The 119,692-nt window shown below is 38.7% G+C and overlaps 12 protein-coding genes across 29 annotated transcripts; 5 read left to right on the top strand and 7 right to left on the bottom strand.

The window, feature by feature from the left end:
* Positions 1–21,856: 21,856 nt before the first annotated feature.
* Positions 21,857–27,057, bottom strand: LOC101738254 (mitotic checkpoint protein BUB3). Its single transcript, XM_004927339.5, has 4 exons — positions 26,162–27,057; positions 25,614–25,838; positions 24,172–24,442; positions 21,857–22,748 (listed from the first exon to the last, which is right to left on the bottom strand). The coding sequence occupies exons 1-4, from the start codon at positions 26,372–26,374 to the stop codon at positions 22,459–22,461; spliced, it is 999 nt and encodes a 332-aa protein (XP_004927396.1). The 5' UTR covers positions 26,375–27,057; the 3' UTR covers positions 21,857–22,458.
* A 4-nt stretch (positions 27,058–27,061) lies between these two features.
* LOC101739687 (brefeldin A-inhibited guanine nucleotide-exchange protein 1) lies at positions 27,062–34,939 on the top strand. The gene is made up of 3 exons (XM_038014200.2): positions 27,062–27,471; positions 28,247–33,120; positions 34,310–34,939. Exons 1-3 carry the CDS (start codon positions 27,348–27,350, stop codon positions 34,445–34,447), a joined length of 5,136 nt encoding a protein of 1,711 aa, XP_037870128.2. The 5' UTR covers positions 27,062–27,347; the 3' UTR covers positions 34,448–34,939.
* Sop2 (suppressor of profilin 2) lies at positions 34,547–39,365 on the bottom strand. Of its 2 annotated transcripts, none has more exons than XM_062670829.1 (3): positions 39,150–39,365; positions 38,936–39,058; positions 34,547–36,007 (listed from the first exon to the last, which is right to left on the bottom strand). In XM_062670829.1, exons 2-3 carry the CDS (start codon positions 39,006–39,008, stop codon positions 34,956–34,958), a joined length of 1,125 nt encoding a protein of 374 aa, XP_062526813.1. In that variant the 5' UTR covers positions 39,009–39,058; positions 39,150–39,365; the 3' UTR covers positions 34,547–34,955.
* A 3,963-nt stretch (positions 39,366–43,328) lies between these two features.
* Positions 43,329–52,292, top strand: LOC101738395 (aprataxin and PNK-like factor). 9 transcript variants are annotated; one of them, XM_062671289.1, is made up of 7 exons: positions 43,329–43,739; positions 44,419–44,496; positions 44,663–44,960; positions 45,219–45,358; positions 50,195–50,319; positions 50,693–50,853; positions 52,037–52,292. In XM_062671289.1, the coding sequence occupies exons 1-7, from the start codon at positions 43,644–43,646 to the stop codon at positions 52,237–52,239; spliced, it is 1,101 nt and encodes a 366-aa protein (XP_062527273.1). In that variant the 5' UTR covers positions 43,329–43,643; the 3' UTR covers positions 52,240–52,292. The 9 variants fall into 9 exon arrangements, with proteins under 9 accessions (XP_062527273.1, XP_062527274.1, XP_012546872.1 ...); XM_062671290.1 differs by having other exon boundaries at positions 51,780–52,292; XM_012691418.4 differs by having other exon boundaries at positions 45,219–45,385.
* Positions 52,293–53,362: 1,070 nt separating this feature from the next.
* LOC101738980 (translin-associated protein X) lies at positions 53,363–54,902 on the bottom strand. The gene is made up of 4 exons (XM_004927345.5): positions 54,682–54,902; positions 54,319–54,541; positions 53,719–54,140; positions 53,363–53,566 (listed from the first exon to the last, which is right to left on the bottom strand). The coding sequence occupies exons 1-4, from the start codon at positions 54,692–54,694 to the stop codon at positions 53,382–53,384; spliced, it is 843 nt and encodes a 280-aa protein (XP_004927402.1). The 5' UTR covers positions 54,695–54,902; the 3' UTR covers positions 53,363–53,381.
* A 390-nt stretch (positions 54,903–55,292) lies between these two features.
* LOC101738742 (oxysterol-binding protein-related protein 11) lies at positions 55,293–62,688 on the top strand. Of its 2 annotated transcripts, none has more exons than XM_004927344.5 (7): positions 55,293–55,433; positions 55,663–55,873; positions 57,283–57,444; positions 57,768–57,865; positions 59,349–59,427; positions 60,291–61,575; positions 62,492–62,688. In XM_004927344.5, exons 2-6 carry the CDS (start codon positions 55,685–55,687, stop codon positions 60,402–60,404), a joined length of 642 nt encoding a protein of 213 aa, XP_004927401.1. In that variant the 5' UTR covers positions 55,293–55,433; positions 55,663–55,684; the 3' UTR covers positions 60,405–61,575; positions 62,492–62,688. The 2 variants fall into 2 exon arrangements, with proteins under 2 accessions (XP_004927401.1, XP_004927400.1); XM_004927343.5 differs by having other exon boundaries at positions 55,331–55,569.
* Positions 62,689–63,384: 696 nt separating this feature from the next.
* Positions 63,385–69,570, bottom strand: LOC101739128 (cytochrome c oxidase subunit 6B1). Of its 5 annotated transcripts, none has more exons than XM_004927348.5 (3): positions 69,090–69,246; positions 66,663–66,746; positions 63,385–63,647 (listed from the first exon to the last, which is right to left on the bottom strand). In XM_004927348.5, exons 2-3 carry the CDS (start codon positions 66,740–66,742, stop codon positions 63,479–63,481), a joined length of 249 nt encoding a protein of 82 aa, XP_004927405.1. In that variant the 5' UTR covers positions 66,743–66,746; positions 69,090–69,246; the 3' UTR covers positions 63,385–63,478. The 5 variants fall into 5 exon arrangements, with proteins under 5 accessions (XP_004927405.1, XP_004927406.1, XP_062527272.1 ...); XM_004927349.5 differs by having other exon boundaries at positions 69,081–69,202; XM_062671288.1 differs by having other exon boundaries at positions 66,663–68,859; positions 69,090–69,162.
* A 1,155-nt stretch (positions 69,571–70,725) lies between these two features.
* On the top strand, positions 70,726–86,901 carry LOC101745450 (histone-lysine N-methyltransferase E(z)). 2 transcript variants are annotated; one of them, XM_038013720.2, is made up of 15 exons: positions 70,726–71,597; positions 71,670–71,853; positions 73,179–73,394; positions 74,284–74,420; positions 74,607–74,761; positions 79,280–79,443; positions 81,061–81,152; positions 81,605–81,710; positions 81,996–82,088; positions 82,178–82,451; positions 82,957–83,063; positions 83,311–83,479; positions 83,553–83,743; positions 85,814–85,979; positions 86,418–86,901. In XM_038013720.2, exons 1-15 carry the CDS (start codon positions 71,523–71,525, stop codon positions 86,476–86,478), a joined length of 2,190 nt encoding a protein of 729 aa, XP_037869648.1. In that variant the 5' UTR covers positions 70,726–71,522; the 3' UTR covers positions 86,479–86,901. The 2 variants fall into 2 exon arrangements, with proteins under 2 accessions (XP_037869648.1, XP_037869647.1); XM_038013719.2 differs by having other exon boundaries at positions 81,052–81,152.
* Positions 86,902–87,703: 802 nt separating this feature from the next.
* LOC134199750 (FAD-linked sulfhydryl oxidase ALR) lies at positions 87,704–89,850 on the bottom strand. Its single transcript, XM_062671287.1, has 3 exons — positions 89,484–89,850; positions 89,132–89,325; positions 87,704–88,440 (listed from the first exon to the last, which is right to left on the bottom strand). The coding sequence occupies exons 1-3, from the start codon at positions 89,592–89,594 to the stop codon at positions 88,278–88,280; spliced, it is 468 nt and encodes a 155-aa protein (XP_062527271.1). The 5' UTR covers positions 89,595–89,850; the 3' UTR covers positions 87,704–88,277.
* Positions 89,851–90,996: 1,146 nt separating this feature from the next.
* Positions 90,997–102,701, bottom strand: LOC101745014 (cytosolic Fe-S cluster assembly factor nubp1). Its single transcript, XM_004933614.5, has 9 exons — positions 102,511–102,701; positions 102,338–102,418; positions 101,301–101,461; positions 98,262–98,363; positions 97,778–97,868; positions 94,257–94,328; positions 93,541–93,734; positions 93,266–93,464; positions 90,997–91,130 (listed from the first exon to the last, which is right to left on the bottom strand). Exons 1-9 carry the CDS (start codon positions 102,539–102,541, stop codon positions 91,099–91,101), a joined length of 963 nt encoding a protein of 320 aa, XP_004933671.1. The 5' UTR covers positions 102,542–102,701; the 3' UTR covers positions 90,997–91,098.
* A 5,330-nt stretch (positions 102,702–108,031) lies between these two features.
* On the top strand, positions 108,032–115,314 carry LOC101745163 (tektin-3). Of its 2 annotated transcripts, none has more exons than XM_038013916.2 (11): positions 108,032–108,191; positions 109,028–109,167; positions 109,715–109,966; positions 110,601–110,691; positions 110,902–111,043; positions 111,562–111,659; positions 112,285–112,395; positions 113,198–113,330; positions 113,850–113,980; positions 114,636–114,790; positions 114,863–115,314. In XM_038013916.2, exons 1-11 carry the CDS (start codon positions 108,165–108,167, stop codon positions 115,071–115,073), a joined length of 1,491 nt encoding a protein of 496 aa, XP_037869844.1. In that variant the 5' UTR covers positions 108,032–108,164; the 3' UTR covers positions 115,074–115,314. The 2 variants fall into 2 exon arrangements, with proteins under 2 accessions (XP_037869844.1, XP_004933672.2); XM_004933615.5 differs by having other exon boundaries at positions 108,033–108,191; positions 112,276–112,395.
* LOC101745310 (cytochrome c oxidase assembly protein COX11, mitochondrial) lies at positions 115,301–119,440 on the bottom strand. Of its 2 annotated transcripts, XM_038013917.2 has the most exons (5): positions 119,300–119,440; positions 119,116–119,230; positions 118,627–118,782; positions 118,342–118,509; positions 115,301–116,778 (listed from the first exon to the last, which is right to left on the bottom strand). In XM_038013917.2, exons 1-5 carry the CDS (start codon positions 119,368–119,370, stop codon positions 116,632–116,634), a joined length of 657 nt encoding a protein of 218 aa, XP_037869845.1. In that variant the 5' UTR covers positions 119,371–119,440; the 3' UTR covers positions 115,301–116,631. The 2 variants fall into 2 exon arrangements, with proteins under 2 accessions (XP_037869845.1, XP_004933673.2); XM_004933616.5 differs by having other exon boundaries at positions 119,116–119,370.
* Positions 119,441–119,692: the final 252 nt, after the last annotated feature.

The raw sequence follows: 119,692 nt of genomic DNA, 5'->3' as shown, positions 1-119,692 counted from the left end.
AAATTGTTCTCACTGATTTCTAAACTTTACAAAAATGTGCCATTAAGATTGGAACCGTTTGTTTTTATTCGAGTATCGATTTTAATTGTAGCTTTAGTTTTGTTTTTTGTTCGTATTGTGAAAGTTATCGTTTTGTTATTATATATCATAGCGTTATAAGAAGAGCGTGTGAATTTATAATTGGGTAGTTCTAAAACGATGTACGACACTCAAATCCTTTCCGAGCATTACGAGAGCAGCATGAGTGATATTTAGTCATAGTTATAGTTACGACAGTGAAGGAGGTAAACTCGTAAAGATATCGACATGTTTCGCTAATAGCTCTCAGCCTTTAATAAGCACTAAAAGCGTGCTCTCCGGACAAATCGCATTATTTTTTATAACACGATAATTTATTATCGATATTGTGGACAAGTTTATCGATTGTTTATCTATATCGGCCGCATCAATCAGGCGTATGAACGAAAGTCGATGAAGACATTATCCTACATAATAACACCTCAAAAAAAATCATAAACGTGCCGCATTTATTAGTTCAATAGCTTTTGTGGTAATAATGTGAAGCTATTTATTATTATATAATTATACAGTCATAATCGGGCGTCGATTAATTGGAGTAGACGTCTAATCGATCACGCGGCGTGACGAATCGTGTTGTTCGCCGTCGATGTTTCGTTTTTTTTTAAATATCGATTTCAATATGTCGAGGTTATGTGTTTAATGGGTCGATTTAGTTTATCTCGTGATCTCAGTAACGAGATTCTCGATTCACGTTTATTTTAAAATTTGTTAAAATAAAGAATTCAGTTTATAAGAAAGCTCAGCAGTGAATTAGATTGCCTAATCAAAAGCACGTAAATTGCAAAACACTTCACAGCACTCGCGTGTTTTTAATTTTTTACCTACATAATTAAAAAAAGTGATAACAATTAACTAAACCTGTATATGTAATAGAGTTATGGTGTCCATGTTTGGAAATGTATCAAAACGGAGCATAACCGAAATAATACAAAAATTATGCTTGGTGTACAGGACAAAATATTAGTTTAGTGATTGAATTGGTATTTTTTTATTACTTAGATGAATGGACGAGGTCACAGTCACTTGGTGTTAAGTGGTTAGTGGAGCCCATAGACATTTACAACGTAAATATGCCACCCATGTTGAGATACAAGTTCTAAGGTCTCAGCATAGTAACAACGGCTGCCCCACCCTTCAAATTGAAACGCATGACTGCTTCACGGCAGAAATAGGCAGCACCACCCTACCCGTGCGGACTCACAAGAGATCCTACCACCAGTTAAGTTTTTTCCAAACTGCCTACGAAACCTTTAGATGTCGGCAATTATTGTTCAATTTCGATCGATTTCGAATACTAGTAAGAAAAAGTGTATTAAACGTTTCAAATCAAAATGCATAGGCTACATATACCTACCTAAGTTTAAGCAGAACTCAAAATACTCAATGCGGCCGCTAAGTTTGAACATAAAATAATAAGAAAAATCCACAGCGTAATTCAAAATACAAGTGTTAATTAATGTTTATCTAACGTGTAATTTACTATAATAATACTTAATTTTATCAGCACGAGGGGTGCTACAAATCTTCATATCTCTCCCGATAGCGCGTGTTTATGAGATTGTAAAAATAAACATATGGAAGAAACATTCGTTACGACTAGAGACTACTGCCGTGATTTAATAACCAAACAAGCGAATAAAACATATTTTTCCAATCCGCTTTAGCTTTAAAAACGCGTTATCTATTTAGTTATGTCATGAATCGTAGACATTTCATTATCTTTCTATACCTATATATTCAACAACAATGCTTTTTTATTCTTTTTTTTATTGCTTAGTTCGGTGGACGAGCTCACAGCCCACCTGGTGTTAAGTGGCTACTGGAGCCCATAGACATGTACAACGTAAATGCGCCACCCACCTTGAGATATAAGTTCTAAGGTCTCAGTTTAGTTACAACGGCTGCCCCACCCTTCAAACCGAAACGCATTACTGCTTCACGGCAGAAATAGGCCGAAATAGGCATTCCCCGTGCTATATACCATATAATATTGGGTAGGTTCATATCCATCTTCATATAATAAATTATAGTAAATTAACAAATAACAAACAAACGATACGGATGAGCTCTGTGTTATTTTTGTTGTTAAATCGTTCTAGATAAATAGATCACGATTGTGGCATTTCACACACGGACACGCGGTAGCGTTAACTGAATTAATTCCCTAGAACTGGTACAATGCCTCTTTTACACATGGCTCCAGAATAACTGAGTCTATTGTCGAACAAAAACTGAATTGCCCTAACAATAACTTGAAGAGTCCTTACATAAATACAAGTTGTGATTTACAAGATTCGAACGATTAGCGAGCGAACACCACTCACTCACGCGAATACTTTCTCTTCTAAATAGGAAACGATCTTGTCTTAGACTCATCATCGTGTACTGCTACGAACAACTGTCCGCTTGCCTGTAAGTCCCCACTTGGGAATAGTACACCTCAGATTGAAGAATCAAAATCAGATCGACGAAATTTGGTCATAACACAGACTGGATATGATGATTGAGATAAATTGTAAATGAACAAGACTAGACAGGTTATTATCATCTAAGATCCCGTGGCCTCAGAGTGACCAAGATTCGCCCAAGTTTTGCTCAGGTTCATCCAGTACTTTACATCTTGGTAAAGGTAAGAGGTTATCAATTAGAGCGAGGTCTCTTTTTAAGCCGTCGGCGTGTAGTCGACGCGCGGTCACGGATTACTCTTAAACGAGCCGTCTGCTGTAATTTGCTGTCGAATTCGCCGCGTTATTACAGTGCCGCGATACCGTTTTACGGGTTAAGTGAAATTCGCGTTTCGGATTTTATGCCATAAATTGAACGATTGGAGAATGTGATTTTTCATTCGTGTTCCAACAGCTCGATAAGCTTAAATGATACATGTCTGTATTGCACTTCGATCAGAAGGGTGGGGCAGTCGTTATGGAGTACATTTGAGACTCAAAGCTCTACTTGTACTAGGTATGCTATATACTTGTAGAAGAAATAGTAAAAAAGCTTTTAAATGGCTTTTGATTTTTGGCACCAGTTTACAAGTGCCAAACACAACACCCGTTTGTACACCAACAAATTAAACATGATGTCTCCCAAACATTTTTATTATTGAAAAAAATCGAAAACAATCATTAACAAGCATAATAAAACATCGAAATCTTCCAATAAATATAGAATAATTTACCTATTATACTTGGATCAAGATAATACTATAACACGATCTAAAAGGAATGTTTCTAAAATAAAAAATGAAAATTGTATTCAATCTACAATAACATCTAGAATCAATTAATAAATAATAAAACGGTTGAAGTAAGGATGGTACAATAAAATGCGGGATGAAGCGGGATTCCGCGGCTCAGCTCTATAAATCCCGGGGCAACTAGTGTCCCACTGGGACGGGACGAATCTTGATAGGGATGTCACTAGTAACTAAATTTTTCTTATTAAATTACTGTCGGTAATGAGTTAGCATATTATCTTGAGCACTATGTGTACTGATGAACAAGCATTACAACACAAAAACGTTAAGAAATTGAAATAAGCTCTTTTCACTACTTGCAGAAGTCCCAAATGTGTATTTTCCATTATCCTATCGATTTCTACCTCAAAGCACTCGTGTATACTAAGTAGTAAAATTAGCATACTAACACAAACAAATTGAGCCTTCAGCCTCATCTCTCAAAATTTGACCGACCATTAACTTTGTGTGGTCAACGGACTCCGCCTAATATTTTACACCAGGTAAATAATGGGCATTTTTAAAACAATAAAAGAGTTGAAGTCACATATTGTGGACATCTACTAAATAAAGAACAAAGTGAGAATAAGAAAATACGTATCATGTCAAATTCTAAATTATTAAATAATTTGCCAAGATTTTATGAATAACCATGAGCAACCCTAAGTTCAGGGGACGTGAGGACACGACCGGTGGCATAAATAACGCGGTCTTGTACTACTTGACCAGTAAGACACAGCCTGACCCGGACATGACATCCTTGGAGTCGTTAATGAGATTATTTTTTTCAATTTAACGAAATACTTTTTATGTAGATATCTTAATAGAATAATTTAGTTACATAAAGAGTTAAGTATACAGTTGTTTTTATTTGATTGTCGAAAGTGAACATAGCCCTAATTTTTCACTGTGGCCTATTTCATTTTTTCGATAACACTAAAAAAGAAATCTATGACAAACTTTATAAAAAATTGGATTGCACTGTTATTGCCCTTCTGTTGTTTGTCGTTATACACGCTTCTGGCTCGTTTACTACAAAACATGTTTTTGCAACCACTAAACATATCATCTAGTAATTAAAAAAACACTTTGAAAGATTTCAGTTAAATTAATTGTAGTAAACAAACCGACTGCAGTTTCAGGTAGGTAGAAAGTTAGGCTTAGGTGCGGAGAAAGATCTCACCAACTCTAAAAAGGCATGCAAAAACGAAGCTTTACATTTAGTGTCACAATTACACTGTTGTAGAATTTTTTTCCTGCTTACATAATATTTTTTTAAACTAACATACATTCTAGTCAGGTCTTCGTTCTGTAAGAGTAAAATAATTACATTAGTTTGGTGGCAATAACAGTAATTTGGTACGGGTAACGGGCGAGCGTACGACACAGGCCGCCCGCGGCGAGCGTCACCACACCAGGGCGTGGGGCTCCCAGGGCTTCTACCGATACTGAGGAAACTTGCAATCCAAACACTGCCATCTAATATTTAGAGTGAGCTTATATTGATTCATTACTTTTTTTCACAGTATTTGTGAAGGCAAAGGCAGTACGGTATCCTCTGTTTGATCTAACAAAATTAGATATTCGCAGCACTAGTTTCGGTCGTAAATGACTTTTTTTTATTGCTTAGATGGGTGGACGAGCTCACAGCCCACCTGGTGTTAAGTGGTTACTGGAGCCCATAGACCCATGGGGTGGAATCTACAACGTAAATGCGCCACCCACCTTGATATAAGTTCTAAGGTCTCAATATAGTTACAACGGCTGCCCCACCCTTCAAACCCGAAACGTATTACTGCTTCACGGCAGAAATAGGCAGAGTGGTGGTACCTATCCCCGCGGACTCACAAGAGATCCTGCCAGCAGTAATTAACAGTATAAGTATATAACAGTATAAGTAATAAACAGTAAAAGACTGTGTCCTCTGTTTATTTCACAATACTAAGATACGGTAACAGGCAGTATATATAACCTGTTAGAATTCTGAGGAAGCTTTCCATCCAGAATAATCCTTGTATAGTTAGCCCTAGAAATATTAAAGTAATACAGAAATATACTAAATCTACTAAAGGATGCTTATTCATCCTAACAAATGTTGCAGAGCAAAATGTAACGCGAAATAATCAGAAATCCATTAAAAGAACCATTCCAAATTCAAAACACACCATTCATTCTAATTATTATTACAAAACTTAACAAATAACAAAAATGAAACAAAACTCGTGTAACATTTATAACAAACAATTTTATCTTTAGTAAGCACCCCGCGATGATAATGTATGATCATAATGACAGGAGACCGTTTGCCTTCAAAAATAAAGTGAAGCCATGTTGAGTCTGTGGTATTCGAAGCGCGCGCCTAACATTTTATTTAAATGTAAATGTTACATATTTAGTTTGATGTTTATTGGTTAGTGAGTTAATATGATATAATTTCATTACATTTTCCTAACATACTATTTAGTAACCCTATTAGCTGATCTACGTAATGTTTGTACCTTTAAAGCCTAAATTGACTGAGGAGCAGGTAATGTCTTAGTTGTGTCCTTGTGGTAGCTGAAATCCTTGAGAAATGTCGACTTTTCAGTCATCAACTAGAGCGCATACACGAGTGTCTTGAAAGGCGAAAATTGTTTGAAAGTAAAACGGACATTTTTACTTGTGGTTGGACGTCTTGTCAGTCCGCACGTGTAGGTACCACCACCCTGTATAATGAACTATACTTAGGCCTTAGAACCCATATCTCAAGGTAAGTTAGGTTAGGTTAGACGTTTACGTTGTAAATGTCTATGGACTCCGGTAACCGCTTAACACCCGGTGGACCGTGAGCTCGTCCATCCACCTGAGCAATAAAATTAAAAATAAAATAAAACTTAAAACAATAAAAAAGACACTAATGTCAAAAGTTCATTCGACTTTCAATAAATCGCTTTTGCCAAAGCCTTATTTGCACAAACAATTTTACTAAAACTTAAACACCGCTGTCTACAATGGCGAGACATAAGGTCTGAGTCTTGAGTAACAGTTATCCTACACTTCAAACAGAGCCTGGTGATTGTTACATGTCAAAATCAGAAACATCACAGTACAACAAAACCGTTGTCTACATAATAAAACTTCACACTATACACAACCAAAAGAAATGATATCTTCTATTCTGTTATTAATATTTAATTACTGCGTTTTGGTTTGAAGGGTGGGGCAGCCGTTGTAACTACACTGAGACCTTAGACATATCTCAAGGTGGGTGGCGGCATTTACGTTTTAGATGTCTATGGGCTCCGGTGGAGGGCTGTGAGCTCGTCCACCTAACTATGCAATAAAAAAAATCATCCATCCATCCAATTGGATGGCAGTGGTATAAACTGTAAAATTAACACTTCGACTTCATATATCCGGAAGGGTGGTGACATATCTGGATTTCTGTAATCACTGAACACCAGGAGAAGCATGAGCTCGTTCAAACATACACGCAATAAAAAATAAAAGCCCAATAATAAATACTTTGTATAAATGAAATCAAAGTTCCTTTATAGGTATCAAAATTAATTAACTCATGATTAAAATAGTTTACAACCGAGAAATATCAATTTGTTATTGGTAATTAACAAAATAATTATAATGTTATTAAATTAATATTTTCGTAACTCAGTAAACATATAATATGTATTATTGGCACGTCTGTGAGTATGTGTACATCACAAAGTGTTCAATTAATAGTGTTTTGAAATTCAAACGGATTGTCTGGACAGCGCGTATTGAATTAATATTTTATCACTATATCAACTCGGGCGAGTGATCCGCTACCAACGATTCTCGTCAGATTATCGATTGCTTGTAAGTAAACTATTCTAACGAATAATCATTTATTTTGTCTTTCATTTCGAGTTTCCAAAATGCAATTTAAATAGGCCAGAAGTCACAGGACTCTTTTAATTGGTTCAGCTTTTTTGTCATCCTAACATAGTACTTCGTTTATCATTCTTAAATAAATAGAAACTTTGTTCCTAGGATTTGCAGAACCTCATTAAAATCCGTTCAATTCTAAAATAATGCATAGACGTCGTTAGCATTAAAAAAATAGGTATTTAAAGTTTAATCCAAAAACTAGTTTTGCCAAACATGTTTCTCTGGATGTTTTAGCGTCACACCGCTTCGACAATGAACAACATTTTATTTTTCCTTCGAAATAAGAAACAATAGTACGAGACCGACATATCCACGTAGCTATAAAACTAATTAGAGCTTACATGTCACAGCGCGGCTTTATGGCGGTCATTCTACGAAATGTCACCACACATCAACCAAATCAAAATATATTTCGTCTCTAAGCGTTACATTGTTTACGAAACTCATTGAAAATTATTATAGAAAAACTGGGATCTCACTTACTCGTTGGAACCGGCAGGGGTGGCTATATAATTAATTTATATGCAGACAAAAACCGAAAACCTAAGTAATAAATCCTAGAAAGTCAAAAAGCCAACCTCCAAAACTTAGTTCCTATCCACAACGGGTATATAAAATTTACCCAAATTTTAGTACTAGCTCGAACTTATTAAGTTTAGCTAGAGAGGTTTATGTTTCACCAGTTCGTGCGCACACGACCCACGGAGAACTAAGTAGTTTCCGAAACATATCGATAATACCGCCGCCCACCTTGAGACATGAGGTTTCCATCTCAATTGTATTACCATATTACCACCTCAATTGTATTGTATTACGGCTGTCCTACGCTTTCAGCCGGAAATCGTGTCTGTTTTGCGAACGGTACCTACCCGTGCGGCCAGTACGTAGGATCATACGCCCTACAATCTGTAAGTACGCATTGATCATCGCCGATTCGATTTTTGGAACGAAGATTATTTATTTTACTTTGCAAAATCATTTTTATTTCACTGTTCCATCTGTATTTAAATAATAAAGTTAATATTAAAAAAAAAAAAAAAATTGTTTTAGGATACCTTTTTGATAACAGTTTCTTTCTAAGTCGTCGTGGCCTAACGGATAAGACGTCCGATGCATTCGTGTTGAAGCGATGCACCGATGTTCGAATCTCAGGCGGGTACCAATTTTTCTAATGAAATACGTACTCAACAAATGTTCACGGTTGACTTCCACGGTGAAGGAATAACATCGTGTAATAAAAATCAAACCCGCAAAATTATAATTTGCGTAATCACTGGTGGTAGGACCTCTTGCGAGTCCGCACGGGTAGGTACCACCCACCGCTCTGCGTATTTCTGCCGTGAAGTAGTAATGCGTTTCGGTTTGAAACGTGGGGCAGCTTTTGTAACTATCCTGAGACCTTAGAACTGATATCTCAAGGTTGGTGGCGCATTTACGTTGTGGATGTCTATGGGCTCCAGTAACCACTTAACACCAGGTGGGCTGTTAGCTCCTCCACCCATCTAAGCAATAAAAATAAAATAAAAAATAAAAACAAATATCTTGCTGACGCGGTCCCCCGACACACATTAGTTCACAATGTTGCTTGTCATGGAAGACATTTTGTTGTATCGGAACTTAGGGGCAATGAAACGACCGTACGTAATAACAGCTGGTTTATTACTACCGTGAGCGGAGCGATATACGAAGTACATAACAAACACTGCACTCCTCCCTCATTATTTTGAAATCCTGACAAAGAAAACAACTAATTAGCTTATCGTTAATTTAAAAATACTTCTTATAATCTACTACTTTTCTTGTCCTCTTTGGTCGACCACACTGTCTTTCATTATCTGGCGCCCTCTCTTCTAATCTCACGTTATCGGGGTCATCTGATGCTACAATAGGGTAATCAGGTTCACACTCGGTCGGCAGGCTGGCAGCTGCGATGTTTTCACTAGCCTCCTCCCATTCATCGCCCTCCTCATCCTCCCCCCTCACAATGTCAACGTTATTGCCGTGCGTGGGGGCCGATACTGGTGCCGGCTCCGGTACCGGCGGGGACGATATAGGTGAGGACAGCACTAACTCAGAGCTAGGCTGCGATACTGATTGCACTGTTGTGGGTCGATCCGGAACTGAAATATCAGCGCCTTCGGTGGAAACAACATTGCTCACAATTGTTTTTGACCTAGCATCCGTGTACTTCCTAATCTGATCCAAATGTCTGACACACGTTGAATCACAGTTTTCAAAATTGATCTGAAACATTCTATTGCCTAAGATATTCGTTATTTTTCCTTTCATCCAGCTAGCCTTTCGAGCAATAAAAAATCTTGCCCAGACTATTTCACCTATTTGGAATTGTCTAGATTTACTTAGTTCTTTATTAGGAACAACTGCATTATCTTCCACTTTTTTAGTGGGTAATATTAAATCTAATCTTGTTCTTAAATTACGTCCAAACATCATACTTGCAGGTGATGCGCCTGTTGTGCAATGTATACTATTACGATAATCGAACAAAAATCCAATTAATTTTTCTTGAATAAGCCGTGGATTGAAATTAGTATTATATTTATTTTCTTCGATTATACATTTTAACATTTTTCGGCAAGTTTTCACCGAGTTCTCGGCTTGGCCGTTACTTGCTGGATGATAGATCGGTGAATTTAAGTAATTTATACCGTTATTTTTGCAAAATTGTTGAAATTCCACGGAACATATCTTAATGTCGTTATCTGATACAATTTCGTTAGGGATACCGAAAACTGAGAATAATTCTTTCAGTTTCAATATTAACGCACTAGTGGAGGTGCCGCAATTCATATGAATGCATTCGAGCCATTTACTAAATGCATCGATAACAATTAAATAGTGTACCGTTTGGCCTATAGACATATAATCTATGTGAATACGGTGCCATGGGGCAGGCGGGCGCGGCCAGGGCGCGGGGGGCGCACGGGCCGGCGCGCTGCGCTGAGCGGCGCATACGTCACAGCTGCCAACTAAACGCTCAATATCGCTGTCAATACCTGGCCACCACATGCGACTTCGTGCCATATTCTTCGTCTTAACGATACCGAAATGAGCACAATGTAGTTCTTCTAACATACGATCTCGAAATACCGCCGGAATGACTATTTTATGTCCACGAAACAAACAACTATTGATAATTTCTAAATCAGTTTTACACATAAAATAGGGTAATATTAATTTGCAACTAATCTTTCGCGGCCACCCCTGCTGCATATAATTAATGACTGTTTTAATAGTTTTGTCATTGGCGGTGGCATGCTGTATTCGTTCGAAAGAGACTGGTTCTTGTGTTGCATCCATAAAGGAGATAGCACTATGTTCCTCGCTTTGTTTCCTATCAGCTGACCCGTTCGGTTCGTAAGCTAACGGCGCTCGGGAAAAGTAATCTGCCACAATATTGTTTTTGTTACTTATATATTGCACAACGTAGTTATAAGCAGATAACATAATAGAATATCTTTGTAAGCGTAGCGCGGCGGTCACTGATATGCCGTTTTTTTTACCAAAAATAGATAGGAGCGGTCTGTGGTCTGTTCTTAATATGAATGGTTCCTGACACCCATACAAATACTGATGAAAGCGCTTAACGCCAAACACTATAGCCGTCGCCTCTTTATGAATCTGACTATAATTCTTTTCGCTTGGCGATAAGGAACGCGAACCGAACGCGATCGGCCGTTCTGTACCGTCGCTGTAGCATTGCGCGAGTACCGCGCCGAGACCAGACGGGCCCGCATCCACTGTCAATGTTAGCTGCGCCCTCGGATCGAAATGTGATAGTACGCGGTCCGAGGCGAGTTCTTTTCGCACGGAATCAAACGCAAGCTGCTGTCGCTTATCCCAGTGCCATTTTATGTCGTCTTTTAATAATTCGTTCAGCGGACTTAATAATGAGGATGCATTAGGAATAAAATTCCTGTAGTAATTAATTACTCCGAGAAATCTTTTTAATTCTAGGACATTTGTGGGTATTGGGGCTTTTAGAATTGCATCTACTTTACTGGGACATGTTTTAAGACCATTTTTATCTATTTTAAAACCTAAATATGTGACACTGTCCTGGAAAAAAGAACATTTTTCTTTTTGAAGCCTTAACCCAGCATTTTGTAATCTACCTAGCAATAAACGAAGTCTCTGCAAATGTACGGTTCTACTTGGGGCTGTTAAACAAATATCATCATACCAACACGACACTCCTTCAATACCTACTACTAGAGATTCTATTGTGCGCTGGAAAATAGCTGGGGCATTCGCGAGACCGTACACTAAGCGTGTATATTTGAAAAGTCCTTTCGGTGTATTTATAGTTGTGAGGTCTTGAGAGGCTTGAGACAAACAAATTTGATTATAGGCATTACTTAAATCTAGCTTAGAATAATGCTCGCCGCCGCCTAACTTCGCGAAAACCTCGTCTATGTGGGGTAATGGATATTTGTCAATTTTTAAAACTTTATTTAGGGTACAGGAAAAATCTCCAGCTATTTTCACTTTACCATTCTCCTTCAGAACTGGTACTATGGGCGTAGCATAATCTGAAAACTGTACTGGTACTAATATACCTGCTTCGACAAGCCTATGTAATTCTTCTTCAACCTTGTCCTTTAGAGCAAACGGTATTTGGCGTGGCTTAAAAAATTTAGGTGTTGTATTTTCTTTCAAGTGTAAATGCACTTCATATTTATTAAAACGGCCCAATTCATCTCTCCAAATGTCAGGGAATTCATTCAAGATCTGCTGCACCTCTTGGTATTCCGCTCTAACTGATAAATTATTATTGTTACACATAGAAACTAAACTCATATTAAATTGCGTCATGAAATCCCGCCCTAATAATGGTGGACCACCTTCTGAAATTACATAAAACGACATAGGCTTCATAATACCATTGTAACTTACTTCACAATCGAAATAACCTACGGGCGTAACTTTATGCTTAGTATAAAGACAAAATACTATATCAGACTTACTTAATTTGTATAATGGGAAGTTATCCCTGTAAAATCTTTCTGAAATTACACTACGAGCAGCTCCGCAATCTAATTCCATAGAATAAAACTTATTATTTATAGAAATGTTCAACTTAATAGGATCGTAGCGAACATACCTTAAATTATACAAATCACATTTTTTACATTCGTGTCCATCACTTTCGTTATCATCCATATTATTTAACGACAGTTTTCCGACCTTTTTGACACTGCACACTTTCTTAAGGTGACCCTTTTTACCACAAATCATACACTTATAGTCTTTGAAACGGCACTTTTCTACGGAATGACCTTTCAACCCGCACACTGCACAGCGCGCGGCTGCAGCCGATGCCCACGACGACTCCGCCTGCGCCGAGGCGCCCCGCGCCCGACGCTCGCTGACACGATACACCATCTCTTGTTTGATAAGCTGCTCACTACCATCAACATCAGCTCTCGCCGCCCGCGCACACGCAGTCTCCTGGGCTATTTCAATAGCTCTCGAAAGCGTTAGGGAGTTCGAGTCTTGTTCGAACAATCGATCTCTTTCTGGACCTACTTTCAGGCCTAGAATAAATCGATCACGTAGCAACGTATCTAATTCTGTACCGAAATTACAGTGCACGGCGAGTCCCCTCAGACGTGCCGCCCAATCTTCGACTTTCTCACCGTCCATTCTGATCGCACCATAAAATTTTGCCCTGTCGGCAAAAGTCGATCTTTTCGGTTGAAAATGTCCGTTGAGTACTCTAACCAGCTCAGTCCATTGTACTATTTCTACCTCCTTAGGATGTACGAGGTTCCTCACAAGCCGATACGAATCATCTGAAAGATGTGCAATAAGCACGGAGCACCAATCTTCAGCTAAAACTTTGTTCAACTTTAGGAAATTTTCTAATTTCTTGTAAAAGATCTGCCATTCTTGGGTTTTATAATCAAACTCAGATATGTTTCCTATAAGTTGAGCCATATTTTTTTTATATATATAATATGCACTTGTGGGTAATTCGTCGCCAGTTGTTGTATCGGAACTTAGGGGCAATGAAACGACCGTACGTAATAACAGCTGGTTTATTACTACCGTGAGCGGAGCGATATACGAAGTACATAACAAACACTGCACATTTACCAACATTTAGATACGAAATTCAAAATCGCAACTTGTCTATGGGATTTTGACACCAGCAAAGTGACATCGCACGATACGAGTACACCGGGCACCTTAAACTTTTAGGCCAAGACGAAATCTTGCAAAATCCCTATTTTCCATATTGAAGATTTGAAAACCATTTCATTTGTATTTGAAGCAATAAATCTACGTCTTTAACGTCGTTGTTAACAAAAGACTACCTTTGAAACAGAACAGCTACCAAAGATATCTCATTTGCATCCGGTACGTACCGTTTTGATCGGTACATACCAGTCCACTTGCTTCATTTCTGCATTACCACGTTCGGAAATGTACTAAACATACAATTTCTTGTCAATTTATCTGTTGGCGAAGAAGCAAATGTGTTATGCTAATAATTAGTCAAGACACCACGCCACGGCGGGCAGTTTGCAGTTAGTTAAATGTTGTTAAATTAAGGTAGTTAATATTAAGTATAGTGGCTGTGTTTGTAGGAAGTGTTGTCTACGGGTATGCGAAGGAAATAATGAACATTACCTATAGTGAATTACCTGTGCTTTATCAATACGATTTATATATATAAAAAATAGTTTACCAGTCTCAAGTCAATATTATTATTTTTTATTGTAACTTAAGGAAGACGAGCATACAGGTCACCTTATGGTAATTACTTACCGTAGCTCATGGGCAACACCCAAGCCGCGGCTGAAGACTCTCGAAATACTAAAATCAATTATTTATTAAACGTTATGGACGTAGTTCTTGCAAACAACAGACCAGGGTGTATGAATGATTCGCGGCAGAAATGTTTAGGCCGGTGGCAGCCCGGGTAGGCTTGATTAATATATTTTTTTACTGTCAGTATTATCAATCAGCACGTGTAGATGCAGATACCAGCCACCACCACGCCCATTTGTGTCGCAAAACCATTTTGAGTTCACAATTTTCGTTACGATGGCCATATCACGCAAGCATGCGATCGTGAGCTCTTCTGCTAATCTAAGCAATACTTATGTCTTTAAAAACATAACGAAGATTCACGACTCGACTTTAAAAACGAAAGCGCTTTAGCACTTGAATAACATAAATTAAACAAATAAACTGCAGACAATACTAGCTTCTGTCGTCCTGAACATAAGCCCCGTAATTGAATAAAGAATCCTCATCTCCCATATTGCTCTTCGAATTGAATGAAAACAATAGATCGACTCCCACACACGTTATCTTATGAGTTGGAGTGATCATTAAAAATTCAATCGCTCGAGTGTACTAGAACTGACATGGGAATGTCTATGGTAAGATCGGGCTGCCAATGTTATAGAGTTCGAGAGATTTTCGAATAATTTTGTTAATAAATTGAAAACATTTTAAGACTATTGAGAAATTTATTTATTTTCAATGTATAGATTTCCATGGTATGAAAGAAAACAGGAACCTGTGACAAGTATTTTCCACCACTTACCACTTCTAGGCCACGATTTGAACGGTGGGTCAGCCGTCCCACGCTTGTGACTTCAGCCTCATGTCTCAAGATGAATGGCCTTGAGACACGTTCACATTGTAATGTCCATGGCTTCCGGTAACCACATAAGATGAGGTGGGCTGCAGGCTCATCTTTCAGCCTATAAAAATAAATAAAAACAATATCTCGCTAATGTAATATATGAAAAAAACACTCTGGAAATACAATAATACTATTATTATACCTGTGACACCAGTTAAATAGGGAATATTTTAATAAGGTTGGCAACCCGAACTATATCCACCAAGTGGCTGATTCGACAAATTGTAGTGTGTCAAGACGGCGAGAACAGCCATCGAGATATAACTGAAGTTATCGCAGTACAACAATATGCTCGAGACAAATATTTTAGTTTAAATCTAAGCTTTGTTTTCATCTGGGCTAAGTTTTTTCCCTAGCGTATATAGACAAACGAGAACTCACGTCACATTTTTTTTTTATTGCCCTTGTAGGCAGACGAGCATACGGCCCACCTGATGGTGAGTGGTCACCGTTGCCCATGGACTTCAGCAATGCCAGGGGCAGAGCCAAGCCGCTGCCTACCGCAAAGTCTAACGGTTACTGAAGTCCATAGACAATATAATAAGAACTCTACCGCCCAGTTTAGAACCTGACATCAAAGTCCCAAAGGAATTAAGACAAATAGAACCCGGACCTGCTTTGTAGTGGAAATAAATATGACGTTACATATTACGAATACGTGCAAGCGGCCATAATACAACATCGAATTCGTAACTAGATATTTTTAAATTAAAAACTAAAATAGCAAACCTAACTAATACTTAAACTAATAAGGATAAAGTAATAAAATGATTAGTGACAATGGTTTTTAATATGTGTGCTAACTTTCAAGTTCATGTAGTTATTAAAAATTACGTAATAAATTGAATAGGAGCTAATAAAACCGCTCGTTTGAAGAGCAGTGCAGTTTAACAAATCTCAGTTATAATATCCGTATAAAATTAACGCCACCCTTGGTTTTGTATATTGAAATACATTGGAAATGGGATCTATGCACTGACCGGTGATTAACATTAACTAGTATACAATTTTAATGAAGATAAACCGTCTTGACTAATTTATTAATGCGTTTAATGCGTTTCAATTAAGGACAACAGTTGTCGGAGGGACTCGATCGCGGAAACGTATGTATACTTTGTAAGCGTCTGCAATATAGATTGGATTAGACAGGTTAATAGATATGCTAAACCTAAATGACAATTCTGATAATCCAAACAAAAATTTTCAAGAAATATTGTTCTATATTTCTACTAGCTGACCCGGCAGACTTCGTAGTGCCTGAATCGACCAATTAATAAAAGACCTAAACTTTTGTATAAAATAAACTTAAAACAAAGAAAAGGAATCCGTCCGACGGGGGATGCATCAAAGGGAAAACAAAATTGTTATTTTTATTTAATTGCGAGCATTTTCTTAATTATCTACCTTTTAAACCTTCTCTGGACTTCCACAAATAAGTCAAGACCAAAATTAGCCAGATCAGTCCAGCCGTTCTCGAGTTTTAGCGAGACAAAGGAACAGAAATTCATTTATATATTTCCATTCGCCGAGTTGAAACAGAAAAATAGACCGTAAATGTACCGTAATGTTTCGCGCGTCCGGCCGTGTATAATCTATGGTCCGGCCCAGCGGAAGTGGGCGCGGCTTCTGTCGCCTTCTCTTATCAGCTAACACTACCTAATACTATTCTAATTAGTAATATTTTTCGGATAAGAGTTTTGAGTGTAACCGTAAATCATACTTGTTTTTTTTTTCTATGATAAATCATTTGCAAACTTTTTTCTATAATATTATCTTTATGTTAAAATACCTATGTACACATTAATTAGGTATGTATTGTATTCATTTTCTTATTTCGAAATACGCGTAGCTTATAAAACATGTGACGTGAAAAAAATGTAGCACGTTTAATATGTTTCAAAGCCAAACCAAGCCATTGTGAAATTTAAACACGATCAAACCTTAGTAGCTACATTTTGATAATTTTATTAATAATTTTGTAAATTAAAAATATTATAAATACAAAAAACAGACCCATGCCAAGAAAGACATGTAGAGCTAGAAGTTTTTGACTGGTCTGTATTGCATTGAGGCATTAGTTGTGTCAGAAAAGAAAAAAGCCCATTGAGTTTCTCACCGGATCCTCTCAGTGGGTGGCAATTCTGATCCGATAGTAGATTCTGCCAAGCACTCCTCTTGCTATGGCTAGTGTTAGCAAATTCTCTCAGGTTGGGCCCGTGAGCTCACCCACCCATCCGGGCGTAGCCGAAATAGCCTCTTAAGCTACCAACGAATACGTAGGGAAAAAGAGAAAAACAATCACCTAGCGCACTACATCTACACTAATTGTTGGCTAACAGCCTTGGTTTTACCCAGCGGGTTCACGAATATGCAGTGAGTAAAATGAAAATGATTTAGTATCACCTCCCTAATTAGATAAGGCTTTTACTTTCGGATATTATTTAATCGACATTACGATTTCACGATTAATCCTTTTGCACCCCGTACCTTTTAAATACCGAAATATTAATTTAACAGTCAATAAAATATACTGTACTGGCCAAATTAATAAATTAAAAAAGAACGCCTACCAACGCTAGCAACTTAAATTTATTCTATTTCTTCTATCATCACTTTCCTAGACTAACAAAGTCGTAGCTACATTTGTACAAAAGTGATTAGCATATAGTGTGAGCCGTGATTTTGGTAAATAGAAATTTCGTTTAGCTTCCTCAATTAACACCGGCATCTGGCTAATACTAGAACATAATTACGAATGCCGGTAAACTATGATTGCAAACATAACCATATTTGCCCCTCTCTTCTTAGAAACCTTTAGGTGGTCTCAAACAACAGAAACTTAGCTTTGTTTAACCGCCAATTTGGGCCGACGTTGCTTTCATAAACACAATTTTAGATTTACAACTGTATTTAAGTAAAATATTCTTTATAACGTTGCGTTTAAAGCAATAATTTAAGCATGGAAATGGTGTTACATGCTCTTAAAATTTAATTGCATAGTGAATGCGCGAGCGCGCCCCATACATTCGCGCATGTGTTAATTACTTGTGTTTGAGATGTAGGATATATAAGGCGTGCAAATTCCTTTCCACTTAGAATCGTGAAGCTGAACATGGTTCTGCTTGCTTTTAGTTCAGTGCTTTATTGAAAGCAGTAAACTCACTAAGGTGAAAAGGTAAATAAACCTGTTATTAAATTTAATATTTCTGTAAATTAACAACATTTTATTTTCACATTAATTTAAATAAAGACGTCGAGTGTAAGAGTGCCGGGAAGTCGTTTCGGTCAAGAGTCATTTAGTGCGGTAGAGCCCTAAAAACATCCTTGGCCCCGCAGTTCCATACCCCGCGCGCCCCTTAGACGCGGCACCTCGTAGAAGGTTAGTCCCAGGGCACGAACAAAAAAAAACACGTAGGGCTGCTTCGCGCCAGAAATAGTGATTATGATACTACTACTACTACTGTCGTTGATCTGTAGCAGCAGTAGTAAGTAACTATCCTCACCTCCTCACCTATTTTCCTAAAAAACTTCCGTACATTTTTCTGCTTAAATTATGCTTACTACCGCCTGATTTTCTACTACAATTATTTCTTAATGTACCATAAACATATTTTATATATTTCTTTCCACGCAGGAAAAACTGATAGTATCTTGATCTAGCAATTTGTTTGACTAGGGTTTTCATCTTCAATATAAGTGGATGCCTGATCTATACTAATACTCTAAGCTGAAGAGTTTGTTTGGTTGAACGTGCTAATCTCAGGAACTGCTGGCCCGATTAGAAAAATTCTCTTTCTGTGTTACCAAGCCCATTTATTGCAGAGGAAGGCTATATGCTATATATATAGCATCACGCTAAGACAACCTGTAACAATAAAGCGGAACACTAATAAAGAATGTTTCACAATCGGGATTTTTTCCTTTTTGAGAGCTATGGTAATGGTTAAAGTTTCGTTAAAATAATGTATTGCAGAATTGTTCCCCTTTAAAAGTCTTAAAAAAGCCTTTGATAACCTGATGGCCCCTGATAACCTCCTCTTTTGAAGTCGGTTAAAAAGCTTGATTTTAGAGACAGCTTCCGCTACTTGGCCTCTAAATGTTGAAACAATATTCCTCCTCCTATCCGGCATCAGAGAACGCTAAGGTCCTTTAAAGCAAATTTAAAAGTATATCTTTTGAATATAAAAGTAAAATTCGAAAATATCCAATATAATTATTCCGTACTATAATTGTGCATTGCAACTGCTATTTTTATTTAATTAATGTCATTTTGTTGTCTTTTCCGTAATTTTTTTTTTTAATTCTTGTTTTTTTTTATATTTTACATTGTTGTGTACTTGTGTTTGTTTAAATCTGGCTTCCTTAATAAGTATAACGTGTTCCAATTTTAAAAAGAAAAGTAATAATTTGCTGAACTCATACTCAAGTGCACAATAATTGGTCGGTCTGATGCTGGTGTGCGCGTCACTCCGCAGGTGCCGGCGGAAGATCAGCGCCGCAGTACCGATTGTTTCGTTACTGTTAGGCATTGCTGAGCCGGTAACCGTTTCCAAGCCTCGTTATTTTTCTTATCCTTGTTTTTTTTTTTTTTTTTTTAATTTATGTTTGTAATAAATGTTTATTATTATTATTATTTTGTACTTCAAATGGTCTACTGCCCGAATCCTCTATTATTCAAAAATATTTCCACCTTTTACGTAAATGAATTAGCGGGTAAATTTAAGCGTTACATTTAATAAGAATTATCTGAATCGGTTTAAGCATTCTCGAGAAATCGGTGAACATACATAAATAATAAAATGGTGGTCGGATTGATAGCCTCCTCTTTTGAAGTCGGCTAAAAAGCGTCCTTTTGGTACTTCAAATGGTCAACTCCCCGAATACTCTATTATTCAAAAATATTTTCACCTTTTACGTAAATGAATTAGCGGGTAAAATTAAGCGTTATCCCAAAGCAACTATTCCACACGGAAAAAGTTGCGGGCAAAACCTAGTATTAAGTAAGCGCTCGCAATTCTTATCGTCAGCAACGATGATAGAAGTTGCAAACCTAGCGAATGGATAGCTATCTCTAGACAGTAGCTAGTAGTTCACTCTTTGCAACACAAGTGGGCAGCGGCATCCTCGCTGGGTGTCCAAGGGCTCTAGTGTCGAGTTTGTCCGCATAAACCCATAAATTAATAAAAAACGGAACATGCTTTCGATGAACTTCCACGTTCCACGGACGTTAAAAATCATGGCAAAGTTTATTTAAACGAAATTTCATCAACTCGCGCCTGCTGCCAGGCGCTGTATGGTGTCATCACTGAAAAACGTTATAAAAATTTGGGCGGGCGACAGTATTGTGCCTTGACGTTAACTAATTCCCAGAGCCCATACACTCGACACCTTCCATGATGTAAATAAAATATTGATGACGGTGATACCCACTGTACAGCTTACAACATGGCCCACCTTAGTAAAACGACCGCAACTTACTACTTTACAACTTAAATTAAGCGTAGGTAAAAGAAATAATAGAATAAAATAACATTATACCCTCATGGTTCGGGCACCCTGATCTAGATCCTGATCCAGTTGCTGATTACCAGTGGTGAGTCGACCTCCGTGCGCTGCGCATGATTCGCTCCATCTTCGTGTCATCCGACCACATAAGGCCTGATCTGGATGTATTGATGTTCTAGTTAATGTAGCTTCTAGCTGACCACGGCTGCTTCGCAATATACCTACCTGCACTGGATCAGCAAACGATAGCAAAGTCGAGAAAAGTCTTTGCAAGCGATGATCGACTTTTGTGAGACCAACGCTCTTTTGTTTCTGCATCAACCCGTCGCCGTCGAGCCGAGGACATGGATCTAGCCTAAATCTTGACCCCTTAAGCGTTATAGTTCCGTAGTCATAACGTCGCCGAGTACGTATTCTGCGTCCCGTGAGGATAGTAGTGGTAAGAGATGCAAAACGCATCAATTTACCTACCTACCTACCTATCCACCTATTTCGGTTGAAGTGTATCTCATTCTCGGAGGCTCGGGCGCGGATTGTTGAATGACAGGCACCTAAAGGCCTATAGTTAATGGAGTCAAGTAGGACTGCAATTTCAACCTAATAAAATAAAAAAAGTTTCTCTCACAGAATTAAAGTCTTAAATTATTTAAGTTACTAAGTACGTGAATTGTACTAAATACCTACCTATGTATATCTAACGCGTGTCAACCGCGGTCTTAAAATGCGAAATTAAGAGGGTTATGAAATGTAATAAATCTTAAACAACGCGATGAAACAGGGTTGATCACGATTTCAATTAACGTTACAAAAATGTTATAAGTTATTTAGTCTGCTGTTTCTTTCCCTTATATCTCCGTCCACCTGCGTCGAACCTATTTGCGGCAATCGAAAGTATGATGAATTTAGACTTGAAGGGCTTATTTATTCTCAACTACGTACGTACAATAGACTGTTGAATGCGGTTATCTGATCCATTTATTTCATCGTAATGCACAGTAGTTAGAAATTGAATTAACACATTAATATTTACACTATATTAGCAAAATGAGAGACGTTTTCTATACAATTAACAATTCGACCCTGTGCCTTAATGTGTCCCATCAGCAAAAAAGTCAATTTGTTATATCCTGCTTGACGGTCATGAGAGACCACTTATCATCAGGTGATCCGTATACACACTAGTCTGCCTACAGATAGTAAGAATGCCACGAATGGACCTGGAGCCAATCTTTCCGTCGAGGGAATTAAAAACCTTCATTATAACATTACAAGTAAGATCATAATTTATTGCAAATTATGTATTTAAATGAGCGTTTATTTATTTGTCAATAATTGGAGTCAAAAGTCCATAAAAGTATTTGTTAGCGGACTTCAAGGCTCAAAATAATTTGATATCGAGAAATTAAATAAAGTTCAACCCTATTAGGAAAATAAACACAAGAGACAATGTAAACTTTATTACTTAAACATAGTTAATTACTAATATTATTTTTAATCACAATGGTCGGTTGTGGCTCATTAATCATAAATATCATGTCGGTCGAAGAATACAGGTAACATAATCCATTAAGTGAGAGTGTAAATGTGTCCTCCGTGACCAACTGCATCGAGTTGTTTGTCGCGGGTTGAACCTCACAATCGAGAGGCATAACGTAGGACGCATCGTCACTGTCTGATTAGCGATATTAGTTAACATTTTGTTCTGGGATCAGTGTGCTTAGTGCGAGTTCTTTAACGATCTCATAATGTTTGCCTACGTTTGCCGCTAGGGGCGCTGGTCCAAATCCATACAAATTCGAGTTAACTTTTACGCTATCGAGAACGTTAAAAAACTCGCACTAGGCACACAGATCGTCAACATACATTTATCACATCATGTTTAATCAGGAAGTAGTCACCCTTCGATATTCACAACTGAAATGGAATCTTTAAAATTGTCATTTTATTCAAGTAGCAAGACTCGTTCTTCCCCGGGATCCTTGGATTACAAAAGTAGAGTCGTCACAGTACTCGGCCGCCACAACCTCCATCACGCGATCGCGTCTCATTTAGGCTTCGTTTCCTGGTCCGTGACGTATCGTATGTAGATGGTGTCTTCGGGCTTGGAGGCTTCGATCTGCGAGTCGTCGAGCTGCGAGCAGGCGATGGCGAGCGCGGAGCCGTCGTGCGAGAAGGCGAGCGCGGAGACGGCGGTGTTGTAGCGGTGGAACTGGCACAGCCGCTTCTTGTTGAAGCCGTCCCAGATGTTCACGTAGCCGTCCGAGCCGCCCGTCGCGAACGTGTTGTACACGGAGTGGAAGCTGATCGCGTTCACTGGATATATCTTTTCTAGACCTGTAACGGTATTTCGATGTTTCAATATTTTACGTTTTTGATAAACATGCAACATATCAGTTCAAACAATATACCAAGCTCTGTGTAAAAATAAAGAAATTGTGAGTAAATTCACAATTTTTTTTTTGAACAAAGTTCCTTATGCGACGATGCGTAGGGGTACCCTAACCGGGGAAAAACGTCCGTAACGTATGATTTTCATTAGTAATGCACACAGTGTTCGACTTAACTTTGTAATAACGTACAAAAAATAACATATTTTTTTATCATTCATTGACCACGATCTCAGAGCGTTCGTTTGCGCAATACACTAACTCTTATGCAAACAACCGTGAATGAAGTGTACCACAATAAGTTCGCACGTTACCGAATGACCGTGGGTTGTTGCGAAACCTGCAGTTTTATTTTCTTTATACCTCGAATAGAACTTTAAATTAATATTTTTATAATAAGGAACTTCATTCCTATCCGTTATCCCATGACACCACACATTTTTTTTTTACAAGCAGAACATTGGATTGCATCTACCGGTACAAATGTGATCTTATTAAAATTTAAAACAAAAACTGACCTATTTTTCAAGTGTTGACCTGTAATTAATATTGGTTGGAAAAGTTGCAGGATTACATAATGTTATACGTTCATCATAGAAATAATTGTTATACTGTGGGCTGCACCAATCCATGAATAGTGCCGTAAAAAAGTAATGAACATATAAATGCCATCTTTTACTATTAAGAATAATTATACTCTTCAGTAGGAGTATTATTTTTACTATAAGCTGAATTACTATTGTTCGAAACCAATCCGTTAGTTTTCGAATTCTTACCACGGCAACACGGGTCGCGATTTGACGGTGCCGTCGCGATTTGACATCTGTCACTTTGTCTTGCTTCTCGAACGGGACGGTACCTGTATATTGACGGTCTACGCTAAAGTTGTGTATCATCGCTAATCCTTATCCATTCCTGCCCCATACCCTTCTCCCTAAGTGATACGGCGTGAGAAGACGAAGGCATCGGTTCCGGTGAGTGATTGCATGATATTTTGTTAAAATAGTACATACGGCGCCGCGAATCGCGGCACATGTTCGACGCGCACCTCGTGCTGGTTTCCGTAGCCCTAGGCTGCCACGAGGTCGCTGGGTTCGAATCGAACAATTATCGTATCATACATTCTTAGCTCCTCTAAGATAAGGGCCCTTTTTTTTGGTCAGGAGGAAATCACTGGACTTTCGCCCTCCACTGGGGATGGAGGGCGGAGCATGTCAGAGTCGAACTGACTAAAACCTCCTGTCGCTCAACAACCAACGTCCAAGTGGCCTAGGGTCCAATTAGCAGTACAATCCTACCATGCAATATGATTAAGCAAGTAGGTTGTAACAGTTATGTATCAATTATTTCCTATTCATCAAAGAACATACCTCCTTCTTTAATCCGATGGCATTTGAAAGCATATTTCTTCTTCTGCACCTCAGGATTACTGTCCAAATACTCCACCGCCACACGTCCCTCTATTGAGCTGAGTACGTAGCCCTGCTTATTGGGAAACACTCGTATGCATCGTGTTTGATATTTGAGTGAGGATTCCCTCCTTTGATTTACATGCCCCATGTTACGAACGTCCCATACAAATATTTTACGTCCCGATGTACCAACTACGAACTTTTCGCCAACTATGCTCATTGTGTATACCTAAAAAAAACAATTTAATTTCAATTGAAATCTATAAAATCATAACTTACAGCAAACAAATTTATATATTCTTCTAAATATCCTCTATATTTTATACATCATAATGTTATCTTACTATAACAACAAATTTAGAACAAAGAGACATTTTGGAGTAGCCTCCTTTGACGAAAGGGAACCCCAAACCAAGATAATAATCTGTGGGTCATGTGTTCCACCAAAATCGTGTTTTCATCTGCCACAGTGCATTTAGCTGAGGCAAATAAAGGTTATGTTTAGTCATACAGGCTTTAAACAATCTTTTTGAGCTATTCTATTAGCAAGGAAAACCGATCTTTCCTAGAACTTATGATGAATAACATACATTTGCAAATAATTAGGCACTAGCTGTACCACTGACGTCAATCGCAATACGTATCGCATTTATAATGTAAGTTAAAATTGAAAAATACTCATAATTTAACAATTTTGCACATTTTTGCCAATTTGCAATTTTGCCTTGATTTCATATTTGGGCCTTGTGCAGCCACCTACTTTCTTTACTTTCTTAAGCGACACAGAGTTAAATAATACTATGCCTGAAGAATAAAGGTGTGGTGCATCATGTCAAGCGATGCAATTGTCTACCTCCTGTAGATATCCAGGTTTTTCTAATGAAATACATACTTAAGACATGTTCATGAATGAATTCTACAGTGAAGGATCATTTGCATACTTACTGGTGTTAGGGTATGTGAAGCCACAAGGTAGGTCCACTTAACATATTCCTGTCACAAAGCATTACATTCCAGTTTGAAGCTATTGTACTTTATAGCTGAGACCTAGAGCCCATCTCTCTAGTTCCTGGCAGCATTTACATTGTTGAGGTCTACAGGTTTCAGTTATCACTTAATACCCAGCCTTCTGTGATCTATCTAAGCATAAATAAAATTATAAAAAATATGTACGTAGACAATTTATGCTGATGTATGTGTTTCAAAGACTTGATTGTAGTTTGTTCATGGAACTTAAGATATGATACCACCCCCTTCAGTAAATGTACTTCTGCTACTGCCAACTGCCACAAATGGCATTGGCTATTTGAACGTGTGACCTTCCTTATGTGTGACTTAACTCATTTGCCAACATCAGCAGAACCATGTAACATTAGTAATATGAGAGATTTCAAAATTACCCGTTCATTTCCCTGATTGTAAGTGCCGACACAGTTTGGAACTCTGCTATCCCACATTTTGACTGTTCCATCCCAGCTTCCTGTGAGTACTGCATTAAGTTCAGATGCGAACTCTACACAGCGTATAGCTCCTTTGTGCTCTCCGAGGATAGTCTCCGTGCTAGCATTCAAATCATACATTTTGAGAGTCTGATCTAGTCCACCACTATATGAATGAACAGCATCCTGAAAAATGATTTAAAGAATATTTTTGTTGGATTCTAGAAGAATTGTTCACATTATAGATAAAGAGAATCATCTTTTTTTGGAAAGAAGTATGACTGGTGGTCCGGAAGCCTTTCCAGTTTCAAGAGACAGCTAAAAGATCACCTAGTAGATAGCATTGTTTCTTACAAATATTAGCAACAAAAAGGTGTCTATATTAACATTAATATTTAATAATTTAGTGATAAAATTAATTTAATAAGTTAGATAAGTTTAATTTAGTGATAAAATTCGATAAAAACTGGATGTTTTTTATTTAGGCTAAGAATTTCAAAATTTTTTACCCGAAAACAAACATCAAGAACCGGCAGTTCATGATTGTATTTATGTCTTTCTATATTCGCGGTCACATCATAAAGCCTCACAGAACAGTCCCATGAAGATACCAGCAAGTACTGGTTAGATTTCGGTGCAAATTTAACGCTCGAAATAGCGTCTTCGGGTAAGCTTTTTAATTTGAACTCGGTGCGCGACTCCGCCACCCGTGTGACAGTCATTGTGGAAGCAATCTTGTATGGGGTATAAAAACACTAATTAAAACTATAATAGAATTATTTATTTGAGAATATTCCAGTCGTAAGTTATTTGGAATCCAAATTTTTTATTGGTGAATTGAATTTCAATCGTTCTACGGTCACATTTGGCATAGAACTTGACAGTTGACATATCTCTTAATTAATTACAGATACTAGCAACTAGACTTTTTAACCCTTTTAGGGTGATTTTTGATCTTCGAAAATAATCTGAGTAGATAAGCCAGAATAAACGTAAACTTCAGTGGGCTTTTGTATATAATGACTGGAGTGGCAGATAAGGTAGTTCAAAAAAATTGATCTGGTTTGCATCTATTAGACCATTATACACTTCAGATCATTTTGACATTGTAGTTCTAGTGCTCGAGCTGCATGACAATATTCGTGTACTATTTTACTCTGCTAAGCACTTAACAATTTAATGGTTGTATAACCTAGAGTCAAGTAAAATAAAATATATCCTTCTATTCTCCAACCACTTAATGAACTAGAAATTTTGACGACACTTATATATCTTCAAATTTTCTATCTCACTGCTTAAATATATACTTTATTTGTTAAACAAGTTGTACTTGTTATTATTTTAAATTAAATACAGAGTCATAGCACAAACCACACTATTAACGTAATACTGAAGACTGAAGTTAGTATCGTTTCTTACTTTCTTAGTCTGTGCTGACATCCTTCCGATTGACATGACATGTTTGTGATGAGGTGTGAATTATTGTGAATCGCATATTAGAAATGAAATTAAGAAAATCTACAGTATATTAAAGTTTTGTTATGTTATTTTTGTGCTATTCAAATAATCAAATTAGTAACAACAATCACGATAAAACCGTGCCCGTGTAAAATTAAACAAATGTCCTTATCAAAACCGCGGAGCTAAGTCGACTCCAAAAACGGACGAATGGAGTGATATCCTTATAAAATAACGATGCAAACCAATTTGAAAACTAAAGAGATGTTCATAGTAAGAGCTTTAGAGAAGATACTGACTGACAAGGACATAAAAAGGTCCTATCACAGCCAGTTGAAGAAATCTTGCGAAGTCGCATTAGGTAAGTGGCGTAACTATACTCAGAGTGTAATATTAATTTGTAAAGTCGTATTGTAGTGTCTCTTGTCTTAATTAGGTTAAGCATTAAACATATCGATTGATAATACGTTTCAATAAGAGCTAACTGTGAATGTTACTGACCTTGAAATTCTGTTACAAGTTAAATATTGAGTACCTATATTGTGAAATTATCGCCCGTTATGTTTACCCAACAATGGATGCTATATCTAATGGGTGATCATCAAATTTTTCAATAACTGCATACTTTATAGTCAGGTAGCTGAGTTAAGTCTGATTAAATGATTACTAAAAGAAACTGTGGCACAGAAGGACAAACTGAACAATTTAACCATTAGTGCTTTGAAATTGTAGTTTAAAATTTGACTGAAACTTCAATTTCTACAGCAATCCAGTGGAGATGTATGTACTATTTAATATTCCGCCATGAGCATGTTTGCCTATCTTACCTGATAAATTAAAATCTATTTATTAACAATTAACATTTATTATTTAATGTCCCAAAACAGTTGTCCATTTTGGCTTGAAAGGGGTACAATACAATACAATTTAGTGACATTACATAGTACATTACAGATATATACAATACAATGGACAACTTTTAGAACCTTGTCTCAAGGTGAATTAGTTGCATCTTCACCTGTTTGATGTGACAACATTTTAAGTCCAAATTAATAATAAAATTTTACGCATTTTAAATTTCTCTGATGCTTAATAAGGGATTGAGTGTTCAATTATTTTGTATTATTTGTTTTCAGACGAAATCAAAACTGAGCTAAAAAACGGTGGACAATCAGAAACTGCTGATAGTCCAACCTCAGGCACTCTTCCGCTACCCAAAAATGATTCTTCAAACATCATCACAGCAGAGAAATACTTTCTACCATTTGAGCTAGCATGTCAGAGCAAAGCATCTAGAATTGTTGTTACCGCCTTAGACTGTCTACAAAAATTAATAGCCTATGGACATCTCACTGGAAACATTCCTGATTCAACAACCCCTCGAAAACTGTTAATTGACAGAATAGTTGAATCGATTTGCAGTTGCTTCACTGGTCCTCAAACTGATGAAGGGGTTCAACTTCAAATAATTAAAGCTCTTCTTACTGTTATCACAAGTCAACATGTCGAGGTTCATGAAGGTACAGTGCTTCTTGCAGTCCGTACTTGTTACAACATCTATTTAGCAAGTAAAAATCTCATCAATCAGACAACAGCCAGAGCCACCTTGACCCAAATGCTGAACGTAATATTTACGAAAATGGAAAATCAAGCCCTTGAACCTGAAAATATCAGCCCTAGCACTGTATCCGAGATACATAAAATGCCCAATGGTACTGTTGTCTCAGATGAACCTCAAAACAATCAAGCCAGCGAAGAGATTAAGGAACCAGATTCACCGCAGGCTGAACAAATAGATGAAGTATTGGAAGCAAAGATAATTGCTAAGCAAATAGTCGATTCAGTTATTGACAATGCAATAGACATTGCCATAAAGAAAACAGTTGAAGAGCAAAACATTCCAGACAATAATGAAAATCCTTCGGATTCTCAAGACAGCTCTAGTGTTTCTCATGAAATAAATGGTCAAGTAAATTCCGAACCATCAATTACTCGAATACCGTCACAAGAAAGCGTTGACGTAGCATCTGAAAATGACAATTCAGTGACAGCAAAGTTCACTCATGTCCTTCAAAAAGACGCTTTCTTGGTTTTCAGAGCGCTTTGCAAACTATCTATGAAGCCATTGCCAGAAGGTACTCCCGATCCTAAATCCCATGAATTAAGATCTAAAATTTTATCCCTCCATTTACTACTTTCTATATTACAAAATGCCGGTCCAGTATTTAGAAATAACGAGATGTTTATCACCGCTATCAAGCAATATCTATGTGTTGCGTTATCTAAAAATGGAGTTAGTTCTGTACCCGAAGTATTTGAACTATCACTTGCGATATTCCTTGCTCTTTTACAAAACTTCAAGGTCCATTTAAAGAAGCAGGTTGAAGTCTTTTTCAAAGAAATTTTCATGAATATCTTGGAAACTTCGAGTTCGTCTTTTGAACATAAATGGATGGTTATTCAGGCTTTGACAAGGATCTGTGGTGATGCCCAAAGCGTTGTAGATATCTACGTAAATTACGACTGTGATTTATCAGCGGCAAACCTGTTCCAACGACTAGTAAACGATGTTTCGAAAATTGCTCAAGGTCGTCAGGCTCTGGAACTGGGAGCAACCCCAAACCAAGAAAAGTCCATGAGGATAAGAGGACTTGAATGTTTAGTATCCATTCTAAAATGCATGGTGGAATGGAGCAAAGAACTTTATATAAATCCGAACTTACAAACAACATTAGGCGAAAGAACTGTTAAAGAAGAAACAGATCATCATAGTATTAAGTCCCATGGAGGTTCAAGCCTTAGCTTAGTATCAACAGGATCGAGTAATATAGGAAACAGAGAAACTTTAGATTCGCCAGAACAGTTTGAAGTATTGAAACAACAGAAAGAAGTATGGGAGACCGGGATCGATCTTTTCAATAGAAAACCTAAGAAAGGTGTTGCATTTTTACAAGAACAAGGCTTACTGGGCACTTCTACTAAAGAAATTGCCGAGTGGCTCCTTACGGACGAAAGACTAGACAAAACATTTATCGGCGAGTACTTAGGAGAAAATGACGATCATTCCAAAGAAGTTATGTATTCATATGTTGATTCAATGGAATTCACCAACATGGATATTGTAGCCGCATTGAGACATTTCTTAGAAGGGTTCCGATTACCCGGAGAAGCACAGAAGATTGATCGCTTGATGGAGAAGTTCGCGTCACGCTATTGCGAATGTAATCCTACAAATACGCTATTTATGAGTGCAGACACAGTATACGTATTAGCATTTTCCATAATTATGCTAACTACCGATTTGCATTCGCCTCAAGTTAAAAATAAGATGACAAAGGAACAATACATTAAACTGAACAGTGGCATAAGTGATAACAATGATTTACCTCGTGAATATTTATCGCAGATCTATGACGAAATAGCCGGACACGAAATAAAAATGAAAAACACATCGAAGCCTGGGAAACACATGATCGCCAACGAAAAGAAACGTAAATTCATTTGGAACATGGAAATGGAACAGATCTCAACAGCCGCAAAGAATTTAATGGAATCTGTTTCGCACGTTCAAACTCCATTCACCACCGCGAAACACGTCGAGCACGTTCGTCCAATGTTTAAAATGGCTTGGACTCCATTCTTGGCGGCTTTCTCGGTGGGCCTTCAAGATTGCGATGACCCTGAAATCGCTGCATTATGCTTAGATGGCATTAGATGTGCTATTAGGATCGCATGTATATTCCATATGAGCCTAGAAAGAGACGCATACGTACAAGCTCTCGCACGTTTTACGCTGCTCACTGCTAACTCTCCGATCACAGAGATGAAGGCTAAAAACATCGACACAATAAAAACTCTGATAACGGTCGCTCACACCGACGGCAACTATTTGGGCTCGAGCTGGCTCGATGTAGTGAAATGCATTTCACAATTAGAATTAGCTCAGCTCATAGGAACTGGAGTGCGGCCTCAATTCCTATCTGGTTCCGGTATAAAACCACAACCCGATTCTTTGAAATTCAGCTTGATTGCTTTAGACCCGAGTGTCAAAGAACATATCGGTGAAACAAGCTCACAGAGTGTAGTAGTCGCCGTCGACAGAATATTCACCGGTTCCACCAGACTCGATGGTGACGCAATTGTCGATTTCGTGAAAGCATTGTGTCAGGTATCGCTTGATGAACTGAGCCACCCCAATAACCCTCGCATGTTTTCGTTGCAAAAAATAGTTGAAATTTCCTATTACAACATGGGCCGCATCAGACTGCAGTGGTCTCGAATATGGCAAGTTCTCGGTGACCATTTCAATAAAGTCGGTTGCAGTAGTAACGAAGATATCGCATTTTTCGCTGTGGATTCCTTAAGACAATTATCCATGAAATTTATAGAGAAAGGAGAGTTTGCCAATTTCAAGTTTCAGAAAGACTTTCTAAGACCTTTTGAGCACATAATGAAAAAAAATAGCTCACCAACTATAAGAGATATGGTAGTAAGATGTATTGCTCAGATGGTGAACTCGCAAGCGCCTAATATCAAATCAGGCTGGAAGAATATTTTCTCCGTGTTTCACTTAGCAGCAGGCGATCAGGACGAAGCAATTGTTGATCTGGCATTCCAGACAACCGGAAAAATTATATCTGAATTGTATGAAAAACAATTCTCAGCGATGATCGATTCGTTTCAAGATGCTGTAAAATGTTTATCGGAATTTGCCTGTAATGCAAAGTTCCCAGACACATCTATGGAAGCTATAAGGCTCGTGCGATCCTGTGCTACAGCGGTTGGTACATCGCCGCAGCTCTTTGCAGAACACGCGGGACTAGAGGGCGAACCTGGCGCTCCGGAAGAAGATAGAGTGTGGCTAAGGGGTTGGTTTCCTCTTCTATTTTCGTTGTCATGCGTCGTCAGCCGTTGCAAACTCGACGTCCGCACGCGTGGACTCACAGTCCTATTTGAAATTATTAAAACTCACGGCGATTCATTCCGTCCTCATTGGTGGAGAGATCTCTTTAATATACTTTTCAGAATATTTGACAATATGAAATTACCTGAACATCAATTGGAAAAAAACGAATGGATGACTACAACATGCAACCACGCGCTGTACGCAATCGTAGATGTTTTCACGCAGTATTTTGACATTCTTGGTTCTCTGTTGCTTGAACAATTGTACGCCCAGTTACATTGGTGTGTACAGCAAGACAACGAACAACTAGCGCGCTCTGGCACCAATTGCTTGGAAAATCTAGTCATATCCAACGGAAGTAAGTTCAACGAAGATACCTGGAGCAAGACGTGTCAGATAATGTTAGACATATTCAACAGTACTTTACCGACAACCTTGTTGACTTGGAAACCGGATGAAAGTGACGACAATGAAACACCTCACGTTCGTCACGGCATCCTGAAGAAGCCGCAAGTAGGTGACGAGGTAAAGTCTTCCAATCGCGTCTTCAACAGTTTGTTGATCAAATGCGTCGTGCAACTCGAATTAATTCAAACAATAGACAATATCGTTTTCTTTCCCGCCACGTCGAGGAAAGAAGACGCCGAAACGTTGGCTCTGGCCGCGGCCGAGTTGACTGGTAACGCCCCTGGGGCGGAGCAGGAATGCCAGCGGGAGGAGCAAGGCATGTACAGGCTGCTGAGCTCGCCACATCTGTTGCGCCTCGTGGAGTGTCTGATGTGCAGTCACCGATTTGCAAAAACCTTCAACACCAACAACGCGCAACGTAATGTCCTTTGGAAAGCTAATTTTAAAGGTTCCGTTAAACCTAACATGCTGAAACAAGAGACTCAGTCGTTAGCATGCGTTCTGCGAATACTGCTTAAGATGTACGGAGATGAGTCACGCCAAGATCACTGGCCGGCGGTACAGAAGAGCCTTATCACCATATGCTGCGAGGCTCTCGAGTACTTCGCAGGGGTAACGAGCGAAGCGCACAGAGATGCTTGGACTTCAATTCTGTTGTTGATCCTCACCAGAATACTTAAGATGCCGGACGAAAGAGTAAGTCTTTTATTTCATTTAATTTAATAGTCTTCCTTGCTCTTAAAGATTCAAAACCGAAGACAATTTGTTACTTGTCGCTACAATGAAAGGATTACATTCGTATCCATTTTATCAAGATTAGAGCTCTAGTGCACGATAAGCTTAATTAGTATTTTATGTTTGCCAGTCTTTGAACAATCAAAAATAACTGTTAAAAACTACGATAAAACGACCTTAAAAGTAAGTAAATGATAACTTTTATTTATTGAGGAACAAAAGCTGCGCATTCAATATTGTTGACATTAAACTTCGTACTATTATTAGTTTGCATTATTAATTACACACGTTGCCGAGCTATTCAGCTGTACGAACTGCTAACACGAGCGGGCTTATGAAACATAAATGATTTTAAAACATAATCCTAATCATGTTAAGGCTTATTTCTCATTCGCCATTGGCTTAAAAAAATGGAATTATATTACCATCCATCTGGTAGAAGCGATTGAGTCCCGCTAGGTATTATTTTTTACAGTTATGAAAAGTCTGATAGAGTTTATTTTATTAAAGAAACTACTACTCTCTTCACTATTATAGCAGTGTGCACGAGTCTCTTTCCTATACTTAACTTTCAAAATGTTACGACGTAATCATACCCTCACTTTGACGTCACCTGGGGGTGGGGCCTAAACTCATTACCACTGGCAGTTCCGGCCCGTTTGGTGTCAGGTGATTACTGGAGCCCACAAACATCACAATAAAATAGTCGCTGTTCATTTTTAAACACGATATATAAGTTTTGATTGTGTAGTATAACGACCCACCCTTGAAAGCAGAACGCACGACTGCTACCCGTGTCACATGACGCCCTACCGCCGGTAGTTACGCAATTATCGCATTCCTTCATCGTGCAAGGGACACAAATGCGCACAATTACTGCTGGTAGGACCTCTTGTGAGTCCGCACGGGTAGGCACCACCACCTTGCCTATTTCTGCCGTGAAGCAGTAATGCATTTCAGTTTGAAGGGTGGGGCAGCCGTTGTACTGTAAAAACTGAAAACTTAGAACTCATGTCTCAAGGTGGTTGGCGGCATTTACGTTGCAGATATCTATAGGCTCCAGTATTGAACACCAGGTGAACTGTGGGCTCATCTACCCACTTAAGCAATAAAAAAAAGCCTATTAATACGAAGCTTGTCCTGTCTCCAGTTCGCGGCGCACGTGTCCAGCTACTACCCGCTGCTGTGCGAGATCACGTGCTTCGACTTGAAGCCCGAACTGCGCTCGGTTCTCCGCAGAGTATTCATTAGGATCGGACCGGTCTTCAGAATCATCCCCACACAATGAGCGCTACTAATTAACTCGACAAGATGGCCTTATAGTTTAGTGTAATAAAGTATGACTTGATGTTATTATTATTATTATGTAGTTAATTAAAACAATACATTTCGTTATTTCAATAAAATTTAATGTTATATTGACAGCAAAACGTACTTCAGTAGTATTAAAAGTGATCTATTGTAATTATAGGGCGTATTGTAGTAATCTTATTCTTTAATTTACAAAATATATTAACTGTTTGATTTGTCAAAAGTATAAAAAAAATGTATAATAATAAAACAAGTTGTATCTATAATTTATTGTTTGTTCTGTATATTTGAAAGTTTTAAATTTTTACGAGCTGAATTCACTCTGGATTGCTTTGATTTATTTTTACGCTAGACTGATGAGACTGTGATCGCGATATATTCACCGCTTTCTCCATTTATATATTTGTTGAGTGACTTCGGAACTCGTTTCAAACTGATTATTAATTGCATAAATAAATAAATAAAATAACGTAAACAGTTTTTATTTAGACAATCTTGATTCCTTCAAATGACCTCTCCAAAGTGTCCAAGTCCCATATGACGAGCTGGCCGTCGAGACCTGAAGTACTGAACTTGTTAGTGTGCGATTTAGTTCCTTTGTAAATATTGATGCACGAGATAGCGTTCTGGTGTATCGAGTCCAAGAATGTATCGCTGGTCTCGATACGAGCATGACGATCCAAGGACTGGAACTTCTTCATAGCAGACAGTCCCCCAGACTCCTTCCTCTGAGTATTGTCGAGTTTGGCGACATACTTAATATCGTCACCGTCGTGGCAGTACAATAACGGAATGCAGCTGTGGCCTGCTACTATCAGGGAATTGTTGGTGATCCAACTGCATCCCAAGAATGGCAGGTATTCAGTCTTTAGTTTTATGACAGCCCTTCCTTTAGTAGCGTCGGTTACGTTGATTGAGCTGTCGTGGGCGACCCAGGCAACTTTATTTCCGTCCGCAGAGAAGGAAACGCTGTGGACCCAACCGCCACCTGAAGGCGAATTGGGAAACTCTGCTAACAGTTGTCCTAAAGGCAACTTAGAGCCCCACACATTCGGTCCAGGCTGATCTTCGATATCCTTGATATAGGCAGAGAAGACTCGTACTTTGAAGTCAGCAGAGCCAGCGACGAGCAAAATGTTATTGGGATGCCAATCAATAGATGTCACAGTCGAACGAATGGGCTTCTTAATATGCTTAGACACCCACCAATTATTTTCCTTCTCAAAATAGCAAATTGATATCAATCTAGCTCCTGACCCGACAGCAAACTTGTTCTCCATGGGAGACCATTTCACGCAAGTCGCTGCTCGGTTGATACGCAGAAGAACAAGAGTAGTTGCCCATTTCCCATCATCTCCTTGAGTCCAGACGTAAGCATTACGGTCAACAGAACACGTAACAATACGGTTGGTGTTGGGAGCCCAATCAATCCCCATCACTCTAAGGTCGTGTTCCACAAGGTTGTTTGTTTGCTTCCAGTCATTTCCTTCCTTCTTGTATATGTGAACTTCATTATTGTTTGGTGAGAATGCAATTTCTAGAATAAAAATAGAGCGATATATTAGTAGGTATTGGGACAGAAAAGTATCATGACATAATATGCATTGTTGAAGCAAAATCACATCTTATTTCAAAAATGACTTAATAATGTCAAAATCTTCCTGATGGTTTGTGGGATTATTTTGAAGAATGTAGTTTCCGTTAGACATTTGCCTAATTTTAAACACAATGTAAGATTAATCATGTCAATTATTCTAGTCATAGCATAACACAGAAGTTTCTTGGTATCGAGCTATGCAATAATGCTGCTGTGATAATATTACATGCCAGGTACCGAAAAAAAAATTTTAATTTGCGTAATTACTATATCAAAGACTTTTTATTTAATGCTGGGGAATCCGTTTACGATTATGGTCGATGGGGGTACCAGATCGGGTGTATGTCGGACTTCGTCGCCTCCAGAGAGAAAGAAGGAGACATGGAGGGTCAAGGTCCTCCACCTCCCCCAATTAAGCCCCGTAAAACTCTACCACTGGCTACACCAAACCTACGGTACCACAGTGCGCGCCGAATTCCGCCTTCGCCGGTACCCGTCCTGGTGATACCACGGAATTTCATCTCCAGGAATATCCCGAAGGACGTCGTCTCGGGAGACACAGAGTAGGTGGCGCATAGGAGCCACCTTGCACCGCCTCACCACCTAATCGACAGTCGAGTATCAGGCTCTATGGGGACTGAGTGGGAGCTTCTCGGCCGCGCCGCCCACCCCACCTTCTGCTCTGAGGAGCCAAAGTGGGATCCCACTCCCTTTTGCGCTCCTCAGCCTCACGGAACACCATGACCAGGTCACAAAACCTGGCCATGGCCTCCCACGAGCTCTGGTCCTCCAAGATGCAGGCGATGACAGCCTGCAAGACTTCCCCGGCACTGCTGAGATCTCGCCGCGAGTGCTCCCAATGCGGGCATGACCCGAGCGCGTGCTGAGGGTCATCATCCAGATGCCCGCACTGGTGGCAACCTGAATGTGGCTTTCTCCTGCAGACCTTCCACAGGTCTTGGACTTGGACCTAACAAAGACAGCATTCACATTGTGATTTCTATAAACTGGTATTTATCAGCAGTAAGTTGGGAGTTCATTCGGCCAGCCAGGCTATGTAAAAGTTTAGATTGTCAGTTGTTCAAGAAACTCCAGAATCGTGTCCTAGGATCAGAGTTACAACAACATAAAGGTAAATTATATAACATAAAACAGCCAAAAAGAGCAGACAGGTTTAGAGTCTTACTGACTTATTATTGGTACTGGTGATGTTTGCCAAATAATAACTAAACAGTGAACAGTCTTAGCAACATAAATTCCACCGGTCACTCTCAGACATGAGGTAGAAAAATTTTCATTGCAATAATAACTATTCTGGGATTAGAAAATTAATGAACTTGAAAGTTCACCAAGTCTCAATATCAAACATAGTTATGTGAATTTGATCAATTTGCTCACTGAATAGGAATAGTTCACTGGAATTAATAATTGACGTCTAATTCCAGTCTGCAAACAGTATTATTAAACAGATTTATTTGTGGCAAAAACATGCAGAATCATGATATGTTAGATACATATCATGATTAGATACATATCATGATTCTGCATGTTTTTCACATAACTATTAAAGAATTTAATTGGGATATCTAAATCGGATTTATATTTTTGGCTGTCCTGTAACAGTTTTGAAGTAGGTGAAGTGGCTAGTTGTACTAGGCCTTCAGACTCTTACAGTTTAATATTCTAAGTACATATGAAGCAGGGCACAGAAGATACAACAATGGCAAGGTTGTTATGACTTGTATTCGTCAGATCAATTTTACAGAACACACTGAATGAAAATAATCACACTAAGCACTTCAATACAAAAATTGACAATGATACTGACAAGTACAAAAGGTCAGGTAATATGACTTAGGCATCATACAATGTGGAGCTGCATTTAGTCTTGTATGAGAACTTGCCTCCCTACATAGGTATTTAAACATGTTGTACATTCAACATGCAACAGTTATTTCACTTTGACACAATTTCACTTTCAACAACAACAACAATCTGTTTAAAACAAATATTGAAACTACTTTAAGCTTGGTCCATACATATAGTGCACTCATAGCTGAAGTAAACGGAAAATGTATTTTTTTTTCTTCTATTTTGCACCATGTGAATTGCAAGAACAGCTGAATAATGTAAATTAGTAATAAATTACTATTTTTTGTTTATAATATTGCTTTTGCTATTCTTTTTCAAGGCATGTTCTTCACTCATTATATAGTTTTGTTCTGTGAGCTCTGGGCTCCCAGTATTAATACTCTATTCTACCATCTATCTGGAGATAGTGTTATGACACCTATCTCCTTTAGCTGCCTTTACTAATCTCCCTTAACTCATCCATAAAAGCTGGCAGTAATACGCCCTGTATTGTGTCATTGTCGTGGCGTGCAACCACTTTGACAGGACCTACAAAGACTAGACATAGACACAGATTAGAAAATAATTCGAAAAGAAATGGAACAAGGGCATACGTGACCAGCGGCATGCAGTAAATTTTTTGACGTCCTTAAAGAAAGAGACAAAAAGACGAAAAAGAACGAATTGACCGTTCTCATATAAGACGACAATAGAACAAACGACCGTTCAACTGATCCTTCGACCGTTCAAGTAGTCCTTTGACCGTTCAGTCATTGTGCATCTAGATCTATTAAGATACACAAGTTGGTGATATCTAGATGCACGGATAGGGTATTATCTCAAAAGCAGTCATACTGGTTTGAGGGGTGAGATCACAGGCCTTAACACATACATTGGAGAATTTTCTGGATCCTAAATAAAAGGAGACACTTCTGCTTTTTACTTTAAATATTAAGAAGACATGATTTTATGTCATTAATAGTTGTTGAATTTGTATTAGTGACGTTAGGTACTCACGACTTCTATCCTTGTTCCATGCATGACATGTTATCGGCGCGCATGAGTCACCAAAAGTTAACGTTTGTGCCATTTTCTATTTCACTTTAAATTCCTGTAAATTGGTATATATTTTACTATTAACTATATAATAATATAAAAGTATAACACTGTCCAATTCATCCGCCTTAGTTATTATTAAAGTTCACAGTTTAATAAACGTAGGTTAACGCACTGTTTAATATTCAAACTTAATTATTATTTACCTGAGTTCTTGTGAAATTGTAATAGTTGGGGCGATACGACTAGAAATTCGCGGACTCTGGTCAGTCAACGCGAATTTCTATGAGTAAAATTAGTTTAATTAAAACTCAGGAATATTATTCCTCAAAATTAGAAGACCTTTTTTTGGTACAGTTTTGCCATAGACCTTTTTTTTTTGTACAATTTTTCCTTATTAACTCCATGAATTTTTCCTTATTAGGAAAGGCAAGGGGATCTAAGCCCATACAGGCTTGTCTGTTCTATAGATTTAGTTTTAAACCATACACAGTAGTAGTCGTTTTACTTTTCCAATTGGAAAGGCAAAAGTATCATACCATAGAGCCTAATCTTTTATATATATTTTTATATGAAAAATGATATTATGAAATGACAACTCACCAGTGGCGTACCTAAGGGGGGGCGGTGGGTGCGGTCCGCACCGGGCGGCACTTACCCTGGGGCGACATTTTAGCATTTACTTTTAGTTGTATAAAGCAATTTATTCATTTCATATTTATTTTCTTTCTTGAATAATAAATTATTATTATGATTATTATAAGTTTAATATTTGATTTATATAAATTATGATTAACTATATGATTTCGAATATTATTCATCGGTGTATATAAATGCATATTAGTGTAAATTTTGAATTCAAGAACAAGGTAATAATTTGATTTTATTGTATTCATTAAAATTCTTTGAATTCGTAAAAGTATCTTTTCGATTTTGTTCGGCAATTTTTCCTAACTAAATTTTTTTAATATCAGTTTATAAATGTCATTTCTTTTGAAAAGTTTATATGATTATTTTGAAGTAATATATCAAATATCAATATTTTTTTATTCATCGATTTTTCTTTTGAAAAGCAGGGCCGGCGGAAGGCGGTCTCCTAGGTCTGCAAGCATTAGGGCGCCGGCATAAGAACTATCTTTTTCAAACAACAAAATCTAAACGAGACAAAACAAAAAAACTGACGAAGTTACAATTTCAGAACTCGCAAATAGATAAATATTCTCAGTCCGTTTTGAAGAATTGTATTTGGATTGATAAATTGCACCGCTCATATGCCCGTGTAAACTACCAGTTGACATGGACTTGGCATTATACACGATTTTTCTAGTATGAAAGCTAGAAGAGTAGATATTATATAAATATGTTTACGAGTGCATACAAATAAGTCTAAAAAATTTACTCTGTGTATTAATTAATATTGATTAAATAACTTAATAATTTATTTATGTGTATTAATTTATAAAAACCACTATTTGATTGACTTATAATAGAAAGAGCGGCAGACTGGAGATCGCCCCGAGCGGCAAAAGTTCTAGGTACGCCACTGCAACTCACTATCACCATCGGCCTAGTTACTCCTCTTCGTCGATGACACGGCTATCATGCTAGTCCAATAGTCCTTCATCGTGAAGAAATTTTGGACCAGAGCGTAAACCTCAGGCCATGGTTCCGAAAGTAGCCAATAGGCTTAAGCTCTAAGAAAAGCTCCTTTTTGCATTGGACCAGCTGGACTTAGAACTTTCCTCCATACCTATACTCCGCGCGCGAGCTCCGAGGATTCGGGGGCTGAGGAAGCGGGCGGGCGTGCACCGCGCCCGACCGTCGCTTCATACCCCGCTCTCTCCCAGTACTAGTGCTGACCTTAACGTGAGAGTACGCTTACCGACTCGTTGTTTTTAATTTTGTGTGCAGTGTTAATTACGTGTGATTTCTAATATAAATAGTCTTACACTTATAAGTCTTTTTGTTTGCACAAATAGCTATTTAATTTGATGAAAAAGGAATGGCGACCTCTAGCATAATAAACATGTCTTAGCATTAGAGGAATATTACTGGCAAAAGGATGGCTTAATGGAGGACGTTGTCGAATCATTTATTATTGAAGTATGTGAGGAGAGTGACATCAAGAGGAGAGTACATCAAATTCTTTAACTACTGATTAATCTGATTGCGAGAGCAATTAATAAGATTTCACGTTCATTTTGTTCAATAAAAATCAGTTCAATAAATGAAATTCATACGCGATCAATTGTTTTTTTTTTTCAAGTACCTAATACCCTCATAAAACTATTTTATAATTTACACTCGCACGGGGGCTTGATGTGTTAGTATCGATAGCGCAATATCGAATAATTACAACACTAGCTCATTACGTCAACATTCCTTAAAAATCCTCGGAGCTCGCGCGCGGACAGTAATATTTCGCGCTCTGACATACTATTCTTCAAAGGAGGTTTGAGGAAAGTCCCCACCGGTAGGCCGTGGCTTAGCTATGCCTCTGGCATCACTTATGCTTATATTATTAAGAACTTAAACGCTGGTATTGTAAGCTGCCAAAAAGCTATAAAAAAAGGATGAAAATAAATTTTATTTAAACTGTTTCAACTCAACAATGGCATCACGAACCGAACGATATTTCTCTTTAAGCTAGGAGTGGGTAATATCGGTTTTGCCGCGTATCGAATCGTATCTATATATCGAGGATCAATATCGGATATTGAATCTATATATTTTCTGAATCTATATATTGATGGATGCTAGTAGATTTTCTCGATTCATGATATTTGAGATTTGAAACGATACGCTGATATAATATCGTAGTAGATATAGATTTAAGTCAACGTTATACGGTTGGTTTTCTGATATCAATTTATAATATGATTTTAAAGTAATAAAAAGAACATGAAAATAAAAATATCAAAAAAACTTTCCTCCATGCTTTTATCAGGCTTAGGACTGGCTACATTATTTTCAGTTTTTAGTATTTTGTATCTTAATTTAAAATTACAAAATATACCAAAAGAGTGTAGATTTCAAAAGTTTAATACAAACACAAGAAATAAACTCAATTATTTGGATTCAACTAAAAATAGAAAAATGTGTACTTTAAAAATCAAACACAAAAAACTTTTATGTATTTATAAACACTTGTCCAAAAATTGTAGTTCAAGGTCAAAGCGCGTGAAATTAAATTCAACGATGCAAATAGGCTATACTGCATTCAAGTTAGGGTTGAAAATTGAAACTTCTTTCCTAAATTGTATCCTGCTGATACGCTAAGAATAATCTACAGACATATGGACTTAAATATAAGGTTTACAATTGTATGGATAATGCCTGTTTCTGTTTCATTCATCACATGATATCCCTATCGTGCGCTCACTCACTCTGGCCGATTCGATACGAACCAAACGAATATTGCCGATATTCACGAATCGGTACGATATGCCGATGCGCATCACATCGAGTAATATCGTGTATCGGCTGATATCGTTATATAGATTTCGATTCACGAATCGGTACGATATGCCGATGCGCATCACATCGAGCAATATCGTGTATCGGCCGATATCGATATATAGATTTCGTGCGGGGCGATATCGGATTCAACGATATTGCTGCGATATATAGATATTGAATCTAGATACGATTTATATCGCCCACTCCTACTTTAAGCAAGAAGCTGATGGGGAAACTGAAAAAACGTTAATAATAAAATCGTAAATGTGTCGAGGTAATAGATTTCTTTCATACCATATGCAAAAACCCATAGATAATAGGTACCTACTTTTATACCGGTCACTCACATTCGCAAGAATACGCAAACCCACAAGTGTATGATGACATTTGCAAATGATTATGCAAATTTTTCGCTGCATTCGTGATTTTCCAAGCTGTGTCGGTTTTTTAACGGACATCAAAGCGCGCGAACCGCGATCCTTCGCGTATTCTCCCACACATTCGTGTTACCAGTTGCGCCTACGATTGCGAAGGTAACGGACGTTTCGCCATTTTCATAGTTCGTGACGTCTACTGTTTAGCGTACCTTCATCATCGATTGGAACAACACCAAGGTGATGGAGTTCATTGAACTCCTGCAAAATGAATCGACCATATGGGACCCTCAAAAGAAATCCCATAAAAACAGAATGGCGGTTAATGACGCCTGGGAAAGAATTAAAAACTCTTTTTCTCTTCAATGTTCTATTGACGAATTAAGAAAGAAGAGAAATTCGTGAGACATTCGTAAACAAGTGTAGGAGGAAGCGCAAACGGGTTCGCAAATTGAATACCGAACACATTTGCACAGCCGCTAAGTTTGCGAATGAATGTCTGACAGCCCTTCCTTCACATACGCGCGAACATTCGTACGTTGTACGAATGTTCGTATGAGTGGCCGGCATTATTAGACGAAACCTGTTTGCTTTTTTTGTAAATAAGTTTGAAGATCATGATTAATTCGAAAAAGGTTACTTATTAACTAATTATTAATCTGTAGAAAAAAGGTCTCCGCAAACTAAATACATACAGTACTGTCAATTTAAAGTTATAATTCATTAAGATAAAGTATTTGCATTCTGAAATCTTGAACAGCTTTCCAATAATGTGGAAGGAGAGTTGTTTTATGTTTTGAACAACAGTGATGACAGCTAAGAATAATTGAGTCACGATGGAGTTTAAATTAGTGCGAATTGATACTTCAGAGCCTCAAAAGATTGACCTTCCTGAGGGTACACACATAATAGGCAGAGGAAAGTTTATTGTAGTAAGTAGTCTACTAATGATCTCAATTACACCTTATTGTAAGTTTTCGATTTTTTAAAGTATGTATCTTCTTTACTCTGTGTCTCTTGTGTACGATACGATAAACGGATAGTTTCCTACGTTCTCAGATTACGCCTATTTTGCGTGTATATTGTAATAAATAGCTAACAGTTTAAAATCACGAATAAAAAATTTGCAAATACATATAGTTCGCAATTATTATCTAATTTGAATGATAACACCTTATGAACTTTGCAATTTTGTCACAACATAATGAAAATAAATAAGTTATATGCTGTCAATTAAATTTAGTAAGATTAATTTTATTTTCTAGATGCCATGGTCCATTCCATGATAATAGAGTTGTTATCATCATCAGACTGACACTTTTTTCCCATTTGCAAACATTTTATACATTCTTGTTTCAAAGATCCTTCTTAGGAGTCCTTTATTATGAATTCTATTTCAGTAGGCAATAGCTTGGCTGTGCCCAAAACATTGTTGATGTCTAGGAGTGATGCTAACCATTCACTATCAAATGGGTTATCTGGCGACAGTGGCAATAAAAACCCTTTGGGCTGTAGATGTTGATGTTTCATACACAATTATTCAAGTGGTAAATTCTGGTCTTATAATTGAAAATTTTATTTAAAAAAAACAAAAGAAATTCTTTTTTATAGAATGATGCAGAAGATATGAGGGTATCAAGAAATCATGCAGAGATTGAAGTCACCGATACCTGTGTCATCTTAAAGTCTGTAAGTAGCTAAAAAATAATTTCATAGCTGCAGCAGTGTCAAACACTTCAAACTAGTTTCCAGATTGGCTTACACTCAGAGCGTTCCGCTATCTGTATCATTTCATTGCAAAAAATTTTTTTGTCAATGTGTCACAACAACATTACAACAACAAATATTTTTTCAGTTACACCAAAATCCATGTTTCTATATTGACAAATTATCAAACAGCAAACGGACATTAACACAGAATAATGCACAATTGCTATGTAATGGTGATAAATTTGGTATACTACCTGATACATATTGGTTTGAATTAATATGGTGCTCATCAGATGTGATGAAAAATGATGTTACAAGCAATAGTACTCCAGCTGATAATAAAGAAATACCCAACGAGTTGAGAGCAACACAAGAATATAATTTAAATGAAACAAATGGCTTACAAGAGACAGTTGAGGAGGGTGAAGCTCCACAAACATTAAGTAAGTTTACTTTTTGCTTTAAATCAAAATTGGACTTCTCAATAACATATTTAGAGACATTAAAAACTATAATTGTGTAAAGTCATATTATAATTTTAATTTTATATAAATATTTTTGGAATTAAATAACAACAAAATAAGCACATTGTATTTGAATCAAGTATTTTCTTAAGATGTAAAAATACCCAATTTCAGAAGAACAATCACTAGAAAAACAATCAGAAAGTCCTCAAAAATCATCTCAAGATGAAATTGTAGGTAAAAGATCTATCACTTCAGAAGATTGCAACAATAGTTCAGAAAGTAAGAGATTGAAAATTAAAAACGAAGAAGAATCTGGAGATGAGGCCAGAGGACATGAAGACTCTAGTGTGGCGGGACCGAGCTGTGATCAACATGTAAGCATTTTACAAAAAAAAAGAAGGGTGCGTGTACTTATGTATGCGCGTAAGAAGTTATACTTTATTTTTATTAAATTTGTTTCTTTTATTTAATTTAAATTTTAATCAATTTGAAAAAAATCGATTAAACAACATCCTCAAACACGCATATTGGACATCCCTTTTCTTGACATCGTTTAGATTCGGTAATTCTCGGTACGGTTCGGAAAGTTCACCTGCGGCTATATTCAGACTCGCCAAGTTACGTCGGTCGTATTGTAATGAGCGATTTAGTGGGCAACTTCATTCTGTTAATTTTGTGTCACGGTGCGCATTGTTAAATTTCACTCCATTAATTTTTCATAACGCGCCTAAAAAAGTATAACTTCAAAAAAATTACTGTATTACCGTAAAATGGGGTGATTAGGAATCGAGAGGTGAATGGGGAAAAAACCAGGAAAACTTTTCGACGCTCAATACTAGTTTTTTAATCGTTGCAAAATCTTCCATTTTTTGTAGAGTAATAGTAGAATGTTGAAAGTTCACAAAAAGTCTCTGAATATGCATGAAAATAGCTGCTAACTTATAAAAAGTTGCATTTCAAATTAACTTCTTGTGTTATTTTAGTGCTAGAAACTGCTCTCTTTTATTTATTTGATAATAATAGAAGACGACTGTGATTTATAAACGTTATTTAGTGTTGGTGTTAATGTATTTGATAAAATAAAAATACATGTAAAAATCTGTTGTTTTTGGGAATATTGGGGACGTCTCAGGTAGTAATAACAACTGTAAAGGGGTCAATTGGGATGACCTAAGTATAAATAGGTACAGGTATGTAGGGTTGTCTATCTATTAAGTAGTTACAACAATATTTTTTAAATTTGTTGGTAAGAATCTGGTTTATTCATGATGTTTTTGTCTAGAAATTTTATGCAAAAATTTCAATGCAGTTTTATTTTATTGTTTGGCAAATATTTATAATATCAGTTATGTGCTATTTTCTATTTTTAGATATGCCTCGCGTGTACGTATCATAGAATGCAAATCCTTATAAGATATATACCTACTACCAACTACCGAGCTGGCGCTATGACCCCGAAGTGGGTCTTGGCCTCCGACAATAAACTTTGCCATTCATCCCGGCGCTGCGCAACACCTTGCCAGTCCGACACTTGGAGCTCCCGTAAATTTCCTTCCACAGCGTCAGCGGTACTTGGGCCTCCTTACGGGGCGGCGTCCCTCCGGTACACCCGTTTCACAACCCGATCCTGCTCCATACGTACTACATGCCCGAGCCATCCGAGCCTCCGTGCCTTCATCTCCCCCAGAATATTTGGCTCACCAAAAAGCCTCTCCACATCCTTATTTTTCCGGACGTGCCAAGAACCGTCTTCTTTCCGAACTGGTCCTAGTATTTTTCTCAATACCTTTCGCTCCGTCACGAGAAGTTTTGCCTCTTCTTTCTGTGTAAGCGTCCATGCTTCGCATCCATACAATAGGATCGGCCTGACTACAGTCTTGTATATCCGAATCTTGGTGCGCCTGCTTAGTAGCTTCGAAGATATATGATCCCTTAATATTAAAAACAGTAATAGAAGCCTATGAAATTAGGAATAAGTCTTTAGTTGAAAAAGCTAAGTAATTTAACAGTCAGTTTTGCACAGACATGTAACAAGAACAATGAAATCTCAAGGTGGACAAAAATGTCTAAATAATACATAATAAAATATATTAATATTTGTTCAGAGTGGGGGTATCCACCTGATTAATCCATGGAATAACGGACACACCTAATCTCTTAACCCAGTTAAAAATATCAGCCCGGTTTATATTTCTTCATTCTTAGTATCAGTCTTCGATCAACAATTGTAACTAGATAAAGGGACACGTACAAAATCGAAGCAAAAACTGTCCGCGTGAATATACACATACATAGCTACGTTGGTTTACAACAAACGGAGAAAAAAGTTTTGAAACAGTTTTAAGTTCAAACTAATTACAACTATGCCACCTAGTAATAAAGTTCTAAATCTCCAAAACATTATCTAATACTTACGATCATTCGTCACAAAGCAATAAATTACTCCTGTCACTTACAAACGAAAAGGCATATGTTAAACAACCTTTAATGTTAAATGAACCTTATGACCCAACAAATAAAGTAATTTTTCCCGTTATAGCTTTGAGAACTAACATCGTTTTGTTTTATTTATTTTTGCTTGAAATTTCAATTTCTATTTACTACAGGAGGTAACGGAGTCGCGTTGAACACTAAAATAATTTGTTATATGAATTATTAATTCTGAATTAATAATGAAATATTATTTAATATATTATATGGATGGACGACCTCACAGCCCACCTGGTGTTAAGTGGTTACTGGAGCCCATAGACATCTACAACGTAAATGCGCCACTCACCTCGAGATATAAGTTCTAAGATCTCAGTATAGTTACAACGGCTACCCCACCATTCGAACCGAAACGCATTACTGCTTCACGGCGGAAATAGGCGGGGTGGTGGTACCTACCCGTGCGGACTCCCAAGAGGTCCTACCACCAGTGAAAAAGGTGTTTAGTTGTTTACTTTTTATGTTTTGAGGATTTATGTTTGTTGGTATCTATACATTACTTATTATTTTATTAGCGTTACGTTTTGTGTAATAGATATTTTTATAGTATATTTTTATGTTTTCGCGACTAGTACATATGATAAAACAACGTTTAAACGGTTTTAAGCGCGATATTTTTATTACAATGCTTCGGCCACGTTTCAGTAGCCGTGAACACGGAAGGCAAAGATGTCCAGTGTCAATGGGTGGAGTTCTTAGCTGGCTTATAAAAGTAATCTCTTCTTTCTCTGGCGACAATCGAGATCCATTCTGCACACGTGATTGCTAGGAAAGCTAAAATAAAAAAGGAAAGCTAAGTATCCAATGAGAATCCAACAAACAGACACAAAAGCAGAATTAACCAATTTTAACTAACCAATTTTGAAGTACTGCTAACAAATTTTTAAAAATTATTACAACACAAATCTACTCCATGCATTTACTTTTCTGTTAAACAAAAATTTTGTCCAAGTGTTGGCGAGCCTTGGCCAACATTTGTAGCGGTGGTTAAAAATCGGTAATTTTGTTTAAAATTTAATATTATTTATTAGTTTAAAGCTTAAAATATAACGTATACTTCATGTACTTACCGAAAGTAAGATACTCCGGCCGTTAAATTGCTTTTTCGGGCATTTTTTGCAATTTTTTAATACACACTGCGGCATTGTGAGACGGGTTGACATTGGCTGTGTCTGGAGTGAACTAAACAAAATAAGAGCTCACATTTCAAGTGCGCTGTTATTTAACGAGACGGATTTTTGCGCCGACCCGAAATCTAGTTACTATTGTTGATCGAAGGTATCAGTACTTACTAAGAACGAAGAAATATAAAACGCTTATAAGAAAGCTCGCTCGTTCGAATTTAGGTGCTTATTCTCTCTTAAACAGAATCCTTTGGGACTACAATAATGTCCATGGTAGCGCGGTCTCCGTCAGTGTTCATTCGGAGTTCTCCGATTGGGCTGAACTAATTTTAAGTGATGAAATAGGTTTTTTCTAATTGTCTCACAACTTACAGGAAAAATCTGTTGCGGATAATTTCCCAAGTAAATATAAATTAATCATAAGTAATTAAATGTAATCAAGTTTTAGTTATATATTTTTTATTTTTGTTGTTAATGCACTGTCGATTGCACCTATAGTTGAGGTGTTGCCATGTACTTTTGTCAGTTTTTCAATGACATCCCCCTGTCTCACACCCCCCTACGCAATTAGATAGGGTTAGACTGCTGATTCTGTACTCGAACATTCATCGTGGCACAGTTGTAGAGGCATTTATTTCAACACCTGGACATAGCGATGGTCTACTTGGCTTCGCCGCAGAGAGTCCAGCACAGTCCAGGTCTCGATGAAGTAGAAAGCCTTCTCATAGTTCACGAATGCTAAACACAGGGGCCGATTATACTCTGTGGTCTTTTGTATAATCTGCCGCACTGTGTGTATGTGGTCTATGATTCCATAGCCACTTCGAAACCCAGCCTCTCTGGGGGCTGAAATTCGTCGAACCTTCTTGCTAGACGATTTGTGATGGATCGTGGTAACAACTTATAGATGTGGTTCAGGAGGAAGATTGATCTGTAGTTTTTTTAAAAAGCTTTGTCCCCTTTTTTGAAAAAGATGACAACAATAATGTTGTTCCACGCCTTCGGAGTTCTTCCGCGTTGAATGACGTGACTGAAGAGCTTTTGTAGCTCTACTAAGAGATGTGTTCCTCCTGCCTTCAATAACTCAGTTGTTATACCATCATCTCTGGGAGCTTTTTCATTATAAACTGAGACTTAAAACTTATGTCTCGTGGTAGCGGAATTTACGTTATTAATATCTATGCACTCCAATAACCACCTAAGACCATATGGGCCGTGAGCACTGAATGAGCTCTTCTAAGCAATAAAAAAATCGCACATTTTCATATGCGGTCAGCCTTACTTTTTACCAAAAATCATATTACGGTACCCATCACTGTAAAGCATAATTTAAGGATTAGTAGAAGAATGGATTGTTTGTTATGTTTGTCCTCTTTATTCTGTAACTATCTATTTACATATGTTTTCCGTCGAATCGGTTATTCCTTTCGGCTTCATATACCTTTTGTGGGACACCTTGTATGAGTATAATTAATTTGTTTAACATTGTGTCCACGGATTATGGAGATTGTGACCCCCAAAACACTTGGCTACGAAGATCAGCAGTATCAGATTTAAATTAATTAAAAACAAGTGTTTTTTACCTGTTGGTTCCAGAAAGAGGAACAAAATGATAATGGAGAAGTGAAGGATCAAAATACATCACAGAATAGTAACCATGATGGTGCCCAGGGAATTAAGTCTCCCAGAGAGAGGTGCATGTATGGTGCTAATTGTTACAGGTATGTTTCAGTAATCAAAGGGGAGTTCAATTTACTTTGGAAAATACAGGCTTTAAGATAATTTTAAAAACTTCATTAAATAAATTAAGGTTCATATTGGTTTATAACAAAGTTCAGTTAATGCCTTGTGTACTAATTGCAAAATACCAGTCAACAATTACAAGTGTTAAAATGTTTTAGATAATGTTTACTGTATTCACTATCTTTCCTTTTGCGGGCCCACTGGAAGAGATTTCAGTGGAATAAGTAATGCCCTTGTACTCTATCCTTATTGTCGTGTTTCTTCTAACAGCTGTGTGTACAAAATATATTAGATAAATAAAGAACAGGTTTATGTTGCATTAGTTGCATTAAAGTGTTCGGATGATTCCAGACGCAACCCCCAGCACGCGGCGCTGTACAGCCACCCGCGCGACGCGGACTGGACGCCGGCGCCGCGCTGTCGCTACGGGGAGCGCTGCACGCGCCGCGACCCGCGCCACCGCCGCGACTACCTGCACCCCGCGCCCGCGCCCGCGCCCGCGGACCCACCAGGTACCTACCTACTTGTTGTACTTGTGTTTAGCTTTATCATACATCAATTAGTAGCTCGCCCATCAATATGGGTTAATAGGGCATGTTTTTATTTTATTTGATTGATCAATATATAGCAATCAAATGATGACGGCACATAGCCCGTATGTCGTTAAATGACTAGTTTCGCACATAGACATAACAAAATGCTTCTTCAATAAGAAGCTTTGCTTCAATAAGCATGAGATGTAAGCATTATTGATGGTTTTTTTTATTGCTTTGATGGTTGGACAAGTTCACAGCCCACCTGATGTTAAGCGGTTACTGGAGCTGTGGCGACTCACTTACTCACCACTACTTGGGCAACCGCCTTTCAATTCGACAAAATCGCTGTCGCTTATGAATTCAGGCAATCATCTATTATTGTTCAACACTTCGGCAATCTTGAAAACTGCGGGCAGTACACATCGATATTCGCTGTGCTACCCATCGTTCGTGTCAGTGCTTTACTACTCCTATATGTTATTTCTTTATCGTACCACCGTTGTTATAGTTTGTGTACATACTTATCTACAATAAACTATTTAAAGCAGTACATATTCATAATCTCTGGGTAAAGCATCCTTCGTGTCAGCGCCTACCTAATACAGTTAGAAGCAGAACTAATACAACTACTTCTACAGAGCCCATAGACATCTACAACGTAAATGCGCCACACACCTTGAGATATAAGTTTTAAGATCTCAGTATAGTTATAACGGCTGTCCCACCCTTCATACCGAAATGCATTACTGCTTCACGGATAGGCAGGGTGGTGGTACCTACCCGTGCGGACTCGCAAGAGGTCCTACCACCAGTAAAACATTAACGCAAAGTAAGATATACCATTAAGTTTTTCACATGTCACTGTAAAAAATGTGAATCAACTATGATACAATGTTTTACAGGTATGCAATTAGTTCAGCGACACGGGAACACGTTCTATATAAACGCGCACACCGTCAACTTCTACGACGATCACTTCCAAGTCGAAGATTCAGACGGAGACAGCGTCGACTACGATTACGAATTCTAACAACTCACTAATACACTTCCTAATGTACGATGTACTTTATAAGAATTCATTAGAAATATCCGATCAGTTATATCTCCACTTATCTTGATAAAACTATATAGAAATTAAAAAAATGCATGTGTTAAACAGGTAGAAAAAATAGGAATAAAAAGAATTCGAGTAATAGTGAAAGCGAAGATGATGAGCCGACAAATGGTCTGATTGTGAACGGGAAGAGGGTACGGAAATATATAAAGCGGGAGAATTTGTGCGATTCTGAATCGGAAGAGCCGGATCCGTTCGCAACCGACGAGTCGGACGAGTGGACGCCCAGCGCGGAGGACCACTGCTGACTGCGTTATGTTTAATGTTATATTATGTAATAAAATCATCATTTTATTTTTTACTGTCACATTTTATTTTGTCCACTGTCCACACAAGTACTCACAAATACCTACCATAATGAAGGCCACAGTTGTAAAAAATAAAACCGGATAAATATAAAAATACATCATACAGGTATAAAGGTATGCACGGCTTCATTCTGCCGGTTCATTCGTCGCAGATGTAAGGCAGGGACGGTTCCTACTCGGTGTTTCCTCAGCGCTATAATGTCCATGAGCAATGGTAACTACTCACCAGGTGGGTCGCTTATTAATCTGCCCCACAAGTGCAAAAAAAAAACTTGCTGATTACCACCGATTTTTCTTTTTTTTGCTTAGATGGGTGGACGAGATCACAGCCCACCTGGTGTTAAGTGGTTACTGGAGCTCATAGACATCTATAACGTAAATGCGCCACCCACCTTGAGATATAAGTTCTAAGGTCCCAGTATAGTTACGACGGTTGCCCCACCCTTCAAACCGAAACGCATTACTGCTTAAAGTTGACCGACTTTATGCAGTGTTATTCTTTGTTGCAATTGTTGTCATTTTATGCAAAATTGTTGATTAAAAACGGCTTAATATCATTGATTTGAGTGAAAGATAGAATGAGGATGGCTGAAAAATCTGTAGTGTTCTGGAGACAAAAAAAAACATATGCATACAATATCGTGTAGCCTTTAAAAACATATCGATGCTTGAAAGGCAAACATGACTAAGTGACAATGGGTGAACTTTACAGTAGACTAATTTAAAGTTGTAATACCTGAAAAAAATTCTATTTTAACAAATCTAGCTGTAGGATTGAAATTATTTTAATAGACCTAGAAATATATTATTTTTGCGCAACGAATATGGTTATTGCCTATCATTTATGTACAGAGCAGTTATTGTCGCTTAGTAACGTATGCCTTTCAAGCGTCGATATGTTTAAAATATTTATTTATCTGGTGATCGTAAACTACTAAAATTGCAGTTGATTATGCCACTTGTTTTCGTCCAGTTATATCCAAGAGCTCTTCTCATTTGTAGTAAGCTACTTTCACAATACATAGTGCCTACTTTGTAAAAAGGATTATGAAAAAAAAAACAATTGATGCATTCTTGTTTTATCAATAATATCCTTCATCATCAGAATGAACATCTTCCCAGGATTCATGGGGTGGTATTTGCAGCAACAGCATGGGAGTCTCACCTCCTCGCACTTGAAGGGCATAGACAGCACTCTCAACTTTTGCTACATTGCTGCGTGTTGTATTCATTTTGCGAGCCAATTCCTTACCTATACCAAATAGCCCTGAAAGCATCATGTATATAAATGTCTTAGAGATATCCATACATAAATAGGCAAAAACAAAATTATGTACCATTTTCTCCACTTGTCATTTGTTTTGAAATGAATTCCCTTATCAAAACTTACTTTAATAAATGATATATAAAAAATCTCACCTAAATACCCAGTGTAAAGATTTCTGACAACTTGACAAGCATGAAAGCATTCCTTGCTGTCCCCATTTGATATACTGTTGATGGCTCTTCTCATCAACTCTCCAGTCAGATCAGCCAACCCAAGCATGTAGTCCAAATGTAATACCATTGTTATAACAGTTCTCTTTTTGTCACTTTCAGCTTCTGGAATGCTAAAAACGAATTCATCTCGTATCTCTGGCCAACTTATTAGCTTTTTGGTCTCCATAAGAGAAAATAAAGTTCTTGCTTCAATGTATTCTTGGAAACCTGCAGTTACTGCCCGTGAATGTAAATATGCAGGGCTGTTCTCAAGTTCCAAGCCTACAGATTTAATTGGTCCTTTTATTAATTTCTGAAATCTTTCTTTAGCTTCTTCTATTACTTTTGCTGTAGATTCTTCTCTGAAAACAAATAATTTATTAATTAAAAAACACAGTTGATACATTTCTGATCTATGAATATATCTTGCTTTATTGAGGTCTTTAAGTCAGAGTTTGCTGAAGTTTGATCCGAATACTAAATAATTACGATTTATTAAAGTTTATTTTTATGTTTCAAAAGTTATTTCAAAATACTCACGTAATAGCCGAGTGTAACAAGAAAATAATTCTCTTGCTCTCAATAGTAATGTCTCTCGAGAGTTTGACCAGTCTTTCGTGTCTATCCTGTCGTTCATTTAGTTTTAGAGCAGCATTTTTAAACATGGCTAAGATCGGACTGTCCGGAGCGAGCGAAGCAGCAGCTTCCCTCGCAACTGTAGATAGAGTCTGTTGATTGCGATTACGGTAACTTCTTTGCCTTCCTGTAAAATTAAGATGAATATTGAATAATTTTGGTGATTCGTAGCTAAGCATAAAACTGATGAAAAATACAGATTTTATGAACTGGGTATTTTGACGTTTTGTTTAATTTCTGAAATAAACAAAGTAAAATTTTAAATACCTCGTCCTGACATCTTGAACCAGTATTAGCGGACGAAGGCGATTCGTATAAATATTAAACTTATGACTTTATTTTTAAAATAATAAATTAATAACTTTGAGTGATAGAGGATAGTGGATATCATATATAATCTGTGGTGGATATTATGTGTGTATTTTTTTAAAGGGATTTTACGACCTGGTTACTAAGACTTTTAGGTCATGTCTTATTTTAATTATATTCTTATTTTTAATGAAAAACGATAATATGGAGTGAAATTAAATGAAGATGATTTATTTGAGGCATTAATCAACTGGGATGAAATTAAATGAAGCGAGATGAGATGTAATGAAATAAAGTCTCAGTAAAATGGTGGTTGTTTACTGATGCTTTTTTAGTGGCGTTTTTGGAAATCGAGAAGCTTCCAATGGCTTGGTTACACTTTAGCACATTTGTACACTTTCATAGATACTAGATAGTTAACAAACCACCGTTTTTACACATTTAAACCTGAAGAAACTTAAATGAATAAAATAAAACAATTAACACAATTTCGCTTATCGCGTTCCAAGCTCATATTATCAAAAACTTATGATTTTACATCCTTGAACGTCCCTTCTCTGTGAAATGAAAAATTATATGGAGCGGAATAAAATGAAGTTGAGATCCTAACCCCAGAGAGAGATCAAGGACCTGGTGACGTTTAATGTGATATTAACCTACGGGTGATAAATGAATACAATGATTACAAAATGATCGAAAATAAATAAAAAGTATGTATAACCAAACAATCTTTTGTACCAATTTTTTAATTGTAACATGATCACGGTATTTTTTCATCTGACTGTCCTACTGATCAAATGTCAAAAGTCAAAACAATAATACATACAAAAGATTCAAAATGTGTAGGTATGTGTAAATTATTTAAAACCAAACATTCTTCATTGTAATTCATACATTAAAGATATTAATTAGTACATAATTTCTTTAATTTATTTTTAGGTATTAATCTCAATAAACTGGTATGAAAATGATGAAAACAGGCCTAACATCACATAGACCTTTGTCAGGTCAATTGTATAAATACACAAATGTGGTGAAGGGATGGCAGCAAAGATGGTTTGCTGTTGATCCTGAGACTGGTGTTCTATCTTATTATCTTTATGATGGACCAGGAGACACAATACAGCCTGGACAGCCGGCCAGGGGGGAGGTGAGACCTTATTACAAAACTAAAATAAATGCAGATGAATGTATACTTGTATGTACTAGGAGTTTTTTTTTACTTTCTGCATAAACAGAAGGAGTATATAACCCATCTTAGATTAAGTTAGTTTATGGAATGATCAACATCATAATGTGAATGCCAGTACCTGGGTTGAGATATGAGATTGAAGTCTCAATTCTAATGTGTCATGGTTGTTCTCTCGGTCAAATCTGAATAATAATGACAAGTATGGACATGGCAGAAATAAGTACAATGATAGTATCCTGAACAGATTAAAATTAGTTTTTTTTCCCCAACTATTCATGATATCACATATCCACACATACTTTTAATTTTAGATAGTGGATGGATAAGATAAAGGTAGACTTCACTCATTATCTATTATCCTCATCAGAAAATTATTACTAATGTGAATCGTCTCTTTCTCCCCTGTTTCTGAAGTAGTCATGTGTTTTGATTTGATGGGTGGGATAGCAGCTACACATTACAATTCTAACTGCGAGTTCATGTCTCAAGGTGAGTGATAGTGACCTCGAAATAGTGAAATAGTGCACTCAGGGACTTTTCTTTCAGATAAGAATCATTAAACATTTGATTTTATTTTAATTATTATACTTAGATAGTATGAATAAAAGAAAAAAATAAGATATTCAGGTAAATTTAAAAAAATGCAAACAATTGGCATGATAAAATGTAAATTTAAATAGTATCTTTCTTTTTGTCAGTAGTAAATAAACAGTGTTGCAATGTATCAACAATCAAACTATTTAGAGAATTCTAAGATGGTAATGCTGCTCACCCGCACTCTACACAGGGAAGATGCAGTGCACATTTTCAGGCCAATCAATCCATATATGTTTACACAAATATCTCAGATGCAGTAGAGAGACAATGTGCCCCAAGAACATATTAGATTTATAATTACTATTGGACCTGTAGTAGTCAAAATTAGACTATAATTAATAGAAATCATAAGTTAACATTATTAGGGTTCTATTGTCAAAGGCTATTTATTATACTTCTGTGATCACAGATTTCGCCAAGACTATCTATAGGCAAACAGTATGAAAAGTTTGACAATAAACAAACAGTATGCATGCTAGTGTGTGTCAAATACATGGTAGTGTGTGTAATGTTTTTTTATGGATTTATTGTATTTTTTAGGCATAATTTAAAAAAAATTGAGTCTGCACTTCTTCTCTATGTTTTCTATAAGTGTGGGAAATTTCATACTGCTCCGTCCGCGCAATTTTGGTAAAAAGGGTACAAAGTTTTAACTTCACGTATTAATATATAGATTAACAAAAAATAAAAATAAATTTCTTCAGTTTTTACGAATAATATAAGGCCTTATATAAGAAAACAATAATAATATAGTATATTAACAATTTCAGGCTCATTTAGCTGCAGCAGTGATATGCCCAAGCGACGAAGACTCCAAGACCTTCACCATAAACTGCGCGTCCGGCGACATGTTGAAGCTGAGAGCTACCGACGCCCGCGCGCGCCAGGAGTGGGTCGACGGGCTCAGGGCCATTGCTGAGATACACACCAAGGTGGCGTTTCTGTTTAGTGAGAACTCGTTGCAAGCCTTCACTCGCCTTTAGATGCGGCTCTCTCGCTCTCTGAACCGGATTGTAAGGAGCGGCAGCCCTCGTGTAATACTTCGAACTCACATCTCAAGGCACGTCCACACCTACGCGCTACACTAGCCACTCGACCCCAGCTGCGCCCCGACCCCAGCCCGCGAAGTCCCCTTAGCTTAGTGGGGGGCCAGTGCCACATACTGCGCAGGTCCCTGAGGTGCGGATATGCAGTAGGGCTCGACCCCGGCACGAAAAATAAACTCCTCGGATATTTTAAGTGGTTAACCTTATAGGTGATGGGGGCCAACCCGCCCCTGCAGCCGAGAGAGCAGCTCGCGGTCCACGACGCCATGGCGTCGGCCAGGCAGCAGCTACAAGCGACCGAACTCAGGTAACTGCGCCCGCGGGACACGAGCACTCAGTGGCATCGTGCCACGGACCGCTCGCCCCATCAACAGAAGTAGAAATTAGAAGTAGATATTAAATCATCGTGAGACAAGAATCTAATGCTTATATTGTTACGGGCTGGAACTCAGGACAAATAAAAAAGTCTGTAAAAGTGAAACATGTTTTCACATTATAGACATTTAACTAAAAAAATTTGCAATAATATTCCATTAAGGGTATAAAAATCGCTTTATGAATCGTAATTTTATACTTGGAAAATTGGAACGATAATGGGAAAGGATAAAAGTAGACTAAGTCTCCAACTAATATTTTTATTGAACCCTTCGCCATATTGGCCTTGGCTGCTCTGACGAGTGCTACTCACTTTATCTCTACTCCGCGGCCGACCGTCACGCGACATGCAACACACAGACGAAAAAGTTTGAAACGATGTAATAAAAGTTTCATTTTAAAAATTCTTCATCGAAATACTAATAATACTAAAATAATACGAAAAATAATACTAATAATAATTCAATTTAACTATCGGAACAATTAAGGTAGATTTTACTATCACAATTCACATCTTCGCTTGATGAACTGGAATTGATCCGTCCGCTTCGCTTCGAAATTGGGGCAAGTTCTAGTGGTTTCGGCTACGGCTACATGTCCAACGTCCAGATCATTCACGAGGTGTCCCAGTTACTTCGATATCCGTTTTTGATATTCGACAACAGATGGCGTCACTTCTACCGGTATAACAATAACTTAGTTTACATTTTTAGCCATTTCTACAACTCCAAGCTTACCTGACATCCGAATAGCGAAGTCTTAGATTTTCTTATTCGAACTATTGAGAATAATAAAAAAGTAGGTATAGGCAATTTGCGCGCGGTAGATGTACGCCGTCAGATGTTATCTATATCTGTCTCATTCTCTCGCAGGTCGAGTCGTATAGATTTCAATATGTTTATCTTTTTTTTTTATTGCTTAGATGGGTGGACGAGCTCACAGCCCACCTTGTGTTAAGTGGTTACTGGAGCCCATAGACTTCTACAACGTAAATGCGCCACCCATCCAGAGATAAGTTCTAAGGCCTCAGTATAGTTACAACGGCTGCCCCACCCTTCAAACCGAAACGCATTACTGTTTCACGGCAGAAATAGGCGGGGTGGTGGTACCTACCCGTGCGGACTCACAAGAGGTCCTACCACCAGTAATTACGAAAATTATAATTTTGCGGGTTTGATTTTTATTACACGATGTTATTCCTTTACCGTGGAAGTCAATCGTGAACATTAGTTAAGTACGTATTTCATTGGAAAAATTGGTACCCGCCGGCGGGATCCGAACACCGGTGCATCGCCAGATACGAATGCACCGGACGTCTTATCCTTTAGGCCACGACGACTTCAAAATTTCGTTTCAATTCTCAAGTCTAAGCTTTTTTGCTAAGAGCAGCATTGAATTGTATGATATACTTGCAGTGACGCGGCCCTCGCGCGCTGCATAGAGTCTTCAGATTCTCCCTTCCCTCACACGGATCCTGATTTGTTACTTTTGAAGGTACAGTATGAAAATGTAAAAATTTTTACAAATATTAGCGTTTTTAAAAGCCGCGCCAATAAAGAAACGAATCGAAAATGGCGTCCATGTACCTGCACCGACAGATGGTAGGGTCAATAAATAAAAAGAAAGACCGAAAGAAAAAAGTTGTTTATTGTAAAAAAATATAAAAAAACCAATGAAAATGTACTTTACTTTATGCCTTGGCAGAGAGGGAGGTGTCTCATCTGGGATGCAACTTGCGTAGACACTTTTACTGCCAGCCATCTAAGTCTCACAACTCGAAAGTGAAAAATCTCGAACTCAACAACAAAGTCAGAACTGATATTTTTTTGCACGCAGTACGCGCCGTGTGCGACTAAAAACAGCAATAGCTTAGAGTGAGAGCGCATGATTGCTGCCGCCATTTTAGATTCGTTTCTTTATTGACTTATAGCAATCACTTCCCAAAATATCTGACACTTCTCTCTCCCGCTCGCGATGAGTGAAGGCATATTTGTGACGTGTGAACGCGGGCCGGCTCGGCGGTTAGCAGCTCTGACTGGCGCCGAAGGTCGCAGGTTCGATTCCCGCATTAGGTAAACATTCGTGTGATGAACGGGTTTGTTTGCTCTTGGTTTGGGCGTTTATTATCTACAATGGATGTTAGGAGACCGCCTCCGAAAACGAAAACAAGCGATAGTACTAATGAGTAATGACACCTTTGATGATGGGAAGGAAAAAAATACATATTTATTTTGACAAAACGTTTTATTAACATTATTTACGCTCCATCATGTTAGTACAGCTAAATTAAACGATAGTTTCATAAAAAATACATTACTCCTCTCACAATCCTGTTGTTGTATATTGTGGTCGTGCAGGCGACGTCTGCGGCCAGCATGCAGTGCCTGCTGCAGTGCCTGGGCGTGCTGCATCGCCAGCAGCAGTACGCCACGCTCACCGTCTCCTCCAAGCATTCCGACAACGAACATTAGGACCTAACTCAAGTGTTTATTGTATTCTTTGATGTGTTCAAATTCATTCATTAAGACCAGGTTGCCGGAACGAGTCAATGCGACATACGATTTTATTTTTATTTATTTACTTATAACTTATTTACTTATAACTATGTTAGTTTGAATAGAATTATAAAATAGAATACCAATTTATTTCCCTCTTCACTTCCAATTCCAATGATCTGTATGTTTTTACTTAAGAGAAAATATGAACATATCACACCTTTAGAATTAAAGAGGCCTGTTTCAAAAAATTTGGGTTTCGGCTTTAATTCAAAAATGGACCTATAACAACCCTTTTTAGCGACTCTTAACAAATGACCAAAAGTAGCTTAAAAAGGGACAAACTTATCCATCGGTCTCTTTCACCCCGTGCCCTTCCTCTTACGTCTTTTTCGAGAAAACTTTATTCGATGTTTTCCAAGAAACAATTTTAAGAGTTGGGTTTCTATAATTCGAAAGGTGCGATATACTGGATGTCCGGCAGTCTAGTGCTGATGATGCGTCGCTCATTGATTACAATAGTGACACTATGTATGCGGCCATGTTCGACCCCCCACGGGTCTCGTGTAAACATTTTTGTATGAAAAGCGAACTGTCACCAATAAACTGTTCCTTCCTATTCGATCCCAAGATAAGATTTATATTTCTTCACTAATAACATCCTCGAGGTCTACCAGCCGTCCGCAACAACACAGCAGGTGGGAGTCGCGTCGATCCGAACGTTAATGGTTCGGAAATTGTACATTTGCAAAATATATTCTTAAATTTATGATAACTCTACTCTCTAACTCTCTGATAACTTCCGCAGAGTGTGACCAAAAAGTAGACAGTGCTCTTACAAGAGAGCAGTTTACATAAACTAAAAAGTTTAAAATAATTTAATTATCAAGGCCCCTGAAACCGACTAATAGCAAGTTGTTTTTATAGTTTAAAAAATCTACATGAATCCCGACTCCTGGCCGATATAGAAAATATTATAAATAAAAAGGTTCCGAACCTTTTTTAAATCCAGTTACGTTTTTAAATTGAAGTTTATTGTTTGTTATCATTACATACGTGACAAGAATTTAGATTTTTTTACAATGTGCGATCAAGAATTTAGAACTTTGCGTATCGACCCGCGGTACCCTTTCCAGAACCAAACCAGGTAAGGCGTGTAAGAAATTAATGATTTTAGCCCTGCGCATTAAATTTAAAATGCTATTCATCAATATTCTTTGATGATTTAGTGACTGCCGACTAGAAATAGAGGCGGGCCGTATTATTTGAATTTTCTGCTGTTAAATGTTATGCATGACGTCGTTGTCTTAAAGGATAAGGCGCCTAAAAGACAAGGTGTACTCGTATCGAGCGATGCCTGCGTTTGTGTCCAAATCTCATGAGCAAGTACCAACTTTTTTACTGAAATACTAATTTGTGTAATGGCTTGTGATGTGCGCCGTGACGCTCGCGGATGTACCACCATACTCTCCATTACCGCCGCGAACTACTCGTGCGTCCGGTGTGAAGGGTGCGACGATCGTTCGTGAATGCAATTGAGATTTCGACTTTATGTCTCTAGGTGCTTGTCGGCTATACACTGTGATGCTTGTGGCTTCGCTAATCCCTGAACACAGTGTGGACTTGGTATAAATAATCTAATTGTATTTTTGTGTTCATTGTATTTCTGTGATTTACTGGTGGTAGGACCTCTTGTAAATCCGCACGGATAGGTATCACCGTCCTGCCTATTTCCGCCGTGAAACATTAATAGGTTTCGGCATATACTGAGACCTTAGAACTTATATCTGAAGGTGAGTGGCGCATTTACGTTATAGATGTCTATGGGCTTCAGTAACCACTAACACCAGGTGGGCTGTGAGCTCGTGCACCCATCTAAGCAATAAAAAAAAGTTCTAGTCCTGTTCACATAGTTTACATTCTGAAGGCCATGACGCCAGTTACGCGAGGCGTCTGTTTACTCACGATTGGCAGCTGGTTTTTTCATTGTATTGTAAATACATACATAGTGTTAGTGGAGCGACTCGCATACCTACTATTTAGAATTATAATTCAAATTGCAGGGCGTGTTACGATAACTACTGTGATTATTTCAAATGCACCCGTCTCCTCGGCGAAGTTGATGATTGCAAAATATTCAAGAGATATTACGAAACTATATGCCCTAATTATTGGATCTCTCATTGGGATGAACAGCGTGAGAAGGGCATTTTCCCAGGACCTATTTAACTGAATAATAAATTTTAAAATTCTGATTGGAGTGCTCACGTTTTCTTTTTTTGTAACTGTTATTGTTATTACCATAATACTCCTCCTTCGGAGGCGCTCGGGCAGCTGTTAGCAAATTCCACCCCTTCTGGCTGAGCCTTTGCTCGTCCGCCTATCCTGGTGAAACTGGAAAGGCCTCCGGGCCACCAGTAATACTTCAATCATAAAAAAAACTGCTATCGACATTTACTTGTCTTATTTAGTCCGCATCTGTAGACACCGCCATTTTTCTGCGAAGTTGTCGCCGATTTGTAGGGTAGAATTATACATTACAGACCTTATATAGGTAACATACATCATACAGACCTTGCCAACAAAACAAGATGGGAGGTCACCTTGCCGTCTGGGCAATCGACTGATCAGGTACATTATATAGACTGAGCGAACCTTAGGTACTAATTCTAGCAGACTCACGGAACTTACAGATGCTCGACGTTACGATAAATAATTCCATTTTTACCACAAAGGAATAATGCATTCTGCAATAGATGAAACGTGGAAAGTTACTACAATTATTAAGTTTAAGACCTTATGTCACGACGGATAAGACCCCTGTTATAAGATTCCAATTGTCGAAAGATCTCAGCTCTCTGATCTGGTATGGCCAGAACTTGTCTGCCCCTCAAAGCCCATTTAAAAATAAGTCTCTCCTAATAAAAGATCTTTAGTAATGAAAAATAAACAAAAATTCCGGAATCAACATATTTTATTTTACTAAATCACATCATTCGACCTAATTAAAACAAATCGAAATAAATTAAAGCATTGGGAACGTTTAGGATCTAAATCCTACCGGCGAAGGTGCCTTCGGCGCGCTGGTTGTCCCACTTGTCGACCCACTCATTGGGGCAGAGAGACCTGTACACTCTCTTGAAATAGTAGCATGGTTCGTATTTTTCGCCGCGAACTTTCTGGCAACGGTGGAAGTCCACGTAACTTTGGTAGCAGTGCCTGCCAATGTTAACAAGAAACACGGTGAAGCTGAGGATTTACGTTAAAAACATCCTTGTGAATGGATCGTAGAGCTAAATCATAACATCCACCATATCATTGAAACCTAATAAAGCCGTTGTAACGAGCGATGTGTCTATTTCAATATTTATTAAGGAAATACGTACATGACATGTATTCAAGAAAGCCCTCCGCGATGAAGGAATACAATCTTAGTGTTTAATGAAGCATTACTGATGGTAGGGGGCGTATTTACGAGCCGACATTACAACCTTTGCTATTTCTGGTGAAAAGTCGTCAAGCATTCCGGTTCTAGTTTCCGTGCAAATGCCATGAGTCGGGATCGGATTTATGGCGAAGGACGAACGTATTTATTAACTATTGTTAAAACTAGTTCGGTATATCAATTATTTTCTCAAGACTATGTTGGTTGAGACAACTGTATGTAACGTAATAAAACTGAAACATCTACATCATAATATCTTAAAGGTGATCGACAACATCCACGTTGATGTCCAGTCTCGGAATACCACTAAGCACAAGGAGAGCTCCACACATCGAGTGCTATGGAAAGCGATGTCTATCGTCCTTCTGTTCATTATGGTTACCAGATAAGAATAAAAAAAATCGGTATCATAGCAAAGGCTGAAAATTAACAAACACGAAAAATGGCTTTAAAGGAAATAAACTGTTAACTTGATAATGTACAAGATAACGAAGCCAGAATGTATTTAGTTATGAAATTAATATTGATAACGGTTCGATTACAATATTATACCGAATTATTATTATAAATTATAACGTCCAATCCAGTTTCTGTTTAAAGGCTGTTACTACCGTTAAGAGAAAATGTACATCACAAATGCATTCAACTCGAATAACAGGTCTTCTAGGTGATTAGCTTTCTAAACGAGGGTGGACTTTTTTGTTAAAAGGACAATTTATTTTAAAATATTAGTAACAAATCCGCCCACGCTGGTTCTGTACCAGCGTGGGGAGTGCGGTACCTCAGCAATAATGTAGCACTTTCAAAGGACGCGTCGTCTAATGCCTCTGGTCAGTCCTTAAATCGAGTATAATTGAAACCGTGGAGGATTTGAAACAGTTAAAAAGGACGGGGAAAGTAATTCCTGGGTCGACGAATGATAGCAAAAATAAACATACTCTCTTAACGTAAAAAGTTAAATAACGGTAATTCCAGTCTTAAAATAGCGTGCTACGGCGTTACTCACATCCGACTTACATAACCACGTTTTTTTTTATATATTTTTTTCCCTAGTAGGCAGACGAGCATACGGCCCACCTGATGGTGAGTGGTTACCGTCGCCAATGGACTTCCGCAATGCCAGGGGCAGAGCCAAGCCGTTGCCTACCGCTTAATACTCTCCACAAGCCTCGTTCGAAGAAGGACATGTCATAGCGCTCGGGAAACACCGTGGAGGGAAGCTCATTCCATAGCCGGATGGTACGTGGCAAAAGACCTCTAGAAACGCACTGTCGATGAACGCAGCGGTTCCAAATAATATGTATGAACTCTGCTCCGATGGCGGGAGGTGCGATGATAAAAAGGAGATGAGAGGATTATCTCAAACAAATCCTCAGACACTCCCCATGAAACAAACGTTATAAAATACAGAGGGAACCTCCGCAATCGAAGTAACCGCTCAAGTGGCCGTGTCGCCTGCACGTGATCAGCAAGCAGCGGGCCCTTTCAGCGTTGGAGTACATAAAAACTATTCCACTATCACTTTCTAAATTTTCACTTGAATTTATTTTATATTTTCCTTTTTTAATTGCTTTTTTTTTTCCACCTAATCTGATAGCCTTAGGGGCTATTTCAGCGTAACCGTGGCTAGTAGGTGAGCTCACGGGGCTCAAACCTGATGACGTTGCTAACACGAACCCTAGCAAGAGTCGTGCTTCGCAGAATCTACCACCGGATCGGAAACGCGACCCACTGAGAAGATCCGGCGAGAAACTCAGTGGGCTGTGTCTGAGAGTTAATTTACTCGTCGAGCCCTTCGTCGCAAGCGACGAGAACGGTGACCGGTGCTTGAAGTACCTAAAAGCACCGTTAGTGGATCGGGAGGATCCGAGATGATGTATTTTGGGCGACGTCGACTGCTTTCCATTCTGTCCGCAGGATCGGGAATGTAGTTACCGGCGGCCACGATGAGTGGGTTCTCATGTCGTGTTTAATTGCAAATACGAGCTCACGGTCCACTAGGCTTTAAGTGGTAATTTCGACATTTCGAATACTAGATTTGTTGGTCACGAACGAGATTAAGCAGTACAAAGGGAGTTTTAAGTATGCCCAAAACTTGCGAAGAAACAATATTATACCCTCTCTCAAATACCTCTTCAGGGACATTGGCACATATGCGTATGTTTATGTTTTTTAATTATTTATATATTTAATTGATTGTACGCTAATTGGCCAAATGTGTTACATTTCTTTTTAAATGAATAATCACTACCTATTTTTGTTTTTTTTTACTTATTGGATTATTTTCAATATACAATTAACTAACGCAATAAAGAATAAATTAATTAAATTAAAAAAAAATCGTCACTGAAGCACTTAAAGGAAGATAATAATTGATTTTGATTTTTATTACGATTATAATCATTATTGAACAACAATTAAGTACGTATTTCACAGAACATATTATGTCGGCACCTGTCTGCAAAATTTGAACCTAGCCACATCGCTCCATAAAAGTACAGGTGTCGTATCGTTTGGGCCACGAGACAACAATCAATAAACAGTGTCTGATAAATATGACAAATTTGTACTATAAGCTATCATTCGAAACATTGTCCAGTGTCAATTAAAATTTCTTTTATACTAACAATATCCAGTGTGCAGTGTTATAAAATATATTTTATCCCATTGTTGAAGTTTGATGATGATCACAATTGATAAGACTTGTAGGCTTGTGCACAGTTGGCGCAGTTCGCTTACAATTGTCGATATGTTTTCAACAAACCACAGACAAACAATTCTTACATTACCTCGTCTGATTTTGGTTAGGGAACCGTGGGTCGAAAGGTGCTGTTTTGAGGTCGGCGGGCGATTTGATCATCTCAGGCATATTGCTGTAAAGAAACCAAAACAAAATAACTGTCTTAACTCTTTATTCAGAAATCCTGTTCCACATTAGATGAAGAAATTAATTAAATCTAAGGAATATTATCTCTAGCGTGAATTAGACGTAAATAAAAGTAATAAGGCATAATTACATGTTGCAAAGGTCACAATAAAACCAACATTTTAACTAAGAGATTACAATGTTATTTGACGAGTGGTCGTGTCTTGCGCTCCTCTTCACAAGACGTTTCTCTGTACTTCTTAACTTCTTGCATATAAAGGGACCATGCATCTTTAGGAGTGTTGTCTACACACTGTTCGTCAATAGCCTTGGCCTTCTTTACCAGTCCGGTCTTTAGCACCCGGCCTCCCCGTCTCTTTCCTATGAATGGTAATGTGGGTTTCTTAATTTCAGGTTTCTTTGCTTCTTCAGCTTTCTTTGTAACCTCTTGCATCTTTTTAAACATTTCCAAGAAGCTCCCATCATTCTTTATAGGTATTGGGAGTTGTTTTTTCGATGTCGAGGCAGATGGTATTGCTTGATCGACAGGTGTCAGTAATTCTGCAAAATTAGGGCCTTCCACTTCAGGGGGATCACCATACTCAATATCATCAATTTGTGTGGACTCAACAGCTCCAGGAGGGGGCTTGATCTCTTTAGGTGGAGATTTATCTTTATCTCTTTCCTCTTGTCTGCTTCTATGCAATTTCCAGAATCTTTTTCTATCTGCAACTGTGAACTGCCCTCGACGATCATCATCACTAGAGTCATCATGCCGGCTGCGAGACCTGACATTTCGGGATAGTGAATTAGATTTGTCAGGTCGAGGACTACGAGATCTCTTAGTTACTTTAGACCTGGAACGACGATGTGATTTAGATTTACTCTGACTTGGTGAACGTCTTCGAGAGTTACTTCTAGACCTTGAGTGCTTTGAAGACTTTTTTATTTTTCGTTTAGTTGTGGATCTGTTTAATGTAGGAGAACGAGAATTACTTCTTGAACTACTTTTTGAACGTCTAGCATGTGAACTGACTGCTTTCTCTTTGGAAAGACTACGTGAGTAAGATCTAGATAGAGATTTCGAAGTTGAAGAGGAATGACTGCGATAACTTTTAGTAGACGAATGGGAACGTTTTCTCCTTCTTTTATCGGCTTTCTTATCTGTATGCTTATAATCTTTACAAGGAGACACAGATCTTTCTGTTCTTTTGTAGCTATTGGGTGGAGTTAATGAAGATCTATCATTCTTGGGATTTTTGGGTGATCTTTGTTTCTTTTTAGGAGGAGTAACTATATTTCTACTCCTGGACTTAACTTTGTCTTTACTTGATTTATTTTTTTCTGTAAATTTCTTTGGAGACACAGACACTGAATGATTATTACTAGGAGTTCGACTTCTTTTAGACATATTTCGAGAATGTGGAGAACTTCTATTAGCTGGACTATCTGGGGTCAGTGACCTATCTCTACTTTTAGATGATCTTTTCTTGTAAGATCTTTTAGATGTGGAAGAATCACTAGATTTAGAGTCCCTTCTGTGTTTATAACGAGAGTACGAATTAGAGCGGGAGCTAGACCTGTCACTGGATGAATATTTTTTACGGTTTGGAGTAGAACTGCTTCTAGTTCTATGATGTCTATCACTGTCATAGCTTTCTCTTTTTCTAGAATAAGATCTCTCTCTACGTTGATAAGGAGAACCACTTCTCGATTTTGATCGGTATGATGACCGCCGCTGATAGCTGTCTGCGCGAGTTGGTGAACGAGGATGATCGGTTGAGCGAGCAGAATACTCATAATCTTGCCGCGTAGAATAACCTCTAGTATCAAGGTACTTCCCGTAGTATGAATCCGAACTTTGCGGTTGATAATATGTGGAATCATAGGGATAGGCGTAGCCGTAGGCTCCGTAGTCATAAGAAGTGGCGTAGTGTGCGTAGCTGGCGCCCGTCCAAGGATCGGTTGAGGGCGCGGGTGCCGGAGCGGCGGGCGTCTGGCCCTGCTGCGCGTACTCTGCCTCGGCGCCTGGCGGCCCGCCGTCCCAAGGGCCACGATACGAGGACATATTCTATGACTGTCCTCGCATAACCTGCAGCAGTTTTTAGGTGCGGACACACCTACAAACAGAATAACTTTTCGGTGTAGACAGCAGCTCTGCTCTCCATTCAGGAGACATCTTCGTATATCAAATGAGTGTCGTGGAATAATTATTTTGTCGAGGATCAACACAAAAATTACGTAATGTTGAAGAGGAGTGCTTGACAAATACGTCGATAATCGATTCGTTTTTTTAAAGTAAATAAAATGATAGTAGAAAAATATTTAATACCTTTCTTACATTGCTCACCTTATTATTATTTAGCCGTTTCTTGGATTTATTTCAATAGAAAATGGCAGCCACACAATCGCTTTACAAACGAGAATAGACAATACGTTGGAAACTTGGAACGTCTATGGATAGACTATGAACATTTTCGATGCACAGATCAAGTCTGGGTTTATTCACATTATTAACCTACCTGGTTTTTTTTTGCCATCTTGGAATTATGTTGACTTCACTGGGTGAGCTCATGGGGCTCAGCTTGAGAAAATTTTGCTAATATTTGCCCTAGCAGGAGCTGTGTTTCGCTGAATCTACCACCAGATCGAATTCGCAAACCACTAAAAAGACCGGTGGCGAGATACTCAGTGGCCTTCTGGTATTAAGAAAATCCAATAACAGATTATGACGGGATATTTAAAGTATGAATTATATATAACACGTACTTATTGTCGAGAACAAAACATAATGTTTGAAAGTAAAATGAAGACTAAAGTAAAATAATATTTTATTTCTTCTTCTTCTTCTTCTTTTTCTTCACCTTATCCCACTAAGTAGGGTCGGCACAGCTAATTTTTCTCTTCCATTCTCTTCTATCAGCCGTCAGCTCAACACTTACTCCTTTCACTCTCGTATTGTCATTCACACACTCCATCCATGTCTTCTTCGATCGGCTTCTTCCCCTCTACTAAAATAATATTTTATTTGGCTAAAAGAAACGTGTTATTAGCTTTTATTTATTTAAAAAAAAAACACTTTACGTCCGCAACTGATTAAGACGTACGTGTAAGATGTAATTATAGTAATGCTAATTTGATACAACAACAACTACAAGCATCCGAAAAATAAAAATAAAAGAAAGATAGCTAAATTGGAGCGGCACAGCATGTTAACTCTTTGTCCCCACCAACTACTTCTCGGAATTGGTTCATACAGGGACATTCACCGTATCTTCGATCAAAATTCGTCTGTGGTTTTAGTAGGAAAGGGGGGGATTGAAGTGGTGTGAATTGCTTTATTTTGTTAACTTAGTGTATCTTCACGCTTAAAACTGTTCAGTATCTGTAAAAGTGCAAAAATATACAAAAATTAAACAAAGGCACTGATCGTAGTTTCTCAGATTCTTCCAAAAAGTATTTTTTTTTTTTATTGCCTTTGTAGGCAGTCGGGCATACGGCCCACCTGATGGTGAGTGGTTACCGTCGCCCATGGACTTCAGCAATGCCAGGGGCAGAGCCAAGCCGCTGCCTACCGAAAAACCTATTGAATAAGTTACAGTAAATAACTACCATTTTATTGCGAACGAATTTTATCACATCTTATTTCGTTGGATTTCATTCAATCCCATTTAATTAAAGTCTCATAATAATCATGTTGTTGCAAATTTTTTTAACCTATGAATAAAATATAAGTATTCGCTTAACGATCTCGGTTACCAGGCCATAGTATCTTAAAAAAAGCCATTACAAAAGATTCTAAATAAATGAATTACCTAAACACTTCGATCAAAAATAGTGTTGATCGAAGCCTAAGCAAGTGTATATTTATGTTATCTATGGCCAATGGGTTTGACCTAAAGGTTTTAAATACCAGGTCATAAAATCGCAAAAAAATAAATATGTCTATGGGTATCAGCGTTGCCAAATGTACGGCAATTGCCGTTTCGTACGGCAATCATGCTTCTAAAAGACAAATTGTACGGCATACGGCAGAGTGGTCATTGCCGTATTCTAAAATACGGCAACAAGAGCATAAAGCTAAAAAAACAATTAATGTATCTAAAGTGATTACAGAACGTGAATACTTTTTGCGTAAACATAAGCGCATCCAACTCTTGTAATAGACAATGTTTTATGTTTGGTACGGGGAATTCCCTACAACCTACAACGCCTGCTCTTCGAGTCGTCTCCTCAAGTCGCCTCGCCGCCTCGCTCTTGTGTCATTGTTTGTACTAGCAAGTGTAGCTTCATTTTGACATTTGAAAAAGTGCAGTGTAGTGATACATGAGTTAATGTATAAAATGTGTATAAAAAGAATCTTCAGTGCAGTAAATCTAATCAAAACAAAACAAAGAAACCGCCTCTTAACATCTACCATAAATGGAACAATATTAGCAAATAGTACTGTACGAGCTTTAAGCCAACCCCCGAAATGATCAATAAATGAAAAAAAACCCATCAAATTACGGAAAAGATCAGATTATTGAAACTGAACTTACTTTAGGCAATAATACAGATTTGATGAGAAGAGAGGAGTGAAAAATATGTATTATTTTAATTTCATCCTAGAAATAAATAATAATAAACTTTGAATTACTTTGTACGGCAATTTTTGTTTAAATACGGTAGATTTTTTTCTCCAGTACGGCAACCCAATGTTGGCCCAGCGGCAACACTGATGGGTATAGCTCTAAGGTGTAAGTTTGTAAAATGTGAATAGCCGAATTAAAATATTTTGAAAATGAGTAAATCGAAAGTATCAGCTGAATGGAAGAAGAGAGTTAAGTCAGAGTACATGCGGCTTCGACAAGTAAAGGTAACTCAGAATGACAATATTGAAGTTTACGATATATGAATCTGGATATGAATGTAATGTAAATTTTTTTAGCGTTTCAAACGCGCTGATGAAGTGAAAGTAGCATGGGCGCGCAATTTGCAAATAATGTCCGAAGCTATAGAGATGCCTGAGGCGGAAACTACGGATCGTACTAAACGGCCCTTCTGGCCCCCGCCGGCGCCTACATCGAGCCATGAGAGCCTTATGAAGAGGGCCGAAGTTACCTATACAGACGGTAAATCTTAACTTTGCCCTTACTTAACCATGTAGTGTTCATTAAATGCAAATCCGCGCAAGTGGGTACCACCATGCTACCTCATGATGCGAAGCAGTCGTGTGTTCCGGTTTTAATGATTGGATCCTCGCTGTATTTTGTTTTATGGTGGGTAGCTTCATCGCGTCGTGGTTTCCTGTAGCCACCAAAGAAACAGTGATCCTCTTAGCTGTTAAAATTGTTTTGCATTTCTGAAATTTTAGGGTGGGCACCACAACTCCGTAATCCAATTTCAGAAGGAAAATAATTTAAAAGTCCCACAAGCAATTGCAACCCATAATTTGAAAAAATAATATCATTTGTATCTTACCTTACCTACAAGCAAGGGCGGATACAGCTTTGGCGCCAGGAGGGGGTCACATAGTCAAATTTAGATGCGTTCGTTCCCAAACGTTTGCCATTATACAAAGTTATTATATTATATTAAATTAATTAAATATTGAAGGTATGTAGTTACATAAAATCTGTATGGTGACAAAATATATATAAAAAAAATCATTATATTCAATTAGTGGTCCACCTAAGTCCTGGAACCAGCTCATGGGGTGGTCATGACCCCCATGACCCCCCCCCCCCTCTGGATCCGCCATTGCCTACAAGTCTTGTCTACATCAATTAAGATAGACTATATCGACTGCAAGCCTATTAATTGACTTTTCTATTATCAATTCTTATCAACTGCTGTCTTATTAATCACATTTTCTGTCAGCACTTATCAACCAATAGCCCATAAATTGGTTAGAGGCTATTAGCTTTTAACAGTTTCTGTCACTGGGATTAATTAAACTCCTAACCTCTTTGCATTTTTGAGTTTCAATAAAATGTGTGTGTGACTAGCCCTGTCTTGATTTAGTGGCAAGCTCAACCACAACAGGCCAATAGAGTGTTGAACTGCTAAATATGTTCCACTGTCCTGTACTGTAAACATAATGTTTTAGCCTTATCGCAGTAATGTACACCATATAAAAAACAAAAAAGTTCCAGAGTTGCTAAGTAGTTTTTTAAGAATTGCAAAATTTTGTTGCAGTGTTATCAGCAACAAAATTAACTATTCTATGCACTCAAAACATTTTTCTCTAATGAACTAAACTTAATAACAAAAAAGTTTCTAATTCCCATTTACTTTGACGTACAACCCAAAATACTCAACCCTTCTGAACTGCTGATTCCATATGGTGTTCCTTTTCGGTTTTTTTTTCATGAAAGACATAGACTTAGTTTTTCATATTGAGAGCAAAACAGTTTAGAGGACTTCCTACTACTTACTGAATTAAAATATTTTGCAGGTTCAGGTGTAGTGACAACCCAACAGGTACCAATAAGAATAATCAACTCTGTGAATCCAATTCCGACGATGTATACATGGGCTCCAACACAGAAAAATTTTATGGTAGAAGATGAGACTGTTCTGCACAACATTCCATACATGGGAGACGAGGTCCTGGATCAGGATGGTACATTCATCGAGGAGCTAATAAAGAACTACGACGGGAAAGTGCATGGTACATCGGCTTTCATGTCATTACTATAAATGTGGACTGGGCCAGTTTTGTTGAAAAATGATCTTTGTTTCTTACAAATAGTGAAAAAGATGTCTTCCTTGAAAAACAAACCTTAATAATATTCTCTTTAGTTGCAATCTTCTTTTTAATTAAGTCAACACTTTAATAAAGTATCTTCTTATTAATTCACTCCTGTAGTACACAAAACATTAAACTCACTTAATTTTTGGGGCTTTATTGATATTTCAAGTATAACTTTATGTTTCGGTCTGTTTTGTAACATTACACATTGTATGTTCTTTCATATTCATACTTACATATTGGCTGAGTAGCGTTGGCTATGGTCACGACCAAACCTCTAATATTTTTTTAGTTAACCTTCGATCAGTAACTAATTACATAGTATGTAAAAGTTATGAATTAAAACTTTGTTCATAAATGATAGTAGCTTAAACTATTGGCTCTGTCCACAAACATTGGTGTGTGGCACACATCCATGCTTATTCCTGTGCAGAAGCCTCAACAGATAATATAATAATTAGATAATGCTTTACACACAACAGAAATTCACTTCAACATGCTGCTTTTACAATCAAACTAGTAATTAAGGGATTTAAAAAAAAAACAATATGATCATGCTTAATACTCATGAATTACATTTGCATCTGCTAATTAATTGTGTGAGAGTAAAAAATTAATTGGTTATTAAGTAGTCATAAAAATGTACTAATTAAGTGGAATAATGAAGATGTTAAAATTAAATATTTGGATAGAAATTCTATTTTCAGTTAGACTATTGTAAAATCACTTCTTCTTAAAGATATTTCTTACTGGTAAACTTAAATTACTGGTACAAAAATGAAATTATACAGAAATTTTTGTTCACTAGGTGATAAAGAGGGGGGCTTCATAGATGACCAGCTATTTGTTGATCTGGTGCATGCATTGATGACTTACCAGACTAAAGATGATGTCAATGAAGAGAAACGAGAAAGAGAGTCAAGAAATTCTAAAGAAGATGTAGAGGTATATCTTTTCTAGATAGGTTTTTGCCATTTTGATTTTATTTATCCACAATCACTGTGTCTATTTCACAACTGATAATGCTGACCCTAAACATTAAGTACGAAAAAACAACAATTATATGTGATAATGTGACTGAATAATTTTACTTGAATTAGAGATAAAACAGAATTCATATTACAAATACAGAAAGAAAGCAGCAAAGACAAAGATGACAAAAGCAAAGAAGATCTCCCAGAGGAAAAGAAGACAGCAGTTGAGAAACAGTTTCCGATTTTCACCATATTCCAGGCGATCAGCTTGCAGTTTCCTGACAAAGGAACAGCTCAGGAGTTAAGAGAGAAGTAAGTCCCAACCTGTAGTAATGTACTGTAATTTTGAATAAACAGCCTGTCATGTGTCCTCACTTCTGGGCTTTGGGCTTTAGTCATTAACAAAATGATATACTGGTGAGAACAATGATCAATATGTTTATTTATTAATCTGTTTTTATCAAGCTGGTGCTGGAGATTACAAATATCGAAAACAAATATATTAGTTAGGCATATAACATATCTCATTGTAGGCTATACTCATCACACAAACATAAAAATAAAAAGTCACGGTCATATAAAATACAAACAGTACAGAAATTTAAAACTGATAAAATAGAACTGAGGGGCTCCGAATAGGGTCCCTTATTTATTTCACGTGTAAGTCGCGTTTGTGGATCAACTTGTAATTAACACAACAATCGAACTATCCAGAAATACATGAAGGCAGCGTCGGAACGGTACTTCGATAAGGCTATGCGTCATGATAATCGCCTTATCGTTGCCGCCGCTGACTACTCCCCGAATCCTGATCACGCAGGAGCCAGTCACCGTCGACGCCCTAGACACGTCCTTACGGATCCATCAGATCCAATAACCTTTACATTAGACGCCTTCAGCTCTAACACTAGGAGCAGGCTTAGGGACCCCGGTAACCGTACTCGTCGAACTCGACAAAGAGTTCGCCGTGCAACCTAACCCATGAATCAGCTCGCTGAGTTTCTCGCCGGATCTTCTCAGCGGGTCGCGATTCCGATCCGGTAGTAGATTCATTCGCGCAGCAGCTGCTCTTGAGCTGTTAGGTCTCCTTCGGAGGCGCTCGGGTAGCTGTTAGCAAATCCCACCTCTCCTGGCTGAGCCTTTGCTCGCCCACCTGTCCTGGTGAAACTGGAAAAGCCTCCGGGCCACCAGTAATCCTTCAATCATAAAAAAAAAAACAACAATCGAAACAATAAGAGCTTTATTTTTGTAGCGGTTTACACTGTTAAAACACTTTTTTATTTCTTTGTGTTATTTGGCGGCAAAATATCGTGATGTCACAGATATCATCAGATCTTTTTTTTTCAACCTGTCGTGCGTTCCGGCTCACGTATCATAAAAAAGGTGCGTTCTTAAACGCCACAGAATTTTCGAAATTTGGATTACCAATAGACATCAATGCACAAACTGTTACATCACATCATCTATCACAATTTCCAATAAATAGTAATATTATCTTTCTTCTTTTATGCAATATTCTGTATATTTATTTATTTTGGAAATCAAAATATCCATATGTTGAAATTAGGGAAACAAATATGAAAGAAGTTTCTACCATTAACATTACAAATGAGTAGAAAGTAAACAGATAAATCAGACATTCATATATTAAAGTTTATCATAAAGGAAACATAATGAATGGGAACAATATATGGTATGTATCGGTACTCATCCACCTGTTGTTAATATCAAGTAGTAAATCCGATTGTTTAATATATTTATATATGAATACTGCTACCCTGTATGTACCTTAAATATATCAAGAACCACCAGGACTACAATACAAAAGACATAAAATGAAATTTAGAAACAAAAACTAACCGTAATAGTTTCGGCTTCAAGGAGCAAACCGGCACGGTCGACGCCATTAACACCCTGATAGACACTATACGAAAAGCCAAACAAGAGAGGTCACAGGTTGTCGCCGTCTCGCTCGACATCAGGGCAGCTTTTGATAACGCCTGGTGGCCGGTCCTATTACACCGCCTTAGAGATATACGATGCCCCAAAAATATCTACGGCCTCATCAAGAGCTACCTCCGAGACAGGCGCGTCGTTCTGGACCACGGAGGAGTTCGCGTCTCCAGAGCCACGTCAAAAGGCTGCGTTCAGGGCTCGGTGTGCGGGCCTGCATTGTGGAACATCATACTTGATGAACTATTGGAGATCCATCTACCATCGGGATGCCACATGCAGGCCTACGCAGACGATGTGGTACTCGTGGTCACCGCCGAAAATGTCAATCGCCTAGAGGAGCTCACCGACACGGTTCTCCAACAGATAGTGAATTGGGGAAAAAGCGTCAAGCTCGAATTCGGGGCCTCCAAAACACAACTGATCGCCTTCACCCCCAAGGCCAGAACTCTTAGGGTGGAGATGGACGGTCAAATCTTAAAAACCTGTAAGGAGATCAAGCTCCTCGGAATAATTTTGGACGAAAAGCTACTCTTTGGCCGCCATGTACAGTACGTCCTGGGAAAAGCCTCGCGAATATTCAACAAACTGTGCTTGTACTCCCGACCAACCTGGGGTGCTCATCCCGAGAACGTGCGCACCATCTATCTCCGAGTCATCGAGCCAATCGTCACCTACGCTGCCGGGGTGTGGGGACACATAGTAAACAAGCGCTACATCAAAAAATCTTTGATGAGCATGCAGCGTGGTTTTGCCCTAAAAGCCATCAGAGGATTCCGCACTATTTCAACCTCCGCTGCTCTGGCTCTCGCACAATTCACCCCTCTAGACCTAAAAATCCGAGAAGTACACCAAATCGAAAAAGTCAGGCTCACTGGGAAAACTGAATTCCTCCCCAATGACATTTCTTATGAGAAACCTGTCCCCGTCAAGGACCTCCTACATCCCGCTAGAAGGCCGACTATCAAACCCATACCCTCCTCTGAACACCGAATTAACTCCGAAATGACGGACAGTACTCTGGTCACTCGCGTATTCACTGACGGAAGTAAGCAGGACGATGGATCAGTTGGAGCCGCATTCGTGCTTTACAGACCCGGCGACACTGAAACATCCGTAACAAAAAAGTACAAATTACACAGTAGCTGCACAGTCTTTCAGGCAGAGCTGTACGCCATCTGGAAAGCCTGTCAGTGGATTGTAAGCGAAAATCATCCCCACACATACATCTTCACCGATTCTCTCTCATCAATATACGCGATAAATAACAGAAGCAACACACACCCCATCATAGTGAACATACACAAACTCATACACGCTAACCACACTACACACAAAATTTACATAGATTGGGTAAAGGGACACTCGGGTGTCATAGGAAACGAGGAAGCCGATGCGGCTGCCAACAGCGGCGCACGCATGCACAAGGCCCCCGACTACTCGCAGTTCTCAATATCCTACGTGAAACACAAGATTCGCACAGAACACCACGCCATCTGGCAAGCCAGATACGAAAGCTCCCCGCAGGGCTCACACACAAAAACACTACTACCAAAACTGAACGACATCAAAGAACTCAACAAATGCACACAAACAAACTTTCAGCTTACACAAATACTCACAGGCCATGGATATCACAAGACATACTTACATCGCTTCAAAATAGCACCAGATGACACCTGCCCCTGCGACGGCACCTCCAGCCAAACTGTAGAACACCTCCTTAAAAACTGCCAAGCGTTCGCTGCGAAAAGGCACAGTCACGAAGAAACGTGCCACGCAGTACAGGTGCCACCATATAATTTACCTGAAATGTTAAAAAAGAAAGCTGCAATCAACTCTTTCACCTCGTTTTGCCAAATAATAATCAACAACATCAAGAAAATAAATGAAAACAATTAGAATAAATATACTACCAAATACATATTAATAAACACAAAAATAGACTGATAAGAAATAAATAAAAATACAAGGGTATAATGATACAATATATCCGAATGTATAGGAAATGTATAAAAAGTATGATATATAAATGTAAAGTAAGTATATATAACTAAATACAGATATATGTATAAGCATAAAGAATATAACACGGGGATATGTAATATGGACAGAAACGTATCAAATAGCGATCTGCCAGAAAACATACTCCCCAAAAGGAGAAACAAAGTAACTATTATTACATATAACACATATAAATTCCTAACGAGAATCAAAACAACCAAGATTATAAAACATAAGATACAGGAAAAAAAAAAAAAAAAAAAAAAACCGTAATAGTTATCCTCATCTTGTAAATGTCAGTATTGCCACATAAAAAGATAAAATAGATTGGCAACATTGATATGTATTTTTTTAAGGGATTTATTGACCTGGTAACTAAGACCTTTAAGTCATGTCTTATTTTAATTTAAATTCTTATTTTTATGATGATAAAATGATAATATGGAGTGAAATGAATTGAAATGAAATGAAGATGATGAATTTGAATCATTAATCAACTGGGATGAAATTAAATGAAATGAGATGAAATGATAAGGGATGAAATATAATCTCTGTAAAATGGTGATCATTTACTGAGATTTTTTCAGTGGACTTTTTGGAGGATTCCGAGAAGTTACGTCCAGCGGCTTTGTTTCGATTTCCCACTTTTGTGCACTCTAAATAGTTTATAAACCATCGTTATTAGCCATGTAAACTTAACAAAACCTTAAATAGACAAAATAAAACAAACAAACACAACTTAGCGTTCCCGCCAAAAAGTCCATTGATATATATGTACTAGACAGGCGTACAGCTGACGCGTACAGAGTACAGCTGACGCGTACAGAGTACAGCTGGCGCGTACAGAGTACAGGCGGTGACGTGTCGGTGCAGGTACCAGTCGCTGACCATGTCGGGCGACCCGCTGTGTCCGCCGCCCGAGTGCACGCCCAACGTGGACGGGCCGCTCGCCGAGCCCGTGCCGCGCGACCAGACCATGCACTCCTTCCACGCGCTCTTCTGTCGACGCTGCTTCAAGTACGACTGCTTCCTGCACCGTGAGTACTCCACCGCTCAAACTATCCGTAGACATAACTCGACTGCATACTTAGGCTTTAACTTAAAAAAATAACTTCAAAAACCCCTTACAAAACACGAGAATCATTATTGATTCGGTAAGGGCCGCAGACGTCTGGATGCCAATGTGATGAACAGTTCTAGTGTAGGAGCTGCAGTCATAGATGCTAAGTGAACGATAACATAAGTTGTTGTAACGACGGGGCTGACTCTAGTCTTTATCTGTTTGGCTGACAGGAGGTCAGGCGGCAGGTGAGGCGCCCGGCGCATTCGTCATGTTTACCTTCGTTATTATATTTTGCAGTTTAGTTGCACGTTTCGTCTCAGCAACTGTTACTAACAAAAAACCTTATCATTTGTCTTGGCTATGTGTTTTTTTTTTAATAGAACAAAGTACAAATATTGACTGCTAATTTTGTAACTGGAAGCGAGCATGTTTCACTACATTTTAAATATGATCCTTGCCTTGTTTGCACCGCGAGCCACGCGCCCGCGCCCGGGTCTTGCCCCACTGTTGGCCGACATTGTTGCTGGTCTGGGCAAACGCTTCGACTTAACATTTTGTGTTATTTAATTACCTTTGACCAAAATACCCGGCAATATCTAATGTAATCAATTGTAACATTTTTATATGACATGCATTTCGTTCTTGATTGTGTCATATTATATTTCTGATAAACGTACATTCAATAAAAACACACTATTCCCGGCGTCTCGTGTGGTTCTGTATCCATACCGTACCGTCCTATCGGCCCGTAGCTCGCAGTCGCCTTCGACCGCTGATCACATACACTATGTTGTTCTTCATTAACTTCACATATGTGTACCTAAATTTATTAACGGCTTGCATATCTTGTTTTATTTATGAACTTTGTTTACCGTATCAAGTTATTATTGTTCATTCATGATTCATTGTATGGGTAGATTTTTTTTATTATATCTTATATATCGTAAGCTGCCAACAATTTCAGTTTAAGAAAAATAAAATGAAACTAAAGTAACAAATATATACTTTATAATTTTCCACATATTGCAAATGAATTTGGCCACAATCTTAAAAACTGTCGTGGTCGTACCTGTGTCACAAAGGGGTGTATAATATTGAGAAGGCTTATTAATTAAATATTAAAGTTGATAGCAGCTTACTGCGCTACCTAACTAAACAACATCCATCATGTCATTCTCATACCAATAGTGTTCTTCAATGCCACCGCTTTTTATAACCTTGGAAGGCAGGCGAGCTTGTGGTCAACTTGACGGTGAGTGATCACGGTTGCTCATGGACATCAGCCATGCCAAGGGCACAACTCGGCATTTCGCTACTGTTGAAGGCTTTTCAAACCTCACTACGAGATGTCAGCGCTCCCAGAACGCCGGATTGGGCGTTCCAGAGTCGAATCTTTTTCAATCACTTTGTTATTGTCAACGAGCGTTCTACAGGCCACGGCGGGCTCGCGCTCTTGCCGCTATGGACGCCGACATGTTCATGCAGAACCAAATTGACCACTGCTTTTGCTAAGTAACCGACACTTGGCCCGCGCACAAGGCCTTAGTATTCCTTTAATCGCTGTGTTCGCGTAAACCCGTAGGACTACAAGCGTGCCACCCGCGGCCCAACCTGTCGAAGCGCAAGGGACCCGACCTCAAGCCCTTCTCCGAGCCGTGCGGGCCCAACTGCTACATGCTGCTGGTGACACTATATTATCTAACTTTTAACTAGATCTAGCACACAAATTCAAGAAATATAAAACTTTTTTTAATTGGCGAAGATTAGTTCACAACTTTATGAAGTTTGCCTCTCCCGGCGCCGTCGCCTCGGCTGAGTGTCGGTAGAGGACAGACGCCGACATCAGCATAGCCTCAAAAACTATCACTTGTCTGATGAAAATAGTGTCGCTAAAATGTCCAGTAAACGTCAACATTAGAATCTTATCTTCGAAGGATAAAATCTATATTAAAATGGAAAGGAGAAAATGGAAGTTAGAATGTGGACAAAACACCATCTTGAGAATAAAATTAAAAATACACACACATGGTCCATGCGTGAAGACGATGTAATCCAAAAGCTAATATAAAATATTTGTCTTCTAGTTAAATGAATCCTTTACTTTATAAGTTTTCGTATACAATGGTGTGTGGCAGGACGGGATGCGCGAGCGGCTGGCGCGCGAGCAGGCGGCCGGCGGACACGACTCGCCCAACGACGCCTCCTCCGAGGACAGCAACGACAGCAACCGCTTCCACAAGGGTACACACTAACGATATTTTTGGTGGCTGTCCAATTTTTTATTGCCGTCGTAAACAGCCGAGCATGCTGCTCATCTGCTGGTGAGAGGTTACTGTCGATTATGGATGTCAGCCATATCCGGGAGACCAGCCAAAGCCGGTGGTACAGAGATAGAGAGACAGAGAGATTAAACTATTACAGCGCGCAAAAAGAAGAGATAGACATCTATATGTTTGATTAACACGTGAATTATTTATGTTAAATGAATTCTCCTTATTCTAAAATTGTTCACTTGACAATGTGCAGGCAGCCACAGCAACTCCGGCGGCGGCGCGTGGGGCGCGGGCGGACACAAGCAGCACGCGGAGTCGCCGGCCGAGCCCGCCTACAGCGCGCTGGGTGAGTGCGGGCGGGGCGGGGCGGGGCGGGGCGGGGCGCGGCGTGACGCAGCGTGTCGCGGCGCGGAGTGACGTGACGGTTGTGCGCAGGGCTGTCGCTGGGCGCGGCGGAGTGGACGGGGTCGGACGTGTCGCTGCACCGCGCGCTGCACAAGGTGTTCCCGCACAACTACTGCGCGCAGGCCCAGCTCATGCTGTCCAAGACGTGCCAGCAGGTGTGGTGGCGGCGGCAGCGCGGCGGCGGCCAGGAGCCGGGCGCGGCCGTGGACCTCACGCCGCCGCGCAAGAAGAAGAAGAAGCACCGGCTGTGGTCCGTGCACTGCCGCAAGATACAACTCAAGAAGGACTCCGCCTCGCACCACGTGTACGTGCCGCCAACTGTTTACATCGTTTTAAATAAAGAAATAAATTAACGATATTTCCAGATTTAGGTACTGCAGCAGTGGTTCGCAAACTAGAGGGCGTCTTTTTTTTAAGTTTTCGGTCGATGTAGCAGCTCGCGATATACCACTCCCCTCCCTATCCAAAGGTCGCCAAATGTTTTCTCTCTACTGGAGGTGTCGTAGTCGAGAAAAGTTTTCGCACCTCTGTAATGTAGTAATAACGGACACATTGCAAAGTTTCATTTTACAAATAAAAAAATAAAGTTTGCTCAATAAAAAAGTATTGTAAGTTCCCACCCACGTTCGGGCGCCCTGCTAGTGTGCCCTGCGACTAGTCGCCCGCACACCGAGTAGTAGGGCGCGAAACGCAACATACCACACGGTACAGAGCATCAGTATATGATGCAAATCTGTTTAATGTTAAATAAACTAAAAATCACATAATAGCTGTAGATGTAAGAGCAGTAAGCACGTGGTTGCGCGCAGGTACAACTACACGCCGTGCGACCACCCCAGCCAGCCGTGCGACAGCCTGTGCCCGTGCCTGCAGTCGCAGAACTTCTGCGAGAAGTTCTGTCAGTGCAGCAGCGACTGTGAGTACCCCGCGCTGTGGCACCGAGCCGCGCGGACCACTCTTTTTTATTTATTGCTTAGATGGGTAGTCGAGTTTACAGCCCACCTGGTGTTAAGTGGTTACTGAAGCTCATAGACATTTAAAACGTAAATGCCACCACCCACCTTAAGATATGAGTTCCAAGGTCTCAGTATAGTTGCAACAGCTGCCCCACGGCAGAACTAGGCAGGGTGAGTAAGCCCCGTGCACGGCCGGCTCGTTCGCAGGTCAGAACCGGTTCCCGGGGTGCCGCTGCAAGGCGCAGTGCAACACGAAGCAGTGCCCGTGCTACCTCGGCGTGCGCGAGTGCGACCCCGACCTCTGCACCGCGTGCGGCGCCGACGCCTCCCCGCTGCACGCCGCGCCCGTCTACTGCAAGAACGTGTCCGTGCAGAGGTACCCATCCTTACTGTGCACACCCCCACCCCCACCCCCACCCACCCCTGCAGTAACGTGCTCGCCCTTGCAGAGGCCTGCACAAACACCTGCTGCTGGCTCCCAGCGACGTGGCGGGCTGGGGGATCTTCCTCAAGGAAGCCGCGCACAAGAACGAGTTCATCTCCGAGTACTGCGGGGAGATCATATCGCAGGACGAAGCCGACCGCCGCGGGAAGGTCTACGACAAGTACATGTGCTCCTTCCTCTTCAACCTCAACAACGGTCAGTACCATCACGCTTGAAATCCGCGTTCTACGAAGTCGCGGCACTCGGCCCTCCGATCCACTCTCGGTACTGGTAGACTCAGCGAAACACTGCTCTTACTAACACAGATGCTAGTAATCCTCTCGACCCCGTGAGCGCGCCTGCAGCCCGGTGAGACCAGGCAGGTCTCACGAAACACTCTTCACTTAGTAGGGGAAATAAATTAGGAATAAATGATCACGAAAATTGGTTCTAAATTTTTCATGTATCTAATATATAAAATTCTCGTGTCACAGTTTTCGTTGCCATACTCCTCCGAAACGGCTTGACCGATTTTGATGAAATTTTTTGTGCTTATCCGGTATCTATGAGAATCGGCCAACATCTATTTTTCATCCCCCTAAATGTTAGGGGTAGTCACCCCTAACATTTTTTTATTTATTTTTTAGACAAAATTTTTAATTTCTATTTTTTTATGATACAACATACAAAAATACATACAATCCTTAATTTTCACCCTTCTACGATCAACCCTTATTTTTTATTTGCTAATTAAAAACAAAAATTTTTTGCAAGAATTTTGTTTTTATTTTGTCATGACTTAGAATAAAAAATTTCATATTACTCTGAAATTTTCACCCCTCTACGATCAACCCCTATTTTTTATTTGTTAATTATAAATTTTAAATTTTTTGGCAAGATTTTATTTTTTATTTTGTCATGACTTAAAATAAAAAAAAAAAATTATTACTCTCAATTTTCACTCTTATGCGATCAACCCCTATTTTTCCATACGATTTTTATTTTTTTTATTCTATGCACAGATCCGCAATAAGGTTGCAAGATGGCAATCAAATATTATAATTGTAGCATGATAAATTCTTATTCAGAGTTTATAATTTCAAGTTCCTTTAATTATGATTTTTTTTTAATTCAATTTGATCTCCTGCCCTCGCCGGTCGACTACATACTGATCAACTATCAATCGATCAGTTATCCCCGCCAGGTGTCACCACTCATCCAGCAAACATCACGTAGTAGGGATGAGGACGAAGCCGGTCTCCTGTCTTACTCACTATATATTTTTCAGCCATGTTCCTTTGGTTTTATTTGTGTATCAATAGTATGTTCAGTAGGTCTGAAAATCGGCTACTATCTATATTTCATACCCCTAAGTGATAAGGGTTGTTCACCCCAAAAAAATTTTTTTTATATATTTTTTTGTTATAATGAGGTATAGTCCCCGGCACGTAACTTGGCAAGAGTCGTTAGATGCGCAGAAGTCGTTTTTTAGGTCTCTTTGGTTGTCAAGCGGGACGCGGGGAAAGACGTAGCACCGTTCCGAGCGCGCGATTAGTGAGTCAGTCGACTCTCCCCTCCCGCACCGCGTTCACGTTCCGTTCGCTCCCGCTTACACATGTGCCTACTAAAGTTGTAGGAGCCCTTTGTTTATATTGAGTTTTTGTTACGAGTGTTATTGTTTTAAATTTGTTTGCAATGCCAGGACCAAATTATACCAATGACCATAATTATAGTCGATTCAGTCACTGAGCGTTTTATTATTTACGCCAGTGACGACAGCGATTCTTCGTTATGTCGACGATGAGGAGCTAACTCCTTCCACCAGCTCAGGTCCTACCATAAATTTAATCCAAGGGGTAGCACTATTAGAAAATGATAGTGACGACGGCGACACATAATTTTTAATATTGAGTATATTTTGTTAAATAAACTTTTTAACTTTTAATTGTATTTTATTTATAACACCTAATACACTTCACGAATTCCTCTCTTTTCTTTAACTTTCTTCTAAACACACAGGCTTAAAAATAAATTATGACAAATAAAAAATTTAATAAAATAAAATTAACATATATGCGGGCAATAAAAGTGACCATTTTTTTGTTGCAATGTACACTATGCGCGACATTACCCCCACTACACCAAAACCTTGCCAACTTCCGTGCCGCTTACTATATTATGTGGTTGAATGAGGTTTTTGAGAATTTTATATATTATTTCCCTAGAAATCTTATTTAAGGCAACACAACGTTTGCCGGGTCAGCTAGTTTTATTATAAAATTTCAGATTTTGTCGTGGATGCGACACGTAAAGGTAACAAGATTCGTTTCGCGAACCACTCGATCAACCCGAACTGTTACGCGAAGGTCATGATGGTGAATGGTGACCATCGCATTGGTATCTTCGCTAAACGGGCGATCCAGCCTGGAGAAGAACTGTTCTTTGATTATAGGTGAGAATACGGTGGACTTTATTAATGATTCGCTAAATACATGAGATGATCTTCATAGTCAGCTTAGTACAATATTTGTAACCAGTGATGTCACAAACTGAGCACCGCCTACAACTTCTTGAGGCTCTTGCACGAGTGCCTGCGCTACTCTTGGTGTGATGTCGTCATCAAAGAAGGCTATGTGTTGACCCGTGGCGCGCCCGATCTTCAATGATAAATACTGATCAGCATATGTTGCCACCATCCACTTCAGGACATAAGGTCTAAATATTGATTCATGACAGGTTGACTGTCCCTCCAATCTGAAGACATGATTTATTTCAGAGAAAAATAAAACAAAACAGCTGCAGCACACCCCGCTGACTACCTTGCTAGGGCTATTTACAAATTCATTCGATTATTGTATTGTAATTTGAACTAATGGATTTTTATTTTCAGATATGGACCTACTGAGCAATTGAAATTCGTAGGAATCGAGAGAGAGATGGAGTTCTTATGAGAACAGTCCAAATAGCAGTCGCTCCAAGACTGCAGGACACTGAGAAAGTCAGTGTGAACTCTACTCACAGTTTCATTAGAATGTTATCTATGTGAAATTTGACATCTGAAGATAAGTGAACATGACAAGTGACATGTGGCATCTCATAATGTAACATTAATATTAAAACTCACGGTTTCTTGTACACCTGCCTGTGAGAGGTCACAGGTTTGAATTCTTCGCATGTCTTTTGTTTTTTTTGTAAATGTAAAGTAAGGTATGTCTTCTCAGTCGGCACACATTATAGATGAATTGGGAAGAGCATTAGACACGTCATGTTTAAATTAAATACCTGGCTAATTAATAATGAAATAATTTTATTGCATGAGATGTGGTAAAACCCGTTTCTCTCTTCTTCTTTAATAAATATGTAATAAAACCAAATTGTTTTTTATTTATTAAACCAAATACATATTTATAAATATATAATTAAATAATTTTTTATTTAATTTTGGTATACTATATTAAATGCTAATGAATGTAATATGGAATAGTATGGATGCAAAATCTAAAGTAAATGAAATAAATAAAAAATAAAATAGCTTGTGCGAATTTACAGCCCCACTTTGAGCTCACTGTATACAACATTCTTGGCGATTTTTAGCACCCTAAGCTGCTGTCACCATTCTCGTGGAATGCGACGAAGGGCTTAACGTACAACTTGACAGACAGTCTACAAAGTTTCTCAGCAGATCTTCCCAGTGGGTCACGATTGGGATCGGGTGGTAGATTCAGCAAAGCATTAATCTTGCTAAGGCTAGTGTTAGCAAGTTCTGTAAACTCACCCACCAAACCGGTGAAGCTGGAATAGCCTCTCGAGGCATCCAGCAATTAGGCGGACAAAAGGGAAGCAGAATACGGCTGGTGGCTGTGTAGCTCATTTTTCATTATGATAGTTTGTGAATTTATAATTGAATTTTATACAGAGGCTTTTAACATATATATCATTTTTGTATTTTTCATTTTTTGCCGTAATTATACTGAAACAGATATTAGTGGTCTTAAATAAGAATTTATATATGTATACCTATATAACCTTGTTGCAATTTAATTTTGCATTTAATGTTGCATTACTAAAATTTATAAGGGAATTGTGCCTTACAGTGGTGAAAGTAGAAGTGTAGGATACAAGCCTTATAATTATATTATGTTGAATAATGAAGGTTTTTTATATTAAATACCAATAAACCAGAACAAAAATGTATTTTACAAATAAATATTTCATATTTATTAAAATGTAAAAATTCACTATAAACATCACAAAAACATCTTAACATTGAATTGAAATAATCTCACTGACTACCAGATGAACATGTATTTCTCCACAGTAATAAACAGTATTATTTGAATGAACAAATCTAAAAAAATTCAAGACTTTTTTACTACAGAAATGCTAATGACGTTTCCTTATATTCAACTTGAGGGCAAAATTAATATTTGAGTCGACTATTATCAAAGGCGGCAATCTGACTTTTGGACAATGATTGGTAAATCAGAAAAACGAATTATTGACTTTGTATTCCATCGGCAGTCACAAAACTCTTCGGAACGACATCTTAGATAAATAACAGGTTAACTATTAACCTTTATTTAATGCAGGTTTTGAACCGTATTCTTTGAAGGAGACGATTATATTCAAATAAATCTGTATTGACATATCAATAAAATTTTGTTGTCCAAATGCACAGATTGCCGCCTTTGATAATAGACGACTCATGTGTTTCCCAAGTCAGAAATACTAGTTTTATCCTAATTTATTATTAATCACAGGAGCCATCTTTCCACCCATCTCTCCACCTCTCGTGAATTTTGCTACAGTCAAATAATGGTTTTCCAAGTTTTACATTCACAGTATTGTGTCTCTCACAGAGCCATTTTGCTAGTTCATCCCTTGATTTTGTCTTTGGTGGGTTCTTTTGTATGCTGAAAATTAGGAAAAATTATTTACTGGTAAAAAAGATCAAGTTACCAAGGTAGATAGCCAGGTTTTTTTAAAGTTAATTTTATAACAATTACATCAATTTCAACAAATAATTGTGGATTAGCTAAATCAGATTATTAAAAAAAAAGCCAAGTCTATTAGTTAAAACTTGTTTTTAAAATTTGTACATTAAAGATGTCTACCCAAAATGAGCACCTAGGTAAGTTAGCCAACTAGAAATACTATAAATAACTTATACAATACAATATGCCAAGCTATTGTTGATTGATTCTGAAACTGACATAAAAATGTTCATAACTTTTTATTGAACTAGAGAAAAAAGTCTTTGTAATCCATAATTTTTTATTTTGAGTTTGTTTTATATTGAAAACCACATTATAATGGAACATTATTTCTCTTTTAAAATAATTCATCATTAGTTACATTTTGATAAGAACTTAAATAAATGTAATATGTAACAAATCCTGTCATATCTTGCCTCGTAAAAATTAAGAATACCAAATTATCTAGCAATAACAATTTTAAAGCAGCTGTATTTAAATTTATGTAAATGAAAAGTAACAGATCAAATTACTGTTGGGTTTTTTTTTAAATATTTCCTTATAATCTTGAAAGAAGTTGAACTGAAAGATATTTTTTTTATTATTATTAGTACAGAAATAAAATGCTTACTCATCCAGAAAGTCCAAAGAACATGGTTCACATGGATAGAATTGGGCAAAAATATTAAAGAATCGTGACATATTTTCCGATTGTAATTTAGTTGGCTTGTCAGGAAAATATGAAGCCATCGAGTGGAGGAAACCCCATGTAGATTTACCTAATTCTTCTTTATCTAGAGGGCATTCCTTTGATTGAGGAGGAGGCTGTAATGTTAGGATTGAGAAATTTGAAGTTGAACAGAAAATTTCAATGCTTATGAATATTAAAAAAATCGCAACCACTATGTGTATATTTGCAATTAAGCAATATTTTTGAATTATAATTGATTAATGTTATCATAGCTGTTGCAACTTAACCTCACCGGTTTGGTCGGCGCGGTTTTTGAACCTTTGTTTTGTAGTTTTGCCCAAGTTTTGAAATCCGAACATGCTCTACAAGGTTTATCTTCTTCTTCCTCGTGGTGTGGAGGCATTTTTGTACTTATTTATTGCAGAAATACTCATGAAAATACAAATTATGTTGTGTAATAACGTAACTTGCCGAGAAGTATTTTCCTGGCATAAAAATAGTGTAATATCTTTTAACATATGACAGAATAATTTGTCAAATTAAATATCCATGTACCACATTTTATTTTATCAGTTTTCAAAAAGAATCTGAATGTTTTCTTTTTCGGGCCAAGTTAAAATGTCAAAATTGTCAAATGTTTATAAATTTGCAGAATTTGACACGTGACATTGACGTTGACCTATGACTTTTTTTTTATAAATTGTTTACGGCCGCTCGATAGTAAAATTTTCAGCCTAAGGTGGTGGTTTAATAATCTTCAATACCTACTAAATTATCGAATATAATTTTTCGTATGTCGTATCACTCTTGTCAGAGCGACCGTGGTCTTCAAACAGCATCATTACTGTGGGCAGATGCTATGCGCCTCACGAGCAATCGCCTTTCTTAGGTTTGTGGTGAGCTTGATACATTCATGTAAATAGCCGCCATTTATTAACTTGACGGACAATCTCATAGGCAACCCTCCCCGTGGTCTGGTACCTTCTACTTTGCCCTGAACGAAAAGGCACCCTCTAGAGTCATTTCCACACCGGGAGACATGTCCGAAAAATGATACTATGCGCCTATGTACGAGCGCTTAAAGGCGCTGATTAATGCAGAGTTCTTGAAGAGTGAAGATATTGTTTCGAAGCTCGGCCCATAAAATACCAAGCATTCGTCTCCAGCACCACATCTCCAAAGCATCGATCTTTTTTCAACCTGACGCAAGCGTTTTTTTTAATTGCTTATATGGGTGGACGGGCTCACAGCCCACCTGGTGTTTAGTGGTTACTGGAGCCCATAGACATATAAAACGTAAATGCGCCTCCCACTTTGAGATATAAGTTCTAAGGTCTCAAGTATAGTTACAACGGCTGCCCCAACCTTCAAACCGAAACGCATTACTGCTTCACGGCAGAAATAGGCAGAGTGGTAGTACCTACCCGCGCGCACTCACAAGAGGTCCTACCGTATAAAACCGTGCGTATAAAAATTAGGGGAATAACAAGAGTTCGTACGAGCCGGGACCTTGGTGATGTTTCTGTTCTTATATATACTTCTCAAAATTGAGCGCAAAAGCCAAGAGTTTTGATTAAAGCTTAAGCGCAGTAAAACCAAAATGATGATTGCAGACCGAGCCAAAACCAAACTTTCAAGATATCACTCAGATTACAAACAACTGCGAGGTCGTTCAATCCTTCATATACCTTGGAGGCTTGATATCGAACAATGATGGTTGTGTAAGTGAAGTAAAGCGACGTATGCTGAAGAAAATATTGTTAAATTTAAGCGTTAAATTAGGATAAATAAGAACACATTATGTACAGTAACTACTTATATTTACTTTATTATAATTGGGTATATGGTACATGGTATTTGAAACAAATTTAACGAACGGGAACTTAAGCGCAAGTTACTTTTGTTGCTTAGTTCGAGTTCTCACAGGCTGCTACGATTTCTGAAAAAAAGACGTTAATTAACAAGACCGCACGAGGTCGTCAGTGAGGTGGACCGACCAAATTAAAAATACATTGGGAGGTTCCCTAATTGAGTCCTGTAAGGAGCGGGTAGGGAGCAGGGAGAGACGGCGGAACATCGTGAGACGCCTCAAGTCTGTCCCCTCCAACACTACATGACGACTAAGAGCACTCCCTCATAAGTGACACGATTGGGAAGAAGAAGAAGAATTAATTTATTAATATAAAAATTCTTTTTTACTGTTAGATGTGCAGATGGGCTACAGGCCTTGGATTTCAGTGTTTACAAGCGACACAACAAGGTAAACGCTGCTGGTCACTTTTAAGTGAGATTTGATTTAATAAGTACCACGACTGCCCTACCCTCCAAACCAGGGGCCATGTATTGTTTTGTAACAGAAATAGGCAGGATAGCGATATCAACTCATACTGGTAATTCATCAGTACTCAGCATAAGGATTCGACTATACCGAAGTAATAGTTTGATTTGTGGACTTAAATCCCGACATTAGAACCATAGCTTTTGATACTTTTTACAGAAATCGCTTTGCACCGAATCAGTTGTATGGTGTGGTTTTTCTTTTTTTTTAGTATGTACGTGCTTTAGTATGTACTTATGTACGTGCTACCTAAGTACAATTTGAAAAGTTGCAGTCACCGATGTCCGACTTTATGACCCTAATATCGAGAAACGTTCCGGTATGCACGGCGATCCTTCCCGAAGTCGGAAAGTAAAGTAATACATTGATATTAATCTCGAACGGAATATTTGCGTGGCTTAGATTTACACAAGCCCGTCTCTTTCTGTAAGTGTGATCAGCAACATTTCCAGAATACTTCTATACCAGCACGACGCACTCGCTAGCCGCACTTACTGGTGGTAGGACGTATTGTGAACCTTCACGAACGGGTGGCGCCATCCTGGCGCGAGGCAATACGTTCGTTTTAAAGTAATTCGCTCCCCGTGGTGAAATGACTTTAAAAATCCTATCTGACCTGACGAGTTTTTCATCTTGTACGAACTTGGTGTTATTTTGAGGAGCGAAGGTTTACCGGAGGTTTTTTTTTTAAGTGATTTTATGACCTGTTACCTAAGACCTTTAAGTCATGTCTTATTTTAATTTATATTCTTAATTTTATGAAAAATGATAATATGGAGTGAAATGAAATGAAGATGATTATTTTGAGACATTAATCAACTGGGATGACATTAAATGAAATGAGATGATATGGGATGAAATATAATATCAGTAAAATGGTGGTCATTTACTGAGATTTTTTCAGTGGACTTTTTGGAGGATCCCGAGAAGTTACGTCCAGCGGCTTTGTTTGATTTTCCCACATTTGTGCACTTTCACAGATATTAACAGTTAATAAATCACCATTATTACACATTTAAACCCGAAGAAACACTAAATCGACAAAATAAAACAAATCACACAACTTCACTCCTCGCGTTCCCGCTAAAAAGTCTTTACCGGAGGTTTTTTACAGTGTGACCAGGACAAGGGGCCAGCGCGGGCTCCGCCAGGAATGGTGGGACTTGGCAACAGCGGACTGAGCGCTTCCGAACACCTAACAGCTGAAGGATACGAGCTTGTGCACGCATCTTGAAAGTTTCATATATAAATTGATTTGTTAATTATTAAGCGTCGATTTTTACCGTTGACCCCCAAAAACGGTTTTCGTTTACCCCTGGGGTGGATATCGACCACTTTGAAAGTGCTTGGTTAAGTGTCCCCTGAGATTATCAATTTTTTTCTCAGCTTAATTTTGAACAAGTTGAATTGTGTGCAGTGGAAAATATTATACCTAAAAAATAATTATTATTTATTTTTATTGTGTCAAGGATTATCAACACTACGCTTTTACGGAAGATTGCATTACAACTGATGTAGCGAGATAAATGTCTGGATTAATTGCGAGATAGAAAATTATAAAGCAATAAAAATGTACATTCTAGGATATGGTTCCTAACCTCACATTGTACTTTAGTTGGCGAAAAAGTACAAAAGTCAATTAAATTAATCTATTTTATGAATAAATGATTATGTTGTTTTTTTCTTCTAAATTATTATGAACATTATACTACGTAAGTTTAACACAGCGAACTCACTGTCGAGGATCTCTCGCAGCGCGTCGTGCGTGTTGGCGGCGGGCGCGGCGGCGGCGGGCGCGGACAGCGGCAGCGCGCCGGAGTCGCAGGCGCGCGCCAGTCGCGGCTCGAGCGGCAGCGCGCCCAGCAGCGGCACGCGCAGCTCGCGGCACATGGCGGCCGCCCCGCCAGACGTCGCCGGGAAGATCTCGCTGCGACTCTGCAACGCACACCCGTACACGACCAGCCACAAGACGCACCGCCTACAGCACCCCACCTTCGACTCGGTGGCTCACCTTGCAGTTGGGGCACACGAACAGCGACATGTTCTCGACGACCCCGAGCACCCTGAGCCCGACTTTGCGACAGAAGTCAATCTCTTTGCGAACGTCGAGCAGCGAGAGTTCCTGCGGCGTGGTGACCAGCAGCGCGCCCGACACCTGCGCCTGCGCCAGGTACTGCACCGCGGACAGGTGTTCGTCCGACGTACCTGACCGCAACCGTATAATTTAATCCAGCCTTTCCCAAAGTGGGCGATAACGCCCCCTTGTCGGCTCTACAGGCCTAAAGGGGGGCGGTAAGAGACCCAGAAAAAAAATAGGGGTGTTGTGTAGAGGCTTGGAAGGCGATTTGTAATTTCATCTAGGAGGATTCTTAGACACCGACTGAGCTCTCGCTATAGTGGTTTTTTAATAGGTGATAAAAGGGGGGTGCTAAAAAAGAATTTATTCTCAAAGTGGGCAGTAGACAAAATAAGTGTAGGAGCCCCTGGTTTAAACGATCAAATTATAATGTTTAATTACGTTATTGGGCTATATTTAGACGATATTGGATTCCAGCATCAATGTCGCCATCCACTGCGCAAAGACAAGAAGGAATGGAGGAACAGAGTCCTAACAAAAGTGCTCCCCACAAAGGTTCCGACCAGGCACTGAGGAACACCACGCAAAGAGGAGGAGTTACGTTATATAATTTACTTATATTATGTTATGTTGTTTAGAGTTAGTCTTACCGGGAGGCGTATCTATGAGCAAGTAGTCCAAGTCTCCCCAGTCCACTTCGCTCAGGAACTGCTTGATCATACCTGTGCAGTGATTTTTACACGAATCAAATGTTGATGGTCCGAGATATCAGAATGTTTATAGTTCTGAAGTATCAACAAGAAGCATCATAGTTTCTTAACACATTCACTGCTATGTAGGTCACCGGTGCCCTATGCGGCGCACTGAAGTAATTATGTCGATTTCTGTTACTAAGCGCCTGGATTGCCTAGCCTCGCTTTCTTTTGTTTGATAATGTATGTTTTAGTCTTTTAGGTCTGTTAGAAATAGATTCATTGTCAGTATCGTTCGGATTCGTCTTTCCCAGAGTCTACTATATATTCCGGCGCCTTAGTAAGAAGAACAAAGAGAGAAATCGGAATACTTACTTCAGTGCGCCGCGTAGGGCACCGGTGACCTACACCAACGTGCTAAGAATATCTGTTCTCTACATAAACACAACGATTTCATTTCAGTACGAATTGCCTTAAAACATTAGTACCAACGTGCGGGATTCAAACGCCAATACGGTCACATTACTAGATAGATACACCGAAAGTCTTATCTTCTAGACCAGCGATTCGCAACTTGTGATACACGTCCCCCTGGTGGTGAGCAGGGTCCATTGGGGTACATGAAAATTATTTTGGTAATGACAGAAATACGCATATTAACATTCAGTATTATAATGTATTACGTCTGCTTCATGTGGTTTAAAATGAACCTTATAATTTACTTGATAGAAACCGAACGACTGATTAAGAGAGACAAGAAGCATTTTTAGGTGCAGGTATGGAGTTATTTTTTATTTATACTTATTGTACACACAAAGAAAATACATTAAAAAACAGATTTAAAGAACATTCTTTAAATCTGTTTTTTATAGTATTTATTTAGACATAAATACTATGTACAAAGGCGAGCTTAACTCATTCATGAGTTTTCTTCCAGCAAACCAATAGCAGAGTGAAATACGATGTATAAGAGGGGAATAGTGTACAATATAAAAGCTATTAAAGCATGATTTTTACTAAGCTTTAAAAAAAAAAAAAAAAAACTAGTATAAAATGAAAAATACATATAAATAAACATACATAAAACAATAACTTAAATACAATTAAAGTGACAGGAAATGTTTCTTCATTTGACTCTTAAAAACTTCTAGAGAGGAACTAGCACGAATAGGTTGAGGGAGAGAATTCCATAATCGCACTGCTTGTATTGTGAAAGAGCCACTATAGCGACTAGAGCTGTGAATGGGAGTTTTTAAAAGAAGAGATGTGGCTTGTCGACTAACATTGCCGTCAGGAATCAGGTATTCAAAGCGTTCACGGAGATAGATAGGGGCATCGGGATTGTGAAGAATAGAATAGAGAAAAGAGAGAATGTGGCAATCACGACGTCGCCTAATCGGCAGCCACCCCAGCTTAGCCCGGAAATCAGACACATGGTCATACTTCCGGAGACCAAAAATGAAGCGGATGCACAAATTCTGCAGACGTTCGAGTTTATCTAAAAGCAATTCAGAAGCATCTAGAAAACAGATATCGGCATAATCGAGAAGAGGAAGTAAAAGCGTTTGGGCAAGAGAAATTTTAGTGCGAAGAGGCAAGAATTTTTGAAGGCGTTTCAGAGACTGAAAGGAGTAAACAGTTTTTCTGCTTACTTCGGAAACGTGATTAATCCACGAGAGGTGACTGTCGATGTATAAACCTAGATTTTTTACACATTTCGAATACGCTATCGGAACGTTGTCGTAGAGGATGGGCGCTAACGAGCTGTAATCGAGAAGGCCGCACATATATCTACCACCAACAATGAGAGCTTGCGATTTCGAAGGATTCACCAAAAGACCAAAGGACTTGGCCCAGTTGTAAATCGCAGAGAGATCCACGTTGATTGCCGAAATGGCAGCCCCAACGTCAGCAACCCTCGTATGGCGATATAGCTGCAAGTCGTCTGCATAGAGATGGAAGTGTGAAGATATTGATTGAGAAATTGTGTTTATAAACACAGAGAAGAGGAGAGGAGAAAGTACGCCACCCTGTGGAACACCCGCAGTGAGGTCACACCACTCAGAGAAAGACTCTTCGTAGTGAACCGACTGCGAGCGTCCACGGAGGTAAGAATTAAACCACTGAATTACCGAAGACGAGACATTAAGAGAGGATAGGATACCGAGAAGAATGTCAAAATCAACTGAATTAAAAGCATTGCTGAAGTCCAGTAAAACCAAAATAGTAATTGATTTCCGCTCCATGGCCAAGCGAATATCATCGGTGATTTTCACCAACGCGGTGACAGTGCTGTGACCTGGACGGAATCCAGATTGATATGGACTCAGTAGGTTATTCGAAGAGAGGTAAAAAGAAAGTTGTTTTTGAACAATGCTCTCGAGGACTTTGGAAAAGATCGGAAGAATAGAGATGGGACGGTAATGGGATAAAGAAGAAGGTTTTGCAATTTTAGGCAAGGGTAGGACATGAGCCTTTTTCCAAAGTGACGGAAAGGAACTGGACTCAAGAGAAAAATTTATTATGTGGCAAAGGATAGGAGCAAGTTCCTCCATGATAAGTGTGAACATTTGAAGCTGCAGATTATCACATCCTACTGCCTTAGTGGAAATGGATTGAAAGGATTTTTTAATATCCCGCTTAGCAATTGGTGTAAAGGAAAAAGAAGTATTTAATGGCTTAGAAAGATTTGAGAGATGATTAAGAGTAGAAAGTTTGATGGTGGCATCGAGCGTGACTGGAGGCTTGGCAAAATGCGCATTGAGTGCGTCAATATTCGCACTTACGGTATTCTCCTCAACACCCTTACCGATACCAAGAGACTTGAGAAATCGCCATACTTGTGTAGAATCGAGATTAGTTACGGAATTGTGAATGTGGCGTCTCTTTGCATCCCTACACAGGCGACTGCAACGGTTGCGAAGTTTTTTGTAGACTGCCCAGTTTTCCTCAGACGAGAAGACACCTCAGACTGGAGTTCTTAGTAGGATATATTTATAAATCGGAAGTTTAACTAATGGGTACGGGAAAGAAAAAGATTGGGAAGCATTGCCTTAGGTGCGACGATTTCTAAAATATCGCAGGGCTTGCTCTCGAGCAAGGAGAATAAAATACAGATTAACGAATTTATTAGTGTAATATATTATTTACTAGCGCCCCGCCCTCGCTTCGCTTCGGAAACTGTCATTTATTATTGATTTCTCCACTATTTAATGGATGTTATTAAACATATTTTATAAACCTTCCTCTTCAATCACTCTATCTAAAAAAAAAAAACCGCATCAAAATCCGTTGCGTAGTTTTAAAGATTTAAGCATACATAGGGATATAGGGATAGAGAAAGCGACTTTGTTTTATACTATGTAGTGATGATATGAAGAGATCAATAAGTTACTAACATAAGAAGCGCAACACCTATAAACCGCCCATGAAATAGTTCAATTACAAGAAATATTATTATCACTACCGTAAGTACTAACCGTTCTTCTTCGGTCCCCTCCATATGACGGCGTCGTCGGGACTGCCCAACAGGAACCCGATCGACATCAGCGACAAGTTATCCGTAACGTACTGGCGTGATAGGAATTCAGGTTATTTCTTACTAACTATTACATCCCGCTGATCCATTGTGATTAATTAAGTATTAACATTTAAAGGACTAAATGGGTATAAATTACTTAAAATGTGATATCGTTCTTTATAGTTTGTGAAAATAGTGGAAGGTACTCGTTATATCTACGACAGTTACTAGAGGTTAATCCAAAGCTGTGCTTAGTGCGAATTTTTTAACGTTCTCGATAACGTAAAAGTTAACTTAAATTTGAATAGAGTTGGAACATTTGGCTACGTTTGCCGCTAGGGGCGCTGTTCCAACTGCATACAAAGTTGAGTTAACTTTTACGCAATCGAGAGCGTTAACTCTCACTAAACACACGGGTTACAAGTCGGAGTTCAAGTACTTACAACAGGGGACCACCCCGAGCCGGAGTTGTGGACCTGCTCTCCGCGGACGCCCAACACTCGCGGCTGGCTCGGGCCGCAGATGTCGGCATCGAGTATACCTACCTATAATATCGTATATAAATATATAAAAACCGATAGTTCATTGTAAGAGTCTTAAACGCAGAGCGTATTCAGTCTGTTTATTGAAAGTACATCAAGGTGTAATTAATACATACACAATAATAACTTATCAGAGATCCTCGTGGAGGCACCACGAGAAATGGGGGGCAACGTCGTCTGTTTTTATCCCCTCCTACCTAATCGTTAGTAGCCTAAGGGCTATTCCAGCTACGCGCAGATGGGTAGGTGAGGTACGGGCTAAATCTTTTTTGAGAGATTTTGCTAACACTAGCCCCAGCAAGAGTAGTGTTTGGCTGAATCTACCACGGGATTAGAATCGTTATAAGATCCGTCGAGAAACTCAGTGAGTAGGTAGTTTTGTTATAGCTATTATTATGTATGTTGTTCTTTCTATTAAAATATTAAAAAATAATCCCTATAGATGATAAATACATTAAAATGGTACCGATTTACTAATGAAATTGTTTTTATCGAAACAACTATCATAAAAATATTGCACTTTACAAATGGAGATTCTATTTGTTTTTGAATACGGATTAAAATTCATAAATAACAAAGGTGCATTCTTATATTTTATTACCATAAGAATCTCATTAAACGTGACCCATATTCTACAACTCAAAGTAGTGTAAGCGGGGCGGTGTCACGTTGAAGGCTGGTACCGTCGCCGCGTCGTCCAGCCTGAGACTTTGGTGTATCGCGATATCTTTAGCTTTTTGACATCCTTGCACGCGGCACGCTTTCGGGATTTTAACTCGATCAGTGCCATTATGGAGTTTGGAAACAATTACGAAAGGAGATCAAGATACAACAGGGTATGATGCCTTAATTTATATATTTTATTATTGTGTGTATTATCGGTAGGCAGCGGCTTGATTCTGCCCATGGCATTGCTGAAGTCCATGGGCGACGGTAACCATTCACCATCAGGTTGGCCATATACTTGTCGACCTACAAGCGCAATAAAAAAAATGCATTCTATAGGGACAGTTTTATTTGACTACATTATTGGCCAGCAAGTGTAAACAAATAAAGAAATATTACTGAATTATTTATCGACAACACAGTATTATGTACGTAGGTTCATTGATTGTGAGATGAAATAGAGACATAAATTGCATGAATGACCGTTTCAATGGATTTAATACAAGCATCCTAGAATACCACTTGTGTGTTATGTTATCTATTTAATTAATGTATTTGTGAATAGATAAAGGCATTTCACCTGATCGTCCTATAATGGTACATTGACATTTTAATGACACGACGATTAGTACTATCAATTAAACAGTGAAACTATTGTTATTTTAATAGAACGCTAATTTTAATACGACTCTTATTGCTTAGATGGGTGGACGAGCTCACAGCCCACCTGGTGTTAAGTGGTTACTGGAGCCCATAGACGTCCACAACGTAAATGCGCCACCCACCTTGAGATACAAGTTCTAAGGTCTCAAGTATAGTTACAACGGCTACCCCACCCTTCAAACCGAAACGCATTACTGCTTCACGGCAGAAATAGGCAGGGTGGTGGTACCCACCCGCGCGGACTCACAAGAGGTCCAGTAAGTACGCAAATTATAATTTTGCGGGTTTCATTTTTATTACACGATGTTATTCCTTCACCGTGGAAGTCAATCGTGAACATTTGTTGAGTACGTATTTCATTAGAAAAATTGATACCCGCCTGCGGGATTCGAACACCGGTGCATCGCTTCAACACGAATGCACCGGACATCTTATCCGTTAAGCCACGACGACTTTTCATCACGACACACATTTTTACTGGTGGTAGGACCTCTTGTGAGCCCGCGCGGGTAGGTACCACCCCCTGCCTATTTCTGCCGTGAAGCAGTAATGCGTTTTGGTTTGAAGGGTGGGGCAGCCGTTGTAATCATACTGAGATCTTAGAACTTATATCTCAAGGTGGGTGGCGCATTTACGTTGTAAATGTCTAGAGGCTCCAGTAACCACTTAACACCAGGTGGGCTGTGAGATCGTCCACCCATCTAAGCAATAAATAAAAATATTGAGTACCTAAATATGTTGTTGGCCTCACAAAAACTGGCGAAACAAATTCAAAACTACGCGATAGAACTCACGCACTGTCTATCGGCTGAAGAAGTCTTTTGACATATAATCTACTTACTCATCTGGAAACATAAAGAATCCGCCTAAGGGTAGTGATGTCGCAAATGCAAAAAAGAATCGATATATAACAAAATCGATATTGATATTTTAATAAGAATATTCATACATTAGAACAGTTTGCAAGAAAATATTGTTGCTCTAAATATTTAGTATAATTAACATAATCTAGCTAATCATCTAATCTTACTAAATATTTAGCAGTTAATAGACATTACTTTTTTATTGCTTATATGGGTGGACGAGCTCACGGCCCATCTGGTGTTAAGTGATTAACAGAGCCCATAGACATCAACAGCGTTAATGCCGCCACCCACCATGGCACATGTTCCAAGTATTAATTCTATAGTACAACAGGCAACCCACCCTACAAATTGAAACACATTAGAGTTTTGCAACAGAAATATACATGGTGGTGGTACCAACCTGGGCAGGGTTCGATATACCTGACCACTGTATGTCTGCTGATCCAGGAATAAAAATATGCTACTAAAACTGAGATAGCACAGCTTCCTGTCCTTAATTTATAATCATTTATGCAATTAAAATATATGTACTTAGTTTTTACTGCTTCACGGCAGAAATAGGTAGGATGATGGACCTAACCATGAAAGAGTGCAATATACCCCACCACAAATACATAAAATAAAAACGTACAACTAAAAAATGAATCCACCATGAGCATCTTACAAGTCAGAATTTTAAGGTAAAAAATTATAAACTGATTTTTAATACTCTAATATTTTGTGAATAATCTCTTAAACTACTTACGTTTATATCAGGACTCATTGATGCAAGACCGTGCCCAATTAGTGATGTCACAGTACTTTTTCCGACCCCCCCTTTACCGGACAAGATCAGAATTTTGTGCTTTACATTGGAGAGACGTTGTTTTATCAGTTCTACTGCGGGGTCAGGTTGAGATGCTTCTCCTATGAAAATCATTTTACATTTGGCTTAAAAGTATTAACGGCCTAATAGGACTATCAAAACGCATTGTAGTTTACAGTACTTCTAATTAAACAGTGAACAATGTCCCCTACAAGAGTAAAGAGAACATAATTACCAAATAACACTAGCAAAGCTACTAAGAGCAACCAAGAAATAATAGTATGATACTGTGATAAGCAGTTCTCTAAGCAATAAGCTTTCAAGGTACTGAATTTTACTATAGTACTAAATAAAAAATTTAATAAAATAAAATTCTAAAACTTTTTGGAAGGGTATTTGAAAAGAAACTCATAATATTAAGTCCAGTTGTTTCTCAATACCTGTATTTAATCCATTTTAGTGATGAATCAGGTGTAAATACAGGAGTCTAAAGAAGTAAAAATCTTGGTAAAACTATATTTAAGCATATGGAGCAGTGAAATCTATTCTATACTATTCAATCAGCTTAATAAAATCAACACGTTTAAATTAAGATCAATTGAGAATTTTCAAAATAATTTCTCACAGGGCATTTTTACATGATCTAATTATTATTGTTGATTTAACAAAAAAAAAAGTTAAAGTATAATATTAATTATATCCATATTAAAAATCAATTGATGCCGTCGATAGGGGCAGCAAAGGGCTAATAATTATCTTCAGGTTATATTGCCCATTCTCGATTTGATCTTACAATAAAAAATAATAATATGTGTTTACAAAGTAAATTAAATCTGTTTTTCGTTTATATTTTTAGTTTATTTGTGTAGCTAGTTTTATTCTTGTTTCCCCTACGAGAATATCTATTTGTAATTTTTCAAATAGGTGATATTCGTTTGAAATAATAAAAAACAATTATAAAGATATTTTTTACCCACCAGATGCGCAAATGTTTTGATTAGGGCATCCAGCACAGGCTGAAGCTTTACCAGCATCCTCGCTTTGAGTTCCAGGGCAATCTACAGTATTAATAAATGTATTCTTTACTAAATTTGTTTTCTTTGGTATTAACAATATACAGCAACGTGTTGTGATTTTAATTAATACATACGTTGCGGCGCGTTGTCTGGTACGCTGCTCATATTTGATATTACTATTTGACGACTATTAATTCTTTAAAACCCAAGTTCTCTTATGGAATGATTAAGTAAAATTGAGTTAATCTGAACAAATTCATTGCAAATTAGAAATATTTTTGTTTTTATCTGATATCATTTGACATCTGACGTTTGTTTTGTGACGTTGAAACAGTCTATGCTGCCTTTTTTTTTTTTTAAACGGATTTTATGACCTGGTAACTGAGATTTTATGATTTTTAAGTCATGTCTTATTTTAATGTATATTCATATGTTTATGAAAAATGATATTATGGAGTGAAATGAAATGAAGATGATTAATTTGAGACATTAATCAACTGGGATGAAATAAATGAGATGATATGAGATAAAATATAATCTCAGTAAAATGGTGGTCATTTACTAAGATTTTTTCAGTGGACTTTTTGGAGGATCCCGAGAAGTGACATCCAGCGGCTTTGTTTCATTTTCCCACATTTGTGCAGTTTCACAGATATTAAACATTTAATAAACCACCATTATTACACATTTAAACCCGAAGAAACACTAAATAGACAAAATAAAACAAATCACACAACTTCACTCCTCGCGTTCCCGCCAAAAAGTCCCATGTTGCCTTTAAAATAACACTTCACATAGATTAAAAAAATAAAATAAAAACAACAACAACAACAACAATTTCGAAATTAAATTAAAACAAAACTACCTTAACCTATAGGTTGGTTAGGATGTACACTTGTCGAGTGTTGCATTACTGGGCAGTCCAGATCCATCCGCGAAGCGAACAGCCTCAGGTAGCCACTGGGACTGCCTCTCACGCGGCAAATCGCGGAAACGATTCGTTTACGAATAATTGCTCCGAAGCTATCGCGTTATTCACGCATCTGCAAATATCCCCGACGCACCGCAAAGACTTGTCAGCCACATCAGCGCTTTAAAAGTGTTATTATATTCTGGGTGTACTTAACCCATAGGCTGCACGTCTAGAAAGACTGGTAGTATGCTCTGAAAAGAGTAGCTTTCACTTCTGTAGTACACCGCGCGAACTTACGTACCAGCATATTACCCCTGATTGATAACGCCCTGCGCTCCCTTTCCATGTCTACATCGTCTGCAAGCGTCCAGTGACCCAGTGATCCAGATACTTGAATTGCGACTTGCGACACTTGCTTAAAGACACTGCCGCTAAGTGTGACTGGTGGGACAGTTTCATAGGTCTTTCTGCCTCATTTAAATACTATTAGCGCGCTTTTAATGACATTATATCGGAGCCCATGTTCTTCCTCATAGCGCTCGCATATCCAAATCAGCTTTCTGAGACCCCTGATCGATGGGCTTAGCAACACGATGTTAACCTAACAAACACACTATCAATGGAGCAGCCGACACTGGCATGGCGGAGCCCATGGATCAGGCGGCTTATGTATAAATTAAAAAAGTTCGGCAATGACAAGCCACCTCGTCTGACCCCATAATCCAGCCTATCCATGTCCGATTGCGACCCCGACCACTTCACAAAGTTGCTCTGATTACCATACCAGTATTTCAAGAGAGAGACAAACTCATGAGACAAATCTGTATCACTCGACAACTTATGCCACTACCTGTCATACGCCACCAGATCAAACGCTTTAAATAAGTCTAAAAAGCGGGCGTAGACAGGAGTGTCTCACTTTATGTAGTACTGGACGGTATGCTTGAGAATCAGTATAGAGGTTTCAGTCAAGAGTCCAGGTCGAAAGTCGATGTACGTTGCGAGCACTATCCAATGCTTTTACTAAGGGGGGAAATTCGTTACGTTTTGGACTGACAGTATACAGTCGCAGTATCCTAGGGAAAAATGTACGTCTTAAATCATCGCCATTTTTCTACTGTGAGCACTAGTCTTTTCGACGTAAGTTGCTGTCAGTACTTTGATCACGTGATCACTTTTACCTTGCAGAGCCTCATTTCAATAATTCGATTATTAAGTTATTAACGTTACCTACATTGCTTGTAGATTAATATTTTCTTTTACTAAAAAGTATACTTATTTTTATTAATTCAACTGACGATAGCTGAGATATTCAAATTTTTTTATATAGATAAATTTAAGCTTTTTTTTAGGTACCCCAATCACCGGTCATTGTTCTCGTCGAGCCCGTCGCTTGCGACGAAAAAGGGCTCGGCGAGTAAACTAACCCACAGACATAGCCCACTGAGTTTCTCGTCGGATCTCAGTGGGTCGCCTTTCCGATCCGGTGGTAGATTCTGCGAAGCACTACTCTTGCTAGAGCTAGTGTTAGCAACGACCTCTGATTTGAGCCCCGTGAGCTCACTTACTAGTTCAGTGATTCTAGAATAGCCCCTCGAAGCTAAACGTGCTCGCAGTGTAAATCGGAACATAGCCAGTGAAATCTATCTTCTATCTATATACCTAGTCAGGTCATAAGTTCTGTCACATGTTTAATGTAAAATAATTGAAACAAGTTTATTCATTATGTAACCATTCATATATCAAAATGAACTTAACAAAACATAGATTCTTATGACACTAAAGTTTATTCAAAATGACCTCCGTGATTTTGAATACAGGCCTTCAATCTGCGCGGCCAGTCGTCTATCGCAGCACGAACGAGGTCCATGTTAATATCGGCGGCTGCCTTAATCAAGGATGTCTTGAGTGACTCCAAATTGGGATGAGGCTTTGAGCACGCCTTTTCCTCCAAGTGTTGCCATATCTTGTAATCTAACGGATTCAAATCTGGACTGGAGGAGGGCCAGTCTTCGTGTCGGATGAAGTCGATTTCACACGCCGCCAGCCAGTCTTGTGTGCTCTTCGCTCTATGAGCTGGCGCTGAATCTTGTTGGAATACCCAGTGCCTGTTATTGAACATGGTATGAGAAACAGGTTCCACAAGGTTCGTCAGGACTGTATTTTGATACACAGCTGCATTCGTTTTTACACCTTTCTCACAAAAATGTACCTCTGTTAAGCCCCAATAAGAAACTCCCAACCATACCATAAGCGAGGATGGAAAATGACCTCGTTGGACACGCGGAATACGGTTGCTCGCTTCTTCACTACTGTGTGCGTACACCTTATCATTTTGTTTGTTGTAGCTCTCTTCTACAGTAAAAATTTTTTCATCCGAAAAAAGAATTTCCCGATATTTTTTTCCCGCGTACCGCTTCAACAAAGCGCGGCATCTCTTCAGTCTCAGGTCCATTAGACGAGCATTCAAACGATATCCTGTTTTTCTTCGATATGCCTGAAGCCCTAAGTCTTCATTTAACACCCTTTTCACCGTGGTTCTGCTTAACCCCATCTGAAGGGCCAACAGTTTCTGCTTACGTTTGGAATTTCTTTGAATTCGCGCCTTCACAGCTTTTATCACTGCTGGAGTCCTAACAGACCGAGGGCGACCACTTCTTGACCTGTCATCTACACTAGAGTCTTCATTGTATCGTTTGATGGTACGATAAACGAATATTTTGGTTATATTCAAATTTTTCAGTATGTTAAAAATTTGAATTGGCGCGTAACCGCAACGATGCAACGCAATAACTGCAACACGGTCTTCTTTAAGCGTCCACTCCATATTTAAAAGTGAGTAAAATTCTAAAAGTATACATTTTTATTTTCATGAACAATTCGAAATTCGAATTCAATAAACTTTTTTGTGGCCAGCATTCTAAAAGAAAAGTTTTTACTGTGTGACAATACTTATGACCTGACTAGTTATAATATAAAAATGAATTGCTGTTCGTTAGTCTCGCTAAAACTCGAGAACGGCTGGACCGATTTGGCTAATTTTGGTCTTGAATTATTTGTGGAAGCCTAGAGAAGGTTTAAAAGGTAGATAAATATGAAAATACTCGGAATTAAATAAAAATAACAATTTTGTTTTTCCTTTAATGTGCCCCCCGTTGGACGGATTCCTTATGTTTGTTTTAGGTTTATTTTATACAAAAGTTTAGGTCTTTTATTTATCGATGGAGGCACTACGAAGTCTGCCGGGTCAGCTATATCTTTATAAATATGATTTTTACTTTATAACTTGCCTTAGTTTTTACTTGACCTTATACCTACATATTGCAATGTTAATATTAATGGTATTTCATTAGACAACCTGTAGTACAAAAAAGAGTTAGCAAAGTAATAATTAACAATCAAATCTGATACTGCACTGTCCTTTTAGAAATTTAAATCCCGCCCACCATCTGATGACATGACAATGGTATTTACCCAATCCGAAAATCCACAACATAATTCTGACTAGTAAGTCTATAAGTCAGATTTTTTGGAGTCGCAACATGAAATAGGCAACAACATCGCCCCGAGCTACCAGTAGTATTGGGTACTAGCACTAGGTGGGTAATAGTATGCAAGGGTGGATCCAGCTTTTTTTTTTTTTTTTTTTTATTGCTTAGATGGGTGGACGAGCTCACAGCCCACCTGGTGTTAAGTGGTTACTGGAGCCCATAGACATCTACAACGTAAATGCGCCACCCACCTTGAGATATAAGTTCTAAGGTCTCAGTATAGTTACAACGGCTACTCCACCCTTCGAACCGAAACGCATTACTGCTTCACGGCGGAAATAGGCGGGGTGGTGGTACCTACCCGTGCGGACACTCCCAAGAGGTCCTACCACCAGTGATTACGCAAATTATAATTCTGCGGGTTTGATTTTTATTACACGATGTTATTCCTTCACCGTGGAAGTCAATCGTGAACAATTGTTGAGTACGTATTTCATTAGAAAAATTGGTACCCGCCAGCGGGATTCGAACACCGGTGCATCGCTACACACGAATGCACCGGATGTCTTATCCTTTAGGCCACGACGACTTTCAACTTTCGACTTTGGCGTCAGGAGGAGGTCACATAGTCGTGATCAAGTCAAGAACTTATAATTTAATTTTGATAACAATAGATACAAGTAAAAAGTAGGCATGTTATTAATGTACGTACCTAAGTACTGTATAAATATTAAATATTGAAGGTATGTAGTTACATAAAATCCGTATGGTGACAAAATATATAAATAAAATCATTATGTTCAATTAGCGGTCCACCTAAGTCCTGGAGCTAGCTCAGAGGGGGTCATGTCCACCATGACCCCCCCTGGATCCGCCGTTGGTGGTATGTATGAGTTGTATCGCTATTATGTAAACACGTTGTTAGCTTTTGAAGACTTCAAGCACGCGTTGTACATGACGATAAGTTCTTAATGCCCATCGATATGCGTGCTGATCTACCATATCTCCTGGTTCGAACAATTGTTTGCAAATTTAGTTTCAATTACACAATATTTTTTTAATCGAGAACTCTTTCGTGAAGCGTTCTTGGTTGTTGGCCATGCAAGCTTATGGTATGTAAAATCGAGGTATTTTGCTATTATATTAGGTAGGTACAAAATAACAAAGAAAATACTAAGAATATAATTGAAAACCCCTTAAGCTTGATCATTTTATTTACCTGTGTACTTTCTGGGCCTCCGTGATTCTATTATAATGTTTAATGTCACTTTGGCAGTAATTCGAAATTTGTTTGAATTGTAAAAATATAATCCTATGTTTATTATATTTTTAATTTAAATTTATCTAAATTTCAATTGTATTTTATTAAGCTTACAATCAGAAAATGGCTAAGGAAGAGACAATGTGCACGGTAATTGCCTATAGTCTTACCTATAATTATACTATAAGTTTTAACCCTTTGAGGTCCAGTGTCCACACGTATTAAACATTTAGTTTTACAATACATTAGTTTTAGGACCGCAAAGGTTAATCTTAAATAACATTATTTAGTAGTAAAATATCATACTATCAAATGCTTGATCTGGTTTGTGTCGAATAATTATAAATAACATTGAAACTTTAGATCATTTACACAGGTGGTATATAATCTAAGATTGAAACTATGTACTTATTAGATCATAATCATGAAAATTACAATTATTTTATGCCCTCAATGATGGTTTGGAACAGTTTTCTTTTTACGAAAAGATCGCTCATTGGACACGTTCGTTTTGATGTTCAAGAAACAACTTCAATTTTACGAAAATACTATTATTTTTTTCACCTACCTCATCGCTGGTAGCCTAAGGGGCTATTCCAGCTACTGAACCTGAGAGATTTTGTAACATTGGCTCTAACATGAGCAGTGCTTCCCAGAGTCTACCCCCCAATCGGAATAACCAATCCACTGAATAGATCCGGCGAGAAACTTAGTGGGTTGTGTCTATGGACTAGTTCGCACGTAGATTCGTGGACCAGCCAAGACTGGAGCACGAAAAGCCTAGGCTAAGTTTTGGGCGATGGCGGCTTTGCGTTGCCCCGTCGTTTGGGTCGGATATGTAATTAGCGGCAATCACGATAAGAAGGTTATCGTGACTGCCGCTATAATCCTATTTTTATTGAATTATCAATCGTGGAGTAGTAGTTTAGCACTGCAAGAATATTGCATCAAATAAAATATCACATTTGAATGTTTTATTGTCGTAGCAACTTCAACAATGGAGTCCAGTAAAGGAGACAGCAGGAGGTCCCAGTGTCCCGCCACAAGTGGGCTATTGTTTCCATTCACCAAAAAAACACCCTTGGAGACCTATAATGGGCTATGAAGAAATTGAAGTTACCCCAATGTATGTTTATAAGGCTACCGAAGCAAATCCAAATTTTAGTAATTTTTGAATTGACACTTCTTTAGGCACGTTGAGAATAAAATTTAACTCTCGACAAACTTGTTACGGCTAGAGAGAAAAGATACAATTTAGGAAGAGCGAGAGTGAGAAAATAGACATAGCGTCTCGCGAACCACTCGACCGTTGGCAAAGGACAAATCGAGCTATATAGGTCGTTTCTCTTATACATAGAATTTCCTATTACAAGAGAAATTTTATTTAAGGATGAAATTGAAAAAACCACAATACACATACTTACCACAAAAGAAGTTTCACTTCTTTCACTTGCACTTTTGACAAATTCGACTAACTCTTTGTATTCTACTACATACAACCATCCACTGTGTTAATAATGGGTTCTTTAAATTAATTGCCTTTCTGTGTACGCTCGCAAAAAAATTATAAGTTTACTTAACTCATGGACTCAGAGAGTGACCAATACGGAGTTTTATGTGAAAGGTTTTTTTAGACAAATATAGTTTTGAGTAATTAAAATTGTCTATACCAGGCCATCGCAGCCTATAACAAACACCATGGTGGACCCGTGCTACACGCCAGCCGGCATGGCGGCCGAGCCGCTCCGGTTCCCGAACCTAGTGACCGGCTTCGACCGCAGCCCCGAGCACGCGGCCCGAGCAGCTCTCTATACGAGATACACGCAGTACGAGTGGAACCAGAACACCATCAAGAACTACAATGAGTCGGACGCGAAGAGGAATTTTTCTGAAAGAGTCAGGAACGACATTATGCGGGTGTTAAGGTAACATTTTGGGAAAAATTTATTACCAACTAGCTGACCCGGCAGACTTCTTATTGCCTCAATCGATAAATAAAATACCTAAAGTTTTGTATAACTTAAACTTAAAAAAAACAAAAGGAATCCGTCCAACGGGGGACACATCGAAGGAAAAACAAAATTGTTATTTTTATTTAATTCTGAGCATTTTCATATGTATCTACATTTTAAACCTTCTCTGGACTTCCACAAATAATACAAGACTAAAATTAGCCAAATCAGTCCAGCCGTTCTCGAGTTTTAGCGAGACTAACGAACAGCAATTCATTTTTATATATATTAAATTAAACTTAATTAATATCTGAGAAGCTTTAAGAAAGTGTCTTTCGTTGAAAAAAATAATCATTTAGAATAAATATTGTACTCCTGTATATTTTAGATATTCCTCTAAATAAAGAAAAAGAGCACGTCATGATCACTTTTGCAGTTTATTAATGAAGGCAGACAGTCGCCATCGGATGGTAAAGGCTCACCACCGTCCATCTCAGCCACTAAAGCGAACCAGACCTGGGTCTGGCTTTTAAGTGAAAGGACATGTAGATGTCACGGTCGTACGCCGTGATAAATTCTTTTAAGAGGGTTATTAAACTAATTACAGGGAAACCGACGAAATTGGTACCCAAGGACAAAGGGACTCCGGGCGGAGAATTGGCGAAAGAATAACAGACACTACGTTTTGGAGGAACGAGGTCGGTAATTTTAAGTAATTACTGATATTTACGCAGCGTGGGGCTTGGCCGTGCACTCGGTATTGCTGACGTCCATGACGGTAACCACTCGCCATCAAGCGGCAGTTCGCTCGTCTGCCTAGAATGGCAATAAAAAGCATCAGTTTTCTTGTACTGATATGACTTTCATACATTATTGTGAAGGTAATTGTAAAAGGTATCCGATTCCAGGTCTCTATCGAGATGGAACGCTTGGTTGCGACCTGCGAAAAGCTGAGCGACACCCGCCGACAGCTGGAGCGAGCCATCGCCGGCATCGAGGGGCCTCTTCACATTGTCCAGGAGTGTCTCTATCACCGGGAGAAAAGACAAGGCACTTTATTTCATCATCATGCATTAAAATATTATCGCAGCATCAAGCTCTGGGGTAGACTTCGTAAATGGAAATTTAAGGAACGACTCACTTTTACCTATGAATAATTGTTTTTGTTTTATGACTGCATCATTGTTATTAATATTGTTAAGATTTTTTAGTTTTTTTTTAGTAACTATTATTCGTCTAAATAAGTCAGTAGGGATGTAGTACTGTAAAGAAGAAATTGAAAGCAAATTCTTACTGGTGGTAGGACCTCTTGTGAGTCCGTGCGGGTAGGTACCATCACCCTGCCTATTTCTGCCGTGAAGCAGTGATGCGTTTCGGTTTGAAGGGTGGGGCAGCCGTTGTAACTAGGTATACTTGAGACCTTAGAACTTATATCTCAAGGTGGGTGCGAATTTACGTTGTAGATGTCTATGGGCTCCAGTAACCACTTAACACCAGGTGGGCTGTGAGCTCGTCCACCCAAAAAAAATAATCAAATAAAAACTATTAGAAGTTTGAATATATTTTAGGTTTGGAGCAAGTGCACGACACGGTGGAGCAGTCCCTCCTGAAAGAGGTCGCCTTGCTGCGAGAGTGCCAGGACAAGTTTCGCAGCATGCTTGAAAAGGTAAGTAATTTTCCTGTTGATTGTCATAGTGCCGTAGCGGTTACCGACTGCTGGGCCAGGGCTCGCGGTCTCAAGTCCCACATCGGGCAAGCACTCGTGTGACGAACAGGTGTGCTGTGTCTGGATGATTAATATCTCTTTATATTTAAATATTACATACTTATGTCCTCCTCCTCGCGTCGTTTCCGCACTGCTGAGGCTCGTGACCATAATGTTTCAACAGGATTTTATTCCTTGTAATGTAACTCTAGCGCTTCCGATCATTGACGGCATGAAGGGCTTCGTGGAATGGGATCTCTAGTGTGGTGCGGATTTGATCGAACCACCTTGTCGGGCTGCGCCCCCGTGGTCTCTTTCCCTCCCCGTGGTCATAATTAGTTTTTCTAAGCTATCGGGCGTTTTTCGAGACATATGACCGAAGTACTCGAGTGCGCGGCGAAGGTAGAGTGTGGACAGTCTTGTCTTGACATACTTACTTACTTATGTACTGTGGTTTCCACAGCATACAGTATTCTACTCTAGGGCTAGATTTATCTCAAGTTTTCATTTATTGATTTAAACTTCGAAAAGTTAGAGAGAGGGGTACGGGTACGTTCGAGTATAACCTGTGGTCCAGGTACGGCAGCAGTCCAAGAACTGCCGCGCGACGCAACACGAGCTGGAGACCGACATGCGCAACAAGGAGTATGCGCTCGGGATCGACTCCATGTGTCACCAGCTCAATAATTTTTCGAAGGTACGTTCTAGACTAGAAGCTATTTATGTGTAGACGGGGCAAAGCTTTGAATCGTTCATATTTTAAATTACAAAGAACAATGTAGGTTTTCAAGTGCTTGATAAAATAAGAAAATAGCTTAGATGGCGTGATTTTCGTAAGGTTCCGTAAGATTTGGCTTAAATATTACTGCTAATTTAAATTGACAACTAGCCTTCTTCGCTGTAAATGAGAGGTTTAGGAAACGAAAATAGAATATGAAATTTTCGTAACATAAGGATAATACGGCCGATGCTCTCATTTGAACCGATGCGACTACGCCAGAGCTAATACCATTCTCCTAAGGAAATATGTAATTAGCACGGGTTCATGAATGGCATCTAAAATGAAGGAACAGCAACATATTTTAATGATCGTGTAATAAAATAAAGATCAAACTCGCAAAATTATAATTTGCGTAATTATTGGTGGTAGGACCTCTTGTGAGTCGGCACGGATAAGTACCACCATCCTGTCTGATTCTTGATTGACTTCCACGGTATAAAGGAATCATCTTTTAAGTTATAAGTCAATCGTGAACATTTGTTGAGTACGTATATCATTAGAAAAATTGGTACCTGCCTGCGGGATTCGAACACCGGTGCATCGCTAGATACGAATGCGCCGGACGTCTTATCCTTTTAGGCCACGACGACTTGAGTCATTATATCATACGGTCAAGGTCCCATCCGAAGCTCAGAAGCGGGTTGTTCAGTGAGAGGCAGAGAGTACAGTTGAGTCAGTGTGGCACGTTAATAACAAAGAGTGGGGTGGTTGCGCGCAGGGGCTACAGTACTACGCCGGCATCGAGCGGTACGACCCCACGGTGTGCGACGCCGCGCGCTGGGCCGCCGCCAGCGCCGCCACCCTGCAGCGCTCGCAGTCCGAGCGGGCCAAGGCCATGCAGATGCTCTCCGGTACCCGCACCTACACACGAAACTACGCTTTTCATTAAAACCTCATTTGGTCAAAAGTACTAAGTAGTAAAAAAAAATCTAGAACTAAACAGTAGCAGTAATGCGTTTCGGTTTGAAGGGTGGGGCAGCCCTTGTAACTATACTTGAGACCTTAGAACTTATATCTCAAAGTGGGTGGCGCATTTACGTTGTGGATGTCTATGGGCTCCAGTAACCACTTAACACCAGGTCGGTTGTGAGTTCGTCCACCCATATAAGCAATAAAAAAAACTCTTAAACTGCATTTTCGTCGTGTCTATTGAACGATATTTGAAACAAATTAATCTAATTGTATAGTATCTTAGAACTGTCTTCCCGTAAAAGAGGAGTGAACAAGGAAATGGTATATGATAGAGGATTATGGAAGGAGAAAACATGTTGCGTCGACCCCAGGCGACTGGGAGTAGGGCAGAAGGATGATGATGATGACCTTAGAAGCGTTTCAAGTGAGTGGTGTAAGCAGCGCTGTATTGTTGACAGATACGGAGAACCTGATCAGCGTGTCTGCGACCCAGATCTGGGACCAGTGGAGCAACACGAACAGCGCCTTCACCAGGCGCATCGCAGAAACTATAGAGATCAAGAACAAACTTCAACTGCACCTGCACAAGGTCAAGGGCTGATTTACCTTATCCGACCCGACGGGGCAAAGCAAAGCCGCCGTCACCTTAAGCATGCCTTGTCGGATCCTCCGGATTCACTCTCGGTGCTTTTAGGCCTCTCAAGCACCGGTGACCATCCTCGTCGAACTCATCAATTACGACGAACTAACCCATAGACACAGCCCACTGAGTTTGTCGCCGGTTCTTCTTAGTGGGTCGCGATTCCGATCTGGTGGTAGATTCTGCGAAGCACAGCTCTTGCTTATAGCTAGTGTTAGCAAAGTCTCTCAGGTTGAGCCCGTGAGCTCACCTACCCGTCTGGGCGTACCTGGAATAGCCTCATAGGCTACCAGCGAATAGGTAGGAAAAAAGAAGACTCTTTTAAGTTCGACATCGAAGCAATCTGACGGGAATTGTCATTTAAAAAATATCGACTTGAACGTTCCATTTTGATTTTATAAAGAAATCATAGCTAAACTACATTTTTACATTTAAACTATCTGTCTTTTGTGATCTATGTATATAATATGTTTGAGCAGATGAAATAATAATTAATAAAGCTCATATTTAATTTTTTTGTTTATAGAAAGTGAGAAATACTCAAGTCAAGCAGTGCTTAGGTATAACGATGAAATGAATTTATCTTTTTAACGTAAAATTTCAGATCCAACAAGAAATATTTGATGTCGAAAAGACTCTGGCACTGTTGAACAAGGCAATCGAAGACAAGTTGCAGCCGCTGAAGGTGGCGCACACGAGGCTGCAGGCCAGGACCAACAGGCCTCACCTGGAGAAGTGTCGGGACGAGGCTCAGAACAGGTTAGCGTCAGTCGTGGTTGTAGGGGGCGCGGGTGGTCACGGGAGCTGAGCCGGCACGCGACTGGGTTGCAGGCTGGTGCAGGAGACGTGCGACCTGCAGCAGGCCATGGAGACAGTGCGCGCGCGGCTGGCCACGGCGGAGGGCACGCACCAGAGCCTACTGGGCGTGCGCGCCGGGCTGGAGGCCGAGCTGCGCAACAAGGCCGCCACGCTGTTCATCGACCGCGACCAGTGCATGGGCCTGCGACGCGGCTACCCCGTCACCGCCGCCATCAAGCCGTGACACCATCGTGCCGGCTTCATCATTACACTAAATATTTTATTTCCCTTTAAACCTCTCTATCTTGTTGCACAAATGTTTATTGACACAACGATCATGAATAATTTTATCAATAGAAAAAACATGCTGCCCATTTAATTATATTTAAAAAAATTATGATATTGTTGTGGGAAATTGTGTTTATTTGTAATATCGTTTGTTCTTTTTTGTCTAAATTTAAATAAAACAAATTTATTAAAAAATACTTTTTATTTTTTATTTTTAAAACAAAACAAAGCTTCGACTCGCCACAAGGAAAACAATATTTTAAAATTATCAAATTTTACATATATTTAAGTAGTGATTTACAAAAATTTCCATTTTGAATTATTTTCCTACTCTCTTAACCTTGCTCTCATCTAATATTTTTGAAGTTTACTCCTAATGAATGTAATAATTCATTTCAAGTATTCGGTTTGAAAATTTGATGAGTAGGTAGTACATTAAGTGCATTCAATACGCGCCCCATCTCGTGTTAGTTTTACCGTGACTGTTGTCCATTGAGTTCATGTGTCAAAATTTAGCAAACGACAGTGACTTCATACACCGATACACATTAATTAACACAGTGATAAAGGTATTACTTTAGAGTCATCTACTTAGTCTATTTAAGTTGGTGGTGTCTAAGCAGAACATATCTGATAATAGACGGTAGTTTGTGAATTATAATAATATAATATTTTATTGAATCAATATATTCAAATTTTATTAAAAATATTAAGCACGTATAAAAGACCGAAAAGTTTCGTTTATTGGCCGCTCTTGCCAACTGCATCAGTCGCACTTAAAAAGTAAAGTTCAGTCACACCTAAGAGCTTACACACACTTTTTACATTATGGTACATTGTATTGTATCTATCTATAATTTTTATTAAAATTCCCATTTTAATTATATTAAATAACAAAAAACTACTCTACACAAAGTCATTAATAAAAACGCATTGTCCAATTACGAAAATGAAATCTTGGGATTGCTGTTTATTATTTATTAAGAAAAGTCCATGACATTGATGTCAGCTGAACTAAATGTTTTACACAAAGTATTCTTTATATATCTTTATATATGATATTCTTTTCAAATGCTAACTATTTTATGTACAGATGTGTACTCATGTTATTAAGTGGCTGCCAAAGCCCATAGACGATGTAAGACAACCTGACGATGTACGGTTGAAGTCTCAAATGCATGGGATTAATGATTATGCAATATTTAAAGCCGGTATGGTGGCCATCTTGCTGACTGAAAAAGTGGTTTCAATTTGACAAGGCTCATAGAACTATACCAATTTTGAAAATAAGAAATATATGGTCAGTCAAATATACTGTGAGCTTGGCATTGCTGGCTGTGTGACTTACTACCAGGTAAGTAAGTATTGAGTACCTCTAAAAAAGCAATAAAATAAAGTGCAAACCTAATACAGGATAACTGTATCTTAGTAAGCACGAGTAAGAAGGAATTCTATTATTCACTTTGTAATACAAATCCAGGAGAATGTTATCCACAATTCATGATGAGCCATCCTCATTGCTTCACATATGATGGCACAGGTAACTTCATGCCTTCCTTAGCTTCAAAGAATGTATATGACAACACAATCTCGTCTATAAACTCCATTTTGGGATCTTCTATATACTCTGGGTCAATGTAAAAAAATACTGGCATATCCACCTATTAGAATAAGAAGAAGAAATTGTATAAAAAACACTTTAATATATTTTACCCTTTAATTTTTATTTATTTAAATTGATTTATTTGTATGGTTGATTCAGTTTAACACTATTGTCCGCTCCAGGGGGGAGCCGCGTCCCGGCGCGGCGGAAGTTCGAGCGCGGAAGCTTCAATCTCGGTGTGCCGTGCTCGAGGCGTGGACTCGCCGCCTGGCGGACCCCGCCTACGGGCGACGGACCGTCGAGGCGATCCGCCCGGTCCTCTCGGACTGGGTGAATCGCGACCGAGGACGTCTCACCTTCCGAGCGACGCAGGTGCTCACGGGACACGGCTGTTTCGGTCGCTACCTGCACCTCATCGCCCGGAGGGAGCCGACGCCGAAGTGCCACCACTGCAGTGGCTGCAACGAGGACACGGCGGAGCACACGCTCGCGTGCTGCCCCGCTTTCGCAGAGCAGCGCCGCGTCCTCGTTGCAAAAATAGGACCGGACTTGTCGCTTCCGACCGTCGTGGCTGCGATGCTCAGCAGCGATGAGTCCTGGCAGGCGATGCTCGACTTCTGCGAGTCCACCATCTCGCAGAAGGAGGCGGCGGAACGGGAGAGGGAGAACTCTTCCTCCCTCTCGGCGCCGTGCCGTCGCCGTCGAGCCGGGGGTCGGAGGAGGGCGTTTGTCCAGCTCCGGCCCCTATGAGGAGGCAGTCTCCTCCCGGTGATGGTCACGGGGCGACCTAAGGGGGTTGAGGCTGCGCCGCACGCTACCGTCACTCTAGCGCGCTGGCACCAGGCGGTCGGGCGTCCTCGGGGTGGCGCCGCGTGTCTGGTTGTAGTGTTGACCGCGGGAACCCCCCTACTCTGACCGGGTTTTGACCCCGGACGGAGATCGTACGCCGGGTGTAAGAGTGCAGGGGAGTCGTTTAGTGGGTGGGCCCTAAATTCCTTGGGCCCGCGGTCTGCTCTCAACACCTGCAGATCGTTGAGTCTCACATACTCCGCGCGCCCCCTAGGCGCGGGGACCTCGTAGGAGGTTCGGCCCTCGGCCGGAAAAAAAAAAAAAAAAAGTTTAACTCTATTGGCTTTTGTGTTCTATGTAATTGTCAATCTAAATATTTAGTTTATCTAATTGGAATCTGGAATAATTTGAAGGATCAGTAAAATAAAGGCTAAGTGCTCCAGTATAATAGTACTTAGTGGTGTTTTTTACTGGTTAAATGGGACGAGCTCATAGCCCGCCTGTTGTGAGTGGGCTCACAGCCCACCTGTTGTTTAGTGGTTACCAGAGCCCATAAATATCAACAACTTAAATGCTAGCACCCACCATGAACTGAGTTCTAAGTCTTAGTTTCATAGTACAACAGGCAACCCACCTTACAAATTGAAACACATTAGAGTTTCGCAACAGAAATATACAGGGTGGTGGTACCAACCTGGGCAGGGTTCAATATACCTGACCACTGTATGTCTGCTGATCCAGTAATAAAAATATGCTACTAATACTGAGATAATGCAGCTTCCCGTCCTTAATTTACAATAGTTTATGCAATTAAAATATACTTAGTTTTTACCTGTTCATGTGGATTTAGTTGTTGTTCTTCAAAACAAAAGCACTGTATTTTGTTAAAATACTGACCAGCTTCAAATGGAATTACATTGTATGTACTGATCCCAGTCACTGCTTTATCAGTCGGATTGACTGCTGTATAAAATGCTAGTGCAGTTTCACCTGGTAATACCTGGAAAATATTTTTAGCATGATGTTCTTGTTTTTTAGTTTAGAGTTTTAGTTATGTAATGATAGAAGAATAAAGATTCAAAATATACCACAATTAAGAATACATAACAATACTCACTGTGATATCAGGTTGTTGAGGTTTAAAGTTCCATTGCATTGAAGAAGCTGTATCTGCATTAAATCTGACCTTTATGGGCCTATCTTTGATGGCTTTCATGTTACTAACTGCTTTATTTGCTTCAATTTGTCCTGTTGTGCCTCCATAGCTGTAAGCCTGTAACATTATTTAATATGATCCTAGAAGTTCACCTTGCAAAGTAAAACAACTGTAACAAACGTATGTTAATTAAACCTAAGCCCATAGAGATAGTGATCGATAGTGTTTCTGGAAGAGCAACATGTTGCACCTTATCTCTCACTTTATGCAAGGCACACATTAATTAAATAATAAATGAAATAATTGTATGAACATTGCAAATAATGAATTTATAATACAGCCATTGTCACAGATGTTGGGTGATCACACCCTGAGTGGTAATTTCTTTACTTAGAAACTTCACTCGGTATATTCTATTTTTACGATAACTTTGTTTGTCTCTGTTCATACCTGACAAAATATCCTGTATAGAGGCACTGCTGCGTAACTGAGGCCTACTGTCATTATTCCTAGAGCTATCATGTAATTTAACGTCGACCGGATTTTTTCCTTCTGATCGTGAGCACTACGGATGATAACATTTTGAAGCGGTTTCTTCGGTATTAGTATCTGATGATTTACAACAAAATTATACCTTATAACACTATAACAACATCTGTTCATTAACAAGACACGGTTCATTGTGACTATGTATTTATTTTTCATTTATTTATTTCAAATTTCGATCAAAATTAGATTTACATTTTTTAGCTATCGTCCAGTTTTATGTCATAATGACAGACAGCCATACCATAGATTATACACTTAATTTTTTTTTTTTTAATTTATTGAAAGCATTGGCAACACGGCCATCAGCTTAAACTAATTTTACAAAAAAATAGAACATGAACTAGAACTTACAATAAAACACAAATAAAAGAAACAAACCAAACCAAGAAACAATTACAAATCATTGAAAATAACAAATTAATGACAAAATGAATTGCAAGAACTTACTATAAAAAAATAAAAACTTACAAGTTTTCTT

This window comes from Bombyx mori, chromosome 11 (genome assembly GCF_030269925.1).
Source record: "Bombyx mori chromosome 11, ASM3026992v2".
NCBI lineage: Eukaryota > Metazoa > Arthropoda > Insecta > Lepidoptera > Bombycidae > Bombyx > Bombyx mori.
The sequence above is the reverse complement of the archived record's forward strand: the minus strand, read 5'-3'. Positions and strand labels throughout refer to the sequence as shown.

What these genes read in the sequence shown, in the direction of transcription:
- LOC101745014 (XM_004933614.5), bottom strand. Translation starts at nt 102,541, where the DNA reads ATGAGCAGCGTACCAGACAACGCGCCGCAAC. An exon ending in ACCAGACAACGCGCCGCAAC is followed by an intron (nt 102,419 to 102,510) that starts GTATGTATTAAT and finishes TTAATACTGTAG; the next exon opens with ATTGCCCTGGAACTCAAAGC. An exon ending in CAATGAGTCCTGATATAAAC is followed by an intron (nt 98,364 to 101,300) that starts GTAAGTAGTTTA and finishes ACGATATTATAG; the next exon opens with GTAGGTATACTCGATGCCGA.
- LOC101745163 (XM_004933615.5), top strand. Translation starts at nt 108,165, where the DNA reads ATGGCTAAGGAAGAGACAATGTGCACG. An exon ending in AGGAAGAGACAATGTGCACG is followed by an intron (nt 108,192 to 109,027) that starts GTAATTGCCTAT and finishes TTATTGTCGTAG; the next exon opens with CAACTTCAACAATGGAGTCC. An exon ending in CTACGTTTTGGAGGAACGAG is followed by an intron (nt 110,692 to 110,901) that starts GTCGGTAATTTT and finishes ATCCGATTCCAG; the next exon opens with GTCTCTATCGAGATGGAACG.
- LOC101745450 (XM_038013719.2), top strand. Translation starts at nt 71,523, where the DNA reads ATGAGTAAATCGAAAGTATCAGCTGAATGGAAGAAGAGAGTTAAGTCA. An exon ending in CGAAGTTACCTATACAGACG is followed by an intron (nt 71,854 to 73,178) that starts GTAAATCTTAAC and finishes AATATTTTGCAG; the next exon opens with GTTCAGGTGTAGTGACAACC. An exon ending in AAGAACGTGTCCGTGCAGAG is followed by an intron (nt 83,480 to 83,552) that starts GTACCCATCCTT and finishes TCGCCCTTGCAG; the next exon opens with AGGCCTGCACAAACACCTGC.
- LOC101739128 (XM_021348803.3), bottom strand. Translation starts at nt 68,807, where the DNA reads ATGTCCTCGTATCGTGGCCCTTGGGACGGCGGGCCGCCAGGCGCCGAG.
- LOC101738254 (XM_004927339.5), bottom strand. Translation starts at nt 26,374, where the DNA reads ATGACTGTCACACGGGTGGCGGAGTCGCGCACCGAGTTCAAATTAAAA. An exon ending in TTCTTGATGTTTGTTTTCGG is followed by an intron (nt 25,839 to 26,161) that starts GTAAAAAATTTT and finishes ATCATTTTTCAG; the next exon opens with GATGCTGTTCATTCATATAG. An exon ending in ACAATCAGGGAAATGAACGG is followed by an intron (nt 24,443 to 25,613) that starts GTAATTTTGAAA and finishes TGTTTTTTTTAG; the next exon opens with GTATACACAATGAGCATAGT.
- LOC101738395 (XM_012691417.2), top strand. Translation starts at nt 43,644, where the DNA reads ATGGAGTTTAAATTAGTGCGAATTGATACTTCAGAGCCTCAAAAGATT. An exon ending in CCTGTGTCATCTTAAAGTCT is followed by an intron (nt 44,497 to 44,662) that starts GTAAGTAGCTAA and finishes ATATTTTTTCAG; the next exon opens with TTACACCAAAATCCATGTTT. An exon ending in CGCGCCCGCGGACCCACCAG is followed by an intron (nt 50,854 to 52,036) that starts GTACCTACCTAC and finishes TGTGTTAAACAG; the next exon opens with GTAGAAAAAATAGGAATAAA.
- LOC101738980 (XM_004927345.5), bottom strand. An exon ending in TTGTTACACTCGGCTATTAC is followed by an intron (nt 54,141 to 54,318) that starts GTGAGTATTTTG and finishes ATTTGTTTTCAG; the next exon opens with AGAAGAATCTACAGCAAAAG. An exon ending in TCTTTACACTGGGTATTTAG is followed by an intron (nt 53,567 to 53,718) that starts GTGAGATTTTTT and finishes TGATGCTTTCAG; the next exon opens with GGCTATTTGGTATAGGTAAG.
- LOC101739687 (XM_038014200.2), top strand. Translation starts at nt 27,348, where the DNA reads ATGCAAACCAATTTGAAAACTAAAGAGATGTTCATAGTAAGAGCTTTA. An exon ending in ATCTTGCGAAGTCGCATTAG is followed by an intron (nt 27,472 to 28,246) that starts GTAAGTGGCGTA and finishes ATTTGTTTTCAG; the next exon opens with ACGAAATCAAAACTGAGCTA. An exon ending in TTAAGATGCCGGACGAAAGA is followed by an intron (nt 33,121 to 34,309) that starts GTAAGTCTTTTA and finishes TCCTGTCTCCAG; the next exon opens with TTCGCGGCGCACGTGTCCAG.
- LOC134199750 (XM_062671287.1), bottom strand. Translation starts at nt 89,594, where the DNA reads ATGCCTCCACACCACGAGGAAGAAGAAGATAAACCTTGTAGAGCATGT. An exon ending in AAACCGCGCCGACCAAACCG is followed by an intron (nt 89,326 to 89,483) that starts GTGAGGTTAAGT and finishes CTAACATTACAG; the next exon opens with CCTCCTCCTCAATCAAAGGA. An exon ending in TCTTTGGACTTTCTGGATGA is followed by an intron (nt 88,441 to 89,131) that starts GTAAGCATTTTA and finishes CCTAATTTTCAG; the next exon opens with CATACAAAAGAACCCACCAA.
- LOC101738742 (XM_004927344.5), top strand. Translation starts at nt 55,685, where the DNA reads ATGAAAATGATGAAAACAGGCCTAACATCACATAGACCTTTGTCAGGT. An exon ending in TTGCTGAGATACACACCAAG is followed by an intron (nt 57,445 to 57,767) that starts GTGGCGTTTCTG and finishes TTAACCTTATAG; the next exon opens with GTGATGGGGGCCAACCCGCC. An exon ending in CTGATTTGTTACTTTTGAAG is followed by an intron (nt 59,428 to 60,290) that starts GTACAGTATGAA and finishes GTGGTCGTGCAG; the next exon opens with GCGACGTCTGCGGCCAGCAT.
- Sop2 (XM_062670829.1), bottom strand. Translation starts at nt 39,008, where the DNA reads ATGGCACAAACGTTAACTTTTGGTGACTCATGCGCGCCGATAACATGT. An exon ending in ATGGAACAAGGATAGAAGTC is followed by an intron (nt 36,008 to 38,935) that starts GTGAGTACCTAA and finishes TTTTTATTCTAG; the next exon opens with AAATTGCATTCTCACCAAAC.
- LOC101745310 (XM_004933616.5), bottom strand. Translation starts at nt 119,370, where the DNA reads ATGAAAAATAAATACATAGTCACAATGAACCGTGTCTTGTTAATGAAC. An exon ending in CTCAACAACCTGATATCACA is followed by an intron (nt 118,510 to 118,626) that starts GTGAGTATTGTT and finishes AATATTTTCCAG; the next exon opens with GTATTACCAGGTGAAACTGC. An exon ending in AACTAAATCCACATGAACAG is followed by an intron (nt 116,779 to 118,341) that starts GTAAAAACTAAG and finishes TTATTCTAATAG; the next exon opens with GTGGATATGCCAGTATTTTT.